Here is a 144,179-nt window from a genome sequence, read left to right on the forward strand (position 1 = left end):
CGGTGTGAGTCCGCCTTTCCAAGGCGGTTAGTTTTGTGGTGACGCTAAGAGAGAGTTAATTTGCCCCCTGCTCTGCCTGGAAGGAATGTTCCTGTTGCAATAGCTCTAAAAGTGGAAACTTTAAGATACTATGGAATAGGGAACAATAGAAACTTGTGAGGTATGGCAGCCAGCCCCACTCTTAAGATTCGATTACAGTGCTGAATAAAGTGGAAAGAATGTTGTTAAATCTGTTTCCCCCTGTGGTGCTTCTCCCTGCTAGCTTTACTCTTCCATTTCACTCCTCAAGTGAGCTTTCCAGAATCCGTTTCCAACTTAACTAGCTGATTGTCTCATGTACTAGATTCCAAAAAAGTGAGAGAACTAAGTTTCAGTGCAAAGTAAACTGGATCACTTGTAACAGAATGATTTAGATTGCCTATATGTTTCTCAAGAGCAAAGTCAAGCATTTCCCCCCTCCTGCTACACAAACAGTGACAGAGTTCAGAAGCCCTCTAGCACTAAGCTAAACTACCTGGGAGAAATGGGGGTTTAGTTGCTGTTGGCATTTAAGCTGTTTGCTGAAAGCAGCCATCTTGGTGAAAGATGATGTCATTTGGAACACTTGGTGTTTTCGAGTTTATTCTGAGGTGCCAGTTTCCAAGAGCCATCGACTCACCGTTTAATCATGAGATCAAATTTAAGTTTAAAGATAACGAGGGAGTGGGAATAAGAATCATTCTTCCTTCTTCCTAACGCTTTAGAAATCTTTCAGAAAGTTCAACGCAACAGAAAACAAAATTACACTTTTTTTTTCTATTTTCTGTTTCCATGTGTTTGTTCTAATGTTAACTAAGCATGGGTAATAAAACTAGTCTGGTCAGTTTCACTTTCCAATTTTTATACATAAGTGAAAGCTGTTTTGTGTCAACAGGGCAAAGTGTTTAGAATCCTCTCACCTGCTGAGCCAATTGCCTGCAAGCCTTTGGGAAGAGGGACAGGGAATAAAAGTTTTTGATTTTTAATTTCTTAAACTGCAAAGCTAGAACCCTGAATTAGACCGCATTATAGTAATTACTGTTTTATTTTTACATGCTAAAGTTTTCTAGGAGATAGCAAACAAGGGTGATGTTGTACTCCCACTCAATCATTACTGTTTGTATAGCATAATGTTATGTCCGCAGTTACTTTGGAAAATTGGCACTTAAAGAGGTGTTTCAATCTTCTTCTAAAAGTGTTTCGCTTTCCTTTTTTTCTTCATTAGATGTTACTATCTTAATCCTACTGCGTGACACATGCTGAAAACGTTTGCAAAATGCAAAGAGAAAAAGAAAAAAAAACAGTTGCACCTTATTTAAACAATTGAGCGCAATGTGGTTTATGAGGTTATTAAAGGGGGTGTGTGTGTCTCTCCCGCAAATTCTTTCCTAACAAGGTTAACCTGCGGCTGCTGTTGTTTCATCCTCTTCGGCCTCTTGTAGAGGAACTTTGTTCTCTTAGATTTATCCAAGCCTTCCCAGTCAAAAACACCTTGCTTTTGAGAATATAAAACTGCGTGTATGTGTGAAACAGATAGAGGGAGACACACGAACGCACAGTCGGCGGAAGATGGGGCCACAACACGGTAGAGGATGGGCGCCAGAGCCCGGCTGACCTTTCCACGTGTCCCCGGCACCTGCGAGGCTGGTGGGGCATCAGGTTTCTTTTTTCTTGGGGCGGGCGCGAGCCCGGAAGAGGCTGGGCGGCCGCGGGCTTAGATCAAGGGGCTCGTAGGCCCTCCCTTGGAACACGTGTGGCTGGCGAGCTGGTGGTGCGGGGGCAGTCCTTGGCTTTCCCGCACCCGCAGTGCCTGCGCGTTCCCAGCCCGCCCGTGGTCACCAGGCGGCGGCGGGCGGGTCCCCGAGCTTTCAGCCAGCTCTGTTGGGCGGCCTAGCGAGCGCGCCCGGCCCGGCTGGAGCAAGCCCCAGTGCAATACTGCCCAAGCCCGGGCGGGGTCTCTGTTCTCTGGCAGAGGAGGTCCCTTGGCAGCGGGAAGCGCCCTCTCTTTCTCTCGCCGCCGCTCCGAGTCTGCGCCCTGGTGCTAGGCGCTCAGCTCGGCGCTCCCCTGTGCTCGCCCGGCGCCCACTCATTCGCAGCCCGGCCTTCGCCGCCGCCGCCTCCCTGCTGCTCCTCCTCCTTTCCCCAGCCCGCCGCGGCCATGGCGGACAGCGCCAGCGAGAGCGACACGGACGGGGCGGGGGGCAACAGCAGCAGCTCGGCCGCCATGCAGTCGTCCTGCTCGTCTACCTCGGGCGGCGGCGGCGGTGGCGGCGGGGGAGGCGGTGGCGGTGGAAAGTCGGGGGGCATTGTCATCTCGCCGTTCCGCCTGGAGGAGCTCACCAACCGCCTGGCCTCGCTGCAGCAAGAGAACAAGGTGCTGAAGATAGAGCTGGAGACCTACAAACTGAAGTGCAAGGCACTGCAGGAGGAGAACCGCGACCTGCGCAAAGCCAGCGTGACCATCGTGAGTGCCCCCCGGGGGCGCGCCGCAGCGCCAACCTCCGCCCGGCCCGGGAGGGGCTGCACCCGAATCCAGGCAACCCCCAGTCTTCCCCAGATTCCCGGGGACCCTCTGAGACCACACTCCCTGCGGAGACCTGCTGGCCTCCGGGAGGAGAGGGAGGTGTCCTTTCGGGGCCACGCGGGTCTGTCCTCCTCGGGGGGCTGAGGACCCTTGCGCGGTGTGGGGGAAGGCTACTGTGGCAACCATTCATGGTCCCTTTTGGCCTCTGGAGAGGAGGCCCCTCCGGGGCTGGGCTGGAGGCTGGCGGCGTGGCTGGGGGGCGGGGTAGGACTTTTTTCAGCCCTAGCATGCTTGAGGGGTGCGTCCAGAATCTGGGGAACCCCAGTCCGGGAGGGGAGAGGGAGCTGGGATCTCTTACTGGGGCCTGGCTCGGAGTGTGGGGGTTCGCAGCTGGGCTGGGTACTAAGCTGGCATCTGTACGGCACTAGCTGGATCGCTCGGGTACGGGGCGGGAGAGAGTGGCCGGGAATCCGGGAAGTGGAGTTTTCTGGCCAGGATCGAGAGGGAAGGGCGGGTACCACGCTAATGCTCCCACCTCCATTGGAAGCTCTTTGCCTTGGGGTGGGAGGGTGGACGGTTTACTGCGAGGAGAGTGCAGCATTCAGGCCTGGACAGGGCTGGGGCCGAAACCAGGGGAAGGGTAGCGACTTTGATTCCCTGGCTGAGCCAAAGGTACTTGTGTTTGCTTCATTCGTAGAGTAGTTAGGAGTATCTTGCTTCTGAGTCTTGATACTGGAGAACAGGCCATCAGTTCTGTGTCTGGTCCCTGGAGGCTGCCTAGAAAAGGGTAAGCTTGGGTCTGTAGGTCTTTCCTGGTGTGGCAGGCGTTTAGAAAGGCCCGTATAGCAGTGATGAGGCGAAACATAACTAGAAAAAGTACACTGTGTACTCTCACCTATCATCCCTGCCAGCTCACCACATCATTAACATGCAGGATCCCCACACAGACAACTGTATTCAAATCAGAAGTTTCCCAGCCAGGAGCAGAGAAGAAAATGTCAAGAAATCAAGGGGGATAAATTGCCATAGCTGCTGAACAATAGCGGATGAGGCTGAACTTTGAAATGAAGAAAAAGGGATGACTTTGGGGATGGAGGGTCACACCTTGGAAATGGGGCAAGTTTAGGATGCCCCTTGTGCCAGGAAATAGCCTTCGGTGGAGGAGCCTGTGTATATATGTGCACGAGTGTGTATACCCCCAATGCTGGCTCATACATGAGAACTAGATGGCATTCTTGATTCGTGTAGAAAGCAAGTTGCAGGTTAAGTGTGATCAGTAAGAAACTTTTCATGCTCAAATCCAATTTTGGAGAATGGAATTGGAGCAACTTGTATGTGAGATGGTCAAGTTCTTGAAGTGCCCTTTTGGTAGGAAGAGGGAGTGGGGGCGGGGAATTTGCAGAGGCAGCCACTTCCAAGCGTCCTATGCAGCTTTCTTGGCTGACAGAGATGTCTTTGCTGAGTGGGGGTTAAGAAGAGAGGGAAGTTGGTGGAGGCAGTTTATTTAAGATTTGAGTTAGTAAATGAGAGGGTTAGTCTCTTGGAGGTTGTGAACCATGGAAAGTAGTAAAACTTGCATGAAGTGAAATAGCCTTTTGCATGCAATGGGCAATTCAGGCTGGTTTTGTTTGGGAGGGAGGAATGAGAGATGCAGAGACCATGAAAGGGTTATCTGTTTGACACTTCGACCGTACTATAAGTAGGTTTGTAAACTATACTTACACATGTTGGCTTTGCAGGAACAAATGTGTTCATTCCCAGTGTTTAAAATCACAGGCCTTCTGAGTACTTAGCTCGAAAAGTGTATAAGGTGGTGGCTTTTTTTCTTAGCACTTACCCTTAACTAAAACTGACATCCAGCCGAATATACTTTGTGAAATGTCGTGTGGTGTTAATGAGTAAAGTTAAAATTGTTTTAGGTGACACTGCACAAGTAGCAGAAGCCTCTCAGTTCTTCTTTAATCTCTGACTAATATATTCAGGGAGACAGATAAAAAAGTGCTTGTGGTTCGCCTGGTTTCCTAATACTTGGCAGTTGTTACTGAGGAGCTGAATGATAAATGCAGAAAATAGATTCCTTCAAGATTTTGCAGGTGTTAACTGACCTAGGATCCAGATTCTGTGGGGGTGCGTTTTACCTCTCAGGTATGTAATGTGAGAGGAGAAATGTATGTGACTCCATGAAATGGGTCTGTGAATACAGAGAGTCCATTGAACTACACTTTAGTAGTTTGTATCAGGGTTAAGCTGTACAATCCCTGACATTGCTCACTGAAGCATTACCCTTGCTAGTGGCAGTCAAGGAAGTTTCTGATAATTAAGTGAAGACCTTGTTAGATTTTTCAGTGTTGTAGTTAATTTGAAGGGAAGATGGTACCATAATTCTGGTAATTGCCTTTCTGGCTCTTTTTAGTTCTAATTGTGATATTGACGTTCATGTTCTTGAGCACTAAAGGTGATTGTGGCTTTCTTTTTCCTTGAGCATGTTCAGGAAGGCACATTGCCTTTTTGTCACTCCCTGGGGAAGAGACGGTCTCCCCCTGCCGCCACTTGTTTTGTTTTTTAATAGACTTTACTTTTTAGAGCACTTTTATCTTCAGAGTAACACTGAACATAAAGTACAGAAATTTCCCACATAACCCTTGCCTTCACACAGGCACGACCTCCTCCACCATCAACGTCTTACCTCATAGTGGTCCACTGTTATAGTCAGTGAACCTACATTGATACATCATTATCACCCAAAGTCTAGAGTTTACTTGGTCTTTGTATATTCTATGAGTTTAGACAAATGTATAATGACATATGTCCACCATTATAGTATTACGCAGAGTTTTTCTGCCCTGGAAGTCTTCCACGCTCTGTTCATCTTTCCCTCCCTGCTAACTCCTGGCAACCACTATCTTTTTACTCTCTCCTTAGTTTTGCCTTTCCCAGAATGTCATGTAATTGGAATCATACAGTATGCAGCCTTTTCACTTAGTCAATGCATTTAAGTTTCCTCCATGTTCCCCAACTCCTATGTCTTGGTTTCTGTTCAGGGTTAAATAGTATTTCATTGTTTGGATGGATCATAATTTATCCATTCACCTCCTGAAGGGCATCTTGGCTGTTTCCACCTTTTGGCAATTATGAATAAAGCTGCTGGAAATATTCATGTGCAGGGTTTTGTCTGGAAAGATATCAGTTCATTTGTTTAAATACCAAAGAGCATGATTGCTGAATTATATGGTAAAAGTATGTTTAGTTTTATAAGAAATTGCCAAACTGTCTTCCAAAGTAGCTGCACTGTTTTTCATTCCCACCAACAACGAGTAAGAGTTGCTTTTGCGGGGCCGGGCGTGGTGTCTTACACCTGTAATCCCAGCACTTTGGTGAGACCGAGGCAGGCGGATCACCTGAGGTCAAGAGTTCGAGACCAGCCTGGCCAACATGGTGAAACCCCCATCTCTACTAAGAAAAAAAGTACAGGAAAATTAGCTGGGGGTGGTGGTGCATGCCTGTAATCCCAAACTCCCTGGAGACTGAGGCAGGAGAATTGCTTGAACCCAGGAGGCAGAGGTTGCAGTGAGCCAACATCACGCCACTGCACTCCAGCCTGGGCGACAGAGCCAGACAACATCTCAAAAAAAAAAAAAAAGAGTTGCTGTTGCTCACCAACATTTGCTGTTGTCAGTGTTCTGGATTTTGACCATTCCAATAGGTGTATAGTAATATCTCTGTTATGCCCTTTTTAAAGCCAAGTCCAAAGGCTAATAGAAGCTCTTAACCAATGGTCTCTTCTGGTATGTAAGTGGCTATTCTGGTCAAACTACCCATTTAATGAAGGACTAGTTTCATGGGCCTGTGTTCTCAGTATCTGTACAACAGCAGTAAACATCATCTGTGGGAGAGAATCAACTGTAAGAAATCTTTCAGCCGTGTCCACAAGTGCCTGGTGCACCTGTGAGTTATAGCCTGCCCTAGGCCGTTTTATCTGGGGCTTAAAAGTGGAATAGAATATTTTGAGTGAGTATTCAATTTTCCCTATTAAGTCAGCAGGGGAATCAGGCTCCTGATTACGGATCATAATTTCTTTTTTTTTTTGGAGTGGGGGAAATAAACAAATGCATAGTCACCTTTTTGAGTAGCTTTTGTATGTTAGGCCAGATCTGTTGGTTTGCCCTATGAGTGAGAATGTGATTGTGAATTATATGATTCAGTGTAGTGAGGGTTATCGTGGGGTGGTGGTCTTAGGGGTGGTGGTCTTAGGGGTGGTGGTCTTAGGGGGGGTGGTCTTAGGGGGGGTGGTCTTAGGGGGGGTGGTCTTGGGGGGGTGGTCTTGGGGGGTGGTCTGGGGGTGGTCTTAGGGGTTGGTGGTCTTAGGGCTTGGTGGTCTTAGGGCTTGGTGGTCTTATGGGGGTGGTCTTAGGGGGGGTGGTCTTGGGGAGGTGTTCTTGGGGGGGTGGTCTTATTGGTGGTGGTCTTAGAGAAGGTGAGGAAATGCAGTTGTGGGCAGTAATTGGATGGCTTCAAAGTTCTCAACTAGTTGCTGGCATTCTCCGTGTATAAGCAGGGCCTCAGGTGGTTCTCTAGGGTGTGTACCTCTTCCAGGCAGTTTCAGATCTTTGGTATGTATTTGGTTTGGAAATCAAGGCCTATAATAAATCACTGATATTTAAGTGTCTCTCTGACTGTAAAATTAATCCTTTATTGTAGAAGTTTATGGAAATACAGAAGTACAAGCTGTTTTGAAGTTAGAATAGAAAAATATGTTGGTCTGGCATGATTAGAAAACCTAGCTACTTTAAACATCAGTGTAATGGTTTCATTAACTGATAAAAACTGCCATATAGTTGATGTTGTGTGTTTTGGATTATTTACTCTGGAAGCCTAATATGTTATTTTCAATTTTTAAGACTTTTGTCAGACTCTGAAGATACAAATCGATATTGCCTTTATAAATGTGACGATGAGAGTATGATATCTTTTTTCCCCCCGATTAGAAAAGTATTTCTTAGATTCTTATGGAAACACCCAACTTTAGACACAACTTTGAGGAAAATATGACCTCACAGTTAGGTCTAATTGTACACAAGTCTTCTTAAAGAGGCCTTCCTCATATTTCTTCAGCATTTACGAGTTGTTCACATTTATAAGTATCTTCTATGTGTTTCACATATTCTATTTGTACTTAATTTTTAAAAACTTTTTTGTTTTTGCTTTTGTTTTGTGACAGCTTTACTCTTATTACCCAGACTGGAGTGCAGTGGTGTGATCTCAGGTCACTGCAACCTCTGCCCCCCAGGTTCCAGTGATTCTCATGCCTCAGCCTCCCTAATAGCTGAGACTGCAGGCATGCGCCACCATGCCCATCTAGTTTTGTATTTTTAGTGGAGATGGTGTTTACCATGTTGTCCAGGCTGGTCTCGGAACTCCTGGCCTAAAGTGATCCACCCACCTCTGCCTCCCAAAGTGCTAGGATTTCAGGCATGAGCGACTACGCCCAGCCAAAAGCTAAAATTTTAAAGGTCATGACAGTCTTTCACAGTGCTGTCCTATTTGCTAGAGATGGGGAATCCATTAGAGAATTCACAGTATCTGGTTTGTGGTGACTCTTGTTCGGGACCAGAGAGGCTGGTCTACAGCAAAAATCGGAGGTAGCCATTGCTTGCTTAAAAATATTCAATGACTCCCCATTGCCCTTGGATTCAGGTAAACCTTCTGGTGATTTACTAGGCTCTGCATGATTGGAATGTCCTGCTTGCTTCACAGCCACACCCCTTACATGCATTTAGCCCAGGGTGCATTCTCTAAGCTCTCACTTCACTCCTTGACTACTAGCACCCAGAACTTCAGTAGGTTTCCTCTGACTCCTCAGTGGTGCCCCTCGTCCCCTTAAATGTTCTTCTGTATTCCTCCCCTCCTTTCTACTTTGTCAGTTGAAGTAGACTGTATTGCCTTCTCCACCTGAACCCCTTTGTATGCCCTGATACTTCCTCTTTGTCAGCCACACACTGGGGTATGCATCTGCTTACGTGGTTCCATAGACCTCCCTCTGTCACTGACACTTGGCTGCAGAGATCTTTCCCAGTTCATGTGTAAATTTCTTTGGGGGCACAATTTGCCTTGTTCATCGCATTCCTCAGCGCTTGGCATGGGGGAAATGCTTAGAAATTTGTTGAGCTGGCTCCAGAGGCACGGGTATGTGTGTACTTGTTTCTTTCTGCCATGAAGGTGCCAACACTCTCTCCAGGACCTTGTCTTCAGAGAGCCACTCCCCTGCCACAACAGCAAACACTTTCTTTACCATAGTTGATGAAACAGACCAGATATGTGAATGGATACATTGTATACTTTGGGAGACCATTGCAATCAGTGTGCCCTTGCCTTCTTGCTTTGGGTGATGTGGGCTACCTTGTAGCATATACCTGGGTGCTCCTGATAACATTTTATCTGAAAGAGGACAAAGTATTTTCAGGTTCTCCTTTCTAAGTGTTTCTGAGTAAGGCTTGGAGGAAAACATAGGCCCGTTGGAAGTGTTCAGATTTGCTGCTTTGGTTTTGGTGATGGTGACAGATCATTCCAGGTGTTTCCTATGACTCTTTAATGTTGAAATGCCCTACTGGGAAACAACTCTGGCCCATTGCAGGGGGATACATTAATGCAAATAAATACTGGTAACCTGTAGCAGTGATGGAGGAAGCATCTGAAAACAGGGTAGGGGGATTGTTGAATTCTTATGTCTGCTTGTGTCTTGCAGACACACAAGTGTCACCACAGTGTATTTGTGTGTGTGTGTTTTCCTTAAATCATGCCTTGCCAAAATAATTGTGTTTACACTTCAAAATGCTAATACAAACTACCGAACTGCAGTCAGGCTGAGTAAGGAATAATAGGAATCTTTTCTGTCCCCTCTGTATACTTTTTTCCTTAGTGGGTAGGTGTTGCTTTTTGTTTTCAATCACAATGTGGTTGTTTTCAGGTATATTGAATTATTGTCAAAGTTGGCAGAGTAAATGTTCACAGGTTCAGTATGTTCCTGCTTGCTGGTGGTTGCAATTTTTCTTGACAGAGGAACTAATCCTCTGGAAAATATTTTTAATTGTCAGGATCTTGGGGTGGCGTTAACTTGCAGATACTTCCTACTTCTCCAAGGCTGTCAAATTTTCTTATCTTTTATGATTGTAAAATCCACAGCTGTGAAGTCTATTCCAACCCTGATACCAGTAAATTGCAAAGGTCACTTCGTGTATGTTCTCTCTTTAGGAATAAGTATTCTTTAAAAAAGGGTTAACAATATGATTGATGGTCATTTAGAATTAACCCTCCCCTTTACTTATTGTTTCCTAGATCAGACATATGGAGTGCAATGTAATGATTGCAGTTCATTACAATACTTATTTGTTTGTTGCTGGGAGATTTTCTGGTCTCCCTCTCTGCCCCCGCCTTTGTTTCTTCAGTAAGGTACAAAATGACATGTAATAAATAAAATAAATATAGCCTCAAAGAAATAGGATTCAGCCGTCAAGTGCTTATAATACTGCGTGCTAGATAGAAATATCCAAAAGGAATGTTAGGGCTCTCCCAGTAGCAAAGCGAGGATAACACTAGACTTTCATTCAGCCTGGCACTGGCCTGGTGCTGTAGGGAATACAGAGCAGAGGGAAACAGTCTTTCTCTCCAGCTTTGGGGCTTGTGCAGTGCATGCAGAAGGAACCAACACCCACATGGACGCAGGAAGGGAAGCTTAGGCCGACTCCTGTAGAGGTTCCCAGGGAGGGGAATTTTACCTTGCAGCTTCCCAAATGAAGTTCATTTATCTCTGTGAATATCTTTAAGGAAAACAGTGTATCACATTCATTCGCAGTTTAATTAGCTTGTAGTTTATTTTGTAAGGCAGAGATGGGGAGAGCTGTTGCTCAATTTATGCTGAGGTGGCACCGGGACGCTTTTGGTTTGTTTTTAATTTTTGTTTTTATGTGATGATGATTGAAAAGAAATGTCATTGATATTTTAATTTCATAATCTGCATCTGTCAGTACATGGAAATTATCTAGGTGGTTTTTTCCCTCTATTCCTGTTATACTCTGAGGCCCACCCGTGTTTCCTTCGTGGAATAATGGTGAATAGACTGAATTTCTCAAGTTTTTAATCTGAAACTATCCGAAAGCAAGACTTCTTGCAGTAAAATTAGAGGTACTATTTTATAGGCAATTTTGAATTCTAGTTTTTTACAAAAGCTGTGCTGATTGATGGGCTAATCTTCCATGCATCTGTTCCAGATCAATCCAGCCTTGGCGGTGCCAGGTGTGTGTCCAGAGTGATCTGGGTAATGCTCACCAGGGCATCTCAGGGCACTGAGGATCAAATGAGGCTACTTGGTACCGCAGAGCAGAGTTGGGATGTTCAGCCAGGCATAGGTCATAATTCAGAAAGTTTTCCATAGGAGGAAGGAAGAGGGTAAAAGAATGAAAGCAGCAGGGATTATGGGTGAACTAAAGAAAATTCTAAGAAATCTAGGGCCGAGCGCGGTGGCTCAAGCCTGTAATCCCAGCACTTTGGGAGGCCGAGACGGGTGGATCACGAGGTCAGGAGATCGAGACCATCCTGGTCTACACGGTGAAACCCCGTCTCTACTAAAAATACAAAAAACTAGCCGGGCGAGGTGGCGGGCGCCTGTAGTCCCAGCTGCTCGGGAGGCTGAGGCAGGAGAATGGCGTAAACCCAGGAGGCGGAGCTTGCAGTGAGCTGAGATCTGGCCACTGCACTCCAGTCCGGGCGACAGAGCAAGACTCCACCTCAAAAAAAAAAAAAAAAGAAATCTAGTTACCTGTGTTAAACACTTCATGTGTTGCTTCTATAAGTGAACAGTTTGAGTCTTTTGTGCTATCTGCTTGTTGAGATTGAATTAGAGAGGCTAAAAGGGACAGATTTGAGAGAAAAATAATTATACGTAGAGTTTCATATAGAAAACTTGTATGCAAGCTTGACTTTTTAAAAATTATCCTAATAGACCGGGTGCGATGGCTCACACTTGTAATCCGAGCACTTTGGGGGAGCCAAGGCGGATGGATCACCTGAGGTCGGGAGTTCGAGACCAGCCTGACCAACATGGAGAAACCCCTTCTCTACTAAAAATACAAAAAATTAGCTGGGCATGTAATCCCAGCTACTCGGGAAGCTGAGGCAGGAGAATCGCTTGAACCCAGGAGGCGGAGGTTGCAGTGAGCCGAGATTGCGCCGTTGCACTCCAGCCTGGGCAACAGGAGTGAAACTCCATCTCAAAAAAAAAAAAAAAAACTTATCCTAATATACCAACTGAAATGATAACTTATTCTACTGAGAGAGGTTTTTAATGGGGTGAAATTCTTCACTAGACCAGAGTTTATCTAAACAAAGACATTTATTGAGTCAAAACATTGTGTCTTCACTTCATTTAGTAGCCCCGCTAATCTTTGAGGAAAAAATCGACTAGGTGATTTTAATGCTTTTGTTAACCAAAGAGTATTATTTTAAGTGTATTCTCCATAAAGTAGAGTTAGACTTTTTCAGGTTCAAATCACTGTCTGGTAAGGGTTTATGTCACTTGAAAAGTATGTTAACTATTTTATGCCATTTTGAACCGTGCATGCATGGAGTTTATATTGAGAAATACCTTAGGTACCCAGAGAAGAGTACCAGTGACTTTTTTTGCCTTTTTTCTTTTTTTGTGGTAAAAACATATACAACATATAATTCACCATTTTAACCATTTGTAAGTATACAATTCAGTGGCTTTAAGTACATTCACAATGTTTTGCAAACATCGCCATTATCCATTTCCAGAACTTTTCGTCATCCCAAATGGAAACTCTGTACCCATTAAATAATAATACCCATTTTTTCCTCCCTGGTAAACCTCTATTCCTAGTGACTTTTAATTTTTTTTTTTTTTAAAGAAAGACTTACACTAGTCTACAAAATCTGCTAGCTGCTTTTTACTCTCCTGGTCTTGAAGTTATAAATTTAGACCTTAAGTGTTGATCTCTTATTTAATTAAGTTTGTACTGCCTGTTAGCTGTCCCATATATCCCATATATGGTTCTTTTTCTATCACTCAGCAAATGCGCAGTGCCCTAGCCCTATGCCGAGCTCTGGGCTTGGTGCCAGTAAGCCCCCAGATGCTGGATGAGGGAATAACCCATGGCGAGAGCTTGTCCTCCAGGAGGGAAGGGTCTTCCCCCGATACCTTCCCCCCAACACCTCACAGATGATGGTTGCTTTTTATTTTTTATTCTTAATGAAATGTATGCATTTAATTTCCTTGATAGCAGTTGGAATAAACTGTGATTTTATTTTTAAAATTACTTATTTTGATACTCACAGGTGCAGTTTATTACAGGGAAAGGATGCAGGTTAAAATAGTCAAGGGAAAAAGCATATAGGGCAGAGTCCAGGAACGTTTTTCACTGTGGAGCTTCCAGTTATCCTCTCCCCATGGAGTGTGCACAACATTACTTTCCTGGCAACAGCACGTGACAATACACATGGAGTATTGCCAACCAGAGAAGTGCAGCCAAGCCTTGGGGTGCAGAGTTTTTACTGCGGCTCCATCACGTAGACATGGTCGACCATCCACAGGGCAGATCTCAGTCTCCAGGCCCTGAGAAGGCTGCGCTGATACCACATGTCCCGAAGCACTCAGGCTGAATCACACCGTTTGGCTTTCCAGTGTAATCCAAGGCCCTCAGGTAAACAAAGACACTCTTATCAGTCATAACCTTCCAAAGGGTTAGAAATTGCCTCCAGAAAGTCAAGGGCTAAGGCCAGACCTCTTTGGGTACAAGGTAAACAGAGTTTTAAAAGGTTTGAAGGAAAAAGAAAGCTTATAGAATTTTTATTCACCACCATTGTCCCACTTCCAAATCTTTTTGTGTGGCTGTAATAACAGTGAATGTTTATCCAGTGCTTACTATGGGATAGGAACTATTGGAAGGGGTTTGCGTACATCCTCTCATTTAATCCTCACCACAGTCCTATACGATCAGTACTACTGTTTATCCATAGCCATAAGCCTACAAATTTAGGCCCAGAAAGCTTGTATCACTTGCCTGAGGTCCCATGGCTATCAGATGGGACTGGGATTTGAGCCCAGGTCTGACCTCAGAGCTTCTACAGTCTGTGGGAAGATGGCATATAAATTAATTTAGGGACAGGCCTTTTTGTTTGGTTGGTTTTCTTTGAGACAGGGTCTTGCTGTGTCACACAGGCTGCAGCGTATTGGTATCATCATAGTTCACTACAGCCTTAACCTCTTGAGCTCAGGTGATCCTCCCACCTTAGCCTCCGGAGTAGCGGGAACTACAGATATGTGCCACCACTCCTGCATCATCATTATTATTATTTTTTGTAGAGGGTCTTACTATATTGCCCAGGCTAGTCTTGAACTCCAGGGCTCAAGCAATCCCTTCACTTTGGCCTCCCAAAGTGCTGGGATTACAGGCATAAGATACCATGCCCAGCCCAGGAACAGTTTTATCTTCGTCTCGTTGTGGGCATTTTCCTATTAGAAGTTCCTGTGCAGTTCTGTTCTGTTAGGATAGTCAGGACTGCCCCAGTACCACAGCAAATTCCCAAGATGCTGGGCCTAAGAGAGTGTTGCCAGGGTAGCAAACTCCCTGTCTTGGAAAAGAAATAATAACAGAGAAGGGTGCCTTCAGCTCATGGGGAACAGTCTGTGCTCCCCTTTCTGGCTCAGTTGCCCTCCAGTTGGGCCTTGGTCTATTCCACTCCTGCACCCTGTTTAGCGTACCCCAGGATATTGCCACCTCTCCACATGGCATAGCCTTATGGGTTCCTGCCCTGCCCCCCGGCCCCCATCCCGGCCTGGAATCAGTTTCTTCCTTTGCATTTATGTTACAATCTCTACTTAAAAATAGTCTGATTAGCACAATACAAGTGAGTTTTTTTAGTTTTCTTCAACAAACATGAGTGTCTGCTGTATGCCAGGCAGTGTGCCTGTATATAACAACTGGGATGATACTGTGCTGGTGGCATTGATGGTGGGCCCCGATTCGATCCAGGAGTGGAAGCAGAGTCAGAGCGCAGGTTCTGAAATGAGGAGGTTTCTTAGTCACGATCTAAAGGATAAATCGAAGTTAATTCAAAAGAAGTAGGGGCTGAGTAATGGTTGGACAAGGCACTCCTCCCTCCCACACCCAGGCAGAACCTGAATGCCCAGAGAAAAATGAGGATGAGAGGAGAGCAGTGCCCAGCTGGGCAACTCTAGGCTGTGCGCCTGGATTCCCTTCGGGAGCTCACTACAGAACGGCGGGGGAACAGTAAGAGCATTTCTGCCTCTTGGAAATCCACTCTGGCTACTTAGTGCAGATGTTTATTTGTGTTTTTTTTAATGAAATACTTGAAGGCAGGTATTTTGTCATTTATCATCAGTAGGATGACCTGTCTTATTCCATGATAACAGTTGCCACGTATTGCAGTCTTGTGGTGTTTCTGGGTACAGTTCTCAACACATTACCTTTAGGGACTCATTGACTCCTCAGCACAACCCTTTGTGATCTCAGTGTCACAGATGAAAGACATGAGGCACGGGGAGTCCCGGCAACCCCTTGAAGATTGCAGTAAGCAGTAGAGCAGGTATTGAACACAGCAGTCGGACGGTACCTTGCATGGTGACTGCCATGTAAAGACTCTGCCATTTGAAGAGTCATTTGTGTTTTCCATAACCTTAACACAGCTGTTCAATAAAGTTTGTGGAATGGATTTTGGGAAGTGTGCACTTTTCTTCTTTGTAAACTATTCAGTGGAGAACCATATACTTACTGTAAAGTGTACAAACTTTGAATGCACAAATTTATCGAACAGTGCTCATTGTATGTATGTATGTATGTATTTATTTGTTTTAGACAAAGTCTCACGCTTTCACCCAGGCTGGAGTGCAGTGGGGCGATCTCGGCTCACTGCAACCTCTGCCTCCTGGGCTGCAAGCCATCTTCCCACCTCAGCCTCCCGAATTGCTGAGACCACAGGCATATACCACCATGCCCGCTGTTTTTTTCTTGGACTTTTTTTGTAGAGACACGGTTTCACTGTGTTGTCCAGGCTCATCTCTAGCTCCCAGGCTCAAGCAATACTCCCACCTCAGCTTCCCAAAGTGCTGGGATTATAGGCATAAGCCACCATACCCAGCTGCTCGGTGAATTTAAAAATGAAATCACTGGTGTAACCACCACCCTGCTTAGGATACATGCAATTGTCAACACCCCTGCAACTGTCGTGTGCTCTGTTCCAGTCAGTACCCCCCAAAAAAGTAAGCCTTTTCTGACTTAATATATTTAATAGATTTGTTTTGCTAGTGTTTGAACTTCATATAAATGGAATTATACAGAATGTATTTTACGTATCTGGATTCTTTGGTTATCCTAGTTCATTCACTAATATTAAACAGTATCCATGCAGTTGCATATAGTGGTAGTTCTTTTTTATTGCTGTGCAATGGTCTGCATAAGTATCTGAAATTATTTGCAGTTTTAGAGTCAGCTTCCTGGGCGGCACCACCCCCCTCCCTCAGTATTGGTGCTGGGCAGCAGGATGACATGAAAGGAGTGCGGCACAGCAGAGGACATACAGGCCCTACAGGACTTATGCGTGTATTAATTGAGGTTCTAGCTACCCTACTAGCTAAGTTATATTGCATTTAGGGCCTTTGAGCCTTGGTTACTTACCTGGTAAGAGACTGTAGAGTTAACACAAATCTTGCTCCCATCCCATAGTTATGAAGATCAAATGAGATGATACACAGAGCAAAGTTTTGGGGTAATGTATGACTTATTCCTGTAGAAAATGATATTAAATATTATTAGTACTTCCCCACCCCCTTCTATTGTCCTCCAAAATACATTTCAAAATCAGTCCTGCTCTAGATAATCCTATAAGATGATGATAGAAAAATAACCTCTTGAAAGCTGAGCGGGGATGATTGAGGCAGCACCAAGCTCCCTGTGCACCGTCGACTGGGGAGCCTCCCAACCTGGCTTCTAACCGTCGATGTTTCTCTGGTGCTTGGGGATGCCTGGGAACTGAGCGGGTGTCCGAGTGTTTGGTGAGCCAGGATTATACCAGTCTGTGTGGCTGTGTAAAAGTAACAGGACTGCAGGAGGTAAACACACTTCCTAAAAGATCTGGGTTTTTTCCCTGTAGGTCAGTTACAGAGCTCTTTCCATTGTGTTTTTTGAAAATGTACACGTTTTCTGACTAACGTACTATCAGCAGACAGAAGACTGTCAAAGCTGGCCTCTCTGATTGACACTTTTGACCCTCTTTCATGGGGGTATGGGTTCTAGAAGGTGGACTTTGATGGGCAACGCCCTAGTGCCACTTCTCCTTAGCTGCTTGTTTAAAGAACAGAAACCAAAACATGAATCTTTGAAATGGACTGACTTTGCAGGATTGCAGTAACCAAATGAAGGAAGGACAACCCCTGGTGATGGGCCAGGGTGGTCTGTGGGAGGCAGTAGTTTTCTCTACCAGGGACTCTTCGAGTGACCTCTTTTCTTTGTTGCCGCTGGATTGCTCTCAGTCCTGGGGACTTTTTGAAGGTTAAGGAGCATGCTTTTCCCCAAACTACTATTAATATTTTAGTTGTATTGACTTTTGGGATGGTAAGAGAGGGCAAGGAGGATATTTTATCTGATTGAGGGACTCTGCTTGCATTGTAAATAAACAAGTTAAAGTAAGCTCACGACTGCCCTTCCCTCTTTTGCTGTTGTCTGTCCATCAGAGTTGTGGGGGCTCTAGCCAAAACTATTGGAGCCTTTTGGTTTCTCTGCCTCCCTCTGTGCTACTTGTCTGAACACCTCATTGAACTCTTTTTCAGGTAAGGAAGATTAGGGTAATGACAGTCATCCCTTCCGTGGTTGGTTCTTACTTGGCCCAGAGCCTTGTAGCTCTGGGTGATTGCTGCCTGACAGTGATGTGTAAAGGGAACTGGGATTTGCTTGTTGGGCCACAAATGGAAACCGGTAGGCTTTACTGCTTTCCATAATTACAGTGTATTCTTTCTCCAGTTCTCCAAGTCTTCTATAGGTTCTATTTTTTTTTTATGCTTCTTTATTTTATATGTTGCAAATTAGCATTCTCTATTAGACTGTGTGAATTTTCCCTCCTTTCAATTTTATTCATTAACTGCTTTCTGATTTTCCCACCGTAGGGTGCTTTGGCAGAACGTGGAATAACGGAAAGCGACTTGGAAACCAAGTAGGAGTACCAGTTAGCAAGTAAAAATGCAGGATGCACAACTGTATTTCAATTAGAAATAAACAATGAATTATTTTTTAGTATACGTATGTCCCACATGTTGCATGGCACCTATATATACTAGAAAGTTATTTGTTGTTTATCTGAAATTCGAATTTAACCAGGCCTCCTGTATTTTATCTGGTAGTCCTAAAACCTAGAGGACCTGTGTTTGCCCCTTCCTTGCTGTGTGAACCTGGAGCAATTTAGCTGACGTCTAAGCCATCTTGCCCTCTTCTCTAAAAAGTGATCATAGTATGTTAGCTCTCCAATTTTGGGGATAAATGATGTGACTTAGGAAAGCTTTCAGGGTGCATTCAGCATGGTTCTTCCTTTTCCTTCTCAATTCAATGATCATAGATTTGCTTCTTGCCCATTTCTTCCCTTTTCCGTTTTCCTCCCCTACAAACCTGAGACCAGGTTGCTGTCTGGGAAGAAGCTGACACGGCATCGCCTCCTTTGCGGGGCTCTTTGGAGTCTTCTCAGGATGGTGCCTCCACTTCTTCCTCAGCGGCTCTCAGTTTGCTTTCACATTTCCTGTTCTTCCACACCAGCTTCCTAGTTTCCTCCTCTCTGGAAGTCATTATTGACTGGAGGTCTCAGGTGTCTACCTTTACTTGGCCACATGTTACCAAACCCCTTATTTTATGTCTCCTTTCCTCGTCAGCCTGCGGTGGTACTGGGAGAACTGGGCCTCTATGCCTCGCCTTCTCTGCAGGACGAGACATCAATCATGTCTTTTTTCACAAGCCACAGCTTCCTGAGAAAAGTGTGTTTAGAATTCAGGATTTGCAAAAGGGCAGCGTGCATTTGGCCCACAGGTGAGGGGTTTGACTCTAGAGTTGTGAAAGACCTTCCGAAGAAAAGGCCTGAGCAAGGGCACACCCTCTACTCTGTTGCAGGCATCACCTCCCTCTGTTGCTTTTCTTTTCTCTCTCTCTCTTTTTTTTTTTTTTTGAGACGGAGTCTGGCTTTGTCACCCAGGCTGGAGTACAGTGGCACGATCTCTGCTCACTGAGACCTCCACCTCCCAGGTTCAAGCGATTCTTCTGCCTCAGCCTTCTGACTAGCTGGAATTACAGGCACCCCCCACCAAGCCCAGCTAATTTTTTGTATTTTTAGTAGAGATGGGGTTTCACCATGTTGGTCAAGCTGGTTTCAAACTCCTGACCTGAAGCAATCCACTCGCCTCAGTCTCCCAAAGTGCTGGGATTACAGGTGTGAGCCACTGCACCCGGCCCCTCTGTTGCTTTTCACCTCTGCAGCTTCACATACTAATTTATTTCTCACTCTGATGGCAGTTGAGTTTGAGACCCTTGAAGTATGCTATCGATAATGAATGACTAATGACCAATGTGCACTACCTTGATGTAGCCCTTGAAAGAAAACCACAGGGCCAGGGAGAGAATGGGAGTGCAGAGAAGTTAACTTGGCCGGGTCATTCATCTGGTAGGTGGTGGGGGTAGGATCTGTTAGCCCGGCTTGGGAGCCTCTATTCTTACCACACTACATTGTATTTCTAAGACCACTTGCAGCAGTAAGTGTTCATGAAATTCCTTGTAGGAGTTTGTAATATAGCACTGTTTTGTTGTTGCTGCTGCTGTTTGTCTTAAAATTCATAATACAAATTTTTGCCCTATAGTCGGGGCAGTTGCTTTAATTCTTGGGTGTCAAATCCTTATCAATTTCCTGTCAAAAGAATCCTCCTTCTGTCCCTGAAAGGTGTTTCCAAGAGTCTTCTCTTCTTGTGGCCTTCCTCCTTAACTTGTGTAGATTGAGGCACCCATGCATTCATTTAACCCAACATTTTTCGTGTACATCCTAAGTGCTAACCGTGCGCTTGAGATGTCCTTTTAAGATAGCAAAGCAGGGTATAAACAGTAACTGAGGGCCCTGCCTTGGGCTCCTGTCTTCCGAAGCCCAGGAAGACCTTGTGCTTTCCATGAAGGAGCTCAGAGTCTTTTGGAGAGTTGTGGGAAGGCAGTGCCCTCATGGCGAGTGGAGGAAGACGGCTAATTTATCATTCAGTGTTCACACAGGAAAACAAACCATGTGGAATTGAGAGGGAAGAATGTAGTTCAGAGATTGGTCATCCAAGTGGTAGAGTTGCTGAGAAGCTGAAGTGGGGTGGGTGATGAGACAACCCAGGGATAAGCAGGAGCAAAATGCTGCTCCCACAACTCCTCTGGAGGATAAAGGGAAGAAGTAGTGTTATCAGAGCCCAGGGGCTATGGTCACCAAGAAGAAGTTGGAACCGCAGTGGGCCTTGAGATGTGGGTGCTGCCCAAGATGGAGAAAGGGGAGAAATACCCCAAATTCTCCTTTCCATCTTCCCATCTCTTGCTAGTGCCTCTTATTGATTGAATCTCATTGGCTGACTTTGGGAACTGGGAGATACAGCCTGCAGAGGTCACCTGTACCTTGCAGAGCAGGAGAGAAGGGTAGTGAGGCATCTTGGGCCAGACAGACCCAGGGCTGGCCCAGGAAGAAATGAATGAATATGGAACTGTGTTTGGCCTGGACAGCTGTTGAGTACTTTGTAGACAGCAGAAGATTGGAAGACTCAAAGGTTTTTATTCCCTCAGGAAAATGTGAGTAAAGGGCATTCCAAGGAGAAGGATCAGCATGGACAAAAGCATGGCAGTTTGAAGCAGCAGGCTCACTTGTAGCATCCCATGCAGCCCAGAATGGCTGGATTGATATTTGAGGTCTTTCATATCCATCCTCCTCCTGTCTCAGAAGCCCCTCCCATAGAATGCTTTCTCACATGTCCCTGTTGTCATTTGCATTTATGGCTGATGCACATTTTCCTGCAGGGAATGCCAGATGGGAAGCTCTGCACCTGAATATCTTCCAGGCCAGCTGCTTCTGACACAGAGCTTGCACCATGTAGCCAGTGGGGAGCATCTTGGGATGCCTCAGTAGCCCTAGAAAGGAATTCATGAGCAGTGCCAGTCAGTTTTGATGGGTGAAGCGTGCATGGGTCCCTTGATATTCAAGGGGTCCCAACTCTGATGAGGATGCTGATACCCTGGGAGGAGAAATGGCTGCCCATATTAGTGACTTAGAGGCCTTATCTTGTGGCCCTGCATGTCTGGCATGCCATCAGACTGTGAGAATACTTTTCTCACATTTCCCTGCTGTGAAATTTATTTTTATGATGATAGTGACTTTTGTTTAAGCTTATTTTATTATGTAAATTTTCAAGCATATACAAAAGTAGAGTGAATCCACAAACCAGCTTCACCAATTATTGACACATAGTCTTGAAATAGTTTCACCATAAATGGTTCAGTTTGCCTCTCTGATAAGGACTTTATAACCACCATACTATTCTCGTACCAGACAAAATTAGCAGTTTTTCCCCTGGGAAATTAGTGTTTGAAAGGTAAACATCACAGGCTTTTCTGTGATCCAAAGGTATTATCCTTGCCTCCCCTCTGCTATTAAGCTCTGTGCCCTTGGGCTGCTGGCCCCAGCTCTAACCTTCCTCCCTGAAGCTGTTGGCAGGCTCGGAGACCTTTTACCTGCTGCCCTGTTTCCTGGTCCCCAGCTTCTGAGCATCCCAGTGTTGCTGGTTCTGCCCTCAGAAGGTATGCAGACTGGCTTCCCAGCCCCCATGATGAAGCAGCAGGACTTTTAGGTCACCACTTCACCTGTGTGAAGCAGACCTGGCTTTTGTGGCTCTACTGTAAGGAAATCTGAATGAGGCATCCTGTGCAGGCTTCCCTGGAAGCTTCTAGCTCAGAAATGTCTGAGCATCTGTGGGGAGTCATGCCCTCGGAAGATGGACTGGCATCTCTGGCTTCCAGAAAGTCTGGCGCAGTGCTATGTGTGAAGCCATGCAGGGCTGGAGAGCACCAGACAGGAAGCTGTGGGCAGTATGTGCAGACACGTTTTCTGGACAGGTAGAATAACAAGCAGTCTTTGCCCAGAATCTCCAGCTCTGAAGTCTGCAGCTTGGGGAGCATCTATGGAGTGGTTTCAGCTAAATTACTTCGTTTGAGTCTCATAGCAAGTCTCTGGGAGTAGGTAGTGTGTGCCTCCTTAAAAACAAAGGATCTGGGGCTCAGGTAAAATGCTGTTAAGTTATTGGCCAGGGAATAGTGCTGGTAAATGGGACAGGTGGGATTTCCAGGAAGGTGGCCTCACACCCAGGCTAGGGTTCTTTCTCCTCTGTTAGCTCCTTGGAAGAGGAGGAGGTTAAAAAAGGGGTCTGATAGTTCAGCACTTACAAGCAAAGGGAATTCAATTCCATAATTTCTAAGAAATTCCAATGTTGCTTTTGACTCAGCAACAAAATTTGGGAACCACTAGTCTATACATTTGTAAGTACATATAATAATTTCCCCTGAGGTTTGAAATAATGCCTCATTTAAAAAATATTTTTAATTGAAGTTTTTTGAATAGGAAAGACATCACTTGGTATTTGATCCCCTTCCCTCTAACACAAAAGGTGGTGTGTACGATACTATATTCTGTGCTGCCCCTCCCCCGCCATTTAATTATATTTTGGAGACTTTTTTCTGTCTTTTTTTTTAATGGTTGCATGGTAAGCCATTGTGTGTGTATCTCTTACCGTTGTGCACTTAATTTGTTTTCAGTCTTTTGTCTCACAGTGTCACAGTCACCTTGAACATAGGTCATTGTATATGTGGGTGAGTGTATCAGAGGGGATAATTCCTAGCCACTGTCTTCAACCATTTCCTTATATTGACTTACTCCTTGCATCAGTCTGTGAAGTAGCCAGTAGCATATTATCCTTGTTTTACAGACAGGAAACTGAGACTCAGAGAGGGTTGGGACCTGCATAAAGTCATACCCCAGAGAGCAGGAGAGCCAGAATTGACACCTAGCTAAGCAAGCTGATACTAGAGGAATTCCCTCACTTTTTGATGCTGCCTTTCTTGGTAAATTCACAGAAGTGACATTGTTGTGTCGAATGTCCTATATACGTGAAATTTGAATAGATGTTGCTTGTACAATTTGCACTTCCATAAGTAAGATATGAGAGAGATGTGGCCCCATACTGCACTGTCAGAGGGTTTTCTCAAACTGGATTTTGGTAGTCTGGTAAATGGACAGTGACATATTAGTACAGTCTTTGCATTTCTCTCGAGGGGGTGGATAAGCATCATTTCTCATGTTTATGAGAGCCATTTGTATTTTTCTGTACCTGCCTAGTTGATATCCTTTCTTGTTTGTGTTTGGAGACCTTGGTCTTTCTCTTACCCATTTTTCTCAGCACTCTATGTCACACAGTGACTTGCTCTTTTTTTCAATTTTGAGTTGCAAAAAAATTTCCCACCTGTCAATTGTCTTTTGACTTGGCTTTCAGTGTGCTTTGGCCACGGTGAAGTTTTTTTATGGTTTCTTGATGTCATTTATAATCTACAGGAAATATTGCTAACATTTTATGGTAAAACCTTTCTGTATATTTACTTCTTTGGAAAAAAGTAGGACAGACTACTTTTGTGTTTTTGTTTAAATGATAGTGCATTTAAGGCAGATTCAGAAGAGTGCATAGAAGTAGTGATGCCAGATATTCTTTTAAATTGCATAAACCACTTGAACTCACAGCTGTACATTAGATACATCTCCTAATGTCTTTTTCCCTCATCCTTCTCTGTATAACACTTTATATTTCATATAAGATCTTGAATTAGGATAATTTCTTCTGACTAGTTGATCAATTACAGAGTTGTTTATTTTGGATACTATTATTATAGCCTTCTTCTTCCTCCAGAGGCTGCTGCTTAACTGAATTCAAGTGTAATTGGCATTATTTTCCTATCCTGGTCAGTTTCGGGCTTGTTTATCTGGTGGTTTTATTTTACTCTGCAGTATTTTCCATTTCCCCTGCTTAAAGATAGATTTAAAGCTGCAGACCTTAAATGTAATCTTCTTTCATATTGGCCAATCTTCTTTGTTCATCTCACAGATAATACAAATAGCATACATATTACAAACCTTCTTTGTTCATTATACAAATATTTCTGAGGTTATTCTGTATATAAGCCTGTTCTGTGCATTGTGCTAAGAGATTTTGAGACAGTTCCTGCCTCTGGCAGATGATACTCTAGTTGGGGGGTGTGGCGGGGGAGGGGTGGGTGGAAATAGACATCAGACAACCGATTTCACAGTTACAGAATTGAAACTGTGATATATCCTTCAAAAGATGTGTTTCTCGGGGGATGTGATGGGGGGAACCAGAGCAGTTTAAGGCAGCCATTGGAGCTTCCCTGAAGTGACATGTGGGCTGCAATCCCCCCTGTATATCTTTTTTAGAGTTAACCATAAAGAGAATTGGTAAAAGAATGTTCTGGGCCCAGGGAAGAGGCTATGCAAAAAATTCTGAAAGCGACAGAAGTGCAGGGCAGGTTTGAGGAACTGAAAGACCGGTTGTGGTCAGAGTGAGATTGGGATGTGGCCTGAAGCTGGAAGTAGATGGGGCCAGGTCTGACAGGGCTCTCAGTCCTGAATCTTGAATTGTACCTGCATTAGACCAGTCTTGAATTAGACTTAAATTATTCCTTGAATTTAATTTAAGGGATAATGTTGGCATATGTACTTTTAAATTAGGAATAGGTTTTTAAATTCTGGGGACCATGCTGATCTAGAACTTTCTTTAGCTGAATAAATTTGACCTGCAAAAATGGTACTTCAATCCATTCTCTTGAAGTTTTTCATTAAGATGTGTTTTTGCCAATAGCCTTTGTGTTTTAAAATCTAGATGTGGCAAAATAATTTACTGCTTGTTAAGCAAACTTCCCGACATGGCCAGAGGATTGAAGAAAGAATGAAGGTGGAAGGATTGTAGATACAACAAATGTATCCAAACTGGGTTTCTCTCTTCCTTCCCCTGATTCACACGTATTCTCTGTCCTTTCTTTCCTTTCCTTTCCCTTTTTTTTTTTTTTGTTGTTGTTGTTGTTGAGAACGGAGTCTTGCTTTGTTGCCCAGGCTGCAGTGCAGTGGCAGGATCTCAACTCACTGCAACCCCCATCTCCCAGGTTCAAGCAGTTCTCCTGCCTCAGCCTCCTGAGTAACTGGGACTACAGGCTCCCACCACCACACCTGGCTAATTTTTGTATTTTTAGTAGAGACAGGGTTTCACCGTGTTGGCCAGGATGGTCTCAAATTCCTGACCTCAAGTGATCTGCCCGCCTCGGCCTCCCAAAGTGCTGGAATTATAGGCATGACCCACTGCACCTGGCCATCTTATGCCTTAAGTGTTTTTCTGGATACATACTATGCAAATGCAATTGCGTGCTTATATTGTCCTCTTAAAAGATACCCAGAAATGGGAGCACATTGTACATGCTGTTCTGTATCTTGATTTTTTTTTTTCCACTTACACATCTCATGAGTTTATCCCCATCACTGAGTACAGAATTGCCCCATTCTTTTCAAGGGCTTGCTGTAAAGTATTCTGGGAAATGAGAGTACTCTCTTTAACTCTTCTTCTGTTAATTGTTTTCAGTCTCTTTCTTTCTATAAAGCAAGTCACAGGAAACATTCTTTTAAAATTTTTTGACAAGTTGTAGCAATGGTTTTTATTATCTGTAGGATAATCTAGGAGTAGAATTACCAGTTTTTAGGGTATGTGCTTTTGAAATTTTGTTTATATTCACTTGGGCAGCAGTAAGTCATCTTTTGCTTATTGTCGTCACTCTCTCCACCTGAAATCCTTTTTTCTTTTTGTATTCTTGCCTTCTTTTTTTGGTCCTGTAGGAGGGAACATCTTATTTTTGTATTTGTTTTGAAGGGGTTGCTTTTACTTAGAACAAATTGCCATGTTACTTACGTTTATTTTTTTCCTGAAACTTAGTCAACTTTCTTAACATTAAACTCCTCTTTTGCTTAAATGCCTCAGAAGTAAGTGAGAGAACAAAGATAAAATGACTTTTAGTACCAAATACCCTTCTTAGTAAGAATCTGCAGATTGGTTGATGTTGGGAGTTTAAAACTGTTTTTGGAGCCCATTAAAGACATGTCTCCTGTTTGTATGTATCACTGTCTCAAGTCACATAAGAAGGGTGGTGGTCTTTGTAAAAATGCTAGAAAATATTGGGAAATTTGTTCAAAGTTTGGGGCTTTCTGTCAAACGTGAGGGTTTTGAACTCTGACAACAATACAGTAAACTTTATCCAGTTTATACTGCATACAGTTTCTTAAAGCAGGCTCTATCCTGATTACCATCAGTGTATGTGATAGGGATCTTAGCCCTCTGTCCTCAAATATAGTTTAGGGAGTTTCAGAGGAAAGTGCATTTCCTCATTAAATAATCAGTTGAGTTGACTCCAATTTGTGTACGTCAAACCAACAAAAAGAACATAAACTTTTAATATTATGGTCCAGTTGGATAGGATTTATAATTTTGAGTAACCTTCCAGTAAAACTTTTTAATTCATTTAAGTTTTTCCCTGTATTCAGCCTGTGCTGACATAGGTTCAGCTGATAGAATTCGAAAGAGCAAAGAGAAGAAAAAGGAAAGTCTAGATTTCTAAATACAGAGCAAGAGGGAGATGATGGCTCCCATGAAAGGTATTAGCATTGCTTCTAATATCACTTGTGATAGTTGGCTCATCAGGGACATCCGAGTACATCTTAGTTTTTGACTCTGCAATGCCTTTGCAAGGTATTGATACCATCATTTCCCTTGGAAGTCTTAAAAGGGAGAGTTTATTTCCTTTCCTTGTTCCCTGTCCTATAGCTTCCAGTATCACGTTTCACTCATTTCTATACTTTAGTCCTTTGCATAACTAACAGTGTTGTCTGCTTATTGCAAAGATACTTGGTATTTAACTCAAAGACTAAGACTCAGAGTCCATTGATGGAACAGAGACTGGAGAGACCACAGTGGGCAGTGGACCCAGTTGATAGGACCCTTCCAAGTCCCTGGGACTCATAGTGTTTTGGGGGTATGAATATATCATTTTTTTCTTTTTCCTACTGATTTAAAGTTTTTTTTTTTTTTTCAGTTAAAGTCGATCAATATGGTACACACCCTTATACCCCTCACCTAATTATACTAATTTTTCTTTTCTTTTCTTTTCTTTTTTTTTTGAGTCAGAGTCTTGCTCTCTCACCCAGGCTGGAGTGCAGTGGCATGATCTTGGCTCACTGCAACCTCCACCTCCCGGGTTCAAGGGATTCTCCTGCCTCAGCCTCCTGAGTAGCTGGGATTACAGGTGCATGCCACCATGCCCAGCTGATTTTTTGTATTTTTGGTAGAGGCGGGGTTTCACCGTGTTACCCAGGATGGTCTCGATCTCCTGACCTCATGATCCACTTGCCTCAGCCTCCCAAAGTGTTGGGATTACAGGCATGAGCCACCACGCCCGGCCAATTTCACTAATATTTAAGGTTACCACTTCCATGTCATCACTTCTCCCCGGCTTTCCTTTCCTTCTCCCCGGTTTTCCTTTCCTTCTCCCTGGCTTTCCTTTCCTTCTCCCCGGCTTTCGTTCTCCCTCCTCTCCTTCCGTCTCTGTTTCTGTTTCCTTTTGCCCAACCACCCGAAAGCAAATTTCGGATATAAGAGCACTTCATTCGTAAGTATTCAGTGTGCCCCTCCCAAGGACAGGGACGTGGAGTGAGGATATTTTTGAGGTTACGTCTACCCTATTACACATTGTCCCCTTCATGGGGACTCCCACAAGAAAATTATTTTCTGTGGTCTTAATACCAAGTAGAGCTCCTCAGTTTTGGGGCAACAAAAACTGCTAGGCAGCCAGGATGTTCAGCAGAGTTTTCAAAATGCATACTACCTGTTGATTAGCATGTGTGTAATTTCAACTTTTGGCTTCGTTTGAATATTGGACTTTTTTCCTCCTCTGGCCATCCATGCCTCCTCTCCCTTTAAAATCTTACACACCTTTATGCAGAGAACCCCCCAGTGAATTTTAGAATGAATTGATGTATAAAAATTAGCCCAAAATGAATCTGAAATTTTCCTAGGCCCTCAGCTGATCCCTCAGAGAGGAAAGGGCGTAAATTGTCTCATCTCATTATGCCCCTTCTGGGACACCAAGATAAAGAAGGTGGAATTTCCCCCATGTAAAGCCCCAGTAGTTTCTTTTTTTCTTATGAATGTGCTGCCGGGATGTTCATCTTAAAACCATTCTTAAGTCTTACAGGACACTTCACACTCTGGCTCACACCCACTTCTCAGGGATTGCCCTGGACCTCTCATTCTCTGGGCTGGGGTTGCTGTCAGTATTGGGGCCCAGCAACAGTGGTGAGTGGTAGGAAGTGAACACACTTCGTGGTGACATCTGTGATAACACAGTGAAAACAGTAGATAAGGTATTGGTTGAAGATGACTATGATGGTGGATTTAGTCAGAAGGCACATGGCTGAGGAGACTGTTGGGACCTGCTGGGCCGGACTGAAGGGCTTTGGTTGGGGAAGGAGGAGATAAAGGGAGTGCAGCAGGGGCCGGGGCAGATGATGCCGTGCTCTGCCAGATTATAGAAAGGTAGTCATCTGTGATCATGTCAGAACTGACCGTTCCTTCCTGAGTTGCACAGAGGTAGCACTGGGCAGAGACTGGACAGCAGGACATCAGTGGTTTGAACCACCATCCTCTGTGTACCAGGCTCAATACAAGCAGTAACTCACATAACTCTCAAAAGGAGCCTGTGAGTATAAGAGTTATACTCTCATTTACAGATGGAAGATGTGTCTCAGAGAGGTTAAGGAACTGGCCTAAATAGAGGACGTATGCCACTTTCAGAGCCTTAGTTAAGTGGAGGCTGCTCTGTGACATGCTACCGCTTTATCTTTTCTTTTTAAAAACATTTTTTGGAGTATAACTTATACACATATGGTAAGTGTACATTTTGATTAATTTTCACAGATTGAAGACACGTGTAACTTATACCCAGATCACGAAACAGAATATTACTAATACCTGGACCCCACTGTGCCCCCTTCCAGCCATTATTCCTCCAAGAGTAGCCACTATGCGGAGTTTGAACTCTGCTTAACTGGAATTAGACAGTGTGTACTCTTTAAATGTTTAATGTCTTTCTCCCAGCATTATGTCTGTGGGATTTATCTATATTGTTGGTCTCTTCCCGTCTGAGATTGGGTCTTAGAACCTAGAGTGTCCAGAAAAACCACTTGTTACTATAGGACTATAAAATCCCCTGAGTGTACAGTTGGTATTTTCAGAACTTGTAAAATTGGAAAATGTGGTCCTATTGGTGTCATCGTGGTTTGCTATGCTTTGAGCATTAGAAGAAAAAGCTACCTGGTTTTCAGATTTCTTGGTATAGAGGATTCTCTGTATATTAAGAAGGAAATGTCTTCAGTATTTCTTAAAGAATGGATTAAAAATCTTGATGCACTCAGAGTCTCTGCCAGAGACATTTTGTCTTACAGATGTAGCATGCTTCTATGCAATAGCTAGGATCCTGAAAAGTTTATTTGCAAATGAAGTTAAATTCGGTTTTATCAAAATATAAGTGTATGAGGGAGCCTGATGGTGAAAGAAAAGGGAAATTAGTAAAATGATGAATCATTTGTGCCTTCGGACAAAGACTTCTAGGAACATATTGAACAAGCTTGGGTTTATTGTTCATTGCATTGAGGGGAAAACACATTAAAGAAAGGAAAGGGCTATTAGAAAGAACCTGTTGGGAACTTTGGGCTTTGGTTGGGTAATATTGGGAAGGGTTGGTGGAAGCAGGGAAGCAAAGGTTCTTTTCAGATTGGGTGTTTTCAGAAAGTGGGAGCGATTCTGTGGTTGGGTATCTCAGTACCTTTAGGGAAGGCAGATTAGAGCCAGGCTACAGCTGTGATTGGTAAAGAAGTGGTGGTTACTCAATTTTGCCGAGAATGGGGTATGTTTGTATTTTGTGGGTTTCACAGTGATCTTGTTTTGTCTCACTTTGTCATTGTCTCAGAGTGACCTTGTTTGGTGTAGATGTTTAATGAGATTGCTTGTGTCCTTCCTATAGTAGAATGATGTGAGTTAGCTGTGTCAGATTAGTTTGTAATAATGATATTACAAACTAGATATCACTAGCTGTGAGTATCTGATTAACTCCTGGATACTTATTTGTTTCTCAAGAAAAAATTCTAGACTCTTGTTTTTCATAAATCTATAGTTTATAATGTGGGTGTTCTTTAAAATGGGATTGAACTTCAGTAACTTCTTATTCCTTAAGATACTAAGTAAGTGTTCTGAACAGGAAGTATATTTAGAACATTACCCTTTAGATCGTTGTTTTCGGGCTTCTTAAGTGACTGGGGTTGCCTTGCGTGGACTGATTTTGAAGGTTTTAGGTAATCCTTGTTAAGTCATGTGGACCTTTGGCAATTGCGTAGTCGCACTTGACCGTTTACTCCTTACCTGTTGAGTGAGGATGATTTTAACAGTGACCCAAATTTCTTAATGGTCCCTTGTGAAGTAATTGTTGGATCTCTTAGTGAGATGATAACTGCTAATTTATACTGTACCTACTTCCCAAGTGGATTTGAGGTAGCCAAGAAGATATCCCTTCCCGCCAAGCACACAAACTGCATCTTTTCCTTTCCTTTCCCTTATGGCTTGGCCTAAATGAATAGTCACAATTGTTAAATAATTCCTTGCCTATGAAAAACATTTTTCTGAAAGGGGGCTCTTCATCCAAAAAAAACTTCATTGGGATGCCTCATGGAGGCACTGAAATCTCTCATTATGACTCTTTTTAAAGCAGGGTATGAGTAGAAGACTTGATACTTCGGCGAACCCAATAGTGTGATTGATTGTGAAGGGGTAGGGGTTGGTGTGTCACATTCTGGGTCACCTTAGACTCCTGAATCTTCTCACATGGATTGGGATGTGACTTGATCAGAACATACTTTTCTAATTTTCTTGTCTAACAGAGCGTTTAACCTTCTGATTTCTAGCACCCCTGTTTTGCTACATAGCCTTATCCGTAAACTGCAGCTGTGAATGCCTTCTCATTTGGATTCATGGGAGGGACAGATTGTGAAACTGGCTAATATGAATGGTGAGTTTTCCCTTGCAGTATCCAGCCTGACAGTTTTCAAGAAAGGAAAGGGAAAGAAGGTGAAGAGGAGTGCTTGGATCAATGGAATCAAAACTCAGACCAATTCAAGTAGATGAAATAAGCAAAGCAGGAACTGGAAATGTAGACATTTTGCTGTCAAGTGTAGGGCTTCTTGTGCATATTTGTAATAATGACGTCTAGCTGTGAGCATCCGATTAACTCCTGGATACTTATTTGTTTCTCAAGAAAAATTTCTAGAGTCTTGTTTTTCATAAATCTATAGTTTATAACACGGGTGTTCTTAAAATAGGATTGAACTTTAGTAACTTCTTATTCCTTAAGATCCTAAGGAACTGACGTACTGTCTAATTTTGTCTAAACACAGTATATGGCCATTTATTCCATTGAAATGCTTTGAAATGGCATCTAAATTCCACAGATAGCCAAACTTAGTTGTGTACACTCTTTTTAAATTTCTATTCCTGTTAATAAGTCTGTTTTGATTGTTATAACTCTAGGTTTTGATATCCCAAATGGCAAGTTCTGACAGTTTTTCAAAAGTGTGTTGGCTGTTACGATTTTTCCCTGCATATGTTACATTCTTTAAATCCTTGGGGATTTTACGTTGGGGGGGGGTTTTATCTTTAAAATCTCTTGTTTGTCCATTTATTTAGGTTTATTTTTTATTTTAATACCTTCAAGTATTTTTGAAAACACTTTTACAGGATTTACAGGTTTTCGGTATTTCAGGTGCTTTGTTCTTGCCAATGTGAAGATTTTAAAAATTTTACTTTATCATTGTATTTAGAAGTGATTTTGTTTTGTGATTTTGTTGTTACTTGGCTTCTGGTTACCCTGATGAACAATTATTGTTTGGTTTTCTTGCACATTGTAGGTGGATGTCTGGAGTGACAGTTTTGTGTCTCTTCCTTTCTAGCCTCTCTGAATCTCTTACCACAGAATAGGGTCATACTCACATTTAACTTAACATATTCTGTTGTGTATGCCTACTAAACATGGTTACACTGATGAACAATTATTGGTTGGTTTTCTTGCACATTGTAGGTGGATGTCTGGAGTGACAGTTTGTGTCTCTTCCTTTCTAGCATCTCTCAATCTCTTACCACAGAATAGGGTCATACTCACATTTAACTTAACATATTCTGTTGTCTATGCCTACGAAACAGAAGAGAGGGATAATTTAAACAGTGCTGGCTCCTCCACTGTCTCTCTTGCTCCGCAAACATTTGTAGGCCCTGAGTCAGTCTCCTTCCCTCAGATGACTGCGTCAGTTTCCATTAACTGGTGCAGGTTTCCACTGGTGCAGATTTTTTTTACAGAAACATTTTCCCTGACCCTACCCCAGCTGTATCATAATCAAAGAGAACCTGACTTTCTGCCATTTCCCACTTACCTCCTAACCTTGGAACCTAGCCCTAACAGAAGAACCACCTCCATTTATTTTCTTTCTGTTTCTTGCATTAGCTAGGATATTCTGTATTGATGATAGCAGACATCCTACTCTTGTTTCGAGCTTTACAGGAGAGATTCTGGTGCTTTATTAAATATGTTATCTGATGAAAGCTCTTGGTAGATGCTTAGATGAAGGATGTTCGTTTTGCTATCGTGAATGAGCAGAATTTTGTCAAATGTTTTGTATCTATTGAGATGATTATGTAGTCATGCACTGCATAATGGCATTTCAGTCAGCGATGGACTGTGTATAAGACAGTGGTCCCTTAAGATTAAAATATTATATTTTTACTGTACCTTTTCTATGTTTAGATACATAAATACTAATCATTGTGTTACAGTTGCCTGCAGTATTCAGTATAATAACATGCTGTACAGGCCTCAGAGCAATAGGCCATACCACATAGCCTCGGTGTGTAGTAGGCTATACCATCTAGGTTTATGTAAGTATACTTTGATGTTCACACAATGATGAAATCACCTAACAATGCATTTCTCATAACATAACCTGTTATTAAGCAACACCTGACTGTATTTTTAAAATCTCAGTGTAATGAAATACAATTGTCTAATGTTGAATTATCCACTTATTTCTGAGATAAACTCTACCAGCTTATAATATTTTTTAAATTTTAATACATTGCTGTGCTCATGCTGCTAATATTTTATTCAAGATTTCTGTATATGTGCTATATAAAGGTGGCCTTTGGGTTTTTTGATAGGCCAGTTTGGAAGCAGGGCTACTTTTGGATAGCTTTTCTTTATTTTTTTCCCCCCCTTGACAGGTGTAGTTTATATAACATGGCAGCTGTCTTTGTCGTAAAAGTTTGGTGGACCTTGCATATTTAAGGAAAAAAAGAAAAAATCACGCCTGGGCCTGGTATCCTTTCTAGGTAAGGGAGCCTTTTCAAAGATGTTGGAAACTTTTATGGTGGCAGAATAGTGATGGCAAATAATCTATTTAGTGAGGCAGCTGGGCTTGTAATGCATCAGTGATTTTTTAAAAAATGATGTGTGAGGCTGGGTGCGGTGGCTCACACCTGTAATCCCAGCACTTTGGGAGGCCAAGGCGGGTGGATCGCCCGAGGTCAGGAGTTCAAGACCAGCCTGGCCAACATGGAGAAACCCTGTCTCGACTAAAAATGCAAAAACTAGCCAGGCAAGGTGATGCGTGCCTGTAATACCAGCTACTAGGGAGGCTGAGGCAGGAGAATCACTTGAACCCGAGAGGCAGAGGTTGCAGTGAGCCTGGGCGATAGAGCGAGACTCGGTCTCAAAAAAAAAACAAAAAAACAAGACGTGTGTGCATGCACTTGTGTATGTGTGTAGGCTTGTTGGCCATGTGTTTGGCATTGAGAATGTATTAAGATTTTTTTTAACAACCATTATTTTTTTGGGGATTGCAGAATTTAGTATTTTGATGGGAGTATATACTCCCAAGTTAATGTCCAAATAGCAATTTCCTTTGCGTAATATCATGAATCACATTCAGAATGTCATATGGCAGGCTTGGGCTGGGCAGAGCTTTTGTCTTGGTTTACCTAGTTAACTTGCTTTGTAGGTCTTAAACATCAAATTGCATACAGAGGTCTCTGTCTTAATGTAGTGTATGTGTTCCTGAAAAACTTTGCATTCTCTGGAATCATACACTAAAAATATTAGGGCTTGATGAAATAATAGCATCGGCGTAGACCACTAACTCAAACTTTGCCACGTTGTAACTAGAGAATTAAACAGGTTTTCATTCCTTGGGAGGTGCAACTTGGACTTGTGATATAGTTTTCAACAGATCAGCAACTTTAAGATGAACTGCTAGTGCTTGAAGTGCCAGTTGTATGAAGGACTCAGCATTCACAGATAGAAAGATAAAAAGGGTCTTTGTCCTTGAAGCTCACCTGGACAAGAACCTTTGAACTTCTGTGCCCTTCGAACCTTCTTTTTCCTCTATGTGGTATTCAATTCAGAAAGACTTCACCTGTCCCAAACCTTTCCGGGTTGAGTCACTGAGTACCCTGTAACAGCCACCCTAGATGAGCAGATCTCTACCAGACTTTAAATATATTTTAGTAATGATAAATAGCTATTTTTTGGAGAAAATTTGAAAAACAGGTTCATTATATAGATACTAGGTCATCAGCGCCATCCCTCACAACCACCACTATTCTGGTTTATGTGCTTCTAGTCATTTCTAACATATCCGAGGGTTGGTGTGAGCCTTTTAGCAAAATTTGGGTCATATTGTGGTTCCTGGCATGGTTTCTTTTTTCCCCCCAACTGAACACATATCATGACAATTTTCACTTGTTCTTAATCGTGGCAACATATCATTTCATTGTCAGGATAAACCATCATTTATTACTGCCTATATTGGTTTCCTGTTGCTGCTGTAACAAATTATTACAAATTTAGTGGCCTGAAATTACATAGATTTGTCATCTCATAGTTTTGTAGGTTAGAAGTCCAACGTGGGTCTCACTGGACTAAAATCAGAGTGTGACAGGGCAGCAGTTTTTCTGGAAGCCCCAGAGGAGAGCCCATTTTCTTGCCTCTCCAACTTCTTTTTTTTTTTTTTTTTTTTTTTTTTTTTTTTTTTTTTTTTTGAGACGGAGTCTCGCTCTGTGGCCCGGGCTGGAGTGCAGTGGCCGGATCTCAGCTCACGGCAAGCTCCGCCTCCCAGGTTCACGCCATTCTCCTGCCTCAGCCTCCCGAGCAGCTGGGACTACAGGCGCCCGCCACCTCGCCCGGCTAGTTTTTTGTATTTTTTAGTAGAGACGGGGTTTCACCATGTTATACAGGATGGTCTCGATCTCCTGACCTCGTGATCCACCCGCCTCGGCCTCCCAAAGTGCTGGGATTACAGGCTTGAGCCACCGCGCCCGGCCGCCTCTCCAACTTCTAAAGGCTACCTACATCTCTTGGCTCATGGCCTCTTCCTCATCTTCAAACCCAGCAATGGCAAGTCAAGTCCTTGTCACTAGGCATCACTCTGATCTCTTCTCTCCCTCCATTTCCCATTTTAAAGGACCTCTGTGATTATACAGGTCCCACTCAGAGAATCCAGGATAATTTTCTTATTTTAAAGTCAGTTGATGGGCAACCTTAATTCTATCTGTTCCCTTAATTCTCCTTTGCATGTAGGTAACATTTTCATGGGTTCTGGGAATTCAGATGTAGACATCTTGAGGCAAAGTTTGCAGGAGGGAGCATTCTGCCTTCACTGGTCTCCTATTGTTGATGAATTGGTTGTTTGCATTGGTATGGATGGCATTTCCGTGAATATCTTTGTATATTGATCTCTATATATCTTTGGTTAATCCATGAACCACCTTTAAGTAAATGGAGTATTTCAAAGTGATAATTTTAATGTTTGATAAAAATGATAAAATTATGGAAACTCTAGTCTTCATTGGATAGGCAAACAGAAGGTAAGTTTAGTGTCAAAGAAAACATTTTAGAACTGGGAGAAGATCAATTTGTGCCTCTGTTACATTCCTGTTAGAGTATAAGGTCCTGTCTCATTATAGTTTTATTGTATTCCCTGTGCCTTCTGGCATATGGAATTGATGTAGAGGGGTGTGTGTGTGTGTCAGTGTATTTGCTAGGTAAATGTGTAAGGAAATGAATGTCTACACTTCGGACATGCTTCACCATTCTTTCACTTTGTTTTCTTTCAGTATTAGATGTCATAGATCTTCACTGACCATGGTTGATTTTGCAGCATTTGGGATTTTGACAGCTGTATTGTGTCTAAATGTGCTACTGCTTCAACATCATAGAAATGGGGGAACATTCATTCTCATATAAAGGATTTAAGATGTACTTGGATTGTTTTAACTGTTCTCTTTTGATAATTTGAAAGGCTAAATTATGTATTCTGTGTCCTTTTCCTTTTTTTTTTTTTTAATTAGCTGTCTATTACAAAATCATCACAAATTTAGGTAAATACCATTGCCAGAAACCAAGAATGAAAAACCTGCAGTTACTTTGAAATATTCCGAATAAAGTGGCATATTGAAATACTAAATGTTAAAATATTGTTGCACAGTCTTTTATCCATGAGGCCAGATGGGTTTTAGATTTTAGGTTTTTCAGTGGTGGGAGTTGGGTGTGTTTGTTTCCCAAGGATGTTGTAACAGTTTCACAGACTGAGGGGCATAAAACAATAGAAATTTTCTCACAGTTCTGGAGGGGCCGGAAGTCCAAAATCAAGGTGTTGGTAAGGGCTATTCTCCCTTGGAAACCTCTGGCCGGGGAAGATCCTTCTGTGATTCTTCTGGTTTCTAGTAGCTCCAGGCGTTCCTTGGCTTGCAGCTGCAGCACTTCAGTCCCTGCCTCTGAAGTCACATGGTCATCTTCTCCTTGTATGTTTCTGTCTGTATTTTCCCTTCTTATAAGGACAGCAGTCGTATTGGATTGGGGCCCAGTCTAATGATCTCATCTTAACTTGATTACATCTGCAAAGAACCTATTTCCAAATAAGGTCACATTCACAAGTATGTGGGGTTAGGAATTGAACATATCTTTTTCAAGGACACAATCCATCCCATAAAAGGGAGTGGGGCTGTGGAAAGGTACTGAGCACCTACCACATATACTATAGCAGCGCCAGTGGGTTGGAACAGCAGACACATCAAACCACCTCAGCAAAACATGTGAACAGGCACGCTAAGTTTGCTGATAAAGCTGCAGAGAGCCTCATGTCAATTCAGATCAGGCTTGCCACCAAATGAACGCAGTTGTTTGGTTACTTGCCAAGTGTAGCTTTCGGTTTTCAGTCTTCTGGATTTTGGAATTGTGTTTAAAGGATTGAGGACCTGTGCTAGATTTTCGCCTTAATTCCTAATGACAGGTTAAGCAATATTTCTTAGAAGTTCTGGCAGGGAAGAGTTACTAGCTCATGCACTATCTAATGTTGTTATCTCCCCACCCCGCGCCCCCCACCCCGTCCCCCCGCCGGCAATCTGGAAAGTTATCCTCTGTGACTGGATGCAGCCCCTGGTATAAAGGTGGTGAGATTTAGTTTGACCATGAAATCCTGTGTTCAACTAGAATAGAAACTTGATGCTGAAAGTTAACCCCTTGCTAGAGGTTAAACCTTCCATCCCTCTTTACTCACTGAAAATTAGAAAATGTTCATACATCAATAACCTCCAACTCACAAAGCCAGTCTTATAGTTAAAGCAGTGTGTCTTTTACTTCTTCAGAGGAGTTGGCTTCCATTGTAAGTCAGTGCCGAAGCCCAACCCCTGGATACCTTCGCATGAGCAAGGAGACAAGGAACAGGATGTAAATTGGCTACCATTTTCTTACCTGCAACAGCACAGGAAACAGACAACAGCTTTGTAGCTGCAAATGTAGGCAGCTGTTTGCTTAAGCCTCCATATCTTAACTGAATACTGATACCCAAGGTTGGGGAATCTGCTGGAAGAAACATCCAGCTAGCACAGCCTCAAACTGTTCAAGCATGTTCATTGTAATGATTCTTCTTAGGGCAGAAGCATTGGAAACAGCTGGAAGGAATGTCAGGCAGTAGAGAGATGATTTTGGCACATCAGTGAGATTGGTTGTTTAAAACATCAAAAATTATTGGAGGAACATTTAATCATAGAGATAGTTAAAATCTAGTAAGTGGAGTGAGGATACAGTGTGCATATAATGTGAACCAATTTTGTAAAACGAAAGCACAGAGGTTACAAGGGATGGATAATATTAGCAGTGCTTTTCATAATTGACTCCTTATTTTCTAGTTTTCTGTAATCCATTTCCCCTCTTCCTCCCTCCTAAGTCCCTTGTTTGAGGAGCCTTTTACTTTTGGAGGAGAATTTGTATCCTTATATTTAATCAAAGTGCCATCTTTTTTTTTTTTTTTTTTTTGCCAGTTAGCAACTGAATTTGGGGAATACTTATGTGGGAATTTTTATTCAAAGCCGCGTGGATCCCCTGTCCCCTCACAAGGCAGGATGTGTGCCGTGCCATAAAGGACTTCTCATTATCTCCCATTTTACAGATGGGGAAATGTAGGCAGGCTGAAGAAAGTAAGTAGCTTGCCAAGGTTAATTAAGAGTTAACAGCAAAACCAGGGCGAGGGCTGAGGTTTTCCTGATTAGCTAGTGCCTTATCTTTTATCTGCTCCAGGCTCTCCAACCAAACTGTTCATTGGAACTTTGGGGCGCCATCCCTCAGAGCTGACCCAGTTTGTCAGGGCAAGGGTCTAGGCATCAGTAGTGCATCAACTTTTTTTTCTTTTTTTTTTTTTTAGTGAATATTAGGTGATGCTAATGAAATCTTGATGTTGAGCTTTAGGAATCCATTGCCTACAAAGCAGTCCCTCCAGATTTGTGTGTACGTGTATACACATATAAACACAAGGTGAATGTTTATTTTTATGTACTTGAGTGCTTTGTATGGTGGTGTTTTTAGCCCTACGAATGTGGTGTGACAGATTAGCCTCTTTAACAACTCCAGAGGCACTGTTAACATTTCTTAGACACAGTTCTATTAATTTTTAAAATATTTACAATTATATACATGATACTTACACATGTTTATATAATATAAACTCCCATGTATAATACATCAAAGCATTTTATTTATATATTCTTGTTAAATAAAACTTCACTCATGGGATCATAATGTGCATACTCTTTAGCATTATGCCTCTCCAATTTACTGTATCTTGGGAGAGCTTTTCATTTCTAAACATATATCTGACTCTCCTCCTATACTGATGAGTTTTCATTTCAGGAATTATACAGGGCAGAAGCTAAACTGCTGATGGGGAGACCCCTAAATACAGCTGCTCAGTTTATGGTGCTCTCATTTAATAGTCCGGGGCTGGTGGTTGACTCCTCTGTGAGGTTGTTCGCTGGGGTCTTCCTATTTTGTAGCTGTACCATCTCATGGGGTGTTAGCCTTGCCATTGTGGTGGGAGCTGCCTTATAACTTCTGGTCCGATTCCAGCCTGTGAAAAGTGGGAAGGAGCATGGATGATAACTGCTTCTTTTTAAAAGCTATGACTCCAAAGTTGCATGCCACTTCCTCCTGTTTATCAGAAATTAGCCCCATAGCCCCACCTAGCTGCTCAGGAGTCTGGGATATGTAATTTAGCTGGGTGATTCTGTGTCCCACCTGAATGTAGGAGAGTCCTCTTATCAAAAAGAGGATGAAGAAACTTAATGCTGGGGGTCACTCACGTACCATCCACTACAGCTTGTTTCATGATCCAACAGTGGTGACAGGATGGAAGAGTTAGAGCTACCAAGTATAGTGCAGTGTTTTGGCATCAGCGGCATCTGTGCAAGTGGATGTGGGGGTGTGAAAAGTGGTGATGGATCTGGAACTACTAGACTCTGAGCTCCTCCAAGAGCAGTTGATATAGTACCTTATTTTTTTTCTGTCATGAGAACTTGACTCAGTGCTTTGAACTTCAGTTAACCGGCAGAGGAGGGTGGGGAGAAAAGGTTGAGATCAAGAGAAGCCTTTTACTACGTCTCAGTGAGTGCGCATGTGTTAACCGGTATCGGAGTACTTGCCATATGCCAGACACAGTTCTAGGTTCTGAAGTCACCAGCGGCCCCGATTGTGCTCATAAGCCTACATTCTGGTGGGGGTGAAAAACAGTAAAAAGATATCCCAGTGGCAATAGGCAAGATGCATCCTCAGTGGAAAGAAGACAGTGTAATGGAGTGGTGAATGGTGGTGAGGGCTCTTTAGGTTTGATGGCTGAGACAGCCTCTTCGGGGGGATCTGAGATGATAGCCAGCCTGCTACGTGGCAGAGAGCCTGGCTAGTGCCTGGATCCCACAGCAGGAATTGTGAGTGTGGCATGTGTGGAAACAGATATGCTGGAGTGGCTGGAGTGTCATGAGTGTTGGGGCAAGAGGCAGGCAGAGGCTGGACCATGGGAGGGCTGGTAGATGATCCAGGGTAAGGAATCACTATTTCTTAGTGGGATGGGAAGCCATTGGAGGGTTTGAGCAGGGCAACAAAGGGGTCAGCTTTCCATCTCTAAAACTGTGCGAGTGCAGAATGAGCACGGGTTATATGAGCACAAGAGTGGAAGGATCAGTAGGGCCAGGTAGGTGGCTGTTGTAAGCCTGATGAGGAATGATCGTGGCTGGAGCAAACGCAATGAGAATGCCAGAAAGACATTCAAGGTTCATTTCCATTAGAAACAGGACTTTTTGATGGGCTAAATAGGCACAAAGGTGTAGTGAGTGAGGGAAAGAAAACCAAGGCTGGCTTACTTGCCTTTTTTTTTTTGGCTTGAGCAACTCCACGTCTCACTGCTTAGGAAAGAGGGGAAGGAATCCAGAGAGGTGTTTGGGGTCGATTATGTTAGAGGTGCCTATATGCTCTCTAGGTGGTGACGACAAGTTGGCAGTTGGTTAAGAGTCTGGAGATCTGGCCGGGCACGGTGGCTCACGCCTGTAATCTCAACATTTTGGGAGGCTGAGGCGGGTGGATCACGAGGTCAGGAGATCGAGACCATCCTGGCTAACACGGTGAAACCCCATCTCTGCTAAAAATACAAAAAAATTAGCCGGGCATGGTGGTGGGTGCCTGTAGTCCCAGCTACTAGGGAAACTGAGGCAGGAGAGTGGTGTGAACCCGTGAGGCGGAGCTTGCAGTGAGCCAAGATCACGCCACTGCACTCCAGCCTGGGCAACAGAGCGAGACTCCGTCTCAAAAAAAAAAAAGGAGTCTGGAGATCTGAGGAGCCTTTTCTGGCTAAGTGGTCTCATGTCCCTCTTAGTCAAGTTGCACTTAACTAGAAGACTTTGGGCTGGTAGGGATGAAGTGTGCTCTTTCCTGTGGCTCCCATTGGCTTTTGAAAGACAGGTTAAAAGGCATTCTTTTTAGATACAGAGTGTGTCAGGAGTCCCCAGGACCACCCTCAGGTTTGACGACTTGCTAGGAAGACTCAGGGCTCAGTATCTAGTCATACTCACGGCTAAGATGTTTTAGAACAAAAGGTTGCAAAGCAAAATCGGCATAAGAAAAAGGTGCATGGGACAAAGTCCAGAGGAAACCAAGCATAGCTTCTAAGAGTCCTCTCCCAGTAGAGTCACACAGGATGTGCTTAATTCCCCCAGCATTGCATTATAACCACACATATGAAGTGTCATGTAACAGGGATACTCATTGGAGCCCAGGGTTTTTACTGGGGGCTGGCTCTGCTTAGCATGTACCAAAGTTCCAGGATCTCAAAGGAAAGCAGGTGTTCATCATAAATCATATTGTTTGTAAAACTTAGGCACAGTTAACCATGAAAGAGAAGGGGAGGAAAGCATGAAGAATAAAGTTAAATTAGCAGAGTTGTCATGCCAAACCCCATCAACCTCAGTAGGGAGGGCACCAGGTTCAAAGGCCAAATAAGAGACCTGGAGCCAGCAAATGAGATGTAGGGTTTTATTAGGGGCTTTCATCCAGGGAAGAGTATCCAGTGGCAGTGGGCTGAATAGAAGAACCACCTTAATTACAGAAACTGTCTAGTGGCAGTGGGCTGGGCAACGTATCTGCATGGCCCAGTGGTGGTGTACTGGGCAGGAAAATCACACGGTCCAGTGGTGATGGGCTTGGCAGGAAAACAGCAACCCTTGCAAACAGCATTCAGTTTGTATAGAATTTTCACTTAACACCCTCCCCTTAACAACTTCTACCTGGCAACCTTCACTTACCCCAAAAGTCAGGGCCTTAATCCTCTGTACAGCCCATGTTCCATAGGATGGGATGGGGGCTTAGATTGTATCTGAAGCAGGTCTCAATCAATTTAGAAAGTTTATTTTGCCAAAGTTAAGGACATGCCTGTGACACAGCCGCAGGAGGTCCTGATGACATGTGCTCAAGGTGGTACAGCTTGTTTTTATATGCTTTAGGGAAACAATACATCAATCGATGCGCGTACGATTTACATTGTTTTGATCTGGAAGGGCAGGACAACTCAAAGTGGGGGGCTTCCAGGTCATAGGTAGATTTAAAATTTGTCTGGGACGGGAGCAGTGGCTCACACCTGGAATCCCAGCACTTTGGTAGGCTGAGACAAGCAGAATTGCTTGAGCCCAGGACAAGCCTGGGCAACATGGCGAAACCCCATCTCTACCAAAATAATAATAATAATAATAATAAGACAAAAACTAACTGGGCATTGTGTCATGCACCTGTACTCCCAGCTGCTTGGGAGGCTGAGGTGGGAAAATTACCCAAGCCCGGGAAGTCAAGGTTGCAGCGAGCCGTGATAGCACCACTGCACTTCAGCCTGGGTGACAGAGTGAGACCTTGTCTCAAAAAAAAAAAAAAAAAAAAAGGCAATTGGTTGAAAAAGTTATCAATAGAAAGGAATGTCTGCGTTATGTTAAGGAGCTGTAGAGATTGCATTTTTATCATACATATGAAGCCTCCAAAGTAGCAGGCTTCAGAGAGAACAGATTATTAATGTTTCTTACCAGACTTAAGGTCTATGTTGATGTTAATGCTGGTTGGCTTTCCCTGAATTCAAAAAGGAAGGAGGGTATAATGAGGCATGTCTGACCCTCTCTTCTATCAGTTTTTGGCCTGAATCAGTTTTTCAGGCTAACTTTGGAATGCCCTTGGCTGAGAGAAGGGGTCTATTCAGATGGTTAGGGGAGCCTTAGAATTTTATTTTTGGTCTAGAAGATGTGAACCTCCAGATTAGCCACCCCAGATTCTCTATCTCAGAACACACATTCAGGTGCCTCTGCCATATGGGTCATTTTTGTGATATGCTTAAGTTGTTGCTCTCTGGTGCGTTTACCCTACAACAACTTGCTGTCAACACATAGGAACACTATGCATATGGCATGTATGCCATCAGGAAATATGTATTCTACTACTTGAAGTGATGGCAGCAATAGCAGAAAGTGGCTCTTTTGCAAATATTAAAGAGTACCTGTTGGTCACCCAACATTTAGTTACCCTTAGTTTGAGAAAGCAAATTACCAGGCATGTCTTTCTAAAGAAGAGCTGCTTTGTGATGTTCAGGCACTGACAGCAGCACAAATAATGTTGGCCTTTGTGGCAAGTTAGTGACTTTTGGAGAATGATGCTGCAGCCTTTGGATCAGAGGAAGGTATTGTTACTGGGTTGTTGAAGTTAGACCATAGTAGGACTAGGAGCCTTGGAGCCATTCCAGGGTTTGCTTGGATCATAGCCCTCATACTTTGTAGCTGAGATCCTCAGGCAGGTTGCTTGACCTCTCTGAGCTACTTTCCCTATATATGATGTGGGGCCGAAATGTGTGGAGTCAGTGTATGGATTAAATGCGATACTGTATGAAAGAGCCTGCCATGGTGCCAGGAACACAATCAGTACTTAAACATTCTCCTCCATTATCAAGGATGATTGTCCAGTGTTATATGAGTATACCATCTATACAGCTGGTATAATTCTGTAGGTTTGTGCTCCTCCCTATTCAGCAGGAGGATGCTTATGTGCCAGACCTTAGGCCTTGAGTAGTCTCTTGTATTTCTTCTGTTACTGCAGTAGATAAAAATGCTTAGCTTTTTCCTCTGTGCAGCTTAATCCCATTTTAAATCTCTTTATTCTTGAGGCCATTTATGTAGCCAAGACAAGATCATTCCAAGGCCAATTGCTAAATGTATGGATTAATGATCTTGCTTTTCTTTAATTGCTGGGAGGATTATATACCCCTTCAGGGTGGGGACAGTGTCTGTGGTATGCAGTGTCACATGCGCACAGTGCTTCCCATGTAGGAGATGCTCCATCATAGATGATAACTTTTAGAAATCGAATGATTGTAGCTTATTTTTCTACTTGGCAGCAGTTCTGGTTAGGAACTTATTATGGGGTATGGGGAGAGGAGGCAGATGGAAGATTACCTTCTGGGGCTAGTGTTGAGGTTCACCCTGCCCATGTCAGAAGTCATGGGAACTTATTTAGAAATTTAGGGTTCCTGGTGTAGAGAAGCTTTGCATTAGGCACACAGTGAATGATGCATGGCCAGTATTTAATCTGGAATGATAGGAATGATATTATTTATTTATTTATTTATTTGAGATGGAGCCTCGCTCTGTCGCCAGGCTGGAGTACAGTGACGCCATCTCGCTCACTGCAACCTCTATCTCCCAGGTTCAAGAGATTCTCCTGCCTTAGCCTCCCGAGTAGCTGGGGCTACCGGCACGCACCAGCACGCCCAGCTAATTTTTGTAGAGCCAGAGTTTCACCATGTTGGCCAGGATAGTCTCTATCTCTTGACCTTGTGATCTGCCTGCCTCGGTCTCCCAAAGTGCTGGGATTACAGGCGTGAGCCACCGCACCCAGGTGGAATCATATTCTTTCGCAATCATTTTACAATCAACCTCCGCATGGAGATCAACTGCCAGTGAGTTTTATTCTTTGCTTGGATTTTTATTTTGTTTTGTTGTTTTTAATTTCCTTTAAGATTTCTCTGTCTTGGGGAATGCACCTTGCCAGGAAGGGTGGGAGGAGCCTTGGATTTGGCAGTCATCTCTGTCTGTCATTGGCCCTACTTTCTGTTGCAGAGGTCACTTTATCACAGAGCTCCCCCTGTTGATTCTTTGAAGTTAGGAGGTATTTGACTACCTCCTTTTCTCTGCACAAGTGCAACTGAGAAACACCTCATGTTTTCCAAGAATGTATAGCTGTTGGAATGTTATAGCCCGTTCTTCAGGTGTTCCATTGCCCCTGGGCCAGAGTTGGAAACCTCTGGTGTCAGGGATAGGTAGAGATGTAAGGGTGGGGCATTGATAGGTTATCTTAAAAAGCTGGTTAGAAGCCTCCATAATTAACAACACATCTTCCAGGGGTGGTGAAGAACTTCCCCAGTAGCTTCTGAGCTGAAATGTTTTGGAGGTAGTAATTTGATCAGCTTGAAGATCGCGTATGAAGTTAATCGTTGATATGAATCACAAACACAGAACACCGATGTACTCATTGCTCCCTTGTAGTTTGTGACTCGTTCTTACAAATGTGTGTGGTTTGAGACTTGTTAGGCACAGCCCTTTTTTGTCTGATCTCTTTTTTATATATCATGCATACATCTGAGGAGGTCTAGATTGTTTCTGTCATTAAGAGGTGGGAGTCTATTTCCTATCCCTTGATGTTGGCTTTGATCTTGGGTCTCAGCTCAGCTGAACCTCCACCTGAATGCAGCCATGTGAGTGAGCCCAGTGAAACCAGCCAAGAAACCACCCAGTAACCCATAGAGTAAGGACAATACATTGTTGTTGTTTATAGCCTTAAGTTTTGGCATGGTTTGTTACATAACACTAGGTAACTGATTGAGTAAGCTTGTTCTGGCAGAAAATACTCTGGCAGGGATCCTATCATGCCCTCCTACACCCCGCAGAACAATCATCAGGGTTAAGAGAGCGCCGAATCCTAACCACTAGACCACCAGGGAACACCTGGACACGGGAAGGGGAACATCACACACTGGGTCTTGTCATGGGGTCGGGGGAGGGATAGCATTAGGAGATATACCTAATGTAAATGGTGAGTTAATGGGTGCAGCACACCAACATGGCACATGTATATATGTGTAACAAACCTGCACGTTATGGACATGTACTCTAGAACTTAAAGTATAATAAAAAATAAACATCAGGGTTAAGAAAGCCTTTCAAGTCTTAGTATATTAATAATTTGGATCAGTCTGATTGCTTTCTTCTCAGTTGCCCACTGAAAGGATTGTTAGGCGCTAGCTTTGTTTTGTAAGGAAAGGAAGGTTGCTGATTTGCAGGCATGATTTATTTTCGGGAAAGGATTGTTTGGTTGTTATGCTTTACTGGGGTTAGGGACTTAGCAATGTGAGTGGACTGTGCATCTGGTAAGTGTAGCAGTAGGTGGTAAAGAATTCTGAGAGGAAGAGTAAGAGACTACCAAGGGAGCTTTTGAAAATTATGCCTTAAACTGGTTCCATACTTAAAGGTGGGGGGAACTTTCTTCCCTTCTACTTTGAATCTCTGCTTTTAGAACCCAGATTCAGGCTACTTTTCATAGCAGAATTCAGTTACATCATGGCATGAATGAGTTTTTGAAAGCTGGCCATAGGAACTAACTGCAGTTTATGTTGTTGCAATAGAAAATGTTATCCTAACAACCAACTTATAAATTAGAACTTTTGTAACTTTTAGAGCATTTGTAAGTTGGAATGTGCCTATAAGTATCGTAGAGATGATATTTGAACGATGGGCTATTTTTCTAAATATATCAAAGTGATAAGTATTAGACATGCCCCATTTCTTATAGTGAATTGTTAGAGTGATGTAAAGTTAGGGCTTTTTCATGTTTTATTGACTTATGTCATACATTTAAGTCTGTATCTCCTTGCTTTCTAAGGTCATTTAACATTTTTATATTTCATTGATATTTCTGATATATGAAAAACATGTATGTTATAGAGAATGCTTTTTTAAAAAACAGCTTTATTGAGATATAATTTTATATACCATAAAATTTACACATGTAAAATATACAATTCAGTGGTTTTTATTATATTTACAGAGTTGAACTATAATCGAATTTTAGCACTCACTATTCCTCTCCCCACCACCCAGCCTTCCCTGCCCCAACCCTACATAACCACAAATCTTTCTGTCTTTATAGATTTGCCCATTCTGGACATTTTCTATAAATGAAGTCATATAATATGTGGTCTTTGGCATCAAGCTTCTGTCACGTAGCATAATATTTTTCAGCTTTGTATTAAAACACTTATGAATTCTAAGAGGGAAAATGGTTTATCCACCAAGTTATATTTATAACGTTGTTTAACATTTTCATTATGTAATATTTTATTCAAACAAAAGAATAAGTGGGCCATATAACACCTGTAAGTTATAAAGCATGACAGAATGAGCACCTGGATTCCTATCACTCAAGAATGGTACTGATACCATTGCATCTACCTATGAATTTCATTTCTATTCTCTTCCTCCCACCTCTTCATCTCATAAGTGTATCCCTAAGCAATTTATCATTTCTTCTGATTTTTTTAGTTTATTAAAAAATGTATTTTCTTGCAGCTTCTTTCACTCCATACTGTGTATCTTAGCTTTATTCATATTGTATTTAACTGTATTTCTTTTTATTTCATTGCTTTTTAATTTTCTGTGTGAATATATGGTTTTTCTTCTGAATAGGTATTTGAGGTGTTTTCTAGTATTTTATTTAAGGATCGGCAATACAATGAATATGTTACAACTGCTTTCTTCTATACGTGGATAGTTTAGGGCATATACCTAGCAGTAGAATTGCTGCATAGTAGAGTACAAAAATACTTAGTTTTTCAAAGTATTTGTACCAATGTACACTGCCATGTACGTTATATAAGAATTCCCACTGATCTTCATGCTTGTCAACACTTGATATTATCAAACTTGTTAATTTTGTCAATCTGGGATGTGATATTGTGATTAAGATCAGATATTGTGATCTTAAATCTTTTTAACTGCTTCTGAGGGTGATTATGAACTTTTAATAATTTGTCATTTAAATCTTCATTTTTAAAAATGCCTGCTTGTGTCATTTTCCCATCGAAGGTTTTATATGTATATATGTGTGTATATATGTATGTGTGTGTGATGTGTGTGTGTGTGTGTGTGTGTGTATATATACAAATATATGTAATTTTTTTTTTTTTTCTTGAGACAGAGCTTGGCTCTGTCACCCATACTGGAGTGCAGTGGCACGATCTCAGCTCACTGCAACCACCTTCTCCTGGGTTCAAGTGATTCTTATGCCTCAGCCTCCTGAGTGGCTAAGACTACAGGCATGCACCACCCTGCCTGGCTAATTTTTTGTGTTTTTAGCAAAGACAGGGTTTCACTATGTTGACCAGACTGGTCTTGAACTCCCGTCCTTAGGTGATCCACCTACCTCGGTGTTCCACAGTGCTGGGATTACAGGTGTGAGCCACCTTGCTGGGCCAGAGGTTATATTTCTTTATCAAGTTGTTCTTTATGTAGGATACAAGTCACTTGTTTGTTACAACGCAGCTGCCTTTTCACTATTTTTATACTGTCATTTTTCTCTGGCTGCTTTTTTGTCTTCGATTTTCTGTAGTTTGATTATAATTATTTGGGGAGATGTGTCTGTTTTCTGTTTCTTTTGAATTTATCCCGATTGGGACTCTCTGAGCTTCTTGAATCTGTGGTTCATTCTGTTTCATTAATTTTGGAAGAAACTTTTGCCGTATCTTCTCAAGTTTTCTGTCTTATTAGTGTCACTGGAGTTTTAGAAGAAAAAAATTGTTAGACCATTTGATAACCCATGGATAATCTGTTTGTCCCTCACCTCCATCACTCTTTGTTTCAATTTATTTGTCAAAATAATTTCTATTGACTTACTCAGTTTACTAAGTAAAGTTTCCTAAGCCACGCCAAGTCTACTGATGAGTCCATTGAAGGAATTCTTCATCTCTGATTAGTTTTTAAATTCCTATCATTTCCATTTAACTCTTCTGGTTTCTATCTCAGTGAAATTTCCCATATGTTTATGTATGTTGTTTACCTTTTCCATTAGATCTTTAAACATCTTAAGCATGGTTATTTAATATCACTGTATGATAATTCCTACATTTAGGTCATCTCTGAGTCTTTTCTGTTGTCTTACCTCTTGATTTTGTTTTTACATTATTGTGACTTTTTTTTTTTTTTGGTACTTTTTGATTGAATGCCAGACATTGTGTGTAGAAGACCAGTAGAGACCAAGGTATATTGTTTTGTTTTGTTTTGTTTTCTGAGATGGAGTCTTACTCTGTTGCCTAGACTACAGTGCAGTGGCACGATCAAGGCTGTCTGCAGCCTCGACCTTTCTGGGTTTAAGTGATCCTTCCATCTCAGCCTCCTGCGTAGCTGGACTACAAGCACATACCACTGCACCCAGATTATTTTTTTTAATTTCTTTTTATTATTTTTTGAGACAGTCTAACTCTGTCACCCAGGATGGAATCCAGTGGAGAGATCTTGGCTCACTATAACCTCTACTTCCCGAGTTCAAGCAGTTCTTGTGCCTGCAATTACAGGTGCTCGCCACCATGGCCAGGTAAGTTTTTGCATTTTTAGTAGAGATGGTGTTTCACCATGTTGGCCAGACTGGTCTCAAACTCCTGACCTCAAGTGATCCACCCAGCTTGCCCTCCCAAAGTGCTGGAATTACAGACATGAGCGACCGTGCCCAGCCACACCCAGCTTACTTTTTAAATTTTTCATAGACATGGGATTTCACCATGTTGCCCAGTCTGGTTTTGAACTCCTGAGCTCAAGTGGTCCACTCATCTTGGCCTCCTAAAGTGCTGGGATTGCAGACATAAGCCATCATGCCCAGTCGTTTTTATGCCTAGAAACGAGCACGTGTCTTCTTCTATTAGGTCACGTATACAGGATTGTGAGTTAATTTGATCAGTAATTGAGTTGGATTTGGGTCTTCATGTTATTTCCTTCATTCTGCCACAGGTTTTAAGTTCTTCCAGCTGTGAACTGCTATTACCTTACACTTAAAATAGTGCCTGTAGTGCCCCACTTTCCTCAGTGTTCTTGCTTTATGTTCTCAGCTTTTTTATAAGTTCTCAAATGCCTGGGCTATAGTATAATGTAGCCCTGGCCCCTTCTTCAGCATTAGATTACCGTTGGTGGTTTAGATCTCATATCTGGGCTCATTGTAGAGGCAGGGGAATGGTTCTCAGTTCCTCTAATCCAGTTTAAGGTAGGCCCTGGTACCTGGGTCATGGAGATAGGGTCTCCTCAGCTTTCCTGTTACCTTCTTTGTCTGGTAGTCAAACTGCCTTTAATCTGATGTGTATATGGGCAGAAGAGTTTCCAGCCTTTCCTTGGGGACATTGGATCTGTGTCTGAGTCCTGGGGATGGGAGGGTTTCCTACACCCAGACCAGTTTTGCTTCTGCCTCTCATGCTGAAGCAGTGCCTTTTTGCCTGGACTCTGGGATTGGAGGGTTTATTGTTCCACCCAGAGTGGCTTAAGGTATTTTATTTTACTTTATTTTGAGACAGAATCTCACTCTGTTGCCTAGGCTGGAGTACAGTGGCACAATACCGGCTCACTGCAACCTCTGCCTCCCAGGTTCAAGTGATTCTCATGCCTCAGCCTTCCAAGTAGCTGGGATTACAGGTGTGTGCCACCACACCCAGCTAATTTTTGTATTTTTAGTAGTAATGGGCTTTCACCACACTGGCCACCCTGGTCTTGAACTCCTGGCCTCAAGTGATATGCCTGCCTCAGCCTCCCAAAGTGGTGGTTTCTGTATCTCTAGATTCATGTCTTTCATTAGTTCTGGGAAATTCCCAGCCATCATCTTTAGTTACTCTTTCCCTCTTTTTCTCTGTACTTGTCTTCTTAGTCTTTACTTATATGTGTATTAAATCTTTTAATTTCCCTTCCTATGTGATTTGATAATCTTTCTCATTTTCCATCGTCTTGCTTCTTTATGCCACATTTTGGATTAATTGTTAGGTTTGTCTTTGGGTTACTTGCTTTGCTATTCGGTGGTGTCAGATTTGCTATTGAAATGGAAAACCCAAGATGAATCTACACATTTATTTTAAGTTCTGTTTTCTTTTCAAACCTGCCCGATCTTTTGTGTTAGTCTCTTGCTGCTCATTCATCATATTTTGTTTTCTAAATGTTTTATAAAGCTATTTTATCGTTTCTGAGAATTTGAATATCAGGCCTAGTGGATGATGAGGATTTAGGAGAGTTAGTGCATATATATGGGATCCAAAATGGATTGTTTCTGCTGGAACTTATTTATGGTGGTTTGTGTCTTTTGTATGATTTTCATTTGAGAACACAACATGAGATTCTTTTACCTTCATACACACACACACACACATATTTTCTTTTTCCAGAAACCTTCCTTGTTTTCTCATTAATCCTTCTGTTCATGTCCCCTCCCCAACTCTTTTTGTATCTTTTTAGTGTTAATGCATGCAAGACACTAGGGATAAGCTCTTTATGTGAATTATTTCCGTTTATCTTTACAACCAACCCAGAGGGAGGTGCCCTTATTTTCACTTTAGAGGAGAAAACAGCACCCTGAAGAGGTTCTATGATTACCCTAGGATCAATACAGCTGGACAAAGGCACAACCACCTTGTAAACCAGGCAGTGGGAGTCAAGTGTGACAGTGTCTATGAACCTCCTCTAAAGGGTGGTCTGCAGGCTAGTACTTCAACTGTGTGTCCCTTGCCTATAAGGAAATAAGTTCATAAATCCAGCGTAAACATTTAGCTACTTTTCTAGCAATTTCTCATTACTCTGTATCCAAGCAAGTGACCAGTGGATCCATCTTCTTGAACTAGGCATGGACCAGGTTGGGTGTTGAACTGACGTGATGAGGTGTGTATGCAAAGCTGTGTTCTAGTCATGTGCAGTGGGACATGCCCAGAAGGACATGTGTCTGTCCACTGCAAATCGGGGTGGGCAGTGACGACTACCTGGTCTTTCATGAAAGCTGGTTTGAGAGAAACCACATTTGGTAAAATTTAGTAACTTAAGAATTCTTATCCAGAAAGTCACTCTTTGGTGCTATTGTCTCTCTTGCCCTGCAGTCCTGTAACAATGGCCTAGGCTTAGTATCTGAGGCAGAATTAGCGCATTTGCCAGGGCTAATAATGATTCTGCTCCAATCCCTGTGTATATTAGTGACTTGCTGGCAATACTGGAATGGAGGAAAGAAAATGAATGCTTCAATTATCAACTATTAGTTGCTTTTGTTGTGAACTAGTGTGCAGTATGTGGAGGAAGCATATACTAGTCTAGAGTTTCCTAAGACTAAATGGAGAATCGTAATTCTCAGGCATGTGATTGAAATCTTCTTCTTGCTTCTTCTAATACAAGAAATAAAGGCACATACAGGCTTGTTCTCCGTGTCATCTGTTACCTATCCCTGCTGCACTGGCACTTAAATATTAAACAGATGCCTGCAGGACAGCAGTTGGTGGTGTTAAACCCATTTCTGTGACCAATAGTCAAGCTAATCCTGTAAGAGTTGCCAGCCATTGGTCATGAGAGATTCTGCTAAACTCTGACCATCTCCCAGAACAATCATTATGTGCAGTAGTATACCTAGGAAAGGACAGTTTAAACAGAACAAGTTTTTATTCGGTTGCCTGTGTGTTAGGTGGTCCCTGCTATCCTAATAATGTGGTTTCAGATGCTGTTTTAAACTGAGATGTTAAGATCATTAATTTGTGACTAGACAACAAACTAGTAAACTTAAATAATGAGAATAATAAATAGAGCCTGCCTGGACTCTTTCTTAAAGCTTCAAGATGTCTTAGTTTTATGATTCTTTGTTATTAAAACAAATCATCAACTAACTTAAAAGTAATTCTTTTAAAAAAAAACTGTGCAAATATGTTATCTTCGTAGGCACTTGAACTTTGTCCTGACCGTATCCATAGGGCTGCCATCAAATAGATGTTTGTCATTTCTTGCTTTGAAGAACCGTTCTTTTTCCTATGCTTAATAGATTATGAATTGCACCACCTTACGTGATTTTGGTTTTGGCACTTGGATTTTCTCTTCAGTGGTTGAGTGCTATTGTGGAGGGTTTTAAAATTCTTTCTGTACTAACCCTTGATCTCCAAAATGCCATTGATAAAAGAACAGAAACACTAAACAATCACATTAGACTCTCCTATCAAATTTGTGCTCAGGTCATGTTAGCAGTAGGTCAGAACAAACTGTGTTTTCCTTATCTGCAGAAAATTATGCTCATTTAGAGTGTGGTTGCCTAAATATGTGGTGACTCAGGAGAAAATATTTTCTGTTATATTTTTGGTGTTTATTTTTCCCACAGGACTTCGTAAATTTCTCCTGTTCCTACTCTCCCTTTTATTTCCCTTTTATTAGATTTTAGTAGGATGGGAAAAGAATGATGAAGAGATGCTTTGTGGTGTAGTCCTCACATTAACAGACAGTGATTACTGCTGGGTGAGGGGCAATGTGTTAAATTACACAAATAATTGATTATGATTATACCAAATTTAATTTCTAAATATAGCTGCTAGAACCAGAATATGGAACACGAAAATATCATAAATTTTTCTGTTTCCCCCAGATTTTCCCAGTCTACCCTACAAACAGAGAAAACAGTAGGAAAATGTTTCTTCCTTCAAAGAGTTCCTAATTTTTTTGTTCACATTTTTATTTGAGAATTTACAGAGCTATAGGTAAACGTTGCTTCATTTATTTAGCTTTGGAAATCGATTTTTAATTTTGAATTGAAATGTGTTTAGATATGCTGAGACTTGCAAGCATTTTAGGTAAAAAGGGAAATATATTGATAAACCTAATAATGAGATTTCATGAGGTAGCCTGTTTTTTCTCCCCTCTGTGCACCTTCATGCCTTGTGAGTGGTACCTGGGGCTTGCTTCTTTGCTTGTAGGCCACTGTCTACCTGGCTCCTTGCTGACTGCTTTTGGGGCAATACCTTGGAAAGGTAATTTGTTTTATAGCTTAAACAAAAAGTCTTGCCTTAAGATTAGCGGGGAACAAACGGGACTAAGACTGAGATTGAGCTGATACTCCATGTAATATGGGGAGAAATCTGCAGGGAGAAGTCAAGTGGGCACTGAATACTTTTTTATGATGCATGGTTCATTCTTTGGTAATTATGTTTATGCATATTGTCAGGACACGGCATCCAATTTAAATTTTCTTTTTCCTGAGACTGTATTGGATATAGCATTTTTGCCTTTTGTCCTCATTTATATGCTCATTCCTAAGATGATCTGCACCAACTGGAAAAAGAGGGAGCTGGGGTTTTACGTTTGGGGGACCTGGAAATCTTGTACTGATGTTTTCTCTGGGTGTTTAGATGCCCTAAGAGGCAATTAGAACTAAGAACTGGCAAAATCTTAGCTAAAGGAGACCTCTGATTAAAGCTGTGTTAGGCCATGTTAACCCTTTGCTAAGTTAGCCAGATTTTGACAGGCTGCACCAGAACAGTTTCTGATGTTCATTCAGTGGTCCTGAGAGTGGCATTTTCTATTAATAAGCTTCGCTTAGAAATAAGTAGCTATTCTAAAACAGTGAGTAATTTTGCTTGCCAAAGCCTCGGCCTCCCAGGACCTGTGACACATCTTTGGAAGGCACATTTAGAGCAGGCCTAGCTCTCTCCATTTTTACATTTTGCTGCCGTCCTTGGGAAGAAACGCAAAGGAAACTGGTCCTCTGTGAATACAGCGTGTTGATTATGAGTCCTTTTTTAAAAATCAAGATATAATTCAATTCACATGCTGTAACACTCGCCTTTTTAAAGTATATAGTTCTGTGGTTTTTAGTATATTGGGAAGGTTTTACAAAGTATTAGCCCTAATTCCAGAACATTTTCATCACCTCAAAAAGAAACTGTGTAGCCATGAGCAGTCATTCCCCATCCTCTCTGCTTGAGCCACTAATCTACTTTCTTTTTTGGGTTTGTTTTTTGTTTGTTTGTTTGTTTGTTGAGACAGGTTCTCACTCTGTCACTCAGCCCAGAGTGTAGTGGCACGATCTCTGCTCACTGCAACCTCCGCCTCCTGGGTAGCTGAGATTACAGGCACTCACCACCACACTCAGCTAATTTTTGTATTTTTAGTAGAGACGGGGTTTCACCATCTTTGCCAAGTAGCTGAGATTACAGGCACTCACCACCACGCTCAGCTAATTTTTGTATTTTTAGTAGAGACGGGGTTTCACCATCTTTGCCAGGCTAGTCTTGAACTCCTGACCTCGTGATCCACCCGCCTTGGCCTCCCAAAGTGGTGGGATTACAGGCGTGAGCCACCGCGCCTGGCCTAGAGCCACAATCTACTTTCTACCGAAAATTCTTTTGTATGTTACAGTGAAATCTCCTGTCTCTAACTTAGTAGCTAGATGGTTGGGAGTTGCGGGGGAGTTTCACAAATAAACTCTTAAGGTTGATTTTCAACTTCTCACAGGAATAATCTCTTTGTTTCTTATTTTCTATTTATCACTTCTAGGCCCCTGTGTAAAGGGAAAGGTGCTCTGCCTAGCCTCTGAGTCCACTTCACTTTTACTGCTTATAATAAAATTTACCAGTTATCTAAAATACTAAATGTGCGTTAATGTGCAAGAAGTTGAGTCTGATCTGATAATGAAATGAGTTTATGGCAACCACCCTTCTGAATACCAAGGCTAGAATCACCTGCAAGAGTGCTACAGTTCCTCTCAACCTTTCTGTTCTTTAACTTTTAGAATAGTCAGAATTCAAATCATATAGGACTTTGTCGGTCAAAACCAGAAAAACAAGTAGTTTGGATAGATGGTAGGCTTGGATATGTATGTGTCAAATATGTCTTAAATAAATACTTTGGATTCCTGCTCATGGCACTAGTGTGAAATCCTTAAGTTTGAGAGTTTGGAAGGCAAGTGGGGATTGATTTAAAGGGGGAGGAGAAGTACGAGTTCTTAGCAGTTTTCCTTGACTATAGTGGAAAGAGTAAGACATTGAGAAGCGTTCATGAAAGAGGAGGTATGTAAGGGAACCACTGGGGGAACCTATGGACTGCTCACTGGGTGCCTTGGCTGGTAATACAAATTTACTAGCTGAAGGATTTTGTCTTTGTTACTTAGCTCTCTTGGACTGCCCCAGAATGGCTTAAAAATGTGAGTACTAGACCTTCTCCCAAAGCCTCCACTGTTTGTGTTTGTGTAGCTCTGTTTTTCAGTCTGCGTACTATGTGTGACTCTCTTTGTAGAATTACTCAGCAAGCAGTACCAAAAGCTGATATACCTCCTCTAGGGCCACAGTGATGGGGAGCAGGGAGGTAGCAACTGTAGATATTAGAGTGTGTGGATGTTGGGGAAGCTGGTGAGTATATACAGAAATCGAAACTGCCAGAGTTGGGATTGATTGTCAGAGCCTTTTACAGGAAGAGGTGGTAATCGTTTAATGTGGGTGCCCTTTTGTCTTCTGCTGGTCTGGTTCTCTTGGAATATTATAAATGACAGGTGCTGGAGGCTTGGAATTCAGTGTGACTCTTCCTCCCTCGATTGGCAGATAAAACAAAAATGCATTATTTGGTATAAGTGAATCAAAGTGTTGTGGTTTAAAAGTTCTTTAAATAGAATTGAGTTTGTTTGAAACACAGATGCCCTTTTTGAAAAGGTTAATTTCCTTCAAAGATGGTTAGGCTTTTCTGTTTAGACAGAATAATAATAAGCCTAATCTATTAAAACATTTTTTTCAGGGAGAGAGGAGGGCATCTACAGAAGAATATTTTCATCTCCATTGAATAATGCTTGACTCCCTTCTCTTCTGTTTTTAAAATTCACAAATCCCTCTTGTTGACTTCATCTCTGAAAAAATTCCCAGTAGGGAAATAAAGTGAAAAATAAAGCCCCTCTCACCCACCTTTACCCCTCACTCCTAGATTCCCACTACCTCCTAATAACTAGTTTTCAGCCATTTGGTGTAATTTTTTTTTGTACTAATTATTCAGCTATTCAGTGAACATGTGTCCATGTACATTTGTAATGCTTTTTACTTTTTATTTTATTTATTATTTTGAGACAACATAATCTCTGTCAGCTCTGTCACCCAGGCTGGTGTGCAGTGGCATGATCTCAGCTCACTGCAACCTCCGTCTTCCGGGTTCAAGTGATCCTCTTGCCTTAGCCTCCTGAGTAGCTGGAACCACAGGCATGTGCCACGATGCCTGGCTAATTTTTTGTATTTTTGATAGAGACAGGATTTTGCCATGCTGCCCAGGCTGGTCTCAACTCTTGAGCTCAAAGTGATCCACACACCTCTGCCTCCCAAAGTGCTAGGATTACATGTGGAAGTCACTACCTGGCCCATAATGCCTTTTTAATGACGTATCCAAACCTATCCAAACCCTTTAGGTGACATTATAAAGAGGTGACATAATTTTACTTTTAAGTGAGTTGAGCTCTGCTCCAGTAAAAAATGTTGCCAGATATTTTAATTGTAAACCTTCGAGATGTAGCAACCTGTGAGAGTTATCATGAATTGACGTACATAGCGCAGGACTGGACCCGTCTGCTACATTAGAAGGATCTTTCTGTATTCTGGTTATTGATTTGGGACAGTTTCATAAAAACTGCAATGTGATCTTTGCTAATTTCTTTGAAATATCACTTTAAGAATAAGGACCACACATAGTGAAGGGGGGCCTCTTTGGCATAATAGTAATATTCATTTCTATAGACTCTGCTGAATTCCTCTGTTTTGCATTTCTAGAGTGTGTTGGTTCACAGCTAAAAATAGAGCTCTATTTAAAATGGGTACCCTTTCCGGAAATAAGAACTATATTTCAATTAGTAAATTTCCTGTTTCCCTAATGTGTTTTGTTTTGTTCTTTCCTTTTTTTTTTTAAACAGCAAGCCAGGGCTGAGCAGGAAGAAGAATTCATTAGTAACACTTTATTCAAGAAAATTCAGGCTTTGCAGAAGGAGAAAGAAACACTTGCTGTAAATTATGAGAAAGAAGAAGAGTTCCTCACTAATGAGCTCTCCAGAAAATTGATGCAGGTAAATTATCTTTTCTACTCCCTCATCTTCCCTGCCTGTTTTCCTCTCTAGGAGAAAATGACTTTGATATGGCACTTTACTCGTAACATTTGCTGATGAGGTTGTAGCTTAAGTTCTTTGGAGATTCACAATACCAGGTAAGGGTGGCAACAGTGTAATAGTCAAGACTGTGGTTTTCTAGCTCATCTGCATATGTTAGGTCAGCTGTTTTGTACCCTGAGCATTTCTAAAAAATTGCTGATGAGCACAAGATCTTGGCATGAGATGTTGAATGTAGCATTTTGGAAGTTTGGGGACTAATGCCAAATGTGAAATTTTTCTCCTTTTATGTTGAGTCGATAATAAGTACATAAACTTTTTGGCAGTCATAGGTGGGTCTTTTGCACTAAAATATGAGGATATAAAGTGAAACATCTGTAGGAAATAGAAAGGTATCCGTGATAGTTTAAACTACCCGCAATCAACCATGTTCAAATGGGTGAGTAATACGTTACTGAACAAATATCAGACTGCTATTAAAACTCAACGTTGATCTCAAGTAATATATAGAAGGTGCCACACACAACATATAGGAAGGTTTGATTTCTCTACTTCAGAGGCTCATTCTCTCCCCCTCCTTCCCCCCCACAACTTCAAACCTTACTGGTAAAGTACAAAGTAAAATTTGCTTAGGGGAAATATCTTGTGGGTTAGTATGAACTTAAAAATAAGTGGGATATTGAGTTTTCATTATTTAACATAGCTTGTCCAAAATAGTGAAGAGGTATAAAATTATCAGAACATTATTACCATTTTGTCTTTAGATGTCTGTGAAACAACCCCATATATATATTTTGACATCATCAGTAACAATTTCATTAATTTGTTTGAAGTATATATATTAGTGAGGTTGTAATAAGAAGTTATTTGAGGCTTTTTAAAAAATCTTCCTAAGTTATTTTCTTACCTCCCCACATAGATGATCCTGTAAGAGGATACTGGAAACTGATGAAGAAACTTTAATGTTAGGACCATAACATGTTCCAGGCAGCTTTTACCCCTGTCTTTCTATCAGTCTCATTTTTCTACCTAATTACTGAATAAAGATACTGTTAATCTTGCACAAGAGTTGGTTTATATGGTAGTTCCTGAAATGTGAAGAATAGGTACCCAGGCATTACTGTCTAGCAGAGATTTTTGGCAACATTTTTGTACTGAAAATTTTTGTTTACTCATTTGCATTGTGATTTAGAGAGAAATGGATGGAGGTTAGTTTGACCTTTTAGTATATCTCACTGGGGCAGCATTAAATGACTTATTTTACCTGGTGCTTCTAGAATCATGGGGATGAAATTATGGTTTGTTTTTCCTAAGTGTATGTGTAATCAGGTGCCATAATTTTTGACACTGCAAGAAACTTTTTTTTTTTTTCAATATACATGGTTGTTTTTTGGAGTCTTTAGCCAAAGTACATTATAGGACAGTCAAGACCTAGCCAGATCATGTTCCTTTTCTCTATAATATATCTCCAGTATGAGTGATTGTATAGTCTGTAATTGGCCTCTCATTCACTTATGTAACCCACCTACCTCCCAAGGATATTGATGTTCCTTAAAATAAGATACTGAAAAAGAATGAAAACATAAGAACATAAGAATGAAAACATAAGAACATAATGCAACAGCAAAGGAAGGTATTTATAGTTGTATACTTGGTGTAAGAAGGCTCGAACTTAAAATTGAAGCTCTAAGCATCCTCTGAATATTGCTATGATGTAGAAATGTAGTGACTGTGTTTTCATAATTCTTATATCTAAAACAGTATTTCTTGGTCAGGAGAAAAAAAGGTCATAGACTAAAAACTTGGAAACCTTTTTCAGTGGATAGTGGATCTTTCTAAAGGGATTGAATGGTATATAAACTGAACAAAATAAACTATTTTGCCAAAAGTAGTATACAATGTGTAGCCATAGCCTTCAAGCGGGCCTGTCTTGTGTTTGCCTTCAGCCAAAAGTAAGGGCATAGTATGAAGGTGTGATTCTGTGAAAACATTGTTTGGGGATCTCTAGATGGGTCTGTAGCTTGTTGGTGATTCAGCTTGTAGAATCAGGACAGATGGATGGTTAGCATGTCCCTGAGACAATTTGTTTTGTCTCATCCCAGCTTGGTTTTTAGGCTTTTTATTTTAATGTTGTGGTAAAATTTACTTAACATAAAATTTACCATTTTAGCCATTTTTGAGTGTGCAATTCAGTGGCGTTAAGCATTTTCACCTTGTTGTGCAGCCGTCACCACCATCCGTCTCCAGAACTTTTTCAAACTGAAACTCTGTGCCCATTAAACAATAATGCCCATTCCCTTCCCCTGGTCTTTAGGTGTTTGAAAGGAGATGGATAGCAGGTAGTTTTAGGTTCAGGTCTCTGGCAAGTTTTGAAGCTGTTGCCATTCTGAGGCATGATAGGAGATCTGTTGCCTTAGACACCAGGTATCACAACATGTCTATATTTTGATAAGTGCCTGAGAACCTGCCCTCCATTGTTGGCCGATTGAGGGATATCACAGCTGCAGCAGGGGAAGGGCTGTTCAGCCTATGATACTCATCCCTCAGGCTCCCAATATGTATTTCCTTAATAGGTTTAACCAGTCTTTTGTTGAATGCCCACGTTTTCTGCCACCCAGCATGGAAATACTGTTTTCCATCTGGAAGATTTTTGGACTACTTGATACCAATAGACTTTTTCAACTACGTAATTATTTTAATATGGCTTTCTAGGATGTTTGTTTCTGCATAGGACCTTGCTAAAAAAAAGCCTGCTAAGAGAAATCATGCTACAAGTGTCACCCACAGACAGATGGGTGCATTGACCCGTTCACTATGAAAGTGTTCAACATTTTTCACCTAAAGGCCACTGAGAGGCTATGGACAGATGAATTTTTGTTTTGTCAGAGTGCTTTGACTTTTATTTCTGATAGTGATTGGACAATGCTTTTATGTGCATTTCAAAGGGATTCTTTGATCCTGAGAACAAAATGAGACTTGCTATAGAAGAGACGTGTCCCTTCCTGTCTGCTATGGCCAAGTTGGGTATCCAATACCTTTAAAAAATGAAATCAAGTTTAATTCAGTATACATGAGAGTAAATCCCTTTGCCTCCTTTAAAAGATCCATTTTGGGAGATGGCTTAAACACCTCCATATGTTTTCATCCTCACCAACAGGAAAACACATACAAAAGGGAGCATGCAGCTCTTCTCCCTTGCTTTTGTGTCTATCCAGTACAGACATAACATTGTATCTTTATCTCATGAGAACTCTTGACTGAGAAGTCTACATCTCTCTGAGCCCAGGCCATGGGATTCATTACCTGATTGGTGAGACATTGTTCCAAAAAGAACTCTATTACTTTTGTTTAACATGAACCTACATTAGAGCTAAATTCTACTCTGGAATGCCTTGAAGAGAGGTTGTGCTTTAATCATTATTTGTAATTAAAACCTATAAGAAGCATTTGTGAGCAAACTTATCAGAATTTTTATAGACAGGCTGAGCGTGGTGGCTCACGCCTGTAATCTCAGCACTTTGGGAGGCCAAGGTGGGTGGATTACTTTGATGCCAGGAGTACAAGACCAGCCTGGCCAACATGGCGAAACCCTGTCTCTACTAAAAATACAAAAAATTAGTTGGGTGTGGTGGCACACGCTTGTAATCTCAGCTACTCAGGAGCCTGAGGCAGGAGAATTGCTTGAACCCAGGAGGCAGAGGTTGTAGTGAGCTGAGATCATGCTGCTGCACTCCAGCCTGGGGGATAGAGTGAGACTCTGTCTCGAAGAAAGAATTTAATATACAGTAAGTCCTCACTTAATGTTGCCAGTAAGTTCTTAGAAACTGTGTCTTTAAGTGAAATGACATATAATGAATCTTATTTATTTCTTTGTTTATTTTTGAGATGGAGTCTCATTCTGTCACCTAGGCTGGAGTACAATGGTGTGATCTCGGTTCACCTTCCAAGTAGCTGGGATTACAGGCACTCGCCACCATGCCCGGCTAATATTTTTAGTAGAGACAGGGTTTCACCACGTTGGCCAGGCTGTTCTTGAACTCCTGACCTCAAGTGATCTGCATGCCTTGGCATCCCAAAGTGTTGGAATTATAGGTGTGAGCCACCACTCCCGGCCTAGAAATTTTTTTAAAAAATGAAAAGAAGTTTTACAATAGAGGACTAGTAGAGTGAATCATAAAAAGACTGACAAGACAGTTAAGCTAATCATTAGAGCATTCTGATTATACTAGTTCTTAATGATGTGGGCAGTCCAGAATCTCCTGTCACTTGCAAATGAGCCTGGCTCTGCAGGAGGCTTCATGCACTGCTGCCCATGACAAAGAGATGCTACTAGCATAGCAGGACTCTGAGCTCTCTAAGTCAAAGACACAGAAGGAGGTGGTTTCAAAAGGTAAGGACAAACCAGGCATCAGAATTTTAAAATTTCCTTTTCAAGAAATAAGATGTTTTCTACTTATGAAAGTATCATGTTGGTGTTACAAAATTAGAAGGAATAGGGCACAAAGAAAATAAGATAACCTGTAAGTTCAGCACCCCAAGTATAATTACTCTATAACATTCTGAAGAATGGCCTTTTAGACTCCCAGCTACTCGGGAGACACAGGCAGGAGAATGGCATGAACCCGGGAGGCGGAGCTTGCAGTGAGCCGAGATCGCGTCGCTGCATTCCAGCCTGGGCGACAGAGCGAGACTCAGTCTCAAAAAAATAAAAAATTGTAATTCCCCTGGCAAACTCTTAACCACCAATCACAAATGCCTCCTGGAAGACTTATCAGTTATCTCAGACACTGAGATTGATAATGGTTTTAGGAATTGTGGATTTTCCCACTTGCTTTTATGCAGGCCCAAAGCCTCAACTTGACTTTCTGCTCTTTGGGAGCACACTCAGCTTGTTCTGGATTGTCTACACTGTTCTCAACAAATACCACTACCAAAAGTTAATAAACTATTTTTTAACCATAGATTACGACTGGGTTAAGAAGAGTACTGCATATTACATATATCAATCTTTTCAATCTAATCCAGCTTGCAGATTTCAGACCTTAAAATAATCAATAGATTTGTAGTACGGTACTTTCAATTCACATTTGAAATAGGATCTGATTCTCAGAAAATAATGCTGCTCTAACTATAATAAAAATTACAGCCATACCCTAATAAAGGGGACACATTGATGGTTGGAAATACTTAAGAAGAAAAGTCCTGGATCTCTTATTAAGGTGATATGGCTTATTTTTATTATTGTTGACTTGGTTCCTGAGGTAAGAATGCTTCCTGGAACTAAAGTAGTTGGAGTTTTTCTAGCATCTATGGAAAGATGATAGAGGATAGGAAGGAAGTTGTGGGCAAAACTGCTGCTGAAACTACCTCTGCCAAATGATTTATAGCCGAGCAGTTCAGAAGGATATCATGCAACAGAATTATTCTTCTATCTCATTTACACAGAAATAAAATGGGGAAGAAGAATTTCTAAGTCTCCAGATTTGCCTGTTCATCTAGACAAAGGGCTTAGCCCTTCGTTTGCCTTCTTTCACTTGTCCTGTCAATTCTGGAGAAGTGGTTTCTCCTTGCAATACCATCTTACTGGATTCCTTCTTTTCTAGAGTGTATGCTTACTTAACCCCAGAAAGAGTCTCTTTCTGAGTAGCATGACATTTCTACAGGCAAAGGGAGTGAATATAGACTCCCAGTTCTCTTCTTTTCCAGCATGTACACTAGAATCTGAAGCATCCTCTTCGCCCTTGCTCACCTTCAAGTTCCCAAGCCACTAAGATGGCAATGAAATTTTGTTTATGCAAACAGCAAAATCACATGTCAAGCTGATAAATAATGTATGAAATTTCATTTAGTTAATTTCAAAGGCACCAAGACCATGACGCCATTGCATCCATTCAGATGAAACCTTGGTTCTCCCTATGGTAGGGGAGAGCTCTAAATGAAATATGTCCTTTATATTTAGATGGCTAGATCTATGGCCCTCCTGGCTTGTTTTTCAGGGCCCTTAATAGTGATCAGAGAAATTTGCTATCACAAAATAGCTCTCAAAACAGTTGGAACAGAGCTTTTTCTTGTTGTTTTCTTTCCAAATTACCTGAACCTCAGCTTTGTCTGATCTTTTCCAGGAGCAAGAGGTTCACAGATTGCATTCACAGTACGTCTGCAAAGAGCTACTGGGTTGTTTTTAATGCATTTTAAATACTACAGCCACCAGTGGCCAGATGATAAGCCAGAATTCTGTTAGTAGCATGGCAAAAATCTCTCACTGCAATGTAATTTGTTGTGAGTAGATAATACAATAAACCTGACATAGTTCTTCAGTGTTGAAATGACTGAGTTTCTTTGAAAGTGTGTGTGCATGTGTGCGTGTACTAAGGTTATGGCTAGATGTGATGTGCTAACACAGGTTCCAAAAAAAAAACGCTTAAGGACAAAAGGGCTCAAAAGCTTCCCATGCTGACTTTTTTTGACATAAAATGTGAGAAAAAGTAGGTAGAGGAAAAAATAAAGGTAGAAGAAAAGAAAGATAAAAATGATTAGGTGAAGCTGGAGTTAAACTTGCTTTATTTACCAAAGTAGGTTGGAGAAACATTGTTATTTCTAGTTGGAAAGGTGAATCTTGGCTATTGAAGGATACTAGACCCCACTATCGATGGACCCTAGCTATCACTAGAAACAGTTTTAAAATAACTTTAAAACTTTGTAGTTCTAAATGTTACAATGTGTTGCATTTTATTTTTAAACAATTTACAGTCAGCCCAGTCAGTAATTACTTTAAAATACGGAGTTATATCGCACTGCTGTCCTCACCCTCCTGTTTCCTCCATTCATAAACTTGGGAAGAAAGATGAGGCCTTTTATTTTAATTTTCAGTAATGCCTCATCTTAGAATGAATTCTTTGGGCTAAACACCCTTTCTTCTTCAGGAGAAAATGCCAGTTTTTACAGAATGGATTTTTCAATATGCCAGAGCCTAAAAGGATTTATTTTCTTTTTGTTTTTTATTTATTTATTTTGGAGACAGAGTCTCTCTCTGTCACCCAGGCTGGCGTGATCTTGGCTCACCACAGCCTCCGTCTCTTGGGCTCAAGTGATTCTCATGCGTTAGCCTCCTGAGTAACTGGGCTAATTTTAACTAGCCCAGCTAATTTTTTATTCTTTTGTTATTATTATTATTTTTTTAGTAGAGACAGGGTTTCACCATGTTGGCTGGGCTGGTCTTGGATTCCTGACCACAAGTGATCTGCCTGCCTCAGCCTCCCAAAGTGCTGGATTACAGGCATAAGCCACCATGCCCTTCAAGGACTTTAAAAATCTTTTCTATGGAGCTTTTTTTTTTTTTTTTAAATATTCCTCCTAATCAGATTTTTTTTAAAGGTGTTAATGCTTTTAGTGGCATCATGCTCCTGGAAATCCAGGAAACTCAAACTTAGCTCTTTAGGTATTCCAAGTAGATAGGAAGTCTGATATTATCCTGAAGCCATCTGCTTAGAAATGAGGGCCTGACTCTGGTCCTCGGTGTAACAAGGAACCAAATAACAAATAACTAATTTCTGGAAGAACATAGCTATTTTTTCTCTTTATAAAAGTTATATTGTGGCTTTTCCTGTAGAAAATAGCAGATTAGATAACTCAGACATACCTCACTGAAGATAAACAAAAACTTGACAAAGTCCTTCTTTGTCAAATAATGAACATGATGGTGAAGAACTATTGGGCAGAGATCTGAAGGAGGGTGGGAATGAAGCACCCAAGGCTGCTTTTATTCAGAGGGCACTTGGAATTCATCCAGAAACACCTGAGATAGTGAATTGTGGTTTTGGTGGTTGTGTGGAGCTGGGGCTGCAGAAGTCAGTTGATTGCTTTTGGTCAAAGTTAGAGAGAGTGATCAGTCAACCCTTCCTCAAGCTGGAATCATGAAGGGCTGCATCCTTAGGCTAAGAGTGAACTAGTTTTGCATCAGCTGGGTAAATCGGAGACACAAGGCTTTGATTTTGGATTAAGGTAGACCCAAACATGGTGCTCAGCCAAAGAAAATGGAATTTTCTGGAGGAAGTTACTGTCATCCTAGGCTACAAGCTTCTCCTGCCAATAAATTTTCAAATACAATATTCAGCCCATAGTTAAAGATCCATGCACATGAAGATATGAGATTCTATGTATGTAAGTGACCAGAAATAACAGAAATAGACTACACAGAGACTTCAAATATTGGAATTACCGGGCATATACTATAAAGCAACCATGCTTACTAAGAGAAGTAAAAGCCGACCTTGAAATCTTTGGCAGGAAACTGGAAACATATCACTTTTCTTGTAGACGTTCAAATGTTAAGTGAAAAACTAATGAATAACTATATGGCAATACATTTGAAATTTATATGATATGGACAAATTCTTAGAAAAATATAACTTTCTACAGCTGACCGAGGAAAAAAAAGAAAAACTGTCTTCTGTCCTGTAAAGAAATTGAAATAGAGATCAACAGCCTTCATAAACAATGAATTCCATGTCCAAATGGTTTCACTGAGAGTTGTACCAAACATTCAAGGATAAAGTAATTTGTCTTCTGCCCGGGCGCGGTGGCTCACGCCTGTAATCCCAGCACTTTGGGAGGCCGAGGCAGGTGGATCACGAGGTCAGGAGATTGAGATCATCCTGGCTAACACGGTGAAACCCCATCTCTACTAAAAATACAGAAAAAATTAGCCGGGTGTGGTGGTGGGTGGCTGTAGTCCCAGCTACTCGGGAGGCTGAGGCAGGAGAATGGCATGAACCCGGGAGGCGGAGCTTGCAGTGAGCTGAGATCGCGCCACTGTACTCCAGCCTGGGCAACAGAGCAAGACTCCGTCTCAAAAAAAAAAAAAAAAAATTTGTCTTCCATAGATTCTAAAGGGAAAAAAATGGGTCCCCAATATATTTTAAGGGTAACATAACCTTTAATGCTCAAATTTAAGTGTAGTTCAGAAAAGGCAAATTACAGTGCAGCCTCAATCATGAGCAAAAATCCCAAGCAAAATATAAGTAAATGAAGTCAGCAATATATTAAAAGAACAATGCACCATGACCATGTTGGGTTTATACAAGGAATGCAAGTTTACCAGTAGAAAATCAGCAAGTGTAATTTGCCACATTCACAGAATAAAAAGAAAAAGTTATGATCATGTTAATAGATGGAGAGAAAGGATTTGATAAAGTGTAACAATTCATGATAAAAATCTTAGTGAACTAAGAATAGAACTTCAACCTGAATTTTTTAAAAAGTGTTTTCCATGGGCCAGGCACAGTGGTTCACACCTGTAATCCCAGCACTTTGGGAGGCCGAGATGGGAGGATCATTTGAGGTCAGGAGTTCAAGACCAGCCTGACCAGCATGGTGAAACCCCATCTACTAAAAACACCAGAAATAAATTAGCCGGGTGTGGTGGTGCACACCTGTAGTCCCAGCTACTTGGGAGGCTGAGGCAGGAGAATCAGTTGAACCAGGAGGCAGAGGTTGCATTGAGCCAAGATCGTACTACTGCACTGTAGCCTGGGCAACAGAGTGAGACTCCATCTCAAGAATAAATAAGATAACTAAAGTGTTTACAAAAAGCCTGCCCAAACCATTGTGTTTGATTATGAAAAGTTAACTTTCCCTTTAAAATCAAGAACAAGACACGGATGCCTGCTGCATTTACCTATATTGATTTTTGTTGTGGATTGCTAGCCAGTGCAGAAAGGCAAGAAAAAGATGTTAAGGATTGAAAGGAGGAACTAATGTTGCCACTTATTATTGTGTAGGTGAAAAACTTTTAAAACTTCAGAATCTACAGATAAGTAATTAGAATTCCATTTTCTCACATGAAAAATTGTACTTCTGTGTACCAGCAATAAGCAGTTAAATGTGACAATATGAAAGCATCAGAAACCAAGAGGAGCAATTAAATGCCATGGAAAAATATAAAACACTGTAAAGGGCATAGGGACAGTTGAAATTTTAAGTAAGTTCAAGTCATTGAGGTAATATTTAAGCAAAATCTGGGAGAAGCAGCAGCTAGCCAAATAGATTTTCATGGGAAGAGTATTGTAGGCAGAAAGAACAAAGTGCTATGGCCTTGAAGTAAGATTGTGCCTGCCATGTTGGAGAAGCAGCAGAGAGACTGATATGTTTAGTTTGACATCATGGGGAGAGAAGAGTGATAGATGAAATTGGAAGGTAATGGGTCTGGAGGCTTGATATGATAGAGGTTTGGGAACCACTGTTGGCACTTTGGCTTTTATTCTGCATGGGAGCCACCACAGGGTTTTGAGCAGAGTAGCAAAATGATCCTACGTGACTCTTAAAATGATTGATTTGGTTGCTGTATCATGAATAGATCATGGAGTGGGGGCCAAGGTGGGAGCAATGCATATTAGAAGGATATTCGGTAATACATGCCAAGAGATGGAGTGGATTTTTCAGGGAGTAGTAGTGAAGATGGTGAAACTTTGGATTCTGGGTACATTTTGAAGAAATAGCCTCATAGGATTTGTGGATGGAATAGAAGTGGTATAGAAAAAAAAGGATCAAGAAAAACTTAGGGGTTTGAGTCTCAATGACTGGAAGAATAGTTACCATCATTTAAGATGGAAAAGACAGCAAGTGGAGTATGTTTGGAGTAGGAAGGTCGGAAGTTCACTTGCAGTGTCTGGGCTTCCAAATGGAGAGAACAGACAGGCAGTTGGACAGAGGTTCTGACTCTCAACAGAGAAGTCGGGGCTAGAGATATAAATTTGGGAGTGGTTTCCTTAGTAATTATTTATTGCCATGGAAATTAATGCTGTTACTCAGGAGGTGTGCCCAGAGGAGAGGACCAGAGACGATAAGGAAAACGCAAGGATGAACGCAAGGATGAACCACAGAATGGGAGAAGAGCTACGCACCATATGTAATGACAAAAAGCAACAAATCAGCAAGAAAACAAACAACCCAGACAAAAAATGGCAAATGATTTAAGGAGACTCTTCACATAAGTACATGGCCAAAAAGCCAGTAAACAAATGGAAAAAGTATACAACCTCATTAGTAGTCAGGAAAGGTGAATTAAACCACAAGATACTACTAATAAATTCTTATGCACTGCAGGTAGAAAACTGAAGTCATTATACCCATTTGAAAACAATTTGGTAGTACCTAATTAAGTTGGAAATATTTATTCTCTATGACCCAGTGGTTTCACTCATGGGCATACATCATATTACATGTACATGTGTACCAGATATGTAGAAGAATGTTCTTTGATCATGATAAAAAACTAGAAATGGCCAGGCGTGGTGGCTCACGCCTGTAATCCCAGCACTTTGGGAGGCCGAGGCAGGCAGATCACGAAGTCAGGAGATTGAGACCAGCCTTGCCAACATGGTGAAACCCCGTGTCTACTAACAATAAAAAAATTAGCTGGGCATGGTGGTGTCTTCCTGTAATCCCAGCTACTCGGGAGGCTGAGGCAGGAGAATCACTTGAACCAGGGAGTCGCAGGTTGTAGCGAGCCGAGGTCACACCACTGTACTGCAGCCTGGTGACAGAGCAAGACTCTGTCTCAAAAAAAAGAATAGAAATGACCCAAGTGCCTGTCATCAGTTGAGAGGATTGTGGTATAAATAGCTGGATTCTGTAAAGCAATGAAAATACGAACCACAATTAGTAACAAGTTCATTTAGCAGAAGAAGCTGGATATGAAAGAATGCAAAGCCTAGCAAGGCTAATGTTTGGAAATAAATGAATACATAGGTTGTTTGAAAAAAACAATTTTAGGAAAAATGTAAGGAAGTAAATACCATAAGAATTAGGATATTGATTATGTCTAGGAGTTCCAGAGGGACTGTAAACAGGAAGAGAAACAGGGGCTTTGGGACAGACCATGATATATGGGTGATGTCATAGATCTTGATTAATCCACCCCCACCCCAACTGTTGTTTTGCTTATCCTGAAGTGAGGGTGTTATCATTATTCAATCAGTATTTGCATTCACAATGTATTTTCTATGTTTTGGAGTAGGATCAAGGAATCCTAGTCACTGCCCTTCTTAGAGCTTGCAATCCTGTAAAGAGTGATTGAGAATGTACCCAAGTGTTCTAGGATGGCAGCACACATCAGAGATGAGGGCAAAGGCTTTGAAGCCAGGGACCTCAGTTTGAACCCTGGATTTACCCTTTACCTGTGAAATTTCAGGCAGATCACCTAACCTCTTTAAGCGGTGGTTTCACTCTTTGCAAAATGCAGGTAACAGTTTCTACTGTAGAGTTATGAAGATTCAACCATCAAGTACATTGATGTATATAGAGTGCTTGACACGTAATAATCACCCTGGAGAATTAGCTGACTTTACAAGTAGCTGATGGAAAAGATATAGAAAAACATCATGAAACAGACATTAAAATGCACTTGAATGACAGTGTGCTTCTCACACCTTGAGGATGAGTGCACATTATGCTGAGGGCCTGGGGGAAAGCATTGGGGAAGTCTTACACTATCACCTAGTCTCGGTAAATTGAGGGGAGGGATCCAGACCCTATAGGCAGAGGCACAGCATGAGTGGGGCATGTGGGCAGAGGGAGTGGCATGATTTCTGTAAGAGTGATCCGGCATGACTAGCAGGTGTTGTGATCTAGAAGCCAGTATGGTCACCAAAAGTGTTTGGCTGGCATGATGGGATTTTTTTTTTTTAAGAGTCTAGAAAAGGACATGAGCTTTTCCTTTAACCACAGTAGCCACCACTCCCTGGCTTAAACCCATCCATTCTTTGTTTGCTGCATGCATGAACCTGAAGGTATTTATGCTTGCGAACCTTGGACTGTCACGTCAACTGAGTGTGAAAATAGCATGAGGAAGGTGTGGGAAGCTTGCATAGGGATTGGGTCATGGAAGGACTTGAATGTGATGCTAGCGAGTTTGGACTTAGTCCGCAGGTAGTAGGGAGCTATTGAGGGTTTTGAGCAGGACATTGAAGTAATAGGACTTGTGCTAGGATGATCTACAGTGGACCTGGGGAGATCCAGTAGGAGGTTTTGGCAGTAGCCCAAAGGAAAAGGAATAAAAGGCCTGAACCAGACTGGGGCCATGAGCACATAGCACACACAAAGAATATGTGTGTGGAACAGCTGTTATGGAGGCTGACTGCATGGGCCTTGGTAACTCATGAGATGTGAGGCATTGACCCAGAATACTGGTACCAGTAACAGAAGGGGAGGAGGTGGAAATAAGTGTGGGCCCAAGAAGCCCTTAGTGATGAAGTACTGAGTTTGAGGTGGGAGTCTGAATTTTTGCTCAGTAGAACAGCTGACAAGTCGGTTCTTGAGAGACTTTCTATGTTCTGAGAGAGATTTTTGAGCTTTTTTCCAAAGCTCATATTAATAACATTATGATTGCTTTTGACATTCTAATGGCTTAATGCAGTTATTGTCCTGGGCTGGCCTTTACTTGGTCCAATGGGGGTGGCTCCATTCCTTGGTAATTTTCAGTACAGCAAGGATGTTAGTTGTGGTACTGGGAGTAATAGAGATGTTAGTTGACTAGTGAAAACAAAGCTGGGGGCATGGCATTTCAAGTTTCTTTTTTTTTTTTTATTTTTTGAGATAAGAGTCTCGCTCTTGTCAGCCACGCTAGAGTGCAGTGGTGCAATCTCGGCTTGCTGCAACCTCCACCTCCCAGGCTGATTCTCCTGCCTCAGCCTCCCGAGTAGCTGGGATTACAGGCATGCACCACCACGCCTGGCTAATTTTTTCGTAGAGACAGGGTTTCACCATGTTAGCCAGGCTGGACTCAAACTCCTGACCTCAGGTCATCTGCCCACCTCAGCCTCCCAAAGTGCTAGGATTACAGGCGTGAGCCACCGCGTCCGACCTGGTTTATTCTTAAGGTGTCTTGAAAAACCTGGGTCCTAGGGGTAGTGGCTAGAAGCCTTGCTTCAGTTGTCAAGGACTGACTTGACAATAAGCCCAGGCCTGCAGATTGACATTTCCCAAAACCTGGGATCCAGCAAACCTGCTGCATGTTGGGTGGGAAGGTGCTCTCAGCATCCAGCCTACACATGCACCTGTGGTACCTGTTGGAGGAGGTTCTCCCAGGTAAATGATTTTCAGTGCCTCTACCTGCTAGAGAGAATTTATTGAGAATAAAAAGTCATTTGATGCAGAGTTCTTGAATCTATTATGTAAAAGGCCTGGTTCATTGAAGTGGTTCCAGAAATCCTTTGTAAATTATAAGCACAACAATTATTGGTAATTGGATGATGCTTAAGGCTAGCCTGCTTAAGATCAAATTAATGCTACCCTTGTGTATTTCATTGGGCTGGAAGTTTACTTTGAGACTATATAATCAGTGGATGATATAAGAAAAGACTTGCTTTAGTACTTAGAATTTAAAATTATACTGATTTATAATTGAGTATATAGTTGCATTTTCGTTTACGCCCTTTTCATTTATGTTAATATATTTTTCCTGTTGGATCCCAAGAAACAAACTTTTGTTTATATAACCCTAATTCCATTGAAAATGTGACCTGCTGAGGGATCATTGTTATATAATGTGATTCTGATTCCACAGGGATATTTTTATTAGTGTTAACCTATAGCACAAATAAGGGTTATAAAAGTGTTCCATAATCTTTGGGATTGGCTTTATAAAAAATGTATTTGTTGAAAATTCTGATTTTTGAAAAAAGCTTTTAATCTGTCTAGGCACCTAGCTTTATATATATTTAAGGCAGACACATGAGTTTCATTTCAAAATATTAATAAATATGCTTGTTTGTTGTTAGATGGAATAATTTTTGTTCTAGTTCAGGATCTCTGACCTTATTGGAAGATTTAAAGTTGTTCGTGTAACAGTACATTAAGACCTATGATTATAAATTTAAAGTCATGCCTAGAAATGTTTGCCCATGTTGAAGATGGACATCAGAGGTGAAACTGACAGCTAGTCTTGAGTCAACCTGCACCAGGCTTCCCAGGATTTTTCCATCTGTGGTGCCATAAGCTATAGCTTTAAAATAGGCAAGTCCATTCAGGGTGTTGATTCAAATCCTATTGGAACCATGTTGCTTGAGTTTACATGGTATCTGTTTAAAAGAGAATATCTGAATTTTTCTTAGACAAACTATATGAAACAAATTCTGTAGCTATTAGTTCTTCAAGGTCCCTATGCACATTTGCCTCCTACCTCTTGCTCATCTTAACCCTTGTCTCATGATTTTAGGGGACTGAGGTACTTCTGTGTTTCTCTCGAGCAAGCTCTTTTTTTTTTTGACAGGTCATTTTTTTTTGACAGGGTCACGGTCTGTCACCCAGGCTGGATTGCAGTAGTGTACTCACGCTCACTGCAGCCTTGACCTTCTGGGCTCCAGCAGTCCTCTCACCTCAGTCTCCTGAGTAGCTGGGACTATAGGTGTGTGCACCACCATGTCCAGCTAATGTTTTTTTGTAGAGACAGAGTTTCACTGTGTTGCCTAGGCTGGTCCCAAACTCTGGGCTCAAGTGATCCTCTTGCTTCAGCCTCTAAAAGTGCTGGGATTACAGGCATGAGCCACTGTGCCTGGCCATGTTTCTCTTTTTATTGGCAGTTTCTTTGTTCCAGGAAGAGCCATATTTTCTGTTTCTTGTCTTTGTTCAGGAACTCCATGCTCTGCTTCTGTTGCATGTCACCTGAGAGGTGACAGAACAAAGCAAGCAGCAGAACTGTTTGTTTTAGCACTGTCTTTGGGGGACTATAAAAACTGTGAGTCTTTAGCAAACAGAGTTAGATCTCAGAATGGCTTAGTATTTTCCAAATGGGTTAGTGTAACCCAGTGACCTTACTTGAGTTCTGGTAATGACAGCTTTACCATCAAATTTTCCTTAGGGTATAGCCCTTGAGAGGAAATTGCCTCCTAAAATTGAGAGCTCTGATAGGCTTTATTACTAGTTCAATCTGTAGTCTTAAAGGAAGTACCTAAAGCTACTGACAGTGTTAGACCATCTGTCAAAATATGGATATTTTCCTGCAAGCCAATGAGTGGCTTACCTTAGATTAACGTTCTGTGACAAACGCTGCTTGGTGGGCAAGAGATTTTTCAATGTTAGATTGCATCCTTTATTGTTTTAGTTTACCTCAGGGCAGAGGCATAATGCTGAGAAAAATGAAGGGTTCTTTCAAATAAAAAAGGCAGCAATTGAAAACATATTGGAGGAAAACATAGCTACTGTATTTAAAAAGCTATGCAAATAGTTTAAAGGTTTGAAGACAAGTTTGTCATCTCCCAATAACTAGTAGATACTGTTAAAGCTTAGTGTTCATAACTATTTTTAGGTCAAGGATGATATGTTAACTATAGATCTCGCCTACCCCTCGCATAGTACCTGCAGATAGAAGACAGCACAGCATGCTTATTGAATGAAAGCCTTAGGCGCAGATGTACATGCTTTGCTGTATTTTTCCTACTAAGCGATGCTTGTTCCATTGGGTTCTTTTTTTGTCGAAAGTGCTGGGAACTCTTCTTGTTCTCTATTCATTCATCTTAGTTCTTTTAATTGCTGCTTGGTCTTGCAGAACCTGAGTTTTAAAGAGCTAGCTAAATATAGACTTGTCACTGTAAGCACCTCTTTACACCTGCTTTTCTCGTGGGTCCCTGCAAAGTTGACCAGCTTTTTTTTTGGCCTTGAACATCAAAAACAGTTGGAAGGAAAACAGCATCTATTTAGTCAACATTTCCAGTGTTGGAAGACTATGTCAGATTAACTTTTTTTTTTTTACTTTCCCTTTTTTGAGACAGTCTCTCACTCTGTCGCCGAGGCTGAAGTGCAGTGGTGTGATCTCGGCTCACTGCAAGCTCCACCTCCCTGCAACCCCTGCCTCCTGGGTTCAGGGGATTCTCCTGCCTCAGCCTCCTGAGTGGCTGGGACTACAGGTGCATGGCTGGGACTACAAGTGCATGCCAGTACACCAGGCTTTTTTTTTTTTTTTTTTTTTTTTTTTTTTGTATTTTTAGTAGAGACAGGGTTTCACCATGTTGGTCAAGTTGGTCTTGAACTCCTGGTCTCATGCGGTCCACCTGCCTTGACCTCCCAAAGTTGCTGGGATTTGGGATTACAGGCGTGAGCCCCTGCGCCTGGCCAAAACAATTTTTTTTTTCGTAAACTGAGTATGTGTTTTCAGGGCAGTGGACACTGTCAAATGTGGAGAGTGTTACTTGTAGCCATTTTGAGGTTGATCAGGCTTGCCTCAGCTCTCAGTTGTCCACTGTACCCTAAGGAGGGTTTCCAAAGAAACATTGCATCCCCTGGGCAAGCATACGTGGCGTATTTTTTTCTATGTTTAATCATTTGACTTTCCAGGGGCTCAGGGTGTGGTAGGCACTCATGGGCGGAGCAGTCTGAAGGCAGCCTGTCTTGGGTTTGCTCAGTGATACAGTGGGAGAGAGCACTGGTTTGGGGTTCTGGGCGCGGGGTCTGGGTCCCAAGCTCCGCCACTTTCCAGCTGTATTGCTTCAGTCTAATAATGTGATTTGTCACATATAAAATGGAAGTGACCATGCCTGTCTCCATGCATGTGAAGAACCTGGTGTACATTGTCTGCCAAAAGAAATGACTTTGAACATAAAATTAGGGAGCAGTGTCCTATTCAGCCTCAAAATAAAACTTTTGTGTGCTTCATTGTTTTTAGTAGCTTTTACTTTTTTCCCTTAATTCTGAAACATCAGGTCAACCCCTGCTGTGGATCAGCAAAACCCCCCAATTGAGAGTGTTATAAAAAATAATGCGTGATTATTAATGAGAACCACCCCAAGTTCCTGTGGGTCCACTGGATTTCTTTTCTTTTCCTTTGGTTTTGTAGGTTGGAGTTTGGTTTGTTTTTGTTTTTAAATTCTCTCTTGTAATGACACCATAGCCTTATCTTTTAATTGCATGAATAAGAACCTTTTTTTTTTTTTTTTTGGACAGAGTTTTGCTCTCATTGCCCAAGCTGGAGTGCAATGGCGTGGTCTCAGCTCACTGCAACCTCCACCTCCTTGGGTTCAAGCGATTCTCTTGTCTCAGTCTCCCAAGTACCTGGGATTACAGGTGCCTGCCACCATGCCCAGCTGATTTTCATACTTTTAGTAGAGACAGGGTTTCACTATGTTGGCCAGGCTGGCCTTGAAGTCCTGACTTCAGGTGGTCCATCTGTCTTGGCCTTCCAAAATGCTGGGATTACAGGTATGAGCCACCATGCCCAGCCAATATTTTCCCTCTTGGTTTTTAGGGAATATATAGGAACTGTGGTGTACAGTCTCTTTATGGAAAAATAATTGTGCTGATTTTTGTGAAGGCCTCCTTACTTGTACACTAGGAAATAGCATTCTGAATAATTTACCTAAGTATATTCTGTGATTTTGGCATCTCTGTCTACATACATGATGCAAATCTGAATAAACCACAATTCATTTAAAGAAATTGGTATGAAATTTCTATTTTTTAAAAAATTTATTTGTGGCCCTATAGTATAAAACCTGAAAGGTAGCAAAAAGTATATTGCGAAACACAAATTTCATTTCCATCCCCTATGACTTTTGGTTTTAAGTTAGAGGAACCAGTTAGGCACAGATTACTAGGTATACACTTGCATATTTGAGCAAAAATGGGTAATGTAACTTTTATGGTATAGCGTCTTCGTATAGTCACCTTTTGGAGCCAATGTGGCATTTGAGTTGCTGGATTTCCCCATCTGTATGTTTTTCATTTTCCAGTTGCAGCATGAGAAAGCCGAACTAGAACAGCATCTTGAACAAGAGCAGGAATTTCAGGTCAACAAACTGATGAAGAAAATTAAAAAACTGGAGAATGACACCATTTCTAAGCAACTTACATTAGAACAGGTAAGCACCTATAGCTCTTCCTTTACGTTGTATTTTCCCGTTATCAGCTTGTTCTTTTAAGCTTTAAGATGCCTGGAGGAATTTAAGTGAAAAGTATTTTTCAGCTTTCTCTCCCCACAGTGGAGACTTCATTTCTGAAGTGAGCATTGACAGGTTTACACAGTTCCTATCGTTCTCTCACACATTTTCTCTTTTTTAACCACAATTAATAAAGTTTCAGGAGATAAGTTCTAATGTACTGATTTATAGCAGAAAATGTCAGGTTCCTTTTTGCAAAGCAAAGGGAGAAGAATGTTTTTGACCACAGGATAGTTTCTGTGAAAGTTCCTAAGACAGTGTTGCTGTGGAACTAAAACTGGTCTTTCAAAGCTTCTTCAGAATAAACAATTAACATTTTCCTCTTTGAATGACTGGCAACCTTACAGGAGCCTTCTCTTCTCCCAGTCCAGACTTGTTAGTACAGATATGGAGTCATAGACTCTGTAACTCACCTTGAGTCAGCCATGGACTGATTCTGTGACCTTATATTAACTTTATTAATTTCTCTGGGCTCAAGTTCTCCGTTTGTAAACAGAGCAAGACAGACTAAAACCAGAAATGGCAAACTTAACAAGGTGCAAAGGTGGGAAGTAGTAATAGCACACAGTCCCTTTGTCCTCTGCCCTCAGCAGGCATTGGTGTTGGAACATTGGCCTTGGGAGTTCGGACTTGGTCTGTATACCCTATTATCACACAGCTATTATCACTCCATTCAGGGTGTGTCAGACTATATTATTGCTAGCCTCCGTGTTCCCCAATGCCTTTTCCCATGCTAGCGTCCTGAAATTTTAGTTCCCCTAAGTTATAAAAGGCTGATGCTAGTGTACTGCTGCCTGGGTTTCCATGTAAAATGCAGTAGATGAAGATCTTCCAGCTGTTTGTATTTTAGATTCTGATTGCCCTGATTAGGCTAAGCCTCATTAAAGTTGTCTGATTTATCTCACATTCAGGATTCTCCCTGTGCACCTTACTCCACGTTAACTCATTCCATCAGCCACTCTCAGGACTGCTCTAGTTTGAATATTTTACCTGAGAATGAAACAATGATTGTGCTGCAAGGTTTGAAGGGAAGTTAGAGTTTGTCTTAAAGTAAGACTTACTTTGGTTATTTCTGTTCTTTCTGTTTTTACCTGTAGCAAAGCAGGGAATGGTACTGGGTTTTCTAACACTGAATGATGACACTAAAAGTGTTTTCATCTTTTCTGTGATGAAAGTTCAGTTTTCAAGGGTTAGCTGTTTTGAATATATCTAGAGTAATTTATTCTTATCATTCATCTTCCAAATTTAAATGCAGGTGTCTAAATTAATAATCAGACACCATGCCCCGTGCCCCCCTAGTTTAAAAACATTTTGTTCTGAGGTTCATCCGTTTAATTCTCAGGGTAGACAGTAGCTCCAGTTCCGTTCAAGTTAAGCTTCGAAGGTTTGTGTTTAAGTCCCTGACACACCAAGTATTTACTTGTTGATCAAGAGTTAACCAAGTGACCAAGTGAAGTTCTCACAGAAGTTGGTATTAGGAGAGCTTTGCCTGGCCATGCCCTTCACAATGATGGTTGTCAATATTTTAAATATAATAGCTTCTCTCTGGTATTTGTTCACAGGCTCCTAAAGGAGACTGAAACTAGGGTTGTGACCCAGATGGTTTAGCTATGGCCACAAGGGGGAGGTAGTGGCCTAGTGTTAGAAAGAAGGGCTGTCTCATCCTGTTGTTCTTGGGAAAAAGTCCTGCCTTCCTGTCTGAAGACCCTTTGCAGACTTTAGTAGCTGAACCCTTTAAAATGAAGTCTGAAGCATTCATTCTCTATACCAAGTTAATAACTTAGTGACCTTTAGGCTTATTTCAGTCCTCGACAGGAAAGAAATAGATTTCCACAATAAAATATGTGTAATGCAAAGCCCATTCTAGAAGTAAGCCTCAGATCCAGCATATGAAGCCTGTGTTTTAATTGAAGTGGAAAAATTTAACATTGTCATAAACATTTCCCCTACTTTGCTTTGGGTATTACTGGGGTAATTAAATGTGTTTTGTTTGACTATAAATAATTTTAATCAGCGTTTAAGGGGCATGTTTGGTTTTTCCCTCTAATAGAAATCTCTTAGTTTCCATGGATATAATCTGACCAGCCCTTGAGGCCGTCTCTTGGAATTATCATCTGTATTGTATGATATGATGTAGTGTGTGTTATAGTCTATATTATATTATAAAGGATATCCTGTACTCTATATTATTGTCAGAAGAGCAAAGGCATGCACTCCACTATGCATTATCATGATTGAGATGTAGTTTATGCCTTTGCTTTACTGACAATCAGTGCTTTTAAACTATAAGCCACTTGAAGGCAGTTATCATGTATGCCCCCACATGTCCTACTGTGTCCTACTGCTTTGTCAGATCAGTGGTGAGTGTAGGTTTGGGCATGTGAATGGTGAGTGGTCCTCTGTATTTTAGAAGGCAGCACAGGCTAGTGTTCAGGGCCTGGGCACTGACTTCAAAGCAAGCAGGTGTGAACCCGTTCCCTCTACTTAATAATCCTTTCACCAGTTCACTTTCTTTTTAACAGCTCTAGGGAGATGTAATTTACATATCCTACAATTCTCCCACTTAAAAGGTATAACCCAGTGGTTTCTAGTATATTCAGAGTTGTGCAACCATCACCACAATCAATTCTAGGACATTGTCGTGAACTCAGAATGAAACCCCGTACTGTTCATCTGTCACCTCTAATCCCCTATAACCTCTAAGTAACTGCTGTTCTGCTTTCTGTCTGTGTTTGCCTATTCTGGACATTTCATATAAATAGAATTATATATGTGGTCTTTTGTGATTGACTTGTTTCATTTACCATGATGTTTTCATCCCTGTTGTATCTGTACTGCTTCTTTTTTCTGGCTAATCATCTATTGTATAGACATACCACATTCATCAATTATCTGTTTGTCATGTGATGGACATTTAGGTTGTTTCCATCTTTTAGTTATTATGAAGAATGCTATGAACATTCACGTATAATTTTTTTGTGTGGACATATGTTTTCATTTTTCTTAGTCATATGCCAAGGAATGAAATTGCTGGGTCACATGGTAACTCTCCTTAAAATTGTGCAAACAAAATGTAATTTTAAAGTAATCCATACTTTGCATGTAGTGGGTTGAACCTGCAGAAGGGGTATTGGAAAGCATTCTGCCAGAGATTTGAGTTGGTCACAACGTGTTTGTTTTGCAAGTAGAGCTTGGGTTATCATGGTTTCTGAGTAGGCTCCTATTCTCTGTAAAGCAGAACTTAACTGGGCTGAGTTTCTTCCTATGTAGACCCCAGTTAACTCACGTGTCAGCAGGGCCTCATTGTAAGTTTATCTCACTGAAAGTTAGTCCTTTGGTACGGACACTTCAATTAGTCATTTACCATTCATTCTTTTCTTAGGCCTGGAATCTGGAATTCTAATATTTTCAAACAGGGAAGGTTAACAGCTAGATCATTAAGGTCTCTGGGCTATAAATGGTTCTATTGGTGTTTTGCAGTGTTATAATTCACAGAATTGGGGAGCCAGAAGTCCATGATGTGGGGAAGACTACCTTTGTCCCCAGATGCTAGTGGGGACATGAGACAGTGGGAAAATCATGAATAAATCCAGGGGTAGGGACATCAGCTCTGCTCTTAGAATTTGGGACAACAGCCTCTTATTCTCATTTCCTCTCCCTCCAGAGTTTACTGCAGAGTTGGGCTTGGTGGGAATCACTGCTCAGTGATAGATCAGTTTGGCCTGTGAGTGGCCCAGCTTGCTCATGCTCCCTTCTCAGAAATGGAAACCCAGAGAGAGATCGGGCGGGTTTCTCAAGTTGCACAGCTAATGAGTGGCAAACATGGTCCCCTCGTTCTCGTCCTAGTGGTCTTTTAGATCCTGGAAAGACATTTTTTTTTTGCCTTTTAAAAAAATTTTACTGTAAGTTTTGGGATACACATACAGAACATGCAGGTTTGTTACATAGTTGTACGTGTGCTCTGGTGGTTTGCTGCACCTATTGACCCATCAAATACGTTCCCTCCCCTTGCCTCCCACTCCCGACAGGTCCTGGTGTGTGTTGTTCCCGTCTCTGTGTCTATTCTCATTGTTCAACTCCCTCTTATGAGTGAGAACATACGGTGTTTGGCTTTCTGTTCCTGTGTTAGTTTGCTGAGGATGACTGTGGAGAAATAGGAACACTTTTACACTGTTGGTGGGAGTGTAAATTAGTTCAACCATTGTGGAAGACAGTATGGTGATTCCTTAAGGATCTAGAACCAGAAATCCCATTTGACCCAGCAATCCCATTACTTGGTATATACCCAAAGAAATAGAAATCATTCTGCTATAAAGACACATGCACATGTATGTTTATTGCAGAACTATTTACCATAGCAAAGTCATGGAACCAACCCAAATGCCCATCAACAATAGACTGAACAAAGAAAATGTGGTACATACACACCGTGGAATACTATGCAGCCATGAAAAAGAATGAGATCATGTTTTTTGCAGGGACATGGATGAAGCTGGAAGCCATCATCCTCAGACCCTGGAAAGACTTTAGCCTTTGCAAAAGTAAAGGCAATGTCATCTTTCTTTTATATTTCAAAGAACTCTGCTGCTTTCTTGTTCAAACAGCCTGCATTAGTTCTTTTTTTTTTTTTTTTTTTTTTTTGAGACGGAGTCTTGCTCTGCTACCCAGGCTGGAGTGCAGTGGCCGGATCTCAGCTCACTGCAAGCTCCGCCTCCCGGGTTTACGCCATTCTCCTGCCTCAGCCTCCCGAGTAGCTGGGACTACAGGCGCCCGCCTTGTCGCCCGGCTAGTTTTTTGTATTTTTAAGTAGAGACAGGTTTCACCGTATTAGCCAGGATGGTCTCGATCTCCTGACCTCATGATCCACCCGTCTCGGCCTCCCAAAGTGCTGGGATTACAGGCTTGAGCCACCGCGCCCGGCCTTGCATTAGTTCTTAATCATTTATTTTAGTTACCTTTTTGTCATTTATTTAGCATTTAAATGCGTGATGCCACAAGTCAATTTATAAGCAGATGTAAAAAAGCATATTCAGAATCATGTAAAATTGTGTGGTCTTTGTAGCACACAGTATTAGACTAGTAAATTGGATTCATCTAGTCAACATGACTTTAATGATACTGGGGCTTTCTAAACAAACACTGATGGCCAGTGCCTGTAAACCCTGACTTGAAGATTTTTCTTCAAACACGGTCACTATACATCTCTTATTTGGTATTCACATTTTCTTAGGTGATGGTAAGAACATTTGGAACTTGGAATTTTCTGTTCATGTCAAGAAATCTTATTCCCAATAATATGTTCTGCCAATTAGGGAAAATTTTCCTTATCTGTCTAGCATTAAAAGGCACACATTAGTTTATATATTAAGTGAAGTTTATCTCATCAGATATGAGGGCCTTTTGTGTACTCTGCTCCGAAAATTATCTGATGGGGAAGAAGACAACAGTGGCATACAGTACGTGTGTTAGACACTCAACAGTTATTAAGTAGTACTACGGAAAAGTAGGGGACTAGATCCGTGGAGCGTTAGTCGTGTAATTCAGCTAACACTTACGTGGTGTAACAGGATTGCCTACCATGTACCAGCCCCCTTACTTTTCCTTCCTGTAGTTGGCCCTGTGTCTTTTTTTTCAGTTATTCCTGGAATTTAGGAACATGTTTTCCTATCTGAGATGTCCCTCTTCTAACATAGCACTAAAACCCATATGTAAAGGTTGGATTTAGGATTGATTTATTAATTTTAGCTTATTAGCATCCATTTATAATGACATCTTAGCCCGTGTGGTTTAGGGAAACTTCCCTGGGTTCAAATCTCCCTTTCATCTGTAATAAACAGTGTGGTCTCATGCGTGCAATTTGGCCTCTTTTATGAAGCAGTTGCAATTCTTATTTGTATATTTTGGGGAGGATTAGTTGTCCTTCCTGCCTGTCCTCACACTCCATGTGTACTAAAGTTCTTTCTGATGCAGGATTATTCAAATGTGGACTGCACAGCAAGAAATACATTTTTATGGTAACCTAGTCACTGATTATGTGTAATTGTATTGTGTCACTGTGATGAGTTTCATAAAACAGTACTTACATGCTTTGCACTAATTTTCTATTTAATGGTATTTCATTTTTATTAAAATGTAGATCACAAAAGACTAGACTAATTTCACAATCCAGTAATGGGTCTTGACCTGCAGTTTGAAAAAGTGCTCTACCTTGTCCAATGCTTTGTTGCCTCCAGGTCTTCATGGGTCTGTTTCCTCTGCCTGGAACACTTTCTCCCTCCTCTATCCTATCCCTGCTCAAGCCTTACTAGTGTCCCTCCTCCAGTCAGTTAGGTGTGTGTGCTGTGAGCAATTTCTATAATATTCAGACCTACTCTTGTAACATTCAGTACTCTGTTTAATTGTTTCTTTCTTACAGCTTCACTATAAGATGAAAGAGGACTGAGACAAGGTTGACCTTAACACTGTACCCCTGGTGACTCTAATCTGTTAGCTCTCCAAAAATTGTAGCTGCTGCCATTTATACTGAAAAATATCATCTAATTCCTATGGTACTTTGCCCTGCCTATTTTCCAGGAAAATAAGTGTGTATATTATTTAAGCCTCAAATGTCTCACTATCTTCCTTGAACTGGTTATCTGTCTCTTCAGTTATGGACATATTTATGCTCATATGTCATTTGCGATCTGGCCTCTTTAACTTTCTTCTTTGCCCATGCTGCTGTTGATGCCCTTGTATGGCATGCATCCTGCATTAATCCAATACACCTGTATTGCATGCCTGCTGTGTGTCACAAACTCTTCTAAGAAAGATGACGGGAGGTCCCTGGCCTTGAGGAGCCTGGTCCAGGGAAGCCAGTACTGAGGGATGCACTGGGCAAAGTACTGTGGTGGAGGAGAGGAGTGGGGCTCCCACCATAGCACAGCAGCCCGCTAGCAGCAGAGAATGCCTGCAGCTGCTCTGAGACTGATGCAGAAGAAAAGACACCCACTGGCTAAGTGGGTCTGCATTCAGCCATGTTGCAGGGAAGCAGAGATGGGAGAGGAGGCAGAAATGAGGAGAGAAAATGGGTAGTAAAAAGTGTTTGCAGGTACTATATAGAGTAAAGATGCCAAGAACAGAAAAGAACGGTGAAGGAGATGTGACCTTGACTCCCGGCCTCTACTCTGGGGGTCATGGAGTAAGAGGAGGTTTTGGTATCTGCTGTGTGGTATACTTGAGGGCTTAGGCTCATCTTTACAGTGGATGCCAGATGGAAAGAAGCCACATAGCTCTACCAGGGCTTGTGCAAGCCTCAGTGCTAACCATGCTCAGTGGTTACCTTCAGCCACTAGATGATACTGGGTGACTTAAAGGGGCTTGATGGGACCCCAGCTTCCATGGGCAGCACAGGGAGTGACCCTCACTCATCTCAGTGCCCCTCACCATCTACATCTGCAGCAAATCACAGAGGCCAGGGTTTAGAATATGAATTTGAATCCTCACGACAAAATTTTTTAAATTCATTGTCTTAATGAAGCAGGAAAAGATTTAGTATATTTTAAAGTCTATCAGGAAGGAAAGAAACTTTTCACATTTCCAGTTCTTAGAATAGTGGCCCTTAAGATGTTAAAAACAGTTAATGATACTGCTAAGGAAACAAGATGGCCTTTCTGCCTTGGTTGTCTAGAAGATAATTCATTCAAAAATATAACCAAACTGACATTATAGCCAGTCCCCATACAATTCTGATGCTACTCGTTTTAGAAGCTACAGCAACTAACTCTAGTGAATTATACAGATAATCTTTGTGTCCTTGTGATTTATGAGTGAACTGAGTGGCTAGTGGCTCATATTCACGTTTGCATCCTTGGGTGATTTGGTTTTACTAACTCTTGCAGAACATGGTTGTATTAGTCCTTTTTCATGCTGCTGATGAAGACATACCCTAGAGTGGGCAATTTACAAAAGAAAGAGGTTTAATTGGACTAGTTCTGCGTGGGTGGGGAAGGCTCACAATCTTGGCGGAAGGCAAGGAGGAGCAAGTCCTGTCTTACATGGATGGCAGCAGGCAAAGAGAGAATGAAGAAGATGCAAAATCGCAAACCCCTGATAAAACCATCAGATCTCGTGAGACTTATTCACTACCGCGAGAACACTGTGGGGGAAACTGCCCCCATGATTCAATTATCTCCCACCAGTTCCCTCCCACATCATGTGGGAATTATGGGAGTACAGTCCAAGATGAGATTTGGATGGGGACGCAGAGCTAAACCATATCAATGGTGTTTCTTAAATTCACAGGTAGTGTGACCATACTGGGTCTTGTTTAGAATTCCATTCATGCTAAAAGCTGCCCTTGCAGATTCTGACAGCTAGAGGAATCCATTGAAATTGTGCTGAGTAGAGCACCTACTGATTTTTGTGTGCCATTTCGAAAACACAAAGAACAACCATGTTCCTTGAGGAGTCACTTGCATTAAGGAAATGAAATTTAGTGACTACCATGCTTACTTTGTAGTTTAGTTATAAATACAAATTTCAGATTATGGAAGTCTTGGAATCTTTTTTAAATCACACATTTGCAATGTAAAACTAATCCATTGTTCTTTCAAGACAGTTTGGAAAACAAGTACAAAAAGAAGTACAAAAATGAAAAAATATGACCTAGGTTGCAGTTCGCCTAGAAAAACAGCTATTGATGTTTTTCTTCATTTTCTCCTCCTCCTCTTCTTTTCTCTTCCTCTTCTTTTTAAGTGGATTTATAATTGACTGCCCTGCTTTTTAAAAAATAAAACATAATAACTTAAGTCTGCACATTTAGATAAGCCATGTTGGAGACATAATCATAGTAAACCCTGAAGTCGGTTTGGTGGGAATTTGATTATAGCAAATCCACGGTGATGTTTCACTTGCGTGAGAAGCTTGGGTACATTCATCCCACCCACTGCTTGTCCAAGAGAGGTGGGGAAGAAACCTCAGATAACAGCTGAAAAATAAGTGGGATTTTGGGCCTTGGAAGTGAGAACACTAGGGTCAATACATCATACTCAAAAGAAGCTTCAGGAGGCTCTCTGTTGAGTTGATTTGCTTTGGAATCCATTTGTTGGGATGTGATGAAGCCAACTAAGGGGTGCCAGCTCCAGACCTGTGAAAGCAGACTCTGAGCTCTGTCAAGGGACACAGATAAGTCTCTCTATAGGACATGAAAAAGGAGAAAAATCACCCAGAATTCCTTTCCTAGACTCTATTTCAATTAAATAGAAAAACTCACTGTGTTCCATCTTGTAAGACTTTATTTTGAAGCATCAGATGCCACATATAGATCAACTTGTACAGATGATGTTACATGATGGGAGGGGAAAAACTCAATGTATTTCCTGTGTCAAAGGAGAGGCAGCTCGTCATGATCCAGTGACGTGCGTCTTCTGGTTACCCACTGGGGACAAAGACCTTGCATGTTAAATTGAAGGACACTGGTGTGCTGCAGTAGAGCATTCAAACCCAGAGATACTGTACTGAGACTTCCTAGTTGTAATTGTGAAATGCACAGGTCTTTTTCTCTATGATCAAAACAAGAATTTGCTCGATGACTTAGATGTTCTTCCTAGCTGAACGCACAGCAAATGAATGAATGGCTAAGTAAACTCGTCATCCCTATGTAAGGAAGTGGGATGAATGTGGTAATGACAAGAAAGAAATGATTTATCAAGAAAACTTCCATTTTGGATAAAGAACATCAAGTTTGTCCAAAACTTCCACTTTGCTTAAATCACATTAGGGCAAGAGAAGTTGCCCTGTTATTTTCTTAAAGAAGCTTGTTTTAACTTTCATAATATTTTGGGCTGGGAGACAACAAAGTCTTGCTATTGAAGCAGGATATTTCCCTGACCCCTTCGCAGGAGTTGTGACAGTAGTGTCTCATTTTCTCAGCCCACCACTCTCAACTCCAGTGTGGGAACTGGAGTGAACAAGTGCTGCCACCAGCTGGCTGCTTAGGTACTGACAGGGAAGAACTCTGTGCTGGCCCCATAGCAGCGTTTAGGTGGGGGTGCCTGTAACTCCTGAAGCCCCAGACGGTGTATTACAGTGCTCTTTTAGTTCTGTTGTCCATGGACGGCTTAAGTGTTAACAGTTCAGTGGCCCCTTGCCTTTTTGCATGAGTCGACTGCCCTCCACCAGCGAGGGCAAAGGGCCAGTGTGACAGCCTTTTGTATCTGCACTCGTAGCTCCCGAGCTCTTGTCTGGCATCCAGGAAAAATGAGGTTGCACGAATGAATTGAAGGATGGTAAATATGGGGGATTTTATTGCCGATGAAAGTGGCTCTTAGTGGGAAGGGGAGCTGAAAGGGGTATGGGGCAGGTAGGTAATCTTCCCCTGAAGTCTGCCTGGATTCTTCTCCAAAGTTACGCCGCAAGCTGTCCCTCCAAAGTCAAACCACTTCTCTCTAATCTCTAGCTGTAGTTCCGTCTACCGGCTGAGTCTGGGTTTTTTTGTTTGTTAGTTTGTTTGTTTTTATAAGCATTGGGTGGGTTGGGACAGGGCCATGGGTGGTTTAGGAAAAGGCAACATTCGAGTGGAAAAACAAGGATATGAGTTCTCACTTTGAACTGTGGTTTCAGGCTTTTTGGCTTGAGGATAGGGTTTTCCCAGGGACCTGCCCTTTTCTGCCTAGAATTTCTCTGCCCCCCTGTCCCTGTCACTGTGTTGCCCAGGGTGGTCTCAAACTCCTGGGTTCAAGCAGTCCTTCTGCATGAGCCTCCCAAGTAGCTGGGATTACAGGCAGGCACCACCACACCCAGCAAGATGCTTATTTTAGGTAATAGTGTGATGGTAGCCACTGATCTGATAGTATATTTGCAACAGTTACAGATGCCATTTCTTTCCTAAGGCATTCTCCACTGAACTCTTGATGTAGTAAAAGAATGTATACACAATACTGTGAAACTTGCTTTCCCTCAATGGCAATTATCTGTTAAAAGAATTCCCTTGAGTAACGAACCCAGTATGCAAATTTCTGTAATATTATGTTGATGTCAAAGTGATGAAAATGTTAAGACCAGAAACGGTATTAATCTGAGTAATTAAATGTGTGTCTATTTAAAAAGTTATTTCTCATTGAAAGCAAATTTATTGAACTGATGATAAGTTATGAAATAGTGTCATTTTCATGTTAATAATGGCATATTAATATTGTCCTGAAATTATATCAGTTTCAAAGAACAAATCTAATTCTTACAGGAACATAATTTTTTAGAAGAAAAAAGATGTAAGCTGTATTAAGGTTATCTCTGAGCTATCTGGAAAATTCTGTCTTCCAAATAACTGAACTTTCACTGTCATTTATTCTTCTGAAGGTTGATTGGCTCATTCTATATTTTAAATATGTCAGATAATACCATACTAATGGATTGCTGTTTTTGGATGTACTATTACCTCAGTTACACTAGGAAACTCAGTTTTTTTAAGATTAGATATCCAATTTTTTTTCTATTATAAAAATAGCAGATGTTGATTAAGAAATTGGGCAGGCCAGGAAAAAATAGGAAGATAAATTATCAACAGCGTAACTTTCACCCAAGGGACAGTCATATTTATTTTGCTGTATAGTTCTTTCTGATTTTTTTGTGTGTATTTTTCCTTTCGCCTGTATTTTAGATATATGTAGGCAAGTTTCTTTTCAATTATAACTTTGACCTTCTAGTCTAGAAAGTGACCACTCTTCCTCTCCCTTTTCCTTGCTCCTCACTGGCAGACTTCTTCGGCTCTTTCTCTTCTCAGCATTGCATGGGCCGTGTGATGACCTAGAACGTGTTCTTAAAATTCTGAAAGCAATCACAGCTTGATTAACCAAATAGACACCTGGGAGGACTCTATGGTCTGTGAACACCTGTCTTAGCTTATCTGTAACACAGACTGACTACTTGTTTTGTCTTTTTTTAAAAAGACAGTTTTCCAGAATGCAAGGGTCAGATGTCTTCCACCTTAGGAGAATTGCCAGGACTGAGCAAAATTCCACTGATCACCTGAACAGACAGCTGACACAGACATTGCTCGTTTTACCTTAGTTGTCTCCATTGCTTTACTTTGTGAAGGCTTTGCCAAGGACCACTGTGGTTTGCTCTCAGCTATTTTCATGTCAGATGCACGTAATGTATTTTAATAGCCCCCTCACAAATTCTGTTAGTCATTCTTTCCAATATATAGGCACAATCTGGATTAACTCAGATGTGTGGGAAAATAGGATGGAATGAGGTAGGATCTCTTATTGTCTCTGCTCTTGTAGTAGAAGCAAAACTGTGACCATTTTTCTGACTTTGATTTAGTTTTGAATAAGTATATATTTTGAAAATACATACTTATGTTTTCCCAGGTGATGTTGATGTACCCGCAGGTCAGCACTTTGAACACTTGGACATCTCTGAAATCACATAGTAAAGTGATAGGAGATGGGGCTAAGCTTTTAATGGCCTTTAGACATAGCCTTTAGACAGAACCTAACCTGGAAGGCTTTGGGAAGTTGTTGTGTTAAATCCCCAACACACTGTTGTGTTTTCTTAGGATTTGCCTCTTATTAAAAAAAAAAAAAAATCTGGCCAGCTTAAGAGTTTGGTTAATGTGAGTCTTAAAGCATTCTGCTATCTTTTTCTTTCCTTTTTTTTTTTTTTTTTTTTGAGACAGGGTCTCGCTCTGCCACCCAGTCTGGAGTACAGTGGCACAATCATAGCTCACTGCAGTCTCAAGCTTCTGGGCTCAAGGGATCCTCCTGCCTCAGCCTCTTGAGTAGCTGGGCCTGGAAGCGCATGGCACTGCATCCGACTCATTTTTTATTTTTTTGTAGAGACAGGATCTCACTGTGTTTCCCAGGCTTAAGTGCCTGGCAAACTTTGTGTTCTATTTATATGATAGCCTTTATTTCATAGGCTTCCCCTTCTCTTTATTATGCCTGGATTAATGCATGCCTTAGTTATAATGGACTGCTTTCCAAAATTTGTTTTATAAATCAGATGTTTGGGTTTCGAAACATTTTCCCATAGTAATGATGATAATATGGTACTTAGACTAAAACCTTTCAAAGCAGATTGAAAAGTTTCACTAAAACCTTTCAAAATCCTATAACTGAGTATAATATTTAGCTAGAGTTCTCATCCGACTTTTTTGCCAAAAATTCCTTACTCCCACCCCAGCATCATAGTCCTCTTTAAATGGAAAAATACAATAGTAAGAAAGAACTGTGGTAGCATTGAGAGCCACCTCTCAGCTGCCCTACTCCCTTTCTGCTTCTTTGGGTGGTGGTCAGGATCTGTCTACTGAGAAGACACAGGTAGGACTGGCTGTGAATTCAAATAAGCCAGATGCATTTTTATATATTGAGTTTATTCATTGAAGAAGTTCTGAATTTATTTTGGGAACATAATAAGAACTTCTGGTCTGATGTTAATTAACCTGCAGTGAAAAGTAGAGCTACTCAAGAGGAGTAAAGAATTTGGCAGTTCATTGAACTGACTTAATTACAAAGCAGGCTTTCCAATGAATATTCAGCTCCAATGAATAAATCAGCTATATCCCTTGGTGCTGGGTGCTTGTGGAGTAATCACAGTACGGGACTTGGGTTAGCCTGAGAATTAGATGTTTGGTAAGGGATGTGTGGGGTACGTATTGCATGAACACCAATTTTTTTTTTAAGTGATCAGATATTATTAGAAAGGATGTGGAAGGGAGATTATTACAGATAGAGACCAGCATATTGAAAGCACTGTATCACTCAGCTTTTTACACCTGAAGCAAGAATTTCCAACTTATTACCCTGGAAACTTAACATATATTATGAGATTGTGCAATGACCAGGACACTAAGCATTGAAAATCTGTTTTTACTGTTTTATGTTCACTTTGGCTCTAAATATATAGGATTTGGAAATAGGTGGGAAGGAAGTGGTGGGGACACTGATAAAGAACTTATCAAGCCTGTAATCCCAGCACTTTGGGAGGCCAAGACTGGCGGATCACGAGGTCAGGAGATTGAGACCATCCTGGCTAACATGGTGAAACCCCGTCTCTACTAAAAAATACAAAAACTAGCCGGGCGAGGTGGCGGGCGCCTGTAGTCCTAGTCCCAGCTACTCGGAGGCTGAGGCAGGAGAATGGCGTAAACCCGGGAGGCGGAGCTTGCAGTGAGCTGAGATCCGGCCACTGCACTCCAGCCTGCGCAACAGAGCGAGACTCCGTCTCAAAAAAAAAAAAAAAGAACTTAAGGGGAAATTAACCAAGGGACTCAATATGATTTCTTCTAATTTCTCTGCTCTTTAATGTCAGCCAGAGCTCCTCAGCAATGCTGAAAAGTTGAGATTTTTAAAACTGAAAAAACAAGAGGCCCTGCTCTTTGCAGGGTTAAAGATAATATAGAGTCCTATAGCACTGCCAGCCTATGTAATGAAGTATGGTAAGTCCTCGCTTAACATTGTCAGTATAGTTCTTGGAAACCGACTTTAAGTGAAACAACATATATGAAAATCAATTTTACCAGAAGCTGATTGATATAAACAAGAGTTAAGTTCCTATGACATATTTCTGGTCACAAAAACATTATCACACTTCTAAATAAAGACCCGACGTACTTCTAATGTTAAACATTGAAACAAATGTGAGTTATGCATATATTAAAGAAAGATTAATAAAAACCATTAATTACCCCATTTTTAGTGAATCAGTGAGTGATGGCCATAGTAGTGATGTGTTAAATCAAGAATAAATGTTTGCAAAGTAAAAATTGTAAGGAGCACCTCCTCCCACTCACAGTTCAAAAGCAAATAGTAACAATTACAGCAGCTTGCTGAACACTTGCATACTGCATCATTGATTTTCATGCATTTGTATGATTAGCATATACTTTATGGATTTGTATTTTACAATAATTTGTACTCATTCATTTTCTAATGTGCTTATTCCAGTTCAGATCAAGGGTGGCTGGAGCCTGTCGTGTCAGCTCAGGGCACAAAGCAGGACCCAACCCTGGACAGGGCACCAACCCATTGCAGGACACACTTATATACACACTCTCATTCATTCCAGAGGGACCATGTAGACACGCCGATTGCACATCTTTGGGACATAGAAGTAAACTCGAGTATCACAGACATGGGGAGAACATGTGAACTCTATATAGACAGAGGCCCCACTGAGAATCTGCTTTTTTCTTCCCCCCTCGTCAACGTTATAATAACAGGACGTTGAACATTCAAAGACCTACTGTACTTGAGAATCCACACTGCTGAGCTGGGGCCTCCTGTGTTGCCTGCGTCGTGGAAATAAATTAGTAGAGCAAATTGGGACAGCAAACCCAGGTTTCACACCCAGAGTGCCCGGGTATCCTGAGGTGGGCAGTAGATTGATAGCTGGTAACTCTACCAACAGATGCCAGGAAGGAGCCGAGACTCACACAGAGCTCCACCATGTTTCCTGATCTTGTCTGTTTCCAAAATTGCTCATAGACTCCCTAAACTGCCCTTATTTCCCAGGCATCAGCTACCCCCAACTCTGCTACTCCCAAGTATTGTTGGCAAAGGAGATAGGCCCACAAACCACAGCATGATTTGCCCTAAATCCATGTTTCCCTCAAGTTCCTCTGTAATTGCTGGTTGGACAGGACCCAGCAATTTTGGCTGCCATGGTGACCAATATCCGTTCCTATCTTGGTGGTATGACTGCCTGAGTCATGTCGTCTTGCAGGCTAGTGGTTTCCTCAGTTTTAAAATGATGATTTGCCTTGCTGCTTCTAGCTCTAAATATGTGTGACAGAGCTAGCTCTGACTGAAGACAGCTACTGTCCTGACACTGGGCGGGAAATGACAGAATGGGTAGGCCAGAAAGGGACCTGAGGCATCATTCAGGCCAAATTTCTCATTTCATAGATGAGGGCATCGGGGCTACAGCAGCTGAGTGACCTGCTCAGAGTCACATGCCTCATTAGTTACATATGGGTAAAGACAGCTTTGTCTTGATTTTGCTTCTCAGAGTTATTGATTAGTATTATGAGTATTTACTCTAAAAGTAATTGAGCATGCATTTCTCCACTAAACATCATACTGCAAAATGATGCCTGCTTGAATTTTTTTCTTGCTTATCAACTATCTCTACCTCCTATGATGCTTTTAAACACTGGAATTGGGATCCTTAAAGGTAAATGCCTCATAGTTATTTGTTTAAATAAACATAATTCTGAGGCTAGAGGCAGTGGCTTATGCCTGTAATCTCAGCACTTTGGGAGGCCAAGGCAGAGGACTGCTTGAGGCCAGGAGTTCAAGACCAACCTGGGCAACATAGCAAGAACTCATCTCTCCAAAAAGAAAAAATGAGCCAGGTGTGGTGGTGTGTGCCTGTAGTCCCAGCTACTTGGGAGGTTGAAGCAGGAGGATTGCCTGAGCCCTGTGGGTTAAGGCTGCACTGATCCATGATCGTGCCACTGCACTCCAGCCTGGGCAACAGAGCGTGAGACGTCTCAAAAAAGGAAACGAAATGAAATGACTGTTGATTGTACTTCAAAGTTTGGCCAAAAAGTATGATGAATGCAGAGAATCACGAAGTTTAATAGGAGTTATATAAGGGTTCCAGGATTTCTCATTGTTGCTGCAGGTAGGAACTGTTTAACATTCTGAGGAACATTTGCACGTTAATGGGGTCTCAACTTTGCGGCACAATGTATTTGACTTATTTTGACACTCTGTACCTCCCCCTTTTTGCCCTTGAACTTCTCTTCAGAATCACATTCTGCCATGCAAAAACAACATATTTTGAAACTCTGTTTCCAGTTTGCTACGTAATCATGGCTTATTCACTTGTCAAATAAGCCCTCTAATATATATTGATGGCCTATAAGGTGCCAGATGTTATTCTAGATACCGGGGATACACCAATGAATGAAACAGACAAGACAAATCCCTTGTAGAACTTAACATTCTGGAGGGCTGGAACAGAAATGGAACGGATATCCAAATATGGTGATTATCATAGCCAAAAAGTGTTGAATGCTTTCTAAGTGCCAATTAATTATCAATGGTTTACCTAGATTTACAAATGTAATGCTCACTGTAATCGTATGAGCCAGACATTATTTTTGTCCCTCATTTTGCAAATGATAAAATTATATCTAGTTAATTTTCTCAACATTTTCTAACTAGTGATTGATGGAGCTGGGATTTGAATCTAGGCATTTGGCTCAAAGTCTGTGATCATAAGACAGAAGTGTAATTTCAAGAGTCTCCCCCCAGTGCATTGGCTGCTGTTTTGTGACTGTACCTAAGTTTGTAGGAAATATTTTAAACATTCAAATGGCCAGTTGTTTCTACAGCTATTTTTACGGCTTTCAGAGGAGAAAAGCCTTGAGCTCTGTCATCTTATGAGAGTGTTTTTCCCCATCTGTTTGAGACCTCCTTTTTTCTCTAAGCTTAGAACATGATGATGCCATTATCCTTATATCATTTCCTCTCAGGTCTTGATTGTTCAGGTTCTAAGGCAGCTGATTTTATGCATATTCATTCTGGCTCAGATGTGGAACAAGTAGCTGCTCACCTTCATGTGGCTGTCCTGTGCTCCGAATATGGGCAAGTCTTTTGCTCTCTGTGAGCTCCTTAAGGACCATGGGTGGTGTTGGTAGTACTAGTCATCTCGGGGAATTGAGATTGGTGCTTCTTAAGACTAAACTACCAAGAGTTTCAGAAAGGGGAACGTCATTTTCTGTAAAACTAAAACCACACTTTGGATATTCTGATGTTTGATTGCTTTAAAAGACTACATTTTATTCATCTTTTTGGTTCTGCCTTATGTGTGCACATGGGATCTTTGGATGAGGAGCTTGCCTCTGTGACCCACTAAGGAAATGTGAAATCTATTAACATCTTTGTGCAATCAAGAATAATTAGTTGACTCAACCGTTGAAATGGTGAATTGCCACTGGTTGAAGAAATAACATGGAGACAGTAGCACAAGCTCTTTGCATTAAGAAAATTTTGTTTTAATTATTTAATATGTCAAGTACAGAGAATGATAGAACACATGTCCTCTACTCATTGCTATGAAACCTTATTGCACTTTCAGTCTCTCTTACCAGCCCTCTTTTTCTGCGTATCTTTTTTATACTATTTCACAAGTATATAATTGTTTCATTTACTGTCTTGACTCCCACTAAAAGGAAGATCCATGAGGGCAGAAATTCCTGACTCCTTGGTTCACTACTATGCCCCCATTATCCAGTCATTGTTCTCAGTATTTATTACATATTGCTCAATATTGATTAATTGAATTTTCCCATGTCTGCTTCATTGAAATAGAACACTGTTGGGGTTCCCTCCCCAACTGCAAAGCCTCCCCCAAATCAAATTTTCTTCTTTCCATAAATCCTTAGAGTAATCAGTATTGTGGATTTGGTGTTTATCATCTTTTGTGCATGTTTTTATATCTTAGTACATGTTTATTTATCTCCATTAGCCAGTATGCAGAGTTGTTTGGGAGCTTTTAAGAGTTGTTTATATAAATAGTAATATAACCTTTCTGACTTCTGTAAGAGACAAGCCCGGAAGAGTAACTCTAAGCCCGGAACTGTAAGGGACAAGCCCAGAAGAGTCCTGATACGACTACTACACCAAACTCCCCTAAAGACCTCTCTAAGGAGGACTTTCCACATGCCTCGAATAAATGCTGAAACAAGGAATGCATTTCGTGTACCAGACAACAATTAAGCATTAACATCCAAGAATGAAACTGTCTAGTTTTTTTCAAAGTTTAAGAACTAGAGGCACTTAATATGTTTGTGCCAGAAAATTGGCCACATGTTTGCAGTTTTCTCCAAGAAAAGGGGTCCTAATTGTTCAATCAAAAAATGTATTAACAAAGTATAAGTGGCCTGACATTTTGGCAACACTTTTTTCCTTCCTTTAGTTGAGACGGGAGAAGATTGACCTTGAAAATACATTGGAACAAGAACAAGAAGCACTAGTTAATCGCCTCTGGAAAAGGATGGATAAGCTTGAAGCTGAAAAGCGGTTTGTTTAGTCTTACTGTTCAATATAGGGTGTGTGTGTGTGTGTGTGGTGTGTGTGTGTGTGTGTGTGTGTGTGTTGCTGTTCTGGGCGTGACTGAGGGATAGCAGTAGTACACCTTAATTCTTTGGTGATGCACGTCATTTTAATTGGCCAAAGGAAAAAAAATGTTGAAAGCCTTCTGAACTATTCTCATGTTGGGCACCTCTTTATTCTTTGCTATCATACTGTCCCAGTAGAATTTCTTTTCATTTGGTGTTACAAGGCTATGAGAGAATTAGTCATGGTGCTATTGTTCAACTTTAAAGTCTTTTCAAGGATGGTTGCAATTTCAACTTTCCACCTTATTGAACTGGCTTCCTCAGTTGTTTTCTAAAGTATATAGGGTATACTATGTACTATTATTTAGACATCTCTGGAATTTACTTTATTAGGAAGCCTGAGATTTTAATAGTAAAATTGTTTTAAAGCCTGTTGTAAAGAAATACCTTTACATACTTAAGACTAGGATTCTCTGTGTAAAATGTATATACTTGCAAGTGGAATGTCACTCAACAGCAAACATTTCTTAAACCCCTTTGTGCAAGATAGTTAGGCCCTTGTTTTCAAGCACTGAGTACTTTGGGAGTGTATGGGGCAGGGCTTGTAAGAATGGGAAGAAGATTCTGTATATGGAAATGTGTGTATGGGTGTAAAAAGTGAGTTTTTAAAAAATGGTCATTAATCCATTTCACCAAGATCTTTTGTTTGCTACCGAGAGTCTTTCCTCCTTAAGTATTTGGTTTGGATGCATATTTGTAATTGTTTTGAGTTCATGTCTACATTTACAAAATATAGGCATACCACATAGCTTTAAGAAAAGTGAAAATTAGAACTATATCTATAAGAAATACTTGTATAGTCATATCCACTGTGCTTTGCTGATACGTATTATTGTAGCAGGACTAACAAGTTGAATTATGAGAAGTCATTCTGTGTAATAAATGCAGGAACCATTATAATATTTTAACACACTATTTTTCTCAAGGGTAGACCTGGATGGAGGTAACTCAGTTTGCTCTTGGACAAACTCAAAGGTACAAAGTAAAAACAAAACAAAAACCCCAGCAGCTATGGAAAGGGATTTAGAGATCTGTTGCCAAAGGAAGACTTTGTAGAAGGCAGTAGGAGGTTTTACATGTATTAGTGCCAAATTATTGGATTGAACAGTATGGAAGGTTTCATTTTGTAGGTCAAAGCTATTGAATATCTGCATTTTATATCATTCAACATAAAAATAATTGGTAAAGAAGGTGGCACTACTAATTATTAACCTGATAATTCTGGTTTTGTTTTTAACTTTTTACCTTTGCTGTGCCCAAAAGCAAAGGGCACCTAGTCCAGTTTGCCATGCCCTTGCAGGAGGGAATTTTAGAAGTTGAGTCTCTATGTTACTTTACCCTCCAAGGAGATTCATAGTATCTTAGAAGCTTCAATCAAAAGCCATAAGAAAGTGGAATTTCCTCAGCATCTTCATGCACTAAACCCAAGAAGTTGAACATTGAGTCAGCAGATAATTCTAAGTGCATACTGTATTCCAGGCATAATTATCAGATCCAGATGTTAAATAAAGACTTTTCAGTATTGTTTAATTACCAGTAGTCATTTAAAAGGAAAAAAGGAGATGAGAATCAGCTCTGCCCTTTGGCCTGAGATATCAGATAAGGGCAACCAGAAGTTTGATATAAAATGGGCAGGGGAATTAAGCAACCCTGTGAATTCTGGCAGTAAACAGGAGCTTGCTTTCAAAACAAACCTGCCAGCTAGTGTGTTGTTTTGTCTTTTCAAGGAAAACTGTTTGTCATTGTTGGACTTTTTCTTTTCAATGAAGAATCCTGCAGGAAAAATTAGACCAGCCCGTCTCTGCTCCACCATCGCCTAGAGATATCTCCATGGAGATTGATTCTCCAGAAAATATGATGCGTCACATCAGGTTTTTAAAGAACGAAGTGGAACGGCTGAAGAAACAACTAAGAGCCGCTCAGTTACAGCGTATGTAGCCTCTGGTTTCACTAGTTTTATGCTCCTAGAATTAATAACTTTACCAAATATAGGGTATTACCAATATTGAATTACCATTGAATTTGCAATAATTAAATTCATATATTACTGATGCATGTTTACCTAAGTTTATTATCCTGGAATGGATTCTTTTTTTTTTTTTTTTTGAGTGTTATAGTAGGGGAGAACAAAACCATTTAGAATACTTCCAGAAAATAATTCAAGTAATTTCAGGAACATCCAGGATCACAGGTAACATTTTAAATCTTCTCTGCCATGTTTATCTCTAGGATTGTGCTGACAAAAATAATTGCAGCAGACCTAAAAACACTTTCAAAATATTAAGGCAGAGAGTAGTTTACCTTCCTTACTACAACATTCAACCTTAGCTGACATTTGTTCATGCTATTTGAAGAGTAAATGCTTTTGAAATGTATACTTAATATTTTGGAAGAGGCCAAAATTAGGTCCCTGTGTAGTTTCTTGGGTCTCTCCTATTTGTCTGTTTTTGGCTGTTCAAATTTATTTTTTTGAACAGATAATTCAGTGAAAGGTGTGCAGTGAAAAAAATGTGTCTTCCTCTCATTCCTAGTCTCTAGCCAACCTGTTCCTACAGTTATACATTTGTACTGTATTCTTCCAGATATATTTATATGTAAACTTATTTATACAAATACAGTTGACCCTTGAGCAACATGGGTTTGAACTGTGCTAGTTTACTTATATTGTGGAATTTTTTTTTTCAATAAATAGTTATCCATTTGTATCTGGAGGTTCTGCATCCAAAACCAAAGATGGATGGAAAATACAGTATTCATGGGATGTCAAATCTGTAGGTGCGGAAAGCTGACTTTTCCTATCTGTGGGTTCCTCAGGGCTGACTGTGGGACCTGAGTAAGCACACATATTGGTATACTTGGGAGTCACAGGTTCTGAGGGACAGCTGTAGTAACACAATGAACACACTCCTTTTTACACCTTTTTTCGCTTACTATGCATTGTAGTTTTTCCCCTGCCGATACATACAAAGCTGCCTTCATCCCTTATTTAAAGGCTGCATAGTATTTGATTGTATGGATATGCCATAATTCAACTAGTTCCATACCAGTGGCCCTTTTTTGGTTGCTATGCTACAACCACAATGAACATTTCTGTACACATGTTTGATACCTGTGCAAGAACACCTTCAGCATGGATTCCAGGAAATGGATTTGTTGGGCCACATGGAATATGCATTTTAAAAAGTTCAGTGATTCTTACCTTTGTTTTCTTCTCTGAAGTTCCTTACAAATTCCTGTGCCGTGGAGCATCTGGGATGGTGCATCAGCATCATCTTTGGAGCCTTTGAGAAATATAATGTAGTACTTTCCTATTTCTGCTATTACAAATTACCAGAAACCTAGAGGCTCAAAACAATACAAACTTACCATCTTACAGTTCTAAGATGGGAATCTCTAGGCTAAAATCAGGGTGTCATCAGGGCGGCCATCCTTCTGGAGGTTGTTGGGGAGCCTGTTTCCTCGCCTTTTCCACCTCTAGAGGCTGCCTGGATTCCCTGGCTCGTGGCCCCTTCCTTGCAGTCGTACCACCCCACCTCTGCCTCTGTTGTTACATCTTCTTTTCACTCTGATTCCCCTGCCTCCCTTTATTAGGATCCTTGTGATTATATTGGGCCCACTCTCATAATCTAGGATAATCTACCCATCTGAAGTGCCTTAACTTAATCACTTTTGCGAAGGCCCTTCTGTCAAGTGAGGTTAGTAGCATTTATAGGTTTTGGGGATTAGCATGTGGACATCTTTAGAGGATCACGATTCTAGCACCATACAGGTTTCTGGGCTTACTCCATGGAGTAAAAAAGGGGCGTATTAAAAATATATATAAGTAATCCTGATGTGAACCTCAGGTTGATAATTACCATGTGTGTTCATTCAGTGAAAATCAAATGAGATATATCAAATAGTTATCAAATATTAACTATTTTAAGATTTTTGAGTTTTTACCATGTGAGTACACAAATATCTTTCAGCACCTTCCTGAACTCTTTTCAGTGCTGTCAGTTTGCATTTTTCCTCCTTGTTTATACTGCTCCATTGTGCCCCTAGCAAAAATTTTAGAAGGAATTTGGGGAGAATTTATGCTTACTACTGTCTCCATACTGCACTGTTTAGCCTCTGAAGAGACTGCAGATACTAACAGAGGCATTTGTAAGATTTTGTGAGGACAGAGAAAGCTGAACTAAAGAAGCAGCAGTGGCACTTAGCTGCTTGCAGTGATTGGATTGGACCTAAAGGATGTGTTAATGACTTTTCATCATCCATTCCTTGCATTCTCCTTAGGTTAGATGACCTGGGCCTCTTTTGGATGCAGCTGTGGGAGGTGGCTCCTCATCCTCCAAGCCTGACTGCATCTGAACTTGAACGTCTCTCTCAACAGTTCTCAGTGATGTTTGAATGTTGGCATCTCCTGGCCAGCTTTTAATAGACCAGTGGCTAGGACTTATCCTTGGAATTCTGACTTAATGGGCTTAGGGTATGGTCTGGGCACTGGTATTTCCTAACCATGAACTTGAAAGGGAATGCAAGCCATGCAGACCTTTGGATCATTTGGGAGCCATCTCTTTGGAATCTTTGTGGAAGTCATCCTCAGTTCACACCATCTTTGACTAAATAGAGTAAATCCTTACTTCACATCATCCTTGGGTTCTTGGAAACTGAGACTTTAAGTGAAACAACTTACTGTATAACCAAACCAATTTTACCATTGGCTAACTGATACAAAGAAGAGTTAAGTTCCTGTGGCATACATATGTTGTTTCACTTAAAGTCACAGTTTCTAAGGATCTGGGGATGATGTTAAGTGAGGGCCTACTATATTGGGAGATGGCTGTAGGCCTGGGGAGATATAAGCTGTGGCCCCTAAGTACTAGGGAGCTCTGTGTGCAAGAAGGAGGAGGACTCACAGGAACAGATCCAGTCAGGTGAGGCTGTGTGTCAGCAGGGGGCAGCCAGGGAATGCTCTGGTGACAACCTTCTGTGTATGAGTCTGTGACACCAAGAGGTGTTGGGCCTGGTGCCTTCTCTGTGCCTCTGTCTTCTAGGTCAATTGCTGAACTGCCAGGAAGTCTTCCCAGCCAGTCACTGCAGGGGACATTCTTATCTATAGATATATGGTTTAAGGATGCCCCTGCTGAGTTCCCACCCCCCCCCCCCGGCCACCCCAGTGCTAAAGGATTACCATTTTCTTTGAAAGACAGTGTTCTCTGGTTGTTGTTCTTGGAGCCTCACTAACCGTTAATTCTGCAAAGGATTCCATGGCAATCTCCAGCACCTTTCCTGTAAAAGGCATTATAAGATTCCTATTACAGAAAAAAAGTCAGCGTGCTCTGACAGTCACCCTTCTAGTTCTAGAAACAGCAAATACTCCAAGGGGTCAATCTTCTGTTTCCTGTAGAGCTAAGTGAAAAATTCTGCATGCTTGCATATTTGGGATGAAATAATTTAATCGTTTATATTAAAAGTGTACTTTGTAAATATTTTCCCAGCATGCCTTCAATTAAAGAGATTTTTGCATCTGGATTAGACAGCAGGGTTTCTGGCTGTGTTGAAACAGCCAAGGGATTTAGTGTTTAGTGCACGTAATAGGGTTTAATAATTTTGATATTTTTATTTGAATTTCTAAAATAAGGATATTCAGGAGCTTTTGTATATTCTGTAATGATGCTGTCTTGGAAATCATTGAATACTTATCAGAAGTATTTATTGGCTAAAATGTCAGACTTTTGTAGAGTTGTTTAAAACTAAAACTAATTTGATGGGCATTGAGAGTTGAAATAGAGTCAGTCTGTGGGAGAAAAATGCTCAATGTGGCATACAGCTCCTTCCTTCTTCCCTAAATTTGGACCGAACTGACAATATGGAACAGCAGCCTACAGGAAACTCTCTTAGATGTGCTTATGGCCACTCTGAATTTGTAACTGCTTTTCAGAAAAGATAAGTATATGGAGATTTTACTTTTCCCAAGTTCATTGACAAAGACAAGGAAGAGAAATGAAGCAAGAAGATGGGTAGACACCACATTTTGTATTAGATAATTCTGGTTACTTGGTAGCAGATTCTGCGTGAGATAAATCAGAAAGGAATGGGGGCGGCGGGGGGGGTTGTCGAAAGAGGAAGGAAGACGTGTTTTTCTTTTTTTGGAAGGTTGCAGAGTATGGCACAGAATCCTGTGAAGAATAACCTCAGAAGGACAAGAGTTTTGATGACTCCAGGGAACGTAGCTGGAGGAGACCCTGGATCCCCATAAAGATGTCAGTTCCCCATTTCAGATTCCTGGGAGAGGTAGTCTAAGTGGCTCAGCCTGGGGCCAACATCCAGTCCTGGAGCTAGTCAGCTCTGTCCTGGGAGATGGGTGTTGTAGCAGAGACCTGGATTTGTGAGGGAGCTCCTGAGGAAAGGGTATTTGTCATAAGCAAGATGCCATCCCAGGAGGTGCCAGCTATATACAGGTCTTCACCTGCCCTCTGTCGTAGCATGTGCGTGAGACAGGGTGACAGACAGCCACACACATACCACAAATTAGACTTGGAAATATTAATCTAAAGTTTTCTGGTTTACTATGTCAATGTCTATTCTCACGAAAAGAATGTTAACTGTTATCACATGTGTTCTAGTACAGTGGTTCTTGGTGTGCCACCACCACTGTGCACAGTGGGGATGCCGACAGGTGTCACAGGCTCCCCTAGACGGCTCGCTATGTCTGGAGTTGAGAGGCAGCCAAATTGAGGTCTGCCCGTGGGCAGAATCTGGGTCTCCCTCCTTTCCGAGCTCCAGCAATGTAGAGAAGAGTTCTAGTAGTGGCTACTTGTAGACTCAGCTACAATTCCATCATTTCCTCTTCTACTTAAAGCACTTTAGAAAGCAAATGAGTGGGAGTGATGATGCCTAACCTGCCAACACTGCCTTTTATATTTTTTTCTAAATGCAAATCATTGGTAAACTTTTATACTTGAGATAAACTTTAAATCCATATCTCATCTATGTGAGAATGAGAAGAGAAAGACCATCTTTTTTGTTTCTTTGTTTTTTGAGACAGAGTCTTGCTATGTTGCCCAGGCTGAAGTGCAGTGGCTCAGTATTGGCTCACTGCAACCTCCACCTCCCGAGTTCAAGGAGTTCTCCTGCCTCAGCCTCCCAAATAGCTGGGATTACAGGTGCCTGCCACCACGTCCGGCTAATTTTTGTATTTTTAGTAGAGACTGAGTTTCACTATGTTAGCCAGGCTGGTGTTGAACTCCTGACATCAGGTGATCCACCTTCCTCAGCCTCCCCAAGTGCCAGGATTATAAGTGTGAGTCACCATACCCGACCAGAAAGACCATCTTGTAACAATTCCCTGTGTCTATGGCATAGGGGCTGAACTGAAGTCTCTTTTTTTTCAGATTTGGATATGATTGCATGAAACATGGTTTAATTGAAAACTCTGACTTTTCAGATTCAGAGAAAATGGCACAGTATCTGGAGGAGGAACGTCACATGAGGGAAGAGAACTTGAGGCTGCAGAGGAAGCTGCAGAGGGAGATGGAGAGAAGAGAAGCCCTCTGTCGACAGCTCTCCGAGAGTGAGTCCAGCTTAGAAATGGATGATGAAAGGTGTGTGCATGTCCTATGAGCCTTGTTTTTGTTTAAAAAATAAAACCCAGGTTCTGCAGGGGTTTTTTTTGGTATCCTGTTAGGTGTATAAGGGGATAGCTTAAATATATATTTATTGTGCTAATGAATGCCACCGCATTATAGCAGATGCTGAGAATGGGATAAAGATTGAACATTTTCCTTAAACACAAAAAGATGAAAAAAATCACCTCTAAAATTATTTGGTGGGGAGAGAAATGGAGACAGCGTTATATTAGAGAAGCAGCAGAGTTTGCATTTGTTGTTGAATTAGTTTAATCCAGTGTTATATCTGTTTAAAGCATGGGAACATATTAATTCCTGTACTGTATAAGGATAAAGCAAGCTATAGTGCAGCTCGAGGAAAACAGTGCATTTATAGGTTGAAAAGAATCAGCAGTGAAAAGAATCAGCAGGGACACAGGTAGAGGTTGTTGAAATCCCAAGGACTTATCTTAACACACTTGATAACTTTTGAGCTGTTTTGTAGCCACTTAAAAAAAAAATGAAACTAATGGATTGTATTCATCTGTTCAAACCTAAGCAATGAATCCCCTCATTGCCCCACTGTGAGTGATCTGGAATGAGAGACCCATCCTTTGGTTAACTAGCAGAAATGGTCTCAAGTATTTGTGCCTCATCCACTTCTCCTCCCTCTTCCTCCTCTCTAAACTTGGGATAAGGTAGTGATAAGAAAACAAACAAATATAAATGGAAAAAAGTGTTTAATCTGCAGAGAAACCCAGAAGTTAGAGAATTACATTTCTGCAAGGAAATTCTCCCTTCTGGATCAGGGATGCCCTGGCGTTACATGGGCCATATCTTAGTGTGAGAGGTAAGACTGAGTATTCTTGGGGGTCCCTCCAGCAGGACTGGGCATTCAGTGTCTGAAACCAGGGCTACTCATGGCTGTGATGAGTAGTACTGTCTGTTGATGCCAATACGAGCAGTCTGAAACATGTAGACAATGTTAGCACATCTGCATTCTGTTTCTGCTATGGCATATATCTAGAGGACTAACAGCGCTGTTGATCAGTTTGCTGTGGACAGTGACATTATTGTTTAAAGAAAAATTTAAGATTATCTGTAATGAAAGTCTATATTTTTATAATGAGAAAAAAAGGGAAACAATAACAGGTTATCCTATTTTAAATACCTATGTGTATGCCTCTTCTTTGGGAAATAATAAAAGATTATTCTTCCTCAAAACTTTGCCTTATAAAACTACAGTTTCCTATTCTTTCTAAAATCTATATCCCTTAAGAACCATTTGACTAAAACTGCCGGCTAGAATACTAAATAGCTTATTAACTACCTTCAGATACAGATCATATATAGCATCTGGGACCCAGTTTGGGGTAAGATACACTCTAAGGAAATAATGTCTTCTGACTGCAGTGTCACTAGTGAAGCAGTTTCAGCCTTCCAGATAAATATTTTTTTCCAGAGCCGGTATTCATTTCAGAAAGTTTGCCCTACCTTTTGTAGGTCAGATTATCCAGAGCTGCCCAATAAATACTTTCCCTACTAGGAACAATGATACTACATTTGGGAGAAAGAAAATGGTCCAGCATTTAAGAGACCACAAGATGCCTCCTAGTCTACTAGTGGATGTGTAGAGTACAAGAAGTTCCACCTGGTGCCACTAGGGTGGGTCACTCGCACAGGATGGTTTATCAGGAAGTCTCTCAAGCAGAAATTTCTCCTCGTCAGCGCTCTGTGCTCATTTCACAGAGTGTAAGCTGTTATTCCTGATGATCACACTTCAGCATTTTCAGGTCTGATGTGACTTCTGAATCCAGGAAAAAGGCAGACTCAGCATGGTGTGGCTAAGCTTGACCTGCTATATGTGTTCAGTACTCAAGTCTCATTAAATCCTAGTGTGTGACTGACTGACTGTTAAGCAGTACTTGCTTGTAAACAGTTGATACTCAGTTCACAGGAATAAATATCTGTAGGCTTTAATTTTATGACATAAATCTCAGAGGGCTTGCTTGGTTTTGAGTTTCAAATAACAATGTAAATGTAGGCACTAACACGTGAATATCTTTGTAACTCTTGGGACAGTGGAGGTGAATTCCAGCATAGCTGTTGTGTGGTGGTGGAGGAAAAACTGGTCCTCTCTGTGATGTGGTGCACCTCTTTCACCTGGCTTCTATCCTGAGCTAAAACATCCTAGATCTCCCAACTGGTACCCCTTGGAGTGAGGTTTGTCAAACAGCAGAGTGGTGTGACTCAGGAGTCCATTTTATAAATGACTTCTAGCTATAACATCAATCTAAACATTCAGGATTTTGACCTCAAGGTGTGAACCCAAACATTTCCTCCTAAAAACTTTCTTAAGGACTATTTAAATACAGGTGGTTTTGTCATTTCCTCCTCTCTCCTCTTAGGTATTTTAATGAGATGTCAGCACAAGGATTAAGACCTCGCACTGTGTCCAGCCCGATTCCTTACACGCCTTCTCCGAGTTCAAGCAGGCCTATATCACCTGGTGAGCATATGTCTTTGGCTGTTTTGGTGACTGATTCCTGGTACATTGAATAGGCAACTGTGACTATGCTCCCTTCTAGTGTATAAAAATCTTGGAAACAGATAATAATCATGTCTTTTTGAAAAACGTCAAAAATTCATCACTCTCAAGGCTAAGAGTTTGAAAATTTTGAGCATAAATGCTATAGTGTCAGCTGGTGTTTCTCTTCTTTTTTTTCTTTTTTAATCTAAAAGGAATTTGACTTTAAAACACTTTTTTAAAATGAAGAATGTCTTTGACTATGATTTTAAGTGCTGATGGGTAGACAAAAAAGCCTTAGGTAGATTTCCAAGATGGATCATAGCACACCTTTTAAGGGTTCTTTTACAATATTCCACATACATTAATCTCATTTTTGTCCTCAGAATAATTAATGTAGGCAGCATTTTCCCCATGTTAAAATGAGGAACCAGCAATTCAGAGGGTCACTACTGGTTACACAGCCAGGAAGGGGCAATGCAGGGCCTGTCTGTTTACAAAGCCTGTGTGTTCTTTCTAGCATGAGTTGCCTCCTCATATTTCCAGTGATTGGTGAGTGGGACCTGGCCCTAGTAGGCAGGCTGCAGAAGAGGGAACGAACTTCTGTCAGGCAGCCTGCTTCTGGCTTTGCCCTCACAGCCTTTCCCTCAAAGGCTTGCTTGTCTCCATCTGACCCCAGAAACTCTTTCCTGAGCTCTGTGGCTCAGTACCAGCACAGCGTGGGGCTCTCAGGCCAGGAAGGCAAGTAACTGATCCAGTGAGAGAGAAAGAGGAAGCAGAGGGTGGAGTGGGTGGCCAGTGGAATAGGGGGAGGAAAGAAAAGGTGATGGGCCAAAGAATCACGTCTTGTTACCAAAATAATGAGACTGATTTTCTTTGGCTTGCTGGTAAGCAGATTTTCAACAGAGTTGGGAGTAAAGTGTGGAGGGAAGGGTGACAGAGGCAGAGTTTTGCAGTAGAATAGAGTGGGTGACTGCTTTGAAGGATGGCAGCATAAAGTTTTTATAAAGTGAAACAGCTTTGCATCAGGATAACAAAAGTTCACAGCACTGTGCTGCTGTTAACTTTTTTTTTTTTTTTTTAAGAGGCAATCAAAAGATAAAAGTCAAAAGTCTAGTACAAAGGGAGGCCGCCTTTGTACTGATGGGCCAGTGTGCTTTCTGGTGTCAGGCAGGGGTAAAGATGCTGATTGCAAAGCAGAAGGACTTTCTATCAGAGATCAGTGGCACGATCATCACAACTTGTTCTTGCCGAAAGGATGTTCCCAAACCTGTTTCTTCCACCCTCCAGTGCCATTAAATCTCTCTTCAGAAGCTTCTCTTCTAGCTGCCTCTTAGTTTTCCCAAAATAGCACTTGGGTTTCATTACCACGATAAAGGTCTTTTTGGCCTTTTGATTTATTGATGTAAAAGGAAGTCATGAGTCAGGAAGAAGTAAAATGGAGGATTATTTCATTATTTTGTGATAGTGATGCTGATTCATATTAAATATAATTTAATACCCTGTTTGATTTATTTAAACCTAAAGCCTTTGAGGCATGTAATTTCTGATTGATTAAAAAGATTGTCGCAATCGTTGAGAAAAGAAAAAGAACAAATGTCAGACCTTGGTTAGGAATATTCCTTATATTTTAACAAAGATTCTTCAGAAAAATCTTACTCTATTTACGTAATTTTTACTTTCACTGTGCCTGTACCTACATCAAGTGTGAGGCTTGCTTGGATAGATAAGCTATTTGACTTTTCTTAAACTATGTCATAAGTAACACCTAGATTTTTTCCTTACAGCTAGCCTAAATGAGAATATTTTTATCCTGTTTTAAATTCTATAACATCACCAAAGGAGATTTTATCTATTTGGCAGCAGAATTACTCTATTCTGATCTAGTACATTGTAGTGCTATACATAGTAGTAGTAGATCACCAAAATCTGAATATTCTAGTTTTCTTTTCACATTAATTTTTATTGGAAACATTTGTGGCTCTGAGTATTAAGAATATCTAATCACTTCCTTCGTGGAAATACGCTGTTTGAATAGCATTCATTTCCATTTTAAACATATTGGCTCTGAATTTTCCTCCCTTTCTGGTTGACATTGGAAATCTCGTGTGTTCACTAGCTTATCGAAATACTGGAAATTACATATTGAAAATGTACTTGAAAATATGTAGCCTAAAACTAAGAAAGGGGGTATCATCTTTATTATATTTGGACTGCTTTTATGAATTATATATAAGAAGAGTGTTATCTTTTCAGGTTGTCCATCATTTTATGCAGTGTAATAAAGGACATTCTCAGCCTGTTTTGATGTGTCTGAATTAGGGATAGGCGATACTGAGATCTAAAAAATAGGTCTGCACCGTCATAGCAATGAACATACCCCACAGATAATGGTTTCAAATTGAAAGAACTTCAGTTCGAACGCCAATTGAAAGAACTAGAGCTGTTTGGAGAAATGAATGTTTCTAGAGCTGGGGCACAGAATGTATGAGATGAGCTGGGTGAGATATCTTGTAGTGGAAAAGAGTAAAGAAGTGCCCAGAAAACAAAGTGATGAGGGTATGTCAGAGGGATATAGGAGTTCCCAGACACCAAAACTGGAATAATTTGAACAGTATTAATTACTATATTATAACATTATTTAATATAATAAAATATAATTCAAACATCAAACAAATATCCAAAGTCCATACTGATATGAATAAATGACCAAATAAATAAACAAGGGAGAAGACACAGATCCTCACAGAGAGAATTCCAGATAATATATGTAGGTATTCCATCCTCAAGGAGGTGGAAATAACTCTACTCCTTAAATGTAGGCTATGCCACTGTAAGGTCGAGTATAAGATGAAAACCTGGCAAAGGAGATTAGGAAGTTGCTACCAGAAAAGTGGAAAGAAAATTGATATATGATGTCACTGAGGTCAAGGCAAAGAATTTCACCAAGAAGGGATTGTTCAGCTGCAAGGTCAAGTAAAATTAGGAGTGGAGATCTGTGATGGCGACTGGCAGCGCGGAACTCACCGCTGACCTTAGCTAGAGCAGTTTTTAATGGAGTGGTAGGGACAGAAGCCAGATCAGATAGAGTTAAAAGAGGATATTGTATCTAAATTGTTTGAATTTTAACAAGGAAGATGTTTTCATATATAACTTGTATGTGTCAAGTAGGAAGAAAAGGTGCCTGCCTTTAATTTGTTTCCACAATTTTTTTTTTCTTTAGCAAAGATATATTAAAACTTGGGGGCTAGGCACAGTGGCTCACGCCTGTAATCCCAGCACTTTGGGAGGCCGAGGCAGGCAGATCACAAGGTCAGGAGATTGAGACCATCCTGGCTAACACGGTGAAATCTCGTCTCTACTAAAAATACAAAAAGTTAGCCGGGTGTGGTGGCGGGTGCCTGTAGTCCCAGCTACTCGGGAGGCTGAGGCAGGAGAATGGCGTGAACCCTGGAGGCAGAGCTTGCAGTGAGCCGAGATCGCGCCACTGCACTCCAGCCTGGGCAAAAGAGTGAGACTCCGTCTAAAAAAAAAACAAAAAAAACAAAAACAAAAAAAAAACTTGGAGCAGTCAGAAGGGTATAATAAACCAGAAATAAAATCCAGAATTCTTTCATCCAAAGACAGTGTTAATGTTTTAGTGTTTTCAGGTGTCTCCTATCCTGCCCCTTGCAATTTTCCTTTAGGTAGTTGGTTCCATACATATTATGAAATGCTTTTGTATCTTGTTTTATATTGCTTAATGTGTTTTCTCAGTCATGAGTCGCTTTTAATTAATCATTTTTTAAATTTGCAGTCTTGACAGTGAAAGAAATCTTAGAATTTTGGCTTTTATTAATACATTTCCGTATCAAAGCAAAAGAAGTTTATTCCAGCAAAGACTTGATATAAAACCACAGGATTATACTTAGTAAGCTGGTGTTTGTGGTTTGGCAATTTCAACTTAGGTTTTGGTGGGGAGGGGTTATCCTTTATTGTATCCTGGGTCAGAGGGTGAAGATGCACGATAATTAGAACTTAAGGAAAAACAAAAATCAATAGTACATGATTTCCAACCTCTAAGAGCTTATAATCAACAGCAGGGCCTGTAGAAGTAAGTTTAAAAAAAAAAAAAAAAAAAAAAAAACTTTAATACAAGGCTAAATGTAATTGTGTATATTTTATACCCTTTAAAAAGTTATGTAGTTAAACAAATGGCAGTATGTCTATTCAATGGAATACTGTTCAGCAATAAACAGATTATTGACGCTTAGAACAATTTGGGTGGATTGCAGGGGCATTGAACTGAATGAAAAGACCTAATCTCAAAGGGTTACCTACTATAAGATACCATCTCTACAACATTTGCAAAGTGACAAAATTATAGTGATAGAGAACAGATCAGTCATTGCTAGGTTAAGATTAGGAGAAGGATGGTTGAGCTGTATACATGCATAGGCACACAAAGAGCACACATGGAAGCTGATGAAATCCAAACACAGTCTGTACCTTAGTAACTAGTATTGTATCAATGTCAATTTCCTAGTTTTGACAATGTGTTATTGTTATATGGGGTATAATCAAGGGAAGCTGAGTGAAAGATACATGGGAACCGTGTAATATTCTTGCAGTTTCTTGTGACTTATAAACTATTTCAAAATAAAAAGTTATAATAATAATTTTTTTAAACCCAAGGTAAAATAGTTTAAAAAGAGGTTCAAAGAAGAGAGAGTGACCAGCTTAGAGAGCTTTTGAGATGGGCTTTGAGAGGAGTTAATGAGCTAAAGCATATCAGACCTTACTTTTGCCAGGCACTCTCGAAGCATTTTGTGATATTATCTCATTTCATTGACAGCCTTGCAAGGTAGCTACAGTATTCCCATTGAACAGCTCAGGAATCTAAAGCACAGTGAGATTAAGGAACTTGTCTACTTAGTGCCAAGTGTCAGAGCTAGGATCCAACATAGTCTGGCTCCAGACTCTGTGGTCCTTGCCTTCTGCAAAGGATGAGTGAGGTGCTGATTGGCACTGGGAACAGGAAGAAGCTATGGTAAAGAAGACATTCTCAGGCTAGGGCACACCATTAACGGAAGCATGGAGGTCTGAATCAAGAGCAATAAAATCACTGTGGTTCTCTTCACAGCTGCCCTGGGGTCCAGCTCCCTGGAGAGTCTGATTCATTGGTTTGGGATAAGGCAAGCAGAACTTTGATATTCACTGTTGAGAACCACTGACCTGGAGCATCAGAATATAGTTTGAAGCCAAATGCAGAAGTCTTGGTAACAGCTAGAGAAGGAGATTTTTTTTTTCTTTTTTTTCTGAGATAGAGTCTTGCTGTGTCGCCCAGGCTGAAGTGCAGTGGCACAATCTTGGCTCAGTGCAACCTCCACCTCCTGGGTTTACGCAGTTCTTCTGCCTCAGCCTCAGCCTCCCCTGTAGCTGGGATTACAGGCATGCACCACCATGCCTGGCTAATTTTTTGTATTTTTAGTAGAGACAGGGTTTTGCCGTGTTGGCCAGGCTGGTCTTGAACTCCTGACCTCAAGTGATCCACCTGCCTTAGCCTCCCCAAGTGTTGGGATTACAGGCATGAGCCACCATGCCCAGCCAGGTTTTTTTTTTTTTAATAAGTAGGCAATACTCATAATTACCCTTTAGAAAAATTAACTCAGTGATAAGAAAATTGACTGTATTTTTTTTTTTTTTTTGAGACTGTATTTTTTAAAATGAGTTGAATCCCCTATTTGGAGACAAGGATCCACTATTTTGAGACAATGTCTTACTCTGTCGCCCAGGCTGGAGTGCAGTGGTGCGATCTCAGCTCACTATAAACTCCACCTCCCAGATTCAGGCGATTCTCCTGCCTCAGCCTCCTGAGTAGCTGGGATTATTGACACACACCACCACGCCCACCTACTTTTTGTATTTTTAGTAGAGATGGGGTTTCATCATGTTGTTCAGGCTGGTCTTGAACTCCTGACCTCATGATCTGCCCGCCTCGGCCTCCCAAAGTGGTGCAATTACAGGCATGAGCCACCATGCCCAGCCCACTTTTATATTTTATTGCCTTTCTCTTAAATGTAATCACTTTCATAAGAAATAAAATTAAGATTTTATTCTCCAATGTTATTTTAAAGAAAACAACTTCTGGCCGGGCACGGTGGCTCAAGCCTGTAATCCCAGCACTTTGGGAGGCCAAGACGGGTGGATCACGAGGTCAGGAGATCGAGACCATCCTGCCTAATATGGTGAAACCCCGTCTCTACTAAAAAATACAAAAATCTAGCTGGGTGAGGTGGCGGGCGCCTGTAGTCCCAGGTACTCCGGAGGCTGAGGCAGGAGAATGGCGTAAACCCGGGAGGCGGAGCTTGCAGTGAGCTGAGTTCCGGCCACTGCACTCTAGCCTGGGCAACAGAGCGAGACTCTGTCTCAAAAAAAAAAAAAAAAAAAAGAAAACAACTTCTTTCTTTTCCCAGATTAGTAAAGTTCTTGTGATTCCAGTAAATACCACATTAAACAACCACTTAGTTCCCAAAGACTTGTCCATTATCCCGGACCTCCATTTTGTAAATGTGAATAAAACTCCACAGTTGGAAATGAAAATATGTCAAATAGAAAGCATCACTAATTGATCATCAAATCACAAAGTAAACTTTTAGTATTAGATGTTGAAGGCACAGAAAAGTCCTGTGATAATAGCACAACTAAAGGAAGGCTTGGCTGAAAATCTGTCATGGAAACAAAAAAGACAGATGGAAAAGCATACTTAACAGCTTCTTGTTTTTACGTAATTCAGAAAAGCAGTAAGTAGAGTTCACACTGCTTGGCCTCTAATAGCTGATGGTAGGTTCAGAGTGATTGTCCATAGGTGACTTCTATCCACATTTCCCCAAACAGCTCCTTTGTTTTCCCTTTTCACTTTGCCAGTATGGAGCCTACCCCGTGCTAGGTATTGTGGTGGATGTTGGGAACTCAAAGGTGTAAAGAAAGCTAGCCACGTTTGTACAGTGATGAAACAAGTAATTCCCCAGACCAGCTGGTGACTTCTGCACGAACTCTTGGAAACCAGGGCTGCACATGCCACATGTAGGTGAGGATCGCTTTTAGATGTTTTCAGAATATGAACCCCCATCAAAACCTGTCTAACAGTAAGGAGAGTCTGGACATACAGATGTTAAAAACACAGTGGAGATGATCCTGGAGTCCTAGATGAAGACTACGCAGAACATTATGGTGGACCTGGGGGTTGTTTCTTCCTTAAATACCAGGTTCTTTGAGGGAACGTTGGCAGGGCTTTCGTTCCTTGTATTGAATATCCTCAAGTTGTGACATTCCCAGTGTTTTTGTTTGCTGTTATGGCTGAGACACACACACACTCTCTATCTCTTTCTGTCTCTCTCTCTCTCTCTCTCTCTCTCACACACACACACACCACACACACACACACACACACACACACACACACTCTCACTCACTCATGCCCACACTCCTCTCTATCTTCTTCTTGTTGATTTTTTTTTTCTTATTTTTTTTTTGCTAGGAGGTTGAGTTCTTTGGCTACTTAATATCTATCTCCAGTTTGGTCAATTATTGATACATTTTTTGACACTTCTAGTTTTCTTGCATTTGATATTTACTCCTTTGCTCTATTTTCTCCACTTTATTCTTGTTCCTTCTCATGTCTTTTGCCTTCTTGAATCTCAGTTGAACTCCTGACAGGGTTTGACTTAAAAAAATCATTATTGTGGTGAGACCTCTTACCATAAGTTCTATCCTCTTATTTTTAAGAGTACAATACAGTACTGTTAACTATAGTACAACATTGTGCCGCAGCTCTCTGTAGCTTACTCGTTTTGCTTAACTGAAACTTGATGCCTGCTGAGCAGCAGTTCACCACCATTCTACTCTGTGTCTATGAGACTGGCTATTCTAAACTCCTTATATAAGTGGAACCATGCAGGATTTGTCCTTCTGTCACTGCCTTATTTCACCCAGCATAATATTCTCCAGGTTAATACATGTTGTTGCATATGGCAGGATTTCCTCCTTTTAGACTGAATATTCCATTGTATGTCCATATATACCACATTTTCTTTATCTGCTCATCCGTTGATGGACAGTGAGGTTGTTTCCACATTTATTTGTTTTTTGTTTGTTTGTTTTCAGACGTTGTCTCACTCTGTTGCCCAAGCTGGAGTGCAGTGGCGCGATCTCAGCTCACACTGCAAGCTCCGCCTCCCGAATTCATGCCATTCTCCTGCTTCAGCCTCCCAAGTAGCTGGGACTACAGGAACCCGCCACCTCGCCCGGCTAACTGTTTTGCATTTTTTTTAGTAGAGATGGGTTTTGCCGTGTTAGCCAGGATGGTCTGGATCTCCTGACCTCATGACCTGCCTGCCTCAGCCTCCCAGAGTGCTGGGATTACAGGTGTGAGCCACCACGCCTGGCCTCCACATTTTTGCTATTGTGAATAACACTGTAGTGAATATGGGAGTGCTAATATCTCTTTGAGATCCTGATTTCAATTATTTTGTATAAATACCCAGAAGTAGGATTGCTAAATCATGTGGTACTTCTAGTTTTAATCTTTTGAGGCATTTTCATACTGATTTCCATAGTGGATGCACCATTTTACATCCCTACCAACAATGTATAAGGATTTTTTTCCATATCCTCACCACCCCTTGTTATCTTTTTTCTTTTCTTTTTATAATGGCCAACATAACAGTGTGAGGTGATATCTCATCGTGGTTTTGATATGCATTTTCCCGATAGTTAGTGGTGATAATCATCTTTTCATATGTTTATTAGCACATTTGTGTATCTTTTCTAGAGAAATGTCTATTCAAATTCTTTGTGCATTTTTTCATTGGACTATTTGAGTGTGTTTGTTTGCTTTGAGTCATAGGAGTTACTTACGTATTTTGCATATTAACCCCTTACCAGGTATATGGTTTGCAAACATCTCCTCCCATTCTATAGGTTGCCTTTTCACTCTGTTGACTGTTTCCTTAGCCCAGAGCTTTTTAGTTGAATGTAGTCCCACATGCTTGTTTTTGCTTTTTTTTTGTTGCCTATGTCATATCCAAGAAATCATTGCTAAGATCAATGTCAAGGAACTTTTCCCCTATTTTCCTTCTAAGAGTTTGATAGTTTAAGGTCTTATAGTTAAGTCTGTAATCCATTTTGAGTTGACTTTTGTATATAGTGTAGGATAAGGTCCAGTGTCACTCCTCTGCATGTTAATATCCAGTTTTCCCAACTCCATCTGTTGAAGAGACCGTCTCTTTCCTCATTGTGTATTCTTGGTGCCCTTTTTGAAGATCAGTTGACCATATATGTGTGAGTTGATTTCTGGGCTCTCTATTCTATCCTAGGAATTAACTTTTATTGCCCTTGTTATCCACACCATTTAGTGAGCCCACCGTTCTTTTCATCTGTTTGTATTTTTGTGGGTGATGGAGAACTACTGCAATTTAAAACCTCCTAGATAGTTGAAGACACCAGACAGTTGAGCTTAAAATGATACTTAATTTGTTGTTATATTTCAGGTCTATCATATGCAAGTCACACGGTTGGTTTCACGCCACCAACTTCACTGACTAGAGCCGGAATGTCTTATTACAATTCCCCGGGTCTTCACGTGCAGCACATGGGAACATCCCACGGTATCACAGTAAGTGTCCACGGGGTAGGAAGCAGCACTTTACTCCTGAAAGTGGTACTGACTGGTGTTCTGGGAAACAGGATCAGTGCTCTTAGACATTTGCCCTTCTTCCTGCCTCCTCCATCGTTCACCTTGAAACTGTAGAGACTTCAAAACAGTTTGATACCAAATTCTGCTATTGAAACTAAAATCCTTCCCAGGAGACAAAACTTTCACTTCACTTCCTATGAAAAATTCCCCTTTGTGAAATATAATTTGAACTCTGGCCAGTGCTTTGATTGAACTCTGGCCAGCTCCTTGCTATAAAGCATTATTTTTTTTATTTTTTTTTTTTTATTATACTTTAAGTTCTAGGGTACATGTGCATGACGTTTATATCATGTATAACTCCCCAATGCAATCCCTCCCTCCTCCCCCCTCCCCATGATAGGCCCCAGTGTGTGGTGTTCCCCTTCCCGAGTCCAAGTGATCTCATTGTTCAGTTCCCACCTATGAGTGAGAGCTATAAAGCATTATTGTTGGTTGCCATAATGTCTAAAGATATTTATTGTCCACACCTTCACAGTTCATTGACCTTCCGTATTCTTCCTGAAGTTAGCCTTATTTTGTAATGTTACTCAGAATTTTCTCTCCTTGAATTACAAGGAAGCTTACGTGCATCTGGTTCCAGCTCTACCCAAGGGAGTTTTTTCTTTAGAGCCAGCAATATAGTTGACTAATAGAGCCATAAGCAATGTAGCTAGTAGAGTGAGAGTATTAAGGGTATTTCCAATAACAGAAATACCCATATTTCAAAGAATAAATTCCAATATTTTAAAGAAGAACCCTATTCTAAGAATGCACTTAAAGTATTTCTGAAGCTGTTTTGCCAGTTTGATGGACTTTATGGAAAAGTAGGAACTTTTTTTCTTTTTCCTCACTCTGTCATCTAGGCTGGAGTTAAGCAGCATAATGCCGGCTCGCCGCAACATCCGCCTCCTGAGCTCAAGGGATTCTCTGGCCTCAGTCTCCCGAGTAGCTGGGATTACAGGCACACAGCACCACACCCAGCTACTTTCTGTATTTTTAATAGAGATGGGGTTTGCCCTGTTGGCCAGGCTGGTCTCGAACTCCTGGCCTCAGGTTATCCACCCACCTCTACCTCCTAAAGTGCTAGGATTACAGGTGTGAGCCACTGCGCCTGCCCTCAAACATAGAAACATTTTTGTTGAGCTGTATCTTTCAGGATATGGACAACTTGTTGGAGATAAGCAATAGAAAGAATTGGTGACACACACTGAAAGAAAGATTTAAGGGGATATTTTACAGCTCTCATTGAAGGACCCAAGTCCAGCAGTTTGTTCAACACAAGTTGTGCAGTAATTTTATGTAGCTTTTTCGTAGGTGGAAGTGTAAACACTGCCTTCTTTAAATTTTATTCTTAGTTCAGAAACCAGTAGGGATGAAGAAAGAAATCCCTGGTTTCTTGTCTTTGTTGGTTAGTGTTTGATTAGCCCCAGTGCCAAGTCAGCCTGTGTTGGGTAGAATGAGCCATCTGTACCTACACTGACTTGCTGTTCCTGTCCCCTCTGCAGAGGCCTTCACCACGGAGAAGCAACAGTCCTGACAAATTCAAACGGCCCACGCCGCCTCCATCTCCCAACACACAGACCCCAGTCCAGCCACCTCCGCCTCCACCTCCGCCACCCATGCAGCCCATGGTCCCCTCAGCAGCCACCTCGCAGCCCACTCCTTCGCAACATCCGGTGCACCCCTCTTCCCAGCCTTAATGCATGAGCTTAGTCTGAATTTCAAGTTGGGACTCATCCAATGGAGCCGTCTACTCAACGCCAAAGGCTTCCTTCTCTGGCATATTTGGATATGACTTATTTGCACTGAGGTTATCTAGGCTTCACTATCCATTGTGTTGTAAATGTTTGTCAGAAATGCAGCCAGTGTTGTGGGTCTACAACACTAACCAGACGACTTTTTCCATCAGTGTTTTACTTGAATCTTCATGTACGTCCATTCCCTGGCTGGAACCTTCGCTATTCGGTATTTGGTATTTCAGCAGCAGTGTGCAATTTTTGCTTGGCCCAGAGCTTCATTCTCCTGGCTTTTAGGTTTGTAAAAGGAAAAGGGATATCTTTTTTATATTTTTTTCCATGAATTTGCAGAAAATTACTGAGCTGTTGTTACCCTCTTCTCTCATTATAACAGTGTTTACCAAACATACCAATAATTCAGCACTACAATTGAGACCTTTGAAAATCTGGCTTTCAGTATAGAACAGAAAGTTAGATGAATCAGTGCCCAAGACACATTTTCTGTTTAACAGAACTTTCTACAGATACACTTTTTACAGGTTATTTTCATTGTATTATTGACATCCATGTCTCTTGTAAAACAGATGGCCTAAAGTAATGAATCATGTGGCTGTACCTTCTCCACGTAAATGGGATGGATAATTATCATATATTAAGATGTGATTCTCTTTTTTATCCTTAATGTTAATCTACCTAACCTGGCCCCCTCTAACATGAGTCGATAAATGTTGTCCTACTCACCCGTGGTTTCAATGGCTAATTAGAATGTGTTATTTGATTTCTGCTGCAGAAGGCAGTATGATTGTAACAGAAACAATGTGGCCTCCCCCTTTCATTCTTCATTTGTGTTCTCTTAAAGTAGAGTTTGAACAAATATTTTAAAGGTGCAAAATACTATTAGAAAATACGATTTGAAATGGACATTATCGGAATATCTTGGCATAATGGCCAGAAAATACTGTATTGCTTGGCAGAAAAAAAAGGTATAAAGGAAAGTAGCACGTTAGCATTGATGGCTGCTCATTTCACCCAGTATATAAGCAAGTGCAGTGTACAAAGAAGTATATTCTGAATACATTATTTTCATTCATTTAGCACAAATCATTTGGTTTCACTTTGCAGTGGAACACTGAGTCACTCTTTTCTTAATACTAGCAACATCTTAATTTTTTGTTTTTCAGCAGTTGCTGTTTTGTACTTTGGTAGTAAAGTGATTTTTACCACCTGTGTTTGCATACTTATATATGCTGTGGATGAAAATAACTTACTAGAGAATGTATATTTTATGACAAGAATGTGTATCTGTTGGATATAATCAGAGAACTGAAAATAATTTATCAGTAATTTTTAAGAGTCCATGTTTTGTGACAACCATCTCTAATAGCCAACTCTTTATTAAACACACTCCTAAAAATAAGGAACCATGACATTGTAGATATTTAATATTGTACAGTATAGAAACCTCCATTTTTGCCTTCGAATACATATTTAAGAGTTAACAGAATGAAAAAAAAAAAGTCTTGTTGGCTAATAGTGTTTGACTAGCATTTTAAGAACTTGAGAGTAAAAGCAACAATAAGATTTTTTCACCTCTTCCTGCTTCCACCCCCAAACTGAGAACATCACTCAATTGTTGGGAAGAAACTGTAGGTCTATATAAATTTTATTTAGAATGTATGTGTAATATACGTAATCATAATACAGTTCTCAGATGCAGGGAAGAAGTTTGGCATTTAATCATTGAGGCTTTAGGTTTTTGACACGATCAGACTGGGCCATGTCAAACCCGGAATTTTCACCAACAGTTCACTTACCCTCCTGGTACATTGCCATTCCAAGGAATTCTGAGAGTCGGCAAACAAATTTTGCCTTCATGGTACAGTTCTCCGTTTTTCTTATAGGAGAAATATGGTATATGTTTATAAGAATCTTTTATGAGATTATAGATTTCAATGCTCTGGATAGTGTCTTGCACCCAAACAAGGAAGTCCATAATGGAATGTTCTTCCCTCAGCTTCCTATCGATTTAGTTACCTCTTGAAAGCACAAAAATTAAAACATTGCCATATGTTTAATTTTTAAAAAGCACTTGGAGTGAGCAAACAATTCCTGATGAATGTCTTTTAGAGATAGGTTCTTGACATTCAGACATCTGCAGAAATGTTCTGGTTCCCAAAGTCACTTCAGTTCAAAAGAAAACACAGCTCCTTCAAACAGCACTTTTTCCGCATAAATCTAGTTGCCTTTCCCTGTGGACATTCAGAACTGATAGAACAAACACTACTCTTTTGAATTTGATGGTTCATGACCTTTAAAGTGTTTGAGGACCCTGTGCAGAGACTGTAACACTTGGGTAGTACCAGCTAGGACAATTTCTTGGCAATTGTCTAGCTACCAGGGATCAGTAAGATTCAGATTCTGAGCCCATAATGGCAAGAGCCCCCTCACCCATGGGCAGCTGACTTCCCTCAGTCGGGCACTTCTCATGGGCGCCGAACATGGTTACTGCCATTCTGTTACCCACTCTCCCAGGTGAGCCCTGGATTGGCTCCCAGAAGGCCTTTGTAAAATCAGTAGCCATCCTGCAGGCAGCGGGAGCAACAGGGACTTCAGTAGCTTCATTTTCCTGTCTTGCAGACAGAGACCCTTGGCTACCACTGTGCTGCTAATAGGATAAGTACTCTGTTGCCAGATTACCATGCCTTTTATACAAAACCAAATTAACTTACCTAATACCTGACACCTCTCTGGGCTCTGAACTGCTTTCTCTCATCAAGCATGCTAGCACTCTAGACAGAATTCTAGAAATTTGGCAGATAGTGGAAGTCTTTAATTGAACTTACTCCTTTGTTGACTGAAAGGAGTTTTAAATTCTGACCTCCTGAGATACTGACTAGCAACCATGGAATGAATGTGTGACCAGAAAGTGGCTTTGACACCAAGTGCTGCTGTCCCTTTGTAATTGGCTTCTAATGGATTCAACCAGAAATAATTGATAATGTGAATTTTTGTTAATTGTTCACTTGTAGGAAAATAGAACATGTATCACCCTTAGGTAGACATGAACTTTTCCTGCACAAAGCCTTGCTTTTAGAGAATGCCCAATAAGGCAAGAAAAAGCATAGTAACTTGTGCTTTGAGAGCTCAATATTTGTATCTTATCAGTACAGAAGAAATATTTCTGTGTAACTTGATCTTCTGTCTAGTACTTGTCTTATAGGTAACCAACACTGAAAACTTTGTAGTGATGACTACCAAAGAAATACATAGTAAAACAACCTTTTATTTCCAAATTGTTAAAGAGCCAGCCATTGATGCTGCTACATGAGTTCCATGCTCAAGAGCCATTGTAAGAGATTAAGGGGTTTCTAGGTTTTTGGTGGGTTTTTTTGTTTGTTTTTTGTTGTTGTTGTTGTTTGGTTGGTTTTTCTTTTTTCTTTTTTTTTTAGTTTTTCTTTTTCTTTAATTTTTTGATTAAAACATACACACAGCTGTTAGCATAAAGTCATGGGGGGCATTTTCTGGAATGCTCAGCAGTTCTGATTAACTGCCAAGCCCAGGTTGCCTCTCGTGAGGCAACTGAAAAAAACCCGTCTTGATAGCATGGGTGCTGTGTGTGTGCATGTGTGTGTGTGCATTCATGCCTTAACTCGGGTTACTGCTCAACTTTAGTTCTTGACTTAGTCTGCACCGTCATCTAGATTGTATCGTACATCTCGGTCTGAACTTCATCCTGGCAAAAACAAAGTTGCAGGCACAACAGTTTAAGAATGCATTCCTCCAGAAGAGTATCTGGTCAGGTTGACCCTGAGCCTTCTTTGGACTTGATTTGGAACTTAGCCTGGAAAGCAAAAGTGGACTGTCCAACAGAAAGATGTCAACAAGGAAAAGAGGAGAGCCAAGCGCTAGCATGCCTTTTGCCTCTGCATATCTGTGCACACTGTATGTTGTTCATGATAGCTTGTCTACAACTTGACTAGGTTGGAGTTCTGGTAATAGTGGCAATCTTGACATTCTTGGTCAGAGTTTAGAGAGATGTAAGACTTTCAATTAATGTCTTATTTACTCCTTTATGTTGATTAGTCTTTGATACATGTGCTGAATCAGAAACCTAAATAAAGATAATTTTTTAAAATGTACCTCTTGAGCCTTAAACTCTACCTTTTTTCATTTCGGTCTTTGTGAAAAAAACATTCTTTCTCTGTTGCTTCTGACAGACATCTAGCTTAAATTGAAAACTCTAAAGGCTGCCTTAGAAAGTAAATTTAAACAGCTGGGTGCAGTGACACAAGCCTGTAGTCCCAGCTACTCAGGAGTCTGGGGTGGGAGGATCACTTGAGCCTTGAGAGTTCGAGGCTGTAGTGAGCTACGATGGCACCATTGCTCTCCAGTTTGGGTGCCAAAGGAAGATGTCATCTCAAAAAAAGAAAAAAAAAAACAAAACAGTAAACTTAGGAATGATGGCATGAAAGGGGCTGGTATAGTTTTATTTTTTTATTTTTATATATATATATTTTTTGACAGAGTCTCACTCTGTCACTCTGGCTGGAGTGCAGTGGTGCTATCTTGGCTCACTGCAACCTCCACCTCCCGGGTTCAAGCAATTCTCCTGCTTCAGCCTCCCAAGTAGCTGGGACTACAGGTGTGCACCAACACGCCAATACAAGTTAATTTTTGTATTTTTAGTAGAGATGGAGGTTTCGCCACATTGACCAGGCTGGTTTCAAACTCCTGACCTCAGGTGATCCACCTGCCTCAGCCTCTTAAACTGCTGGGATTACAGGCGTGAGCCACCATGCCTGGTTGGTTTTGTTCCTTAATCAGAGTGCTGGCTACTTGGATATACTGAGGTTTTGAAAATTCATTGAACTGTACACTTAACGATTTGTGCACTGCTCTGTATTTGTATTTCAGTTTAAAGCAGTAAACCTAGAAGGTTATGAAAAGGAAATCCACACCCATTTCCAAAATGTTACAAACATATGTACAGGATTTGGATGTCACATTTGGAATGTTTCATGAGATTTAAAGTTTCAGTCCACCTGTATGGTTTTTTTTTTTTTTTTTTTTTTCTCTACTTTGTTGGAAGCATCGCTTAGGGATCAATTCTAGGTTTGAGTACCAATTATTTTCCTGGGATAGTTACTTTTCTGGGACCCAAGTTCCTTACCTATAAAATAAAAATGTTGTTTATGTGCCTGGCTAAAATGAGAAAATTGATGTGAAGGTACAGTATAGTCCACACACAAAATCAGACGTGGACTAGTCTTTTCCACATCCATCCAATGAATGAGTATTTGGGGTAATGTTTTACACATGCTTGGGGGGTATATGGTTTATCAGTTGCATTTTCGTAAACCCATGGTAGTTACAGTCCACATTCTGTGGAAGAAATGCACAGTACTCACGGGATCCTCTTAGGACTATGGTTTTCAAGAACCCATTTCAAGAAGCCGTCTTTCTTTTTTTCTTTTTTTTTTTTTTTTTCAGATGGAGTCTTTCTCTGTCACCCAGGCTGGAGTTCGGCTCACTGCAACCTCCACCTCCTGCATTCAAGCAATTCTTCTGCCTCAGCCTTCCGAGTAGCTAGGATTACAGGTGCCCACCACCACACCCAGCTAATTTTTTGCATTTTTAGTAGAGATGGGGTTTTGCCATCTTGGCCAGGCTGGTCTCGAACTCCTGACCTCCGGTGATCCACCCACCTCGGCCTCCGAAAGTGCTGGGATTACAGGCATGATGTGATGCCATCTTATGAATGCATACTGTTTAAATCTAGGCTCTTTTCTATGTAAAAGTAAATAAACCAGTGAATCTTGACTGTCTCTGGCTTAAGCGGGATTCCATTTTAACTTAGTGAAAGCAATGAATTTTTAATTTGGTTGAAATGATCAAATGACAAAACTCCTCTCTACCCATGGCAACTGGATTTTAGTTGTAACTTGGTGAAAATATTAGCCAAGGAATTTCCCGGGACCTCTGGATTCAAGTCTTACCTTCGTCCTGCCCTAACCTCAATTTTCTGTCGGCGGAGATCGCTGTTCTTATTTCAGGTCAAATTTGAAGAAAAATATTTAAACAAAGTGCTTTGAAAACAAAGATTAAGCTGCATGTGTACTTTATAAAATTTTAATATCTTTTAAAGGCTATGTGTCCACATAGTGCTTCTAAAATTGAAACAGTTGGTCTAGAACATTTTTTGTGCTTATGTAGAACTCTTAAGTAAATCTGAGAGGTCCTTGTTTTAACATGTAGGCTATTTAAACTAAAAACTTGTGGAAATGCAATTATATTCTGTCACTAATATATAATTCAGCTCAAACTTTTAAACATTCTCTTTAGAAAAACAGGAAGAAATGAGTGCATGGTAAATCATGGTTTGTGTCTGATGTATATGTTGACATGAGAGATTGAATTCCTGTTCCTTAAAGTTTTCTGTCCAGTCTCATCCCTGGTTTCATACTGCACTGAGTGCTATTGAGCTGAATATATTTATATCTTTTCCCAAAGGTCTTGTTTTCTGATACTCTACTAATAACTTAGTGCAACTTGCAAGATAGCTAATTACCCCAAGAGGAGATCTGAGTAATTAATCTTAAACTTTTCACCTTAAAAACAAAAAAGGGACAGTCAGACTCCAAAAAACAGATGTTTTTCTCTCAGGGAAACAGTGATAGAATTAGCACACAAGGACGTGAAAACAGACGCTTATAAACGTTCTCCATGTGTTCAAGAAGACAGCGGGCCGGGCGCGGTGGCTCAAGCCTGTAATCCCAGCACTTTGGGAGGCCGAGACGGGCGGATCACAAAGTCAGGAGATCGAGACCATCCTGGCTAACACCGTGAAACCCCGTCTCTACTAAAAAATACAAAAAACTAGCCGGGCGAGGTGGCGGGCGCCTGTAGTCCCAGCTACTTGGGAGGCTGAGGCAGGAGAATGGCGTAAACCTGGGAGGCGGAGCTTGCAGTGAGCTGAGATCCGGCCACTGCACTCCAGCCTGGGCGGTAGAGCGAGACTCCGTCTCAAAAAAAAAAAAAAAAAAAAAAAAAAAAAGAAGACAGCGAAGTATAAGCATGAGAAGAAAAATAGAAAATAAAACCTAACTTGATCTTTAGAGATAAAAATATACAATATCTGAAATTTAAAACAATAAAAACTTGTTTTAAGTCTTTTGTGGATTTATGTTCGTGCTCTTTGAATGTACCTGAAAAACATTAAAAGGCACCCCTGCTGGTCGGGCACAGGTGCACAGTGGCTCACACCTGTAATCCCCACAATCCTCTCAGCCAAGGCAGGAGGATTGCTTGAAGCCGGGAGTTTGAGACCAGCCTGATCAACGTAGTAAGATTCCCATCTCTACTAAAAATTAAAAATTAGCCAGGCATGGTGGTGCACGCCTGTTTTTCTAGCTACTTGGGGGAGGCTGAGGCGGGAGGATCGCCTGAGCCCAGGAGTTTTAGGCTGCAGTGAGCTATGATCATGCCACTGCATTCCAGCCTGGGCATCAGAGTGAGACCTGTCTCAAAAAAAAAAGTTGGGATTGTGGTGGGGCAGAGAACTGTTTAAATTCAAGTTAAGCCTGTGATCTACTTTTCTTTCACCAGGGGAGCTTTGCCTGCGTTCTGGTAGACCACTATTGGGAAATTATTACCCCTGGGGACTTACTACCCAAATTCATCATATTAGTGTTAGACATGAAGCCTCACAGCTTAAGATAGCCAGATACCGTAGACAGAGTCTTGTGGGTTCAAGTCTGGTCTAAGTGCAGTTTTAAAGCTTCTATTTCCTCATCTATAAAAGAGGAATGAGAATGGTGTCTGTAGGATCAAATGAACATATTAGTGTTAAAACTTTAGAGGCTAAGAGGTTCTTTTTTTGTATTGTAACTTCACTATTTCCAACATCATTTCATTCATTCTACAAATACTCTTAAAACACCAATTATATCAGCCATTGTGTGTGGCACTGAGTGCAGCGGGGAGCAAGGAGGCTGCAGTTCCTCCTCAAGTGCAGTGAGTAATGGGATCGGGACTCCTCAGCATCAGAAGAAAAGAAGGGTCAGAGAAGGCTTCTGAAGCAATTGATCCTTAAGCAGTTTATTGAAGAACAGGTGGGATTTAGGTGAAGGGTCTAGGACAGAAGGATCAGCCTATGTGGGGACTGGGAGACAGGAAGTAGAAGGAGAGTAGAGAAAGTGAGGCCCGTGAAAGGTAAGTTAAGAGCTGGTTAGTGAGTGGGCAATTGGAACTCAAGGTATCCCCAAGGAATAACTCGGAACATGCTTTGGCATTGTCCCACCAGAGGACCAAGCTGCTGGAACTGGGGTCCACTGGCTCCTTTCACCCATCGGTTGAAGGTGCCCCTGAAGAGAATGACCCCCCCAGCCCAATTTGGGTTTTCTGGATTGTGTTTAAGAGGCTTCGTCAAGGCCCTCCAGTGGCCACCTCATGCTTAATGAAGGATGCTGGCAAGGTGCATGAGTGTCCACAGTGAAATCAGGTGGGCCACAGGGCATGATGCCTTACACTAGGTCTGTTACAGGTGGACTGGGGGTGCTAAAAAGCTCTCACCATCATTTGGTTTAGCTTGAACACATGAAAATTTGAAATACCTTTTTTTTTTTTTTTGAGATGGAGTTTTGCTCCTGTTGCCCAGGCTGGAGTGCAATGGCACGACCTTAGCTCACTGCAACTTCCGCCTCCCGGATTCAAGCGATTCTCCTGCCTCAGCCTCCCGAGTAGCTGGGACTACAGGCATGCGCCACCATGCCCGGCTAATTTTGTACTTTTAGTAGAGATAGGGTTTCTTCATGTTGGTCAGGCTGGTCTCGAACTCCCGACCTCAGGTGATCTTGCCGCCTCGGCCTCCCAAAGTGCTGGGATTACAGGCGTGAGCCACCGCGCCCGGCCTGAAATAGTTTTTAATTTATTTTTTATTTTTTTATTTTTTTATTTTTTATTTTTTTTTTGAGGTGGAGTCTCGCTCTGTCGCCCGGACTGGAGTGCAGTGGCCGGATCTCAGCTCACTGCAAGCTCCGCCTCCCGGGTTCATGCCATTCTCCTGCCTCAGCCTCCCGAGTAGCTGGGACTACAGGCGCCCGCCACGTCGCCCGGCTAGTTTTTGTATTTTTTTTTAGTAGAGACAGGGTTTCACCGTGTTAGCCAGGATGGTCTCGATCTCCTGACCTCGTGATCCGCCCGTCTCGGCCTCCCAAAGTGCTGGGATTACAGGCTTGAGCCACCGCGCCCGGCCTAGTTTTTAATTTAAAACTGAAGCAGACTTGCATTTGTAAAAACCCAGATTCCTATTTTGTCTTGAAAGATAAGGTGGCAGCAGGGCCTCATACATCCATTGCACAATCAGCTAGTGCTTAACAATACCTACAATACTTATCCTCTGGCATAGAGTAGTTCAGGAGTGAAGAAGGTTGATATGGCTGGAGCTTGTGTGCATGCTTGGGAAAAAGAGGTGAAAATGAAACCCGGTTTGGAGAGAGGTCTGCACCAGAAGTTCTTAGCACGTGTTCAGCTAATAATAAGGTGGTCTGCAGACACAAGGGACTGTAATAAATCAGTATTATGAGCCTCCAGGTTGGTCAAGATATGAGAGAAGATCAAAGTGTTAGTGGATTCTCAGCTGTGATACTATCTAATTTGCCCCTTACTCTTCCCAAATTCCATATATAGCATGATTTCAGCAAGCTGAGATGAGGATGTGCTCAGAGGACTAGAGTTACAGAGATGAGTCAGACAGGTGTGTGCTGATAAATGTTTATTTAACAGTTCTGCTTTCTGAGAAAATAGCTCTGATTATTTATTTATTTATTTATTTATTTATTTATTTATTTATTATTTTTGAGGCAGAGTCTCACTCTGTCGCCCAGGCTAGAGGGCAGTGGCACGATCTCGGCTCACTGCAACCTCTGCCACCTGGGTTCAAGCGATTCTCCTGCCTCAGCTTCCAGAGTAGCTGGAATTACAGGCACCTGCCACCGCGCCTGGCTAATTTTTGTATTTTTAGTAGAGATGGGGTTTAACCATCTTGGTCAGGCTGGTCTCGAACTCCTGACTTCATGATCCACCCACCTCAGCCTCCCAAAGTGCTGGGATTATTGGCGTGAGCCACCACACCTGGCAAAATAGCTCTGATTTTTATTGCTTGCTGATTTTTGTAGTGTAAATACCCCCCACCATGGCTGATTTTTGTAGTGTAAATACCCCCCACCATGGCTGATTTTGATCCACCCATGTGAATTCGCTGAACTTGGAGAGACATATGCCACAGTACAACATTGTATAGGTTTTCTACTATACAAATAAATATAAATAACCTTAAGAGCGTGATAAAAGTACAATGTAAAATAATTAGGAAGGTGGGGTGTTTTGACTATGTACCACCTTTGTTCTTAATATAAACTTTTGAAATGTCAATCTATGTAATTTAATTTTTAATATTGTCTGCTTAACAGCCAGCTCACAAAAGTCATGGAAGTTTAACACTTGGCTCTCGTAATCTTTTGGAGCTGGTTCTAGCATGTCTCTGTGCCCAGAGGTAGGTGGAAACTCCTTCATCAGAAGGCCTCTGGTGTTTGGAGCTCTCATGGCAAGTGCAGTGGTGACAGTAGGGAAAGTAATTTATTTTGGGAAGCTCAAATCCCGTTCACAGCTGCAGGGTCAGAACAAGCTTGGTCTGGATTTAGCAGAGACAAGAGGTTGGGTGAGACTCCCTCAGGAATCTCAAGACAGCAGAGGCAGCTGCTTTTGGAGGAAGGATCCCAGGTGCCGCGTGCAAGGCTGTTTGTTATACTGAGGTATGCTCATCTCTTGATGAGCTTGAGTATGCAAGTTTCTTAGGCAGCATGGCTTTTGTATTCATAGTTTTTCCACCTTAGCCTGCCTTTATCTTCCCTCACCATTATCCTAATTTTCAGCCAGGACAGGAGACCAGAAGTTCATTCTGCAGAAGAAGGGACTTTACAAGGGGGCCTGAGGAGCTCCGCCGGGCAATCACTTTTCTTGCAGCTGTGCTGTTGTCAGGCAGTCTAGACTAGGCTGGCTGCCCTTCATCCCGTTCCTCTTTGTCTGGGTCTGACTATAAACTGAGACACATAAAGTTTAACTAACTTGCCAAGAATCATGCATGCAGTAAATGACAAGACCAGACAGTCTGGCTCCAGAATGTGTGATCTTAACCACTTGATGGGAAAAAATTTGTAAGAAGGTGGGTGTACGTATTGTGAGGCAGGCCTGACAGACTTAAGGAATTTCAGAGTAGGGACCATTGGCAGCTGTCATGAAACCCTTGGGAAGCTATTGGAGGTGTCGGAGCGAAGAGGAGGGGGCTGATTTGGTTCATATTGGAGAGAAGGGAAGACTGTGAACTCTGAAGACGCACTTGTCTTACACGTGTGTATATGTGTGTGTTGGCTAGGCATGCTCTCAGAAACAAAGAAGCCTGCCTGTACATGCGCCAGTCAGCAGCTGTGTGACCAGGGATGCCTGGACCAAAGGGGAAATGGATTGAACACTCTCTGGAGAGTTGATATGAAAGAATGATGGTTAATTTCTAGATATGATAATGGTATTGGACTTATTTCCTTATTGTTGTTTTAAGGGGTTGGTTGGTTTGTTTGAGACAGGGTCTCACCCTGTCACCCAGACTGGAGTGCAGTGGTGTGATTTTGGCTCACTGCAGCCTCAACCTCCTGGGCTCAAGGCGTCCTCTTACCTTAGCCTCCTGTGTAACTAGGACTACAGGTGTATACCACCACGCCCGGCTGGTTTTCATATTTTTTGTAGAGATGGGGTTTTGCCATGTTGCCCAGTTGGTTTTGAACCCCTGGACTCAAGCAATCCACTTGCCTTGGCCTTCCAAAGAGCTGGAATTTACAGTCACGAGCCACCACACCAGGCTCATTTTTAAGATTTTTATTCTTGGTTATGACTATTTACCTGAGAACCTGGGTGTTAGATCCATGGGAAATATCAGGACCCTGGAATGAAGGTGCTGGGGAAGTTCACATCTCACATTCAGGAAAGATTCCAGGTTTACTATGGGATCATGAATTTGAAGGAGGTTTCCCCATAATTATGAGTTCAAAGGCTTACTCAGCAGAGCCAATAGGGAGTCAATAGGGTTGCCTGAGAGGTACCAGAGTATGGCTGGTGATATGGTTTGACTGTGTCTCCATCCAAACCTCAATTTGAATTGTATCTCCCAGAATTCCCATGAGTTGTGGGAGGGACCCATGGGGAGGTAACTGAATCATGGAAGCCAGTCTTTCCCATGCTATTCTCATGATACTGAATAAGTCTCACAAAATCTGATAGGTTTATCAGGGGTTTCCACTTTTGCTTCTTCCTCATTCTCTCTTGGTGTCACCATGTAAGAAATGCCTTTTGCCTCCCACCATGACTGTGAGATCTCCCCAGCCATGTGGAACTGTAAGTCCAATTAAACCTCTTTTTGTTCCCAGTTTCGGGTATGTCTTTATCAGCAATGTGAAAATGAACTAATACAGGTAATTGGTACCAGTAGAGTGGGGCATAGCTGAAAAGATATCTGAAAATTTGGAATTGACTTTGGAACTGGATAACAGGCAGAGGTTGGAACAGTTTGGAGGACTCAGAAGAAGATAGAAAAATGTGGAAAAGTTTGGAACCTCCTAGAGACTTGTTGAATGGCTTTGACAAAAATGCTGATAGTGATATGAACAATAAGGTCCAGGCTGAGGTGGTCTTAGGTGGAGATGAGGAACTTGTTGGGAGCCGGAGCAAAGGTGACTCTTGTTATGTTTTAGCAAAGAGACTGGTAGAATTTTGCCCCTACCCTAGGGATTTGTGGAACTTTGAACTTGAGAGAGATGATTTAGGGCATCTGGCAGAAGAAATTTCCAAGCAGTAAAGCATTTAAAAGGTGACTTAGGTGCTGTTAAAAGCATTCCATTTTAAAAGGGAAACAGAGCACAAAAGTTCAGAAAATTTGCAACCTGGATACAAAATTAATGTGCAAAAATCACAAGCATTCTTATACACCAGTAACAGACAGAAAGCCAAATCATGAATGAACTTCCATTCACAATTGCTTCAAAGAGAATGAAATACCTAGGAATCCAACTTACAAGGGATGTAAAGGACCTCTTCAAGGAGAACTACAAACCACTGCTCAGTGAAATCAAAGAGGACACAAACAAATGGAAGAACATACCGTGCTCATGGATAGGAAGAATCAATATTGTGAAAATGGCCATACTGCCCAAGGTTATTTATAGATTCAATGCCATCCCCATCAAGCTACCAATGACTTCTTTTTTTTTTTTTTTTTTTTTTTTGAGGCGGAGTCTCGCTCTGTCGCCCGGACTGGAGTGCAGTGGCCAGATCTCAGCTCACTGCAAGCTCCGCCTCCGGTTTATGCCATTCTCCTGCCTCAGCCTCCTGAGTAGCTGGGACTACAGGCGCCCGCCACCTCGCCCGGCTCGTTTTTGTATTTTTAGTAGAGACGGGGTTTCACCGTATTAGCCAGGATGGTCCGATCTCCTGACCTCGTGACCGCCCGTCTCGGCCTCCCAAAGTGCTGGGATTACGGCTGAGCACGCGCCCGGCGACTTTCTTCACAGAATTGGAAAAAACTGCTTTAAAGTTCATATGGAACCAAAAAGAGCCCGCATTGCCAAGACAATCCTAAGTCAAAAGAACAAAGCTGGAGGCATCACGCTACCTGACTTCAAACTATACTACAAGGCTACAGTAACCAAAACAGCATGGTACTGGTACCAAAACAGAGATATAGACCAATGGAACAGAACAGAGTCCTCAGAAATAATGCCACACATCTACAGCCATCTGATCTTGACAAACCTGAGAAAACAAGAAATGGGGAAAGGATTCCCTATTTAATAAATGGTGCTGGGAAAATTGGCTAGCCATAAGTAGAAAGCTGAAACTGGATCCTTTCCTTACTCCTTATATGAAAATTAATTCAAGATGGATTAGAGATTTAAATGTTAGACCTAATATCACAAAAACCCTAGAAGAAAACCTAGGTAATACCATTCAGGACATAGGCATGGGAAGGACTTCATGACTAAAACACCAAAAGCAATGGCAACAACAGCCAAAATTGACAAATGGGATCTCATTAAACTAAAGAGCTTCTGCACAGCAAAAGAAACTACCATCAGAGTGAACAGACAACCTACAGAATGGTAGAAAATGTTTGCAATCTATTCATCTGACAAAGGGCTAATATCCAGAACCTACAAAGAACTCAAACAAATTTACAAGAAAAAAACAACCCCATCAAAAAGTGGGCAAAGGATATGAACAGACATTTCTCAAAAGAAGACATGCATACAGCCAACAGACACATGAAAAAATGCTCGTCATCACTGGCCGTCAGAGAAATGCAAATCAAAACCACAATGCGATACCATCTCACACCAGTTAGAATGGCAATCATTAAAAAGTCTGGAAACAACAGGTGCTGGAGAGGATGTGGAGAAATAGGAACACTTTTACACTGTTGGTGGGATTGTAAACTAATTCAACCATTATGGAAAACAGTATGGCAATTCCTCAAGGATCTAGAACTAGAAGTACCATATGACCCAGCCATCCCATTACTGGGTATATACCCAAAGGATTATAAATCATGCTGCTATAAAGACACATGCACACGTATGTTCATTGTGGCACTATTCACAATAGCAAAGACTTGGAATCAACCCAAATGTCCATCAGTGACAGACTGGATTAAGAAAATGTGGCACATATACACCATGGAATACTATGCAGCCATAAAAAAGGATGAGTTTGTGTCCTTTGTAGGGACATGGATACAGCTGGAAACCATCATACTCAGCAAACTATCGCAAGAACAGAAAACCAAGTACCGCATGTTCTCACTCATAGGTGGGAACTGAACAATGAGATCACTTGGACTCGGGAAGGGGAACATCACACACCGGGGCCTATTATGGGGAGGGGGGAGGGATTGCATTGGGAGTTATACATGATGTAAATGACGAGTTGATGGGTGCTGACGAGTTAATGGGTGCAGCACACCAACATGGCACAAGTATACATATGTAACAAACCTGCATGTTGTGCACATGTACCCTAGAAGTTAAAGTATAATAATAAAAAAAAGAAAAGAAAACAACTTTGCAACCTGATGATGCAGTAGGAACGAAAAACCCATTTTTTGAGGAAAAATTCAATTCAGCTGCAGAAATTTGCATAAGTAGCAAGAAGCCTGATGTTAATCACCAAGACCATGGGGGAAATGTCTCCAGACCTTGTCAGAGACCTTCACGGCAGCCCCTCCCATGACAGGCCCAGAGGCAGGAGGCCCAGGAGGAAAAAGTGGTTTTGTGGGCCAGGCTCAGGGTCCCCGTGCTGTTTGCAGCCTAGGGATTTGGTGCACTGTCCCAGACGCTCCAGCTATGGCTGAAAGGGGCCAATGTACAGCTCAGACTGTGGCTTCAGAGGGTGGAAGCCCCAAGCTTTGGCAGCTTCCAAGTGCTGTTGAGCCTGTGGGTACACAGATGTCAAGAATTGAAGTTTGGGAACCTCTGCCTGGATTTCAGAAAATGTATGGAAACACCTGGATGCCCAGGCAAAAGTTTGCAGCAGGGGCAGAGCCCTCATGGAGAACCTCTGCTAGGGCAGTCCAGAAGGGAAATGTGGGGTTGGAGCTCCCACACAGAGTCCCTGCTGCGGCACTGCCCAGTGGAGATCTGAGAAGAGGGCCACCGTCCTATAGACTCCAGAGTGGTAGATCCACTGACAGCTTGCACTGTGAGCCTGGAAAAGTCACAGACACTCAATGCCAGCCCATGAAAGCAGCCAGGAGGGAGGCTATACCCTGCAAAGCCACAGGGGAGGAACTGCCCAAGACCATGAGAACCCACTTTTGCATCAGCATGACCTGGGCATGAGACCTGGAGTCAAGGGAGATCATTTTGGAGCTTTAAAATTTGACTGCTCCAGTGGATTTCCAACTTGCATGTGCCCTGTAACCCCTTTGTTTTGGCCAATTTCTCCCATTTGGAATGACTGTATTTACCCAATATCTGTACCCCCATAGTATCTTGGAAGTGACTAGCTTGCATTTGATTTTACAGGCTCATAGGTGGAAGGGACTTGCCTTGTCTCTGATGAGACTTTGGACTGTGGACTTTTGGGTTAATGCTGAAATTAGTTAAGACTTTGGGGGACTGTTGAGAAGGGATGATTGGTTTTGAAATGTTAGGACATGAGATTTGGAGGGTCCAGGGGTAGAATGATATGGTTTGGCTGTGTCCCCACCCAAATCCCAACTTGAATTATATCTCCCAGAATTCCCTTGTGTTGTGGGAGGGACCCATGGGGGCCAGTCTTTCCCATGTTATTCTCATGATAGTGAATAAGTCTCATGAGATCTGATGGGTTTATCAGGGGTTTCCACTTTTGCTTCTTCCTCATTCTCTCTTGCCACTACCATGTAAGAAGTGACTTTAGTCTCCCGCCATGATTCTGAGGCCTCCCCAGCCATGGAGAACCTCTTTTTGTTCCCAGTTCCAATTAAACTTCTTTTTGTTCCCAGGGTATGTCTGTATCAGCATCATGAAAACAAACTAATATGGCTGGAAAAGGGCAGACCTCCAAGCAGCAGATGATGCAGGTTTAAGATAGACTCTTCTTTAAATTATGATAACTCCTACATTGTCTTTAATGTTACTGGGTTTTTTTTTTTTTTCCCTACTTTTTATTAATGCATAAGATGCATTGAACCTGTTTCTTATCTCTATAATAAAAATGTGTATATTTTAGAGGTTCGTAAATGAAGTATTTGCAGAGAAAATGACATGATATCTTGGGTTTGCCTTAAAATAATTTGTAGAGGATGGAGAAGTGGGTGTGGGTATAGAGGAAGCAAGATGGGTAGTATGCCAATGGCCTAACCTAGGTGATGGCTACCAGAGCATTCGTTATACTTTCTTTACTTTAGTATGTGTTTAAGATTTTCATAGTAAAATTTTCAGAAATTGAGAGATTGGGAATCAGCAGAGTTTTTTGTTTTTCTTTTCTTTTCTTTTTTTTTTTTTGAGATGGAGTCTCACTCTGTCGCCCAGGCTGGAGTGTGGTGGCACGATCTCAGCTCACTGCAAGTTCCACCTCCCAGGTATGTTCACACCATTCTCCTGCCTCAGCCTCCCGAGTAGCTGGGACTACAGGTGCCCACCACCATGCCCGGCTATTTTTTTTTTGTATTTGTTAGTAAAGATGGAGTTTCACCATGTTAGCCAGGATGGTCTCCATCTCCTGACCTCGTGATCCGCCCGCCTCGGCCTCCCAAAGTGCTGAGATTATAGGCATGAGCCACCGCGCCTGGCTCAACAGAGTTTTTTTAAACTTTTAAGTTCAAGGGTAACATGTGCAGATTTGTTATATAGGTAAACTCATGTCATAAGGGTTTGTTAGACACATTATTTCATCACCCAGGTATTAAGCCTAGTAAACATGAGTTATCTTTTCTGATCCTCTCCCTCCGCCAACCCTCTACCCTCTGCTAGGCCCCAGTGTCTGTTGTTCCCCTCTATGAGTCCATGTGTTCTCATCACTTAGCTCCCACTTATCAGTGAGAACATGTGGTATTTAATTTTCTGTTCCTGCATTAGTTCACTGAGGATAATGGCCTCCAGTTCTATCCATGTTCCTGCAAAGGACATTATCTCATTCTTTTTTATGGCTGCATAGTAGTCCATGGCATATATGTAGCACATTTTCTTTATCTAGTCTATCATTGGTGGGCATTTAGGTTGGGAATCAATAGATTCTTAAAGATGGAAAGGGAAAAGGGAGTGTTGGAAAAGACAATGCTAGAGATACTACCATACAAATCATGGTTTTGGCCAACAGGCACTGCTATTTATACTACCCTCCAAAGTGAGAAACACAGAAAGGAATTGAAGGAATTGTTCAAAACTGAGTTTAAGTTTGTGGGCTCTGGGCAACTGGTTTGGAGTGATTGACATGCTGGTTAAATTGAAACCAAGAAAATGTTCTCTCTTTTATTCCTTTTCATAGACATACTTTTCCATGGATAACAGGGCAGGCATGGTAAGGGGTTTCCTTTTGCTTTGGAAAGACCACTGCCTGCAGTTGTCCTGTGGGGTTCTAACATTTTAGTTGGGGTGTGATGTTGCTGTCATTATGTTTTGAGTTGACCTCATGGCACTCTGGGACCAGAAGAAGGTTGGGGTGAATTCACATCGCTTGTGCGTCCTGATGAAGTTACATCAGTACTGAGGTTTCTGAAGAAATAATCTACATTTAACCAAATATCAGAGTGAGAGATCTATGAGTGTGGAGGACCTGAAGAACTAGATTAGGAAGAGGAAGTCCATTAGGTTTTATTTTACTGCAGTTTTTTGTTTTTTTCTTTGTGTGTGTGTATGTGTGAAAATATAAGGTTCCGTTTTTTTTTTTTTTGGAGGCAGAGTCTCACTCTGTCGCCCAGGCTGGAGAGCAGTGGTGTGATCTCGGCTCACTGCAAGCTCCGCCTCCCAGGTTCACGCCATTCTCCTGCCTCAGCCTCCCAAGTAACTGGGACTACAGGCACCCACCACCACACCCAACTAATTTTTTGTATTTTTAGTAGAGACGGGGTTTCACCGTGTTAGCCGGGATGGTCTTGATCACCTGACCTCATGATCCACCCGCCTCGGCCTCCCAAAGTGCAGGGATTACAGGCGTGAGCCACTGCACCTGGCTTTTTTTTTTTTTTTTTTTTGAGACAGAGTCTTGCTCTGTCGCCCAGGCTAGAGTGCAGTGATGCCATCTCAGCTCATTGCTATCTCCACTTCCCAGGTTCGAGCAATTCTCCTGCCTCCACCTCCTGAGTAGCTGGGACTACAGGCGCATACCACCATGCCTGGCTGATTTTTGTACTTTTAGTAGAAACAGGATTTCACCACGTTGGCCAGGCTGGTCTCAAACTCCTGACCTCAGGTAATCCACCTACCTCTGTCTCCCAAAGTGCTGGGATTACAGGCATGAGCTACCATGCCCAGCCTTGGGTGCTTTTAAAAATGCTGGCCTTTCTCTGTTCTGGACATTTGTGATTCACTGCAGAAGGCATTCAGGTTATGCAATGTATAACCCCAGGTTGAGTTGTATGGCTGCACATAAATCAAGGTATATATATAGAATAAGCAGTCAGTCCTCTGATGGTGAGGGTCTGAGGTATGTTAATGTCCTGCTTGACCAATTTCAGACATTTGTAGTAGCTTCTGACTTCCTTCTCTCACTAGCCCTAGGTCAGTACTTAAGAATAGTAATGTAAACATTTTTGTAAATGGCTACATGGATGTGAGCAGCACATTTCTGATGCTCTGGGCTCCTCTCCTCCTCTAAGGGGGTCATCACACCTTTAGTCTTGGCTGTAAAACAAAATGGTTTAATAGAACTCCAAGTAGAGAAATGTAGAGTGAAGGAAGCCTCCAATCTTCTCTACTCTTCTCCTAACTGTCTACAAGGGATGAGTTTGTTGATCTGATTGGATTAGAGTCTATGTTAGAGCCAGGGAACCAGCAAAGGTTTAATCAGACTCTCCTGGCACCCAGATTTCCAGCCATGTTCTTAAATCTGATGAACCCTGCTTTTCTGTTCTATTTGCCATTCTGAAAACAGGTACTTGATTTCCTTGTTCCTAAAGAAATGGAGATTAGTGTGACTCAGCTATCTAAGGTGATTTACTGAAATGGGAGTTGTAACAGCTTGGATAGAAAAAGGAGTGATTTTTTTCTGTTAAAGCAATTAAAAACCAAGTACTATTTTTTGTTTTGTTTTGTTTTGTTTTTGAGACAGAGTCTCGCTCTGTCATCCAGGCTGGAGTGCAGTGATGAGACTTCGGCTCACTGCAACCTCTGCCTCCTGGGTTCAAGTGATTCTCCTGCCTCAGCCTCCCCAGCAGCTGGGATTACAGGTGTGTGCCACCACACCTGGCTAATTTTTTATATTTTTTAGTGGTGACAGGTTTTCACCATGTTAGCCAGGATGGTCTCGGTCTCCTGACATCATGATCCGCTTGCCTCGGCATCCCAAAGTGCTGGGATTAGAAGGCGTGAGCCACTGCACCCAGCCTGAAACCAAGTACTGTTTTATGTTACTTTCTGTGAGCTTTAGGAAGACAAGTTGCTTTAAACTGGTATTAAAATCCTCAATTGTTAAATTTATTTAATCGCCATTCAGACAAAGTGAAGGTTCTTTATGTTATTAGCATTCCTTATGCTATGAGAGTTCCTTCAAAGGCTAGGGAGAGATTACTCACATTCTGAATTCTAAGCCAGGTTTGACCTGAAGTGTCTCTAAGCCCAAACCCTGAAATGAATTTTTGTTTTTGTATGATAAATGAGTTATCTATAATAGTCATCCCCAACCTTTTTGGCAGCAGGGACCGGTTTCATGGAAGACTGTTTTTCCATGTGGGCAAAGGGTGGGGATGGGGAGATGGTTTTGAGCTGAAACTATTCCACCTCAGATCATCAGGTATTAGATTCTCATAAGGAGCATGCTACCTAGATCCCTCACATGCACGGCTCACAATAGGGTTTGTGCTCCTATGAGAATCTAACGCTGCTGTTGATCTGACAGGAGGCGGAGCTCAGGCAGTAATGCTCACTCCCCACCCCTCACCTCCTGCTGTGTGGCCTGGTTCCTAACAGGCCACGGACGGGACTGGTACTGGTCTGCAGCCCTGGGTTGGGGACCTTTGATCTATAAGGCTGGATCAGCCCATCATTGACTCTGAAGGAAAGGCAGCCCATAAAGAGGGGTTGCACTCATCCACTTTGATCTCTCCGGGTTAATAAATTACTGAGAATTTTATTGCTCCAGGATTTACTCTCTTGTCAAATCTAGCTACAAAGAGACCAAACAGCTCAGTTGATAGTAGGTGTGGCTCCTTTCTTTTTTTAAAAAAAATTTAGCATAGAAATATATGCTTTTGTTGTAGCTATTCTGTATATTTTAAGACATGGGACCAAGGTATCTGAATTCTGATAGTAGCTCTGACACCCATATCCTTAGATAAATTGCATAGCCAGTCTGAGTGGTTTTTCTCTTTTTTCTCGTAGACTTGTATGAGGATGAATGTGTTATTCTGTGTGAAGCTCTTAGAATGGGGACTAGAGCAAGTTAAGCCCTCAATATATGAGAATTGTTATTAAATATTCCTGTATTCAATGGTTTCAACACACTAAGATTGTCACAATATTAAATTCTGATGATAGAAGTCAACGTAGCTTGTCATAGCTCTGTTTTTCTATTTCAATGCTCATTGTCTGAAAGTGCAATTTAAAAAGTCCATTGCATTCTTCAAAACTGACTTAGTTTTCTTGGCAGTAGTGGTGTGTAAATGCTGCAGCTAAAATATGGAATATTATCTTTCAGAATTTTTCTGAGTTGTATATCCTCTCCTTTGGAGCACTGTGTGGTTTATCAAGAATTACTCCTGTGCTTCATTCTTATCAAGTTCCTGCTTTGACCATGTGATGATATGCTATCAGTCCCCAGAACTGAGCAGAACTCTCCACCTCAGAGGTACTCACCTGCATTGGCCACACCACTTCCTCCCATTTGCCCAGAATTTCAACTAGGCCAAAATTGAATCAGACAGGACAGAGACATTGGCAATACCTTTAGATTACTGTTTTCTGTCACTTCCTCCCCACTACACCCCACGATCCCAAAGACATTCTCATGCCTTTAAAAACTATTAGGCTAATTAAGGACAGGAAGTTAGTTTCCTGACAAATATTACTGCTGAAGCATAGTCCTTTAGTTACATATTTCCAGTTGCCTCACTTTAGATAAATCTTTCTGAAATAAGCCAGTCTCCCTTCCTAAAACAAAGTTCCCTCACGTGGGATCCTGGTCATTCTGCTAAGAAAAACAAAAAGATTCTTGTTGTCTCTAACATCGTCAAAGGATGTGCAGAGCCTGGAGTGTGATGAATGCTTCCTTCTGCTGCTCTGATGAATGTGACGGGGTGTTGGGCTCATGAGGAGAGAATGTGTGGGTTCTTGAATTTTGTTGTGTGAAGATTTATGTATTTTTCTTGCTAGGTGCAAGGACCCCTTCATTCAATTCATATTTACCAGGCCAGGTTCTACTTAACAGCAAAAACCAAAATTCACTTCTTAAAATTTGGGGGAAAATACTGGAAAAACTGCCTTAATCCATAATTCCATGGATTTTTTTTAATTTTTGATGTTCAATGGCAGTTTTTAATTACATTTTTTGAAATTTAAGAAATAAAGTGAGAGGTCTGTCTCCAGCAACAAAAATGAGTGTTAGAGGCTAAGTATTGAAGTTTGTGTAATGCATATTACCTCAAAACTAAGGGAATAAAAAGAACTTATTACCATTCTCGGATTGCAGTGGGGTGTGTTGGAAAGTGCATGAACTGGGTATCGAGAGGCAGAGTTTCAAGTATCCTTTGGCCATCTGCCTGCTGTGGTCCTGGATCAGTTCCTTCATACCTCTTGTGAAGTGTTTTGCTCTGTGCCTGACACATAGGAGATGCTCACAAACTTCTTGTTTTTCTGTATCTTATCCACCCAAATTAAGGGAGGAGACCACCCCTCATATTGTCTTATGCCCAATTTCTGCCTCCAAAGAAGAAGTAAAAACTAAAAGGCAGAAATGAAATCCACAGGCAGACAGCCTGGTGCTGTGCCCTGGGCCTGGTAGTTAAAGATCACCCCCTGACCTAACTGGTTATGTTATCTATAGATTCCAGACATTGTGTGGAAAAGCATTGGAAAAATCCCTGTCCTGTTCTGTTTTGTTCTGATTACTGGTGCATGCAGCCCCCAGTCATGTACCCTCTGTTTGCTCAATCGATCACAACCCTCTCACATGGACCCCCTTAGAGTTGTCAGCCTTTAAAAGAGACAGGAACCACTCACTTGGGGAGCTCGCCTCTTTAGACAGGAGTCTTGCCGATGCTCCCAGCTGAATAAACCCCTTCCTTCTTTAACTCTGTGTCTGAGGTGTTTTGCCTGTGGCTCACTGTGCGATATTTCTTGGTTCCCTGACCGGGAAGCAAGATGACTGGCAGATGGTCAAGGCAGCTCCTTAGGCAGCTTAAGCCAGCCCTGTGGAACATCCCTGCAGGGGACTCCAACCAGCCGGAGTGATGCGGATCCTGAGAGCGCTCCTGGGTAGGCATTTGCCCCAGTGGAACACCTCGCCAGAGCAGTGTGTGACAGGCCCCGTGGAGGATCAATGCAGTGGCTGAACACTGGGAAGAAACTGGTACTTGGAGTCCAGATGTCTGAAACTTGGTAAGACTAGTCTTGGGAACTTGCCCACTTGATTTGAGTGGAAGTGTGGCCTGATCATCACCCATGGCATGCCTTTATTGGCACTTTGGTTTGGTTTTGGTTTTGGTTTTGACTTGGTTTGAATTGCTTGACAGGACCAGTCTTGGAAACCTGCCCACTCCATTGGAGTAGGAGCATGGCCTGATCACCCACAGCGTGCCTTTATCGGCACTTTGGTTTTGATTTTGACTTGGTTTGAATTGCTTGACAGTACTGGTCTTACTTGCCTACTCCATTTGAGTGGAAGCATGGCCTGATCACCCACGGTATGCCTGTACTAGCACTTTGGTTTTTGTTTTTGACTTGACTTGGATTGCTTGATACTTTGGTTTTGGTTTTGACCTGACTTGGATTTCTGGATGCTCTGATTTTGGTTTGGTGTAAACTGCAAAAGTGCGTGTGTGCCCTTTTTACCCATTCTTTGTTTTGTGGTGTGCATGTGGTGTGAGTGTGGTGTTTTGTCTCAAAGAAGCATGGGTCAGGCACAAAGAAGCCCACCCTATTAGGAACTATGTTGAAACATTTCAAGAAAGGACTTAAGGGAGACTATGGAGTATATGACACCAGGAAAACTTAAAACTTCGTGTAAAATAGACTGGCCAGCATTAGAGATGGGTTGGCCATCAGAAGGAAGCCTGGACAGGTCCCTTGTTTCAAAGGTATGGCACAAAGTAACCTGTAAAGCCAGGGCACGCAGACCAGTTCCCATACATAGACACTTGGTTACAGCTGGTTTTAGATGTCTCCACAGTGGTTGAGAGAACTGCAGCATAAGTGGGACAGAGAGAGAGAGAGAGACAGAGAAGAGAGAGAGGAAGAGACAGAGGCAAAAGGAAAATCAAAGAAAGAGAGAAAAAGAGATATATACAAGTAGTTAAGAGAAAAAAAAGTGTACCTTATTTCTTTAAAAGCCAAGGTAAATTTAAAACCTGTAATTGATCATTGAAGGTATTCTCCGTAACCCTATAACACTCCAATACCACTTTGTTGTCAGTGTAAACAAGGGCATATTCTGAAAGTACTGAGGCCTTCCTATCAAAAATCCTTAACCCAGTAACCCGCGGATGGCCCAAATGCATTCAAACTGTAGCAGCAGCTGCTTTGCTAACAGAAAAAAAGTAAAACAAATAACTTTTAGAGGAAACCTCATTGTGAGCACATCTCACTAGTTCAGTTCAGAATTATCCTAAATCAAAAAAGCAAAAAAGTAGCTTACTAACTCAAAAATCTTAAAGTATGGGGCTATTCTGTTAGGAAAAAAAAAGGAAAAAAGGGGGGGCGGAATTTATGTAAAAAGAGTATTACATAGTAAATTCTTGTCCTGAAATAAATTAACTGCTTGTTTAAAGAAAGAAATAATTGTCATAAGTCAGAAAATTAAAGCATGTCGAAAAATTGTCTACGAAAGTCATGAAAGAGAAAAATGTTATAAAAAAAGTATGCAAGAAATGTTGTATAATTCAAAAGTCTCCTGAATGTAAAACTAAAAAAAAAAAAAACAAAAAACAAAAAAAATAGTTTATGTGCAAGGTGTATAAGGGAAGTAAAATATACCTTTGGTCAAAGAATTATAAGAAGGCATAAGAATATAAATTGTTACCTACATTAAAAGGTTAAAAACATGTATATTTTGTTTTAAAGGTTTAGTCAAGTTTTAAAATGTTAATTGGAAAGAAAATTCTGTGTATAAACATTGGCTAAAGTTAAAGAGGTATCATCCAGTTTTTCTGTAAACTGGACATTAAAATAAAAGTACAGCAGGTTTTTCTTAAAGCACCAACCTGCTCTTTAGCAAAAATTATAAAAGGTTGAAAAGAGCCTATAAAATCTTACCTTATGGCCAAACATTAAAAATTGGATAAATACATCTACAAGGTTTTTATTAAAATTAGGTTTAACATTAATAACATACTAATATAAAGGTAAAATTTAGCTTATCTGGTATAAAAATCACACAAAAAGCATTGTTAAATGTAAAATGGTATTTGGCTTTCTTTGGTTTAAAAACTAATAAAAATAGGTGCTAAAGGAAATTTCTCAGTAAAAAAGCACTAAGGGCTATAAAGTCCACTGCCAAGGTCCCCATATTTAAAACAAAAGGTCAGTTTCTTAAAAATTATATACTTGGTTTATCTTCCACTTTCCTTTCCCTCAAAAGCTAAAAGTCTTTTAGCACATGTACCACCCCTAGAATTTCTGGTAAACCAGCACCAGCCTGAAGATCACATTCTCATCAAAGGATGGAAAGAAGAAAAACTCGAGCCAGCCTGGGAAGGACCCTACTTTGTGCTGCTAACCATCAAGACTGCTGTTCGTACAACAAAAAAGGATGGACTCATCACACCCGAGTCAAGAAAGTGCCGCCCCCTCCAGAGTTGTGGGCCATAGTCCCAGGGGAAAACCCTACCAAACTAAAGCTAAGAAAAATTTAACTCTTTTCATATATTCTATTACTCTTTCTTCTTTCCTCGTTCTATTGCTAACCATCTAGTTATTAACATAACTAAGTCAATTTCGCCTCAAACTATCGCATTTAATGCTTGCCTTGTTATACCCTGTGGAGACTTGCCAAGTCAAAGATAGCTTTCTACTTCAGAAAACTACTTCTGTCCCTCCTGACTCTCCTCAGACTGGGCATTAGTAAACTAGGATCATTTAATCCAGGGAGATTTTGATAAAGACCCCAGTGCCAACCAGGAGTCTTGCCACCCAATGTAGAGCTTTTATGCTGTAGTTGGTCCAACATTCTGTGGACCACTAAAGAGCAAGGATGGACTGCCCCAACCAGTTTTTGTAATTTCCTAAAATCATGCATTTGTTTTACTAGAGGACCATAGAAGTTAAAGACTTAAAACAAACTTTAGCAATAAAGACAGGATACCAAGATGCAAATGCCTGGTTAAAATGGATCAAATATTCCATCTGCACGTTAAACAAAAGCAATTATTATGCTTGTGCACATGGCAGGCCAGAGGCCCAAACTGTCCCCCTTCCACTAAGGTGGTCCTCCAGTCGACCTGGTGTGGGCTGCATGGTAGCTCTTTTCCAAGATTCTACAGCCTGGAGTAATAAGTCATGCCAAGCTCTCTCTGCTATATCCCAAAGTCCGGCACCCTCCAGGTCAGCCCCCGAGGGCCATCCAGCTTCTATCTCCCAACATTAAGTTCACTTTGTGTCTCTCACGACAGGGAGGAAACTTAGCATTCCTTGGAGACCTGAAAGGATGTGATGAGCTTAAGAATTTTCAAGAGCTTATCAATCAGTCAGCCCTTGTTCATCCCTGAGCAGATGTGTGGTGGTATTGTGGTGGACCTTTACTGGGCACTCTGCTGAGTAACTAGA

The 144,179-nt window shown here is 41.4% G+C and overlaps 1 protein-coding gene across 1 annotated transcript; it reads left to right on the forward strand.

Moving 5' to 3' along the window:
- Positions 1 to 1,545: 1,545 nt before the first annotated feature.
- CCDC6 (coiled-coil domain containing 6) lies at positions 1,546 to 121,604 on the forward strand. The gene is made up of 9 exons (XM_033209706.1): positions 1,546 to 2,482; positions 57,670 to 57,819; positions 76,578 to 76,706; positions 95,694 to 95,797; positions 97,665 to 97,825; positions 103,328 to 103,484; positions 105,896 to 105,996; positions 115,545 to 115,669; positions 117,235 to 121,604. The coding sequence occupies exons 1-9, from the start codon at positions 2,177 to 2,179 to the stop codon at positions 117,427 to 117,429; spliced, it is 1,428 nt and encodes a 475-aa protein (XP_033065597.1). The 5' UTR covers positions 1,546 to 2,176; the 3' UTR covers positions 117,430 to 121,604.
- Positions 121,605 to 144,179: the final 22,575 nt, after the last annotated feature.

This window comes from Trachypithecus francoisi, unplaced genomic scaffold (assembly GCF_009764315.1).
Source record: "Trachypithecus francoisi isolate TF-2019V2 unplaced genomic scaffold, Tfra_2.0 Lachesis_group9, whole genome shotgun sequence".
NCBI classification, from domain to species: Eukaryota; Metazoa; Chordata; class Mammalia; order Primates; family Cercopithecidae; genus Trachypithecus; species Trachypithecus francoisi.

What these genes read in the sequence shown, in the direction of transcription:
- CCDC6 (XM_033209706.1), top strand. Translation starts at nt 2,177, where the DNA reads ATGGCGGACAGCGCCAGCGAGAGCGACACGGACGGGGCGGGGGGCAAC. An exon ending in AGCAACTTACATTAGAACAG is followed by an intron (nt 76,707 to 95,693) that starts GTAAGCACCTAT and finishes TCCTTCCTTTAG; the next exon opens with TTGAGACGGGAGAAGATTGA. An exon ending in TTAGAAATGGATGATGAAAG is followed by an intron (nt 103,485 to 105,895) that starts GTGTGTGCATGT and finishes CTCTCCTCTTAG; the next exon opens with GTATTTTAATGAGATGTCAG.